Genomic DNA, 125,754 nt, shown 5'->3' on the forward strand with positions numbered 1-125,754 from the left:
AATGTCACTCCGCGACATCCTCCCCAACCTTCTCTATCTCCAATGGGATGACCAGCTGCACTTGCCGAGTAATGAGCGTGTTGTCAGGCTGCCGCAGAACGACCGTTCTTGTACGTCCGTCTCTTCCTGGGCGTATCTCTTCTATCCTCGCTTTCTTCCACATGTGTCGAGGTCTGACGTCTTCTTGGACGAGGACGATGTCTCCGATCTTGGGCATATGTGTATTGGTCTTCTGATTTTTGACCTCATGGTGACTTCTCAGTTGAAGCAGATACTCCTTTTTCCAGCGTCGTGAAAAGTCCCCCAAGACCTTTTGTTGCAATCTGTATTCCTTTAGGAGATTTTTCCTCGTGCTCGGTTCTGGCCCTTCCGGGATGGACGTTAGTTTTCTTTCAACTAAAAATGGGATGGTGTCAGGAGATCTCCTGTGTCTTTTGCCTGCGTGATTGGCCTGCTATTGAGGGTGGCTTCAACACTTGTACTGAGACTTTCTTCGTTCAGATGGGAACGGCCGAGTACCTTTCTTAGACATCTTTTTACAGATCCAGCCATTCTCTCCCAAAAGCCCCCCCCCCAACCAAGCCGTTCTCGGTGCGATAAACTTCCAAAAAATACCATTGTGAGTACAGTGGTGGTGCACCTTGGTGTCTGTCACAATCTTATTGAGATCTATAAGCTCGTTTTGAGTAGTGAGGAAGGTCTGAGCGTTGTCAGAATATATGGCGTGCGGCACTCCTCGTCTGCTGACAAATCTCTGCATGGCCATCAAAAATCTATCTGTAGACATATCTGCAGATAGCTCGAGATAGAAAGCACGGGTGGTGGCACAAGTGAAAAGAATGATGTACGATTTGTTAACATTGCTGCTACATCTAACGTACAAGGGTCCAGCGAAGTCGATCCCAATCATAGAGAAGGGTTGTGCCAACTGTATGCGATCTGCTGGTAATGGCGCCTCAATCACCACTGGTCTGCTGTTGAGCGCTAATTTGCACGGTGGACAAGAATGTAGAATCTTCTCGGTTATTTGTCGAGCTCGCAGAACCCGAAATTCTTCACGTAGTTCTGCCAGTACTATGCGTACTCCCCCAAGATAGTGACGTTTGATGTGGGTCTCTTGAATGATTAATTCGGTGAACCTATGACCGCCGTCCAGAATTGTTGGGTGTGTCTCAGTTTCAGACAAATTTGAGAATTGTAGTCTGCCACCAAGTCGAATGATACCTTCATGTAGAAATGGGTTAAATCTAGCAATTTTTGAAGTTTCTGGTAATCGTTCACCATTTCGTAATGCAGCTAGTTCAGCAGTGAACCGTTCCTATTGAACCCTTTTTGATCCAGTATGTGCGTGACGTACGTAGCTATTCAGTCGTTAGTGCATTGGGGTATTTTATTTTCTTACTCAACATATTGACGAAACGAAGTACCCAAGCTGTGACATGTAGCAATTTCCAGTACGAGCTATACCTCGAGATATCCAGGAGGGGTTCCGCTATAGTGATCGTGAGAACTTGTTGCGTCTTCCTTCCTTCTGGCAACTGCGTGCAGGTGGGCGTTGGATCACGTGGCCATGCGCCTCTGTGTTTGATGAGCCAGTGAGGACCATGCCACCATGTTTCTAAAGAGGCTAGCTGATCTGCGTATACTCCGCGAGTGAGGTGATCTGCAGGGTTATGATCTTCAGGATAGTGTTTCCATTGACTAGGGTTTACGTGATTATGTATTTCTGTCACACGGTTGCAGACAAAGGTCTTAGACTTTTTCGGAACATTGCGAATCCACCCAAGTGCGACAGTATAATAGCTCCACAGCTGAGACTTCTTGATCTCTTGACAGAAGTAGTGAAGAAGGCGTGTACCAGCAAGTGCGGCTAGCAGCTCTAGTCTTGGTAGAGTTAACGTCTTCACGGGCGTTAGTCTGTTTTTGCTGCAGGCGAATTTTGTGACAGGAGTGTCGTTAACCGTTGACCTCGTGTAGTGGACAGCTCCATATTCTCTCTCCGAAGCATTGCAGAAAACGCGCAGCTCTGGTTCATGTCCTGGATTTGTAATGACCACCCACCTGGGAACGGATATGGTTGATAGATGCTGAAGCGTGGGCGTCCACAAATACCAGTTAGTACAAGATCTGATGGAAGAACTTCCTCCCAAGATAGGCCTCGGAGCCATGTGTCTTGTAATATCAGTTTTGCTACGATCCCCGCAGGTGCGAAAAGTCCGAGAGGGTCATAGAATCTGGCAGTGGTGCGTTGAATGCTCCTCTTCGTCCGTGGTTTGTCCACCAGGTATCTTGCTATTTCTCCCTTGTCGGTCGGAATGATGTCTTCAGAGGTATCCCAATCGATACCCAGCACAATCGTTACGGATCTCATTTTCACCCCGTCGTTGCGCAAGGCTTCATTCAAGGTCAGTGAAATGGTAGCCCACTTACGGCGTGGGAGTTAGATCACCATCAAAACGTCGGTGAGTTCGTGTTATAACCTCATCATGAGGATGTCGTCTGCAACACTTGTTATAAAGTCATCCATAAATGATCACTTATCGAGAAGTCCCGACGCAAATGGATAATTATCTTGACGCAGTGTTGCCAGCTCTCTAAGACTAGCGGACAGAAGAAATGAGCTCGAAGTAAGTCCAAATGGCATACTTTTGAAACGGTAGGCTATGACCTCGTTAGTGAAATTGTTCGCACCATCTCTTGTATTCTCGGTGCAATACCACAAGAACCGCGTGAGGTCTCTGCCGTTTTCGTCTAACGCTAACTGCAAAAAGGCTTGGTGACCATCACACGCGATAGCCTTCGGGTGGCTCCTGAAACGTAGAAGGGTTCCCAATATTTCGGGGAGCAAGTTAGGACCTATTTCCAGTGCGTCGTTCAGTGAAGGCAAGTCTGATTCATGTGACGACGTGTCGAACAAAATTCTGTACTTTGTGATGTCTCCCCTTTGTTTCTTTACATTGTGGTGTGGCATAAAGTAAACATTATTAGGAGTGACGTCCTCGGGTGCAACTTCCGCGTGCTCTTGTCTTATGTAGTCCCACATGTGGTTGTAATAGATGTGTTTCAAGTACTTGTTCCTCTGCAGTTTAGCCTCTAACAGAGCGACTCATTTTTCAGCGGTGTTGTGAATGTCAGCTAAGGGAATGCTTTCCTTTCGAGGTAATGATACAACTCTCCGTCCATGTTCGATCCGGTAAGAATTTCGAAACTCTTGAAAAATGGAGTTTTCTTCAATGGATAATTTTCGGTCCTGGTTATGCACAATTCCAATAGTTTCCAGGTCCCATAACCGTCTCACGCTTTCATTATTTATCTGATCCGTTGTGAGTGTGACATGGTTGACCATTATTTGGTTGATCGTAGTGCCAGATCTACTTCCGCTGAATGTACCCGAAGATAGTAGGAAGAAGAACCAGTGATGTTGATACTCTGATAGGTTCTTTCATTGTTACTATCTTCCAGTAAGAATCCGCACCTATGAGTACCTCGATCGGAAGATCTTTGTCAAGGTCGTCACTCGGATCAGCCAACTTCATCTTCCTTAGTGATGCTAGCACGGTTATGCCTTGGGGTGCAGTTGGTTGCAAAGTGTAGGGGCTGTGATTTTCAAAGGCGGTAATCGATACTTGAGCTTTGGTTGAGTAGCCCATAATGTCGAAACAAACCTTCCGTCTAATATCATACATAGTGGAGGGTGATTCAAACGTGCTTATCTCAAGAGTCTTGCGATCAGTAACATTAAGCTGCAGCGAATCAATCAGAGAATTGTGGATGAAGCTCGATTGACTCCCTGCATCCAGGATACAACGAGTTAGATTCTATCGCCCTGTCGGTCCCTTGATCCATACACGGGCCGTTTGAAGGTGTGTGAAATCCGACGTGATTACCCCTATATTGCCCACGGAAGTGTGTTCACTGCTGCCCTCGGTACAAATGGATACATGGTGTGACCCTCGAGATTTGATGCAGGATGTCTTCCCCCTCTTAAAACACTGTCTCTTGTTGTGCCCACGGCGTAGGCAAAAAAGCACCGGTTTGTGGCTTTCAGTCTCTCGACTCTCACCTGGGGATCCTTCATCTGCTGACAATACTGACAACAGTGAACTCGGTTTTAGCAGTACACACAGAACGGGTATGGTCGCGGTGTCTGCTTCCCCTTTTGTTTGTTTGGTTTTGTGTTTACGTGAAGAGGTCGTTAATGGGGCGTCACCCCGTTTCCTTTACACTAACCCCCAAAGAGGTTACACCTCTCATAGATGGAGCCGGAGAAGGAACATATCGAGAAGGTGCAGCTAGTCATGAAACGTTACTCCTCTGAGGTTGAGTCCCCTCCAAGGTCGAGTGGGGAAAGGCAGCTAGCCTTAAAACTATAATCCTCCGAGGTTTGTCTCGTCTCTAAGGTGGTGAGGGGAAAGGGGATGTCTGGAAGGGCAGCTAGCTACGTTCACGAATTCAACGCCAATAAACAAGTGCACGTGCTGTCAAGATGACAGGTGTCATCTTAACAGGTGTTCAAATTCCGCGGCCCTACGTCGTTAAGATAGCAGCAGTGAGGTTAGGCGTTGTCAAGTTGGCAGCAGTGAGGTTAGCGACGTTTACTTGTTCAAAATCCGCGTCCTACCTCGTTAGGACCCGTCAAGATGGCAGCTGACATCTTGACAGCTGTGAAAAGTACGTACAATGTTAAATTCCGCTCCCTCTATGTAGTTAAGATGGAAGCAGTGATGTTATGCCCTGTCAAGGTGCTAGCAGTGAGTTTAGCGACGTTCACTTGTTCAAAATCCACCCCCACGTTGTTAGAACCCGTCAAGATGGCAGCTGTCATTTCGACAAGTGTCAAAAGCACGTAGATTTTAATTTCCGCTCCCCTACATCATTAAGATAGCAGCAGTGAGGTTAGGACCTGTAAAGATGGCAGCAGTAAGGTCTTGTCCAAGAAAGCGAGGATATGATCTGTCAATATGACAGCTATCGTCTTGACAGCTATCAAATGCACGTGGCTTTGTTTACAAACAAGACCAAATGCTCGTTACGTCACGGTCACGTAGTCATGACATCATAGGGTCAATGACCTAGGTCGGGGTCAATGGCCTCGGGTGCTGACTTGCAGAAAAAGTGCTGAAGGCAGTAATTTAGAACGCGTATACCTCATAATATTCTCGTGCTAATTCTTCCAAAGTTTGCTCACATCTTTCGCTCATTTAAGTACCTAATGGAAACTATATAGCGAGCTATTATATTCCTGATGAACAATTCTACTCCACCCCTTTTAGGAATACATGATTATCTCTTCCTCGTTCTCTCCTCTTATCCAAACATTATTAACTCCTAACAGATCCACATATATTCTCTTTTGCTGACTCAGTCAGTTCTACTTCCTTCCATACGCCACATTAATATTGACAGATCCTCATCGAATTCCGTTTGGTTCGTCAAGTCGTTTACTGTCAAATGGAAGTGGGACTATGATACTTCCATACGTCCGAGGCTTGGTTAAAATGTACTGAGATTTGTAATTTCTGTGAAACAGGATTCTACCTTACTTACACATAGTCCCAGTGATGATGTTATCTTTAACGGTTTAGGTACCCCGGCGGTTTATATAGTCCTGGAAACCTGAGCTCATAGAGGGCAATGACTCAGAATATGTCGGAGATTTCCTCTCCCACTCCATACCAACTGGTATCCCGACACTCAGGACACTTAATAGGCCACTCAGCCGTTGCCCATGGTTCACGAACCAGGACGCGGCGACTGTAACCCACACCATGAACCATCTGATGATCATGTATCCTATGATAGTTTAAAGAAAGGAAAGGACGTCGACAAATGTAGACATGTAGTGTACTCATTGCTACCATTTTATTTGCAGCTTCAATACTCCTATCAGATTACTTTATTTTCTCAGATTCCCGTATTCTCCTTTATCCAATGTCTGAAGTAAGCGACTCTGGTGGATACATTTGGGCGAGGCGACTTGGTACAATTCTTCGTAATCAGGGAGTTGACTCCAATTACTTCACCGTTACTGAAAACTGGACTACCAGAGTCTCCCTGAAAAGTGAATAACAGTAAATAAGGTTGATATTTCAGCTGTTCAAACTCTTTATATTTGAGTCATTCTAACACATGGATATACTAGCAGGTACAAGCGTCTTCGTCCACATTAATTTACTCAACCATTAGGTGATTTGAAATAATTTATTCACTAGCACAATTTAGAAAAACATAACATTTATTAGAACGTATCGTTTTCACATAAATAGCTGTTTTGTTTCAATAGTTACGGTACCGGGTGGTGGCTGGTACAAATAATATTAAAACATTACCAAGGACCATATTATGTTAAAAATCTAATTTTTCCTTATAGAGCTTCAGAATAGTGTCCTTCCATCTGGAGTTAATATGTGTAGAGTGCCTGTCTTTCTAATTCTTGAACAACCCACGTACAGCTGAGCATGGGAGAAGCACGGTTTCCGAAGATGGAGTCCTACAACTACAAGCGATTGTCCTCGTGCATTGTTGATGCTCACAGCGAAACCCAAACGATTGGGAATCTAAAGACGTCTAAATTGCAATGGTATATCCGAAGAGATGATCTGAACGCGAGGTGTAAAAACTACTTCGCTAGGCCATGTCCAGGCACGATGGTCGTTTCAATAACATTCAACATCCGTTTCCTAAGTAAGATTCGTTTTCCATTGCAGAGGAAAGGAGGATTCATATTGCTGAGTAGGATAACACAGCGTACAAAATAAATACTTTTTTTGTGCCTGGGACTTTGTAACTGATGTTGGGTATATTTGGGTCGCTGAATCTAAATATGAAATCAATCGGTTGTATTCTTTTCGATTAAATTTTTTCTCAGCTCTATTTTCTTAGACCTGTGTTGATTTTAAGTGCAGTTTTACACGAAATGTGCAGTTCTAACTCTATTTGTTCAAGTTTCAAACATAATTTAGAAGGATTGGGTTATGTTTAGATACTGGTCCTATTGGCAGTCTGACGAACAGTTAGTTCCAGGAAAATGCACCTGATTGTGTGAGTGTGTGAGTATTTAGTAACTGAATTGACATTAATATATTCTTGAGGGGCTACGTGAATGAACGTAGTTTCATATCAGCACGTAGAAAACCAGATATGTACAGTTAATTGCCGTATTTAACACTACTTGTGCTTTATCCGGTCGAAAGGAAAGAATGCTCTGGCGGGCGCCTTGTTAACGCTTCAATTAAGTTGATGTTAGTTTGCAAATTCAGAGTACATCACAGTAATTGGCTTCCGCTTATATTCATGTTTATGAATATCTTGTTATAAAGTTAGCCTAAAACGTACTGTGGTCCAGATTGTTGCATTTGTGCTGTTTTATAGAAATAAAATGAGTTCAAGTAGAAGAAGTAGTGCAAATCATCCTATGTGTTTTGCTACATATCCAGAACTATCTGAAGATTCTTTAGCAATGAATTACGGTTACTCGATTGCAAACGAGGAGCCTAACCTCACTATAATGTGTTTCGCCGACGATACGGTAGTATTTGGGAAAAACACTGAATCTGCTGCCGAACTAGCTAGGATCGCCATAGAAAGATTTAAGGAACTCGGCCTGGACATCAGCGCTTCAAAATCAGCTTGTCTTTCTATCAAAAAAGGTCATCTAACGGAGGAGAATATCATCATTAATGACGACTGTGAAATTAAATCACAGTGCAACGGAAGAGCCATTCGTTACTTAGGTGTGAATTTCATCAATGAACTTAAACTGGATCCAGAAGCCGTACTTGACAAGAGACGAAACAATATTGACACCCTTGTTAGCTCACCATTGCTGCAATCTGACCAGAAATTTTCAATTTTAAATAGTTCAGTATCACCTACTCTTTTTTACCCATTCCAAGTTACTCCCCTAAACAAGATACCTAAAACTTTTCTATGAGATGCGGATAAAACACTGAAGAGTGGAACTAAAGAATTATTACAACTACCAGCAGACGTTCCGGATTACATGATATGTACCGAAAGGAAGTATAAGGCCTCGGTTTATTTAGCGCCACTTGGGAAGGCAAACTACAGCATATTAACATCTGTAATAAATTATCGCTTGCAAATAACGGCTACATTAATGCAACTAGGAACCTGGAACAAGAACGTACAATTTGTTTGCAAGATCTAGGCATAGAAATGAATGATCGAGTTATATCCAAAAATAGCCATCTTCCCAATGTAAGGATACTACGAGACAGAGAATTGCAGTCATGGACGAAGTTGCCGCACAAAGGAAAGGGCGTTGGACTCTTCCAGGAATACACGCCAGGGAACAAATGGATAAGAGATCACCGAGGCTTATCCTGTGCGGAATGGAGAGAGGTCACCAAGATGACAGCGAATGTGTGCGCCGTTCGCTCCGTGCCGGGAAGGTCCCAGGACAACACCCTCTGTCGGCGTTGCCACAGAGAGCACGAAACTCTTGCCCATGTCCTGGGAGCCTGCCCTCACGGGGAGATATTGAGAAATTCCCGCCATCATACAATACGACACATGATTGCGACCTCGCTGAGGGATCATGGTTTCACGGTGCATGAAGAGGTCTCTGGCCTAGCTTCCGACGGGAGTAACAGGCGTATTGACATGATAGCTTTTCAACCTGCTAGCAAGCAAGGACAAATCTTACATCCCACAATACGCTTCGAGTCGCACGTTGGCCAGGCCGAAGAGGTGGACGCCGAAAAGAAGTCAGTTTACCAGCCAACTGTAAACTACCATAAAGATAAATATCACCTAGACAATATTTCCGTCCATGGACTCATGATCGGAGCTCGAGGCACAATCCCTAAATTTCTTGTACAGCTATGGGATTCTCTCGGTCTCAGCCGGACACGACTTCACGACATCGCTATCGCCGCAATACGAGGTTCAGTGACCATACTCCGCAATCATCTATATAGCATTTGAACAACAATATTGCAAATTTATTCCTGAGCCTTGTGATTTTTCTACCTGGCACAGTAGCAAAGTCAACAGTAACTTAGAAAACTAAATACCGTGCAGTTTACATACTTTATCCTTGTGGCAGCCTCCGCATGGGGGAAGTTTGTAATAAATAAATAAAAGAAAACAGTTAAGCCATTGGTGACTTTATAAAGAGAGCTCACCTTGGATACTCTGGTGTTCGGCTTGGTGATTCGAATAAAACATGACCACCGCATCAAGTCTGCAAAACTTGCATAGACCATTTACGAGGGTGAACTACCGGAAAGAGAAGTCTGAAATGCGGAGAACCGATGGTTCGATGAGAACCCAATAAGCACTTATATGACTTATTTTTGCCTATTAAATATTTATGAGACCAACTGAAAGAATCATAGCAAGTGGACTTTTCCTGATTTAAATTCTGCAGGACGCCCGATCCCTCACTCAGAGGAATTGCCGACCCCATCGTTTCACCAGCTACCAGAGCTCTGTGAGGAAACGCATTGTTCCTCTGACCTTTTCTGATACTAGCGAAGGTGGCAGTGATTATGAGGCGATGTCATCACTTCCTCAACGTTTCAACCAGGATGTGTTAAATGACCTCACCAGAGATCTCACCTTGTCAAAAGAAGCTATTCATCACAGCAACCCCGGAAAATATGGATTTGACACTATTTTCGATTACATTTATATCTCAGCCACCTCACCCCCTTGCCACTAAGGGTGCTTGGGGTGTCTTATACTCGCACGATTTGTCTCCTGAATCTAAGTCATAAGTGTACCAAATTTGGTTGAGATCGTTCCAGTAGTTTAGGATGAGATTTAATACATACAGTGACATTTATCATATATATACTACCAAATGTACCCGTGCTTCACTACGGTATTCTACGTTTTATATGGATATCGAAGAAAATTAGTTTTCACGCAGTGATTAAGATTTTTGTTTAAATAGCATGTCTCTTAGCTTTATCCGAACAGCATGGTGAGGTCCCCCATTACAATGGTCGGCGCTCCTTGCTATTGCCAGTTACACAGGAGTTGGAGAACTCATCCCTACTCTCAGTCGAAGTCGAAGTAGGGAGTATTCATTACAATAGCAGACGCCATCCTGCTGGCAGTCACTATCGATTTGTAAAGTATGAATTATAATGACAGACACATCCCTTCTAAATCGCTACAGATCGACTTCAATGAATAATATGTAGATCGACATACGGAAGTTTATGCATGTTTACATATTGCTGACTTTCATTTACAGATTGACCGCTGCTAAACGGTCAGTTATATGGACAAACGAATGGCACCATGAGACGCCACTTTTTAACGGCCTAATGGTTGATCCTATGACATATTCCCGTATCCCCTCTATTTATGGGTTAGACTTAGAAAGTGTGAATATGGAGTAATTTGGGTAAGTCTTTTTACACACTGCACTACGTTCCGGATACTTATGTGACAGCTAGAGAAGTAGAATTTGCCTCACATATGGCAACTGGGAGGGCGAATGTTCGTGCTGAATTGGATGATCCCGTCTTTCCTATAAGTGTGTCAAGCTAGGAACCAAACGTGTAAAATCTGCAAAATTTAAGTACAGTCGGGAAACAGCCAAATCTAACGCATAAGGGATGGAGATACGATAAAAGGTCATAGGTCCAAAAGTGTAGATCACTCCAAATTGTAATTGTGTCATCCGTTTTTTGATAAGACTTACCGTTCATCCACGGAATACACCGAAACGAACGTCTGCACCGCCATTAAAATTACCTCCATATTTCGATATTTTCCGGGGGTAAAAGGTGAAAACTTTAAACATCTTGGAATATATCCGACGGTTACAGGCTAAAACCTATAATTCTGCCAAATTTCAATTTTCTAGCTCCTCTGACAGGTTGTACCCCCGTCCTGAATTTGTGGGGAGGGGTAAGAATTAGGACATTCAGGTATCCAAAGCAAGAATGTATATAGATGGTCATTATTACACGTGAAATGGATATCTGTACGAAAATTTTGCCAAAATAGTCAATGTACAGACACACGGTCGTTACGATTTTATTTCGACCCCATTGCCAGTCCACTTTACACCCTCCACCCGTTAAATTTCTTCCGGAAACCAAACATACTGTTACTTTATCTTCAAAGGGGATTATTAATATCAGTTTTCACGCCTGTAACATGTTCATCATAATTAAAATACATCCACCACTACACCACTTCTTTTCAATCCCACTTAAGTGTTTTTTGATAACTAAAAAATACATGTTTCTTTATTTTTAATGAAGTCCTACTTCCAGTCAGATTCCAGTTGGAGAGTTTTCATCATAACGATAGGCCTCTACTCTACTATCATTAAAACTCGAATGTTCGTGGTTTCATTATAGGGGCAGGCTCCCTTGCCTAGTGCTATTCACAATCGTGTTAGGGAGTTTTGATTATAATGACAGGCCTATTTGCCTACTGCCAGTCATAATTTAGATGAGGAGTTTTGTTTATAATGACAGGCCTCCATGCCTACTGCCTGTTGCAATCGATATGGGGAGTATTGATGTTAATAGAGGCCTACTTGCCCACTGCCTGTCACAATCGACTTAGGGTGCTTTCATTATGATAGCAAGCCTCCTTGCGTACTGTCCGTCACAGTCAATTTGGAATGCTTTCATTCTCATCAGGCTTCCGTTTCTTCTAGTTTCTGTCGAGTTGGGAATTTTGCATTGTTATGGCAGGCTTCCTTTCCTACTGCCAGTCACGTTCGAGTTATAGAGACAGTGTTACAATGGCGGGCCCCTTTGTCTATTGCGAATCACTATCGAGTTGGGGAGTTTTGATTATAATGGCAGGTCCCATGCCTACCGCCAATTACAATCGAGTTTGGGAGTTTTGATAAATGGCAGATCCCCTTGCCTTTTGCGAATCACTATCGAGTTGGGGGAGTTTTCACTTTAATGGCAGGCCCTGTCTACTGCCAGTCACAGTTGAGTTGGGGAGCTTTTATTATAATGGCAGACTCCCTTGCCTACTGCCAGTCAAAATGGAGCTGTGTATTTGTTACTCTAATGGCAGGCCTCCTTGTCTATTGCCAGTCAAGGCCGAAATGGGGCGTTTCGATTAAAATGGCGGGCCTCCTTACCTACTGCGACACACACAATCTGGGGGTATTTACTGCAATGGTAGGCCCCTAATCCTATTTCCAGTCATTTTCAATTTGTGGAGTTTTCAGTAAAATGGCAGGCCCTTCCCTACTGCCAGTCAAAATCAAGAAGTGGTGCTTTCATTATAGAGGTCAGCTCCCTTTCCTAATTCTAGTCACAATCAAGATGGGAGTTTTGATTATAATGGCAGGCACTCTTGTGAATTAGCTGATGTTGGCTGACTAACTGTGGGTTGCCGCTCATTGTAGGAAAGCCCATTATTCTCCACATAGCTTCGTTGATTCTTACCTTCACATTTAATACGGATTAATTTAATTGCGTGCATTGCCTCCACTTTTGTCATCAAACACAGCCAGGTCAGATCACTTATTCCCACATTTGCAAACATACTTGATCGACTGAATTGCCTTATTCTACGATGATACGCGTGTTTAAAAAGTTTGGTAACAGAAGACAATATAGAGCAATTCACATATTGTCTTCAGAAATTTCCAACCCTTGGACATTGATGTTTGGGGTATATCCTCCGTTTCGTGGGCTTCTACCGCGATACATTTGATATCCGTCCTGCCCCGTCTGCGATTCCTTCAGAAAATATTGAGAGCCTATTCTATCGCTTCGTGCAGATTCCATCCTTCATGCATGAGAGGGAGGATTTTTGTATCCATAGGGACCGTGCACCATTTGCTTCGTTACCGCACAAAAAGTTTCTGGTCTTCTTCTAGATCAGGGATTTCCGTACTGATGAAGTGAACTCTGTGTACGTGTAACGTGGCTCTGAGCCAAACCAGAATGTGTTCATGAGGTAGTCCGCGATTTTTCCGCTCTATCGTATACATATGACAGAGAACTTCACCAAAACTTTCTCCATTTATGATGAAACCCATGAGTGCCTTGTGTTTCTGTTGTAAGTCACTTGCCGACAAATCATGACGATCCTGGTTTTTTGTCCGCCGAAAATTTCTAGCTGTATCTCTAATCATTTTGGATTACACGTAAATGTGATGTCTTCCGTAGTTTCGCACGTACGTTCGTGCATGTACCAAGGATGTCCGGTAAGGCTAAAAGGCAAAATGATCAACTGGCATATGCCGGCAACATTTTCATCTTTGAAGACGGCATCCCTCAAATGCGCATTCTGCTCCGCTCTTAATGTCTTTTGGGTATATCGAATGTACCTGGGCCTTTCAGATTCAGTCTTGGCATAAATATCTACGATAAACTGTCCAAACAGGCTTCTAATTCCCTATGAAATGTTGAAGCACATCACAATTTTTCTAAGCAGAGGACTTCATAGCTGATATATTCTTGGTTTTCAGCATTACAGCAGTTTGTTTCCTTTGTCGCAGTTGAAAATAATATATATCTTCCACCTGCCAGAAAATCAGAGGATACTTCAGCGCATCATACGATCGGTGGGGATCAGGGATTCTTTCTATCGTACCATTTCTTTGTTCTAAAACTACTGTATGTCACTTTCTTCATCTTGTTCTCCGCCATTATTAGAGCCACTTCCGTTGACGTCAGTACATTGAATCACTTTTCATGTTAGTTTTGTGGGTTTTTGCCTGCAAAGATAAGAAGATTGAATGCAGACTCATCATTTCCATACCTTATTTGAAGCTATGGACGTATGAGTTTTCACAGTTCATCACGATCTGCAACGGTAAGACTAGAGATAGGAAGTTCATATTCACAGTACATATTTATTAGTATGTTATGCAGAAGCGATTAGCATTTTAGTCGCCTAGGTTTAGCATCTGTCATGCTGCCTACTAAGAACTGGGTCCCCCATGGGCACTGAAACTTGTTTCATGCGTGATGGCATCGACGCGTATAAGGCGCGAATGGCGTCCTGTAGTATACCCAACCATGCTGCACTCACCTGGTTCCACAGTTCATCTTTGGTGGTTGGCGTTGGGTCACAGCGAAGCACCCGTAGTTTAACCGTATCCCAAACATTTTCAATTAACGACAATTCCGGTGATCGGGCGGGCGAGGGAAACAGTCCGACATCCTATGACAACAAGAAGGCACGTGTTCGTGCAGAAAAATGTGATCACACATTGTCCTGCTGAAATATGGCGTCTGGACTGTTGTGCAGGAAGTGTACGGCTACAGGTCGCAGGATGTCATTCACGTAGGTCAAATTAGTCACAGTGCCCTGGGAACGCACCAACTGTGATTTTGAGCTGTACCCAATAGCCCCCACACCACAAGGCCTCGAGTTGGCGCTGTATGTCTTGTGCGAATGCAGTTAATATGACGCCTCTAACTCTGTCTGCGGCGAACAAAAATGCGCCCGTCATTTTCAAACAACCAGAACGTGGATTCGTCTGAAAACACTCTCTGCTTTCATTCCTGTTCCCAGTGACGTCGTTCCTTACACCATTTCAGTCTAGCATGTTTATGCACATTAGTCAAAGGTAGGCGGAGAAGTGGACGACGCGCCGGTAACCCAGACCGTAATAAACGGCAACGGACTGTCACTTCTAATAGAGTACGATAAGTTACAATGTTCCACTGTTGCACCAGAGTCGAGGAGGACGCAGATCTCTCCTGCAATGCCATTCGGATGAGGTGTCGATCTTCTTGTGGAGTGGTCTGTGTGGTGCAACCAGACCTATCTCGTCGTGTTCCACGGTCTTCTGTGGATCATTCTGTTCACACCCGTCGCATTGCCGACACACTTCGTCTCACACGAGCAGCAATTTCCCGGCTGGATGCATCACGTTCTCTTACGCCAATAATCGCCCTCTTTCAAACTGACTAATTTGACGGTACGCCTCTCGCGTACGTCTGTTCTAGTCACACTGATCCATTTCCTTCGGTTTGAAGCGACAACGAGAGCCACAGGCAAATTTTACCAGTCGGTGGTGGAACGCGGAGATATTGATATGGACCTTGAACCTGACGGCTGACATGGTTCAAATGCTAATTATATCTTCAGAACATAATAATGCACATGTCTTGTGAATATGAACTTTCTATCTCTAGTCTTTCAAGGTGTTCTTGTTTTTGTGAACATGAACGTATATCCTGTCTAGTTTGTAGCACATTCCCGCAACGCTGCTCCGCTTGCAGTGTACTGTCCTCTACAAAAAATACTTGCAGGAATATAGGATCTCTATTCGGGAGGCTTCATATACTCCCGATACGGTGATATGCTTGGGCTTCAACCTTGAACGTTGGCATGTATATGGGCTCTCTAATTTCTTTGGTGCTGCCGAAAGAGACCACCTGGAAGCATGAATTGCCATGTCTGATATCTTGCAGGAAACGTTTAGCGTCCATGGAATCACCGATTAGGGAAGTACCCACCAGGGGCTCGGGATAATCCATTAACGTCATCAGTTAAACATTTCCTCCGCTGCAGCACGTACCTGGACTTTCATTTTTCCACTTATCTACTTCAGAGTGTTGGCCTGTTACAAACAGTAATCGTATGAGACACAAATGTTTCGAGGCATAATCTGCTGATGGGTGATAACCAGCAGCTACATTCTCTAAGATTCTCCAGAAGAGCATTGTTGCAACGCTTCTCTCCTTCTTTGCTGTCTTTTACTGTTCTGCTGTTGTCTTGATTCTCTTTGTGAGGTGGATCCGTGTCTCCTCTCCTTCCCTCTATTTCCTTGCTTTGCTGTTGTCTTGATTCCCTTTTTGGGATGGATCCCACTTCTCCTTTGCTCTCTTTCTCTGATCTGCTGCTGTATTGGTTCTCTTTCAGGTGTGGACTCCGGTTCCTTTTTCTTTTTCTGTGTTCTATTTGTCGATTTTGTACACATTTCCTACTCCGACATGGCTACAACATATTTTAATTGCAGTAAAAATCAAAATGTTATGTTCTATACTAAAATATAAAAATAATTGACCAAAATGAATATGGGATAAATATTGAGCATTAACCGCACACGCAATTCGAAGTGTTGATTTGCAACCTTTTTACAACTAAGAGATAAGCAGAAGTTAATGAAATGAATATCGAGTAGATATAAAATACATACCTATTTCAAGCGTTTAAAACTAATGTAAATTATTAATTTAAAAAAACACATCTTTAAGCGTATAGAAGTACGACGAAGAATTAATGCATATCAGTAACAGAAAAGAGCTTGCTTAGCGACAGTGAATCTATTCCTTAATCCCGGTCACGGCACGTTGGGTTGTGATGAGAACACAAAGACATTAAAGATAAAGACTGTTAACCGTACTCGTTACCTGGTTGCAGCTCAATGAAATAATTATGACAATGGGAAACCACGGAAAACCATCTTCTGGGCTGCTGACATTGGGATCCGAAACCACTATCTCCCGGATGCAAGCTCACAGCTGTGCAACCCTAACTCCACGGCCAACTCTCCCGATACAATTAAATAGAATAAGGCATACATATGCAACTGAAATTCATTTCGTATTTGAATACAATCTAAGAAACTAACATACACTAAAGAGACTGTCAAACAGAGGAACGCGCGCGGCAAGCGGGTGAATTATAACTCAGTGTCCACGACCTTGGCAAAAAAGATGTACCCCTACTACCCTTCCTCACAGCACTGCCGTAGCACTAATCAAAACGCTTAGCCGCGAGAACGATATTTTGTGCGTATTTCCGCCAATAACTATGTTAGTAATTAAAGAAAATACAGGAAAGTATTAGCAGATAAGGTAACAAGACTTATACAAATAGCCCTTTTTAAATAATTGCTAGTTCCAGCTCGCTACAGTGAAATAAAAATGTAACGTTTACGCCAAAAACTGGGGTGGGAACGACTGTCTCTCCTCACCCCACTTCCTAATTGCAGCTACTGTTTGTTAACACGCCAAAGATGCAGAAAAGAAAATCTAATAACTTATTAATTTATACACGTGTAGACATTACACACGACAAAAGAGTTGCTTGTAGGAAACAAAACTTATATTGTTCAGCGAAATACGTGTGTAGAAGGCATACGTCTGTTTGGAGCTTCGGCTGCATTCCGACCAGGTTGTCCAGTTTAAAATGATGTCTGTATATTCGTCGCTGCTGAACACACTAGCTTTTGCCGAATTGCAGACCGCAAATATAGTGCTTCTGTACAGTACACAAGCCTAGTATTATGCGGTGAAAAACGAGGTTTAGTAAAGCAAGGGGTGCATTAGACCGGTAGCGCTGAGTAACATGCTGCGAGCGATAGTCCGATTCTTATCTCTTCGTATTCTGACGTAACCTGCTCGCTGGCAGTAGTGCCCTGTAAAAATCAGTTTTTAGATATCCCATTCATCATTTGTGCATGCGGGACATTTATATGTAGCAAGTACGGCGTTAGGAAGCCACTTGGTATATTAAGCGGCAAAGGAATGTAATTGCCTTCCGTGTCATTAAGGAAATCGCTCGGATTTTGCAGTCTTATGAGCCCATAAATGGCAGGGTTATGAAGATCACCTTTGATCATTTTTGCATCCAAGCCAAAAACCTACATCCAATTCAAGTATGCATGCAAACAACGGAAGTATCCTGATGAAGAAGTGGAAGCAATGTATGGTGCTGCAGAAGAAATAATAAGATAAACTCTATCGAAGGAACTCGTTTTAGTTATTGGTGACTTACAGCCAAAGTGGGGAAAAGTGCTGAAGACCATCTGATAAGCAAAGTCGGAACGTTCAGATTAGAAGTGAGAAATGATAGTGTAGAAAGTCTCCTCCAGTTTGTAATTGAAAACAATCCTACCATAACGAATGACATGTTCCAGCACCATCCACGAAAGGCTGTCGACATGGATCATCTCCTGTAAGAAATATCGTAATCGACTGTATGCTAATCAGGAAGAGTTGGAGGACATTCATGAAGAATTATAAGGCTAAACCTGGTGTAGACGGTGTATATGACCATAAACTGATTTTTGGAACGTTCTCTCTAAAGCTACGGTTTTTGATGAGTAAAAAGCAGGAGATACATGAAGTCCAGAATAGAGAAGTTTTTCAGAAAAATGTCGAGAATAAGGCTAACTTCGGAAATAGTGATCGTGATGTCCAAGGACTGTGTTGGAGAAACGGTTAAGATGAGTGGAACAATTCAAGTTCATAAAATGAAACACTGGATGACAGATGCCATCCTACAAGTAATAGAACTGACTGATTTTAACTGTGAGGGTCGACTGAATAAGATAGCCAAAAGATCAAAAGAGCCTGCTATCAGGACAATAAATCATTCCTGAAAATATTACCTCCGATCATGAATGCCGTTCTATACGGAACGAAACTCATGACCTCTTGTGAATTGTCGATAATTTGACCAGGGAATTCAAACCCGAAACCCAAGTAATTGCGGACGAATGTGGCGTGTAGGTCACCAAACCAGAGAGAATCGCAGAGGTACAGCAATAGCACTGCACCAGTTTCTTAAAGGATAACCAAGACCAAGATTAACACCCGCTCCGGAATGGCTATTACGATCTGTAACGTGCTATCTTACAATAAGAGATTGAAAAGGCCCTCAGTCATCTGAGAACCAGGAAGTCACCGGGTTTGGAAATAAAGGCATAACTACCGAGTACTGAAAGCCATAGGTCAATTTGATTCAAACAAAATCCTAGAGCTTTGGAATACCATATGGAAGATTTAGAGATGGCCGGATGAATGGTGTCACTCAATATTCATTCCAATTTACAAGGGAGGTTCACCGACAGAATTTTCAAACTACAGAACAGTAGATCTCATCCCTCGTGAGAACAAGGTTGTTCTTCATGTCCTTCACAATATACCGAAAAACTTTCTACTTTCTGAAAATTGCAATGTAGCTACGTTAAAGGAAATAGCAAACGGGAGCAAATTCCGAATGTCTGGCAGATTGTGGAAAAGGCCAGACAGTTCAATTTTCCGACGTTACTGTGCTTCATTTATTACACCAAGACATTTGGTTAAGTGAAGTGGATACCTGTCACAGCGATTCTGCTAGACATGGGTGTTCCACAACATTTGGTCGTACTTGTACGGAACCCTTATCTGTGCAACATGGCTACTGTTCGGATCTATCAGACAATGCCTAGAATCTTCTAAGCAGAATGTGATACAAGACAGGGCTACATTATCTCGCCTATCATCTTCAATATCTACACGAATACATAACGAGAAAAAAGCCCGAGGACCGGTTAGGAGATTTTCCTATCGGGGGTACGAAGATTAGCATCCTTATTTACGCTAACGGCACGAAGATTCTGGCAGCTACTTCACTGGAACTACAAGTCTTCATGGAGAAGTTGATTTTGATTAGGAGGAAATAAGGCCAGGAACTCAATAGAAGAAACACAAAGGTGATGATTGTCGACAGACAGAAAGCCAACCAACCTATTTTTAAAGGGATAACTGGTTTCGAGGTCATCCATAAATTGGTCTACTTAGGCTCCATGATTTCTAATAGAGGAGGCTGTTCCGCTGTATTCAAGAGAAGAATGCCATGGTCAGGGCAGCCACCACAATGCATAGTAGGATAGTGAAAGACGTTACAGTTACAAAGAATACAAATCTGCAACTAGCGCACTCCCTTGTATTCCCCATTGCCACGTATGTAGCTGAGACCTGGACAATTAAACAAGCAAATAATAGGGAAATGGAGACCTTCGAGATATGTGTTTACCAAAGCATTCAACGAATTTCTTGGACTGGACACCGAAATAATACGTCCGCCGTGATGTAAGAACTAGGCATCCAAACTAGGATTCTCGAGCCAGGCGTACCTTCGGTATTTTGGCCACATTGCCAGACGAACAGGCACCCTGAAGAAGCTTGTGGTGGAGGAAAAGTTTAATGTTAGAGACCGCGAGGTGGTGGTGGTTGTGGTGTTGGTTTTTGATGGTGGTGGTAGTAGTTATTGTTTTAAGAGGAAGTAAACCGGGCAACTCTTCTCTATGTAACACTAATCAGGGATAAAAATGGAAGGGACCGACACCTCGAAAAAAAATGTATCGGCCGAAGAAAACCAAGGACCAACATGAACGTGAAAGTGAGTGACTCCATAGGCTTCTATGCTTAATACCGTGTTTGGAAAAGAATTGGCCAAGAGAGGTCTGATAGGATAGATAAAATTGAGGAGCCTAGCACAAGAAAGTGGAAGCAATGCCAGGACTCAGAGAAGGGCCCCGTAGTCGCCAACACACTCTCCCAAGTTGAGAGCCCCTAAGACCTCTTACGACAGGCAAGGATACCGTGGGTGTTATTCTACCGCCCCCACCCACAGGGAAGACATCCAATCAGATGGGTGGACCAGTTGCAGCCTCTGGTGGGGGAAGCTTCTTCGAGGCAACCCTTATAGAGACAAATCGCTATACTTGGAGAAGGAAAATCGTGACAGTAAAAACATGTACGCTGAAATACTCTGTCGAGAGTAGAGGATTGAGCATTGGGTCTCGAAAATTATTGGCTTCAAGGTGAAATACAGTTGGTAAATACTGAGGACCATATGATAGCTTAGCAGTGTGTTGACGGGGTACCTCTCATATTAACGTTATAAATGAGTGATATATAAACAGGAGAAAACCCACGTTCGCAATGCATGCATCTCCAGGAAAACGCTCCGTAACTTCACAAAGAGCAACTCTCTTCAAATACGTCGAACTGTAGAATAATTGACTCTCGTGATGTAGCAAGAATTGGACGCAATTCCACAAGAAGTGATCCAAGACCTGCAAGACCAGGAGAATTAAGTAATGTATTGCAGTTCGAGGTGAAGGCACGCGTACTGACTTCTATCCAATCGTGAGTGCAAAATAATTGGAAAGTGTTACCATCGCTACACTTCCCATCTCCCATTCTGCAGACACATTCCCCAAGATCTTTCATCGTTTTCAATGCTTCATTTGGATCAGCTTAGTCACAGCAATTTCTTGGGCAAAATTTATAGAGGTATTATGCACTGACATGCTGAAGGTCATTGGATTGGTGCCTAGTATCGTGTAGGCCCTCCTCTACCTCGGCCAAGTGTAACATCTCGTGGTGGCGTGGATTCCTCAAGTGGAAGAAACAGCTGTGGAAATACTCCGACCCATGCCATTTGATAGCTTCCCGTTATTTTTAGGTGCAATATTATGTGCAAATTGACTCATCACGACGCCCTATAAATGGTCGGCAGGGTTCATATCAGGCGAACTATTGCAGTCGTTGTAAATGTCCAGAATGTTTCTCTAGCCAATTCTGGGCAACTTGGGCTCAGTATTAAGGTTTATTTTGCCCCTGGAATTTCTCGTCGTTGTATGGGTATGTGAAGTCCATGAAGAGCTGCAAGTGTTCAGCAAGCAGTTCAAAGTAGCAGTCAATGGATAACGATATGTACAGGTGGATCAGCTGATCCACTCTATGCCATGCTACCTCTCACCATTATGCATCTGCCACCAGTCTGTATGGTATCTCGTTGACATCTGGGGCCATTGCTTCATAAGAACTGCGCCAATTTCAAACCCTGCCATCATCAAGAAATAATTGGAGCAGTTGCCAATCGGACCAAGCTACATGTCGCCAGTTCTCCAGTGTCTGATTAGCAACATCACGCGTTCAGGTGAGGCGCTGTGACTGATGTCTTGGTGATACCAAGGGCATTCCCATATCCCATTGACGTTAAAGAACCCACTATGCACTGACCTGCTGGATATGCGTCTGGTACCTCTTGCATTGAATGTGGATGTGGAATGAGCCAGTGTGGCATGTTTGTTACCACGGGAAATGTTCCAGCCAGACGGCGCTAATAGCGGTCATTAAGCATCCGTTGTCCGTCAATGCGTTGTTCACTGTGGATGGTAATATCTTCCATGACGTATTCCTGACACACACGTGGCGTCTTTTATCGAACTTCGACAACGGACTGATACGTCCATCTCACCCCTGCTGTCAAGTCCCGTTCCAAAGACGAAAATTCACGCCACCAGTGATGACAGATAGCACCTGATACAGGTCTGGGCACTTCCAAGACATCATGGTACGGTGGCGCCACCGACTATTACTTTCAAATTGTACCATTCCATGACTTTTGGTACGTCATTGTATTTTATTTTAATGTGGACTGGTTAACACTTCGTGTATTATATTATGGGATTTATAACACAACCTTAAGTGGCATATTCAGGTTGCTTGCTAAAATAGAAGATGAGGAAATGTGCCAGAAAGGAAAAAGCCAGCCCACTAACCTGCTCCCCCACACCCCTCCCCATCCACTCACCTACACTATAATTTATATCTTAATATGTGATACTCGCTTTATCATAATAAGTGATAGAAATAAAAGTACTTATGGTAGGGAGCCACATGTTGAGGAGACAAAGATATTGTGATAATAACCTAAAGGTACTTCATTCTTCTTTCATCGAAGTAACACCAAGAAAGTACACTCCTTTTACTCCATTACCGTAATATAAAAATGTACAAACAGACATTAAAATGTATTTCAACGATCATTCTTAATCGCTTACCGCGCAAGTTCTCTTTCCTCTTGAACCCCTGGCGCAAAAGTTTCTTCTGTCAATTGATATACTTCCCATCCTTCTTTTGCAGTTCTGTCTGCTGATAATTTCTAAGTTAGTCTTAAGTAGAAATTTGGTTTCCTTATTACCCTGTAAAAGAAAATTTTCATCAAGTTGGCAATAATCTTGTTACTCGATAATTATACATTACACTGCAGCAGCAACTATTTACACATAAAGCAGATCATGATAAAGATGCCACCAGTCTGTGTGGTATCTCGTTGACATCTGGGGCCATTGCTTCATAAGAACTGCGCCAATTTCAAACCCTGCCATCACGCGTCCTTATTTACACATAAAGCAGATCATGGTGATGATATAAACACGAACATAGGATTATTGTGTTTTAAAATGTCTTCTATGTCTCTACGGTAATTAGCTTTAAGAAATTAAATACTGAAGCATTGCAATTAAAACTTCTACAAAAGAGAATAAAGTTAGTGACCACCTTCTAAAGGCAGTTTTCCTTACATTCTGTCTATTGACATAAATTTACTTTAAAATTTAAAATTGTGTACGTTATTTACATTCATATCTGAATAATTAACTGGTACAACAGTGTATATTAAGGGGGGACCAACAGCTTTAACCAACCAAAAATGCGACTTTTCACTTTTTTAAATTTAAAATTGAACTTTTATCTTCACAGCAGTGCAAAATATTTGTTAATATCTCCAGTACTTTCGGAGTTACGACAAAAAACGTGATGTCCGGTCAGTTCGTTGCTCGTTTCACGTAATTTATGTTTTTCTGAACTGTTTTCCTGATAACTCTGAAAGCTTTTAAGTTATTAAGATGAAATTTGTTTGTATGTATATTTCATAGAGAAGAAAATATAGTTCTACTAGAATTGTAGAGATAGCTTCATTGGTTAAGATTTAAAAATATTTTGAAATGAAAATTGATGAAAAAGTTGACTACTTGAAGATAAATTCGTGAAGAAATATTTACAATTAATGGACTTCAATTATTGTAGTACATTTTGTATCTAACATTACTAATCATAATTAAAAACAATATTAGAAAAATATTCATATGTTTGGAAATTATCAGGGAAACGGCAAAATATTGGCCATGATACACCACCATTTTGAATAACTAAATATATATATAATGGCATAGGTTTATATGATTTCTAAATATGTAGGGATATTTTCAAGGAATAATGTGTTCTTCATACCAAGTTTCTTTGTAGTATCGATTTCCATTGCTATGGGAAAAATGTTTAAAACACCCCATTGTCCTATATTCAAAGGAGTAGATCTCCCTTAAATGCTAAACCTCACCTTAGTAAGGCCCCATCCAGCAGTAGTCACAATGGATCCTGGACGGATGTCTTCATCCTTAGACGCTAGCCTAGCAGCCTTGATAGTAAGGTTATCCAAATGAAAAGGTTCCTTTACCTGCGTATTTCAAAAGAAGGCAAATCGGTTAACAACACCAGATTGAGAAACATTAGATGTGAGGGAACATCATTAACAATAACATAAATCAGTACGATCAAAATAATTTCTGTGTTTATTATTTGTATACATGGTAAAAATATATCTATTTGTATATATTCGCAGTGTTCCTCGTGCAGTTTCATGTTGTTATGTTGGTACATAGCACCGGTAAAGCCCATGGGGATAAGAGGAATATCAGGTTTCAACACCTCAGGTACATAGCGGTGATTGGTAAACGTAACGGGCACGAGCAGGACTGAAATCAGATTATGTATCATCTATGTACCGGGTATATAAAATAAGAGTTTTTTCTGTACATTGCTCGGAATTTGAAAAAAATGGTATTTCTGTATCGCCCATGTCCACTGTAACGGGGATATGAATTTTTTACTTTTCCGCAATTTCTATCTCTCTGTCTGTCTGTAAGTATGTACACGCATCACAAGAAAACGGCTGAAGAGAATTTAATGAAAATCGGTATGTAAATTCGGTGTATGAGTCACTACAATCTTGGCTATATATCATTTCATTCACGCTGAGTGAAATGGTAGTTTAGGGCAAGGTCTAAAATTTAATTCTCAAATATTTATATTATCAGTGGTCCTGTCGATAAATACTACATAACTAAAGTAATATAGAATTAAATTTCCCATCATTTCTATATTATAAACTTTTACCATATTGACAATGATAACACAGATAATCATGAATTTGTATTTATGTTGCTCAGTCCATATCAACTCCGAGCCACGAGAAAATGGGTAAACAGAATTTAATGAAAATTGGAATAAGTCTATACGGTCGGGGAATAAGAAGCTACAGTCTACGCTATAAACTATTTTATTCAACCTGGGTAGAATGTAGTTTATGGGAAGGCGCCTAAAATGTAATTTTTAAATGCCGATGTTTCTGGCCCTGTCGAAATGTACGACATAACAAAAGTTATATAGAATACAATTTCCGACCAATTAGGCCTATGTGTTATTCAGTTTTACGATACCGACTATGATAATAGTGGTATTTCCGAGTCGGAAGATTGAAGGCCTACAGTTTCGAAAGCGCACAACATTGAGCAACAATAACATTATATTGGCTATTGTTTTTATTATGGTCTTTGTTTCTTGTGCTGCCACTCAGCGCCGATAGATGGGATTACTGCTGTTTACCAAATACAAGGTCTGGCTAGAGAGGTCAAGTCACGAATGCTGCTTATGGAGCCGCCATATTGGTTCTTTAAATGAACGTTACCAAAGGCAAGTGTCCTCGAATTTAGAGGATTTAGGCACCAAATATTGAACAAAAGACATACGAATAACTATTTCTCATGCAGAATTTAACTGGGCATCTATTGTTCATGTGTATATAATTGTACAACTGGTAAATGACATGAATGCATTAACAGCTATTTGAATAGGAAGGTAATTATTAATACAACCAATTTTTTTTTTTTTTTTTTTTTTTGAGAAACATGAATCAGAAGAAGTGCTCATGTATACCCTTTTACGTCTATATTATTTGATCTTACCGTGTTTCTAATCAATATCGTCTGTCAAAATATGTAATCTCATTGACAGGAACTTATAAATCTGTACAGTACCTCTATTATATCATGGATAGATGAAATATTGAACTTAAAAGTATTTAAAGACAGTTGTAAATTTCCTTTAGCATTTCCTCTATTAAGAAAGTAGTAACGTGCACTGCGTTCCTAAAAGGTTACTTCAGCATGTTGACAAAGACTGAATGCCTCTTGAGTTGACCGCATTAAATTATATTCGCTGTTATCTTTTCCTTAATTTTTTTTTTTTACTTTTTTTGCCAGTTACTTTACGTCGCACCGACACAGATGGGTCTTATGGCGTCGATGGGACAGGAAAGGACTAGGAGTTGGAAGGAAGTGGCCGTGGCCTTAATTAAGGTGCAGCCCCAGCATTTGCCTGGTGTGAAAATGGAAAACCAGGGAAAAACATTATCAGGGCTACCGACAGTGGGGTTCGAACAAACTGTCTCCCGAATACTGGATACTGCAGGCACGCTGTTGTTATCCATTGGTGTGGTAAACTCTTTGGGTTCTGAGGCAAAAATACTCTTCTCATATATAACAAGAGTGATGTTCTTAGCTACTCCAACTAGTTTATGGATAACCCATGCAGCTGAGTACAACAATGTGGTGTTGGTGGTGATTATTGTTTTAAGAGGAAGTGCTATTGGGCAACCATCCTCTTTTAACACTAATCAGAGGGGAAATTTTGAAACGATACGACACATCGAAAAATTGTTGTATTGGCCAAAGAAAGACAAAGGCCACGAAGTTCGGGAAAATTAAAGACTCCCAAAGCTTCGACTGCTCTAATACCGTCGGGGTCGGAAAAGAACAAGAGTTGACCAAGGAAGGTCGGATACGTTAGAAAAGTGAGGAGCCTGGCGCATGTAAGTGGAAATACCAAGACTCAGCTAAGGACCCCGTGATCGCCAACCCACGCTCTCAAGTTCAGAGTCTCTGGGGCCCCCTTTAGTCGCCTCTTACGACAGGAAGGGGATACCCTGGATGTATTCAATTGTCCCCACAAAATAGTTCACACCTGCTATCTGTATTATGCTTATGCCAAGATCATTTAAAAACCGGTGTTAATAATTTGTAGGGCTACAGCCTTCAGTTGGCTTTTGATAAAAACTTCAAGTTAATACTCGTCATCATCATCAGGAGAATAAGAAGAAGAAGAAGACCGAGCAAGTGGCTGTGCGGTTTCGGTCATGTCGCTATCGACTTGCATTTGAGAGATAGTGGGTTCGAACTCCAATGTTGGCAATCCTGAATATGATTTACCGTGGTTTCTCCTGTTCACAGCAGGCAAATGCTGTGTTCGTTCCTTAATTACGAGGCCACGATCGCTTCCTAGCCCTTTCCTGTCCCATCGTCACCGTAAGACCTATCTGTGTCGGTGCGACGTCAACCATATTGTGAAAAAACGAATAGGAAGAATACTTAGGCATTATGTGAATATTAGGCTACACTCATCATTCGAATCACATGTATCATTGTTGTAGGAGTGGTATAACAATTGCGCTAGATAACTGCGAACCTGTTTGTATAGGCTTTCATAATCTTTATCCCCCTGTGGGTGAGGGTGGTAGAATAACACCCACGCTATCCCCGTGCCTGTCGTAAGAGGTAACTAAAAGAGGCCACAGGGTCTCTTAATTTGGAAGCTCGGATTGGCGACTACGGAGTCCTTAATTGAGTCCTGGCTTTCTTCTGTCACTTAGCTTACTTGTGCCAGGCTCCGTACTTCATTTTTTCCTAAACGACCTCCCGTGTGTAGTTAACTCAAAAAAAGAAAACACGAATAATATTATTATACAGTTCCTATTACATTTGCTGCTTCTTAAAAAAAAAAAACATTTTTGTTTGGAAACTTTCCTATAACATTTTATAGACTTGGGCGGATAGAAACATTTTTAGGATCGAACTTCACTTGAGTGTTACCGTCCATCTATACTCTTCTGTTCAAATTGCGGTTCATCAAAACGATATCAGAAGAAAATACATACCGAGGTCGATAGCTGCAGTCGCTTAACTGCGGCCAGTATACAGTATTCGGGAGATAGTAGGTTCGAAACCTACCGTCGGCAGCCCTGAAAATGGTTTTCCGTGGTTTCCCATTTTAAATAATAATAATGTTATTTGCTTTACGTCCCACTAAGTACTCTTTAAGATCTTCGGAGACGCCGAGGTGCCGGAATTTAGTCCCGCAGGAGTTCTTTTACGTGCCAGTAAATCTACCGACACGAGGCTGTCGTATTTGAGCACCTTCAAATACCACCGGCCTGAGCCAGGATCGAACCTGCCAAGTTGGGGTTAGAAGGCCAGCGCCTTAACCGTCTGAGCCACTCAGCCCGGCATTTCCCATTTTCACACCAGGCAAATGCTGGGGCTGTACCTTAATTAAGGCCACGGCCGCTTCCTTCCCACTCCTAGCCCTTTCCTGTCCCATCGTCGCCGTAAGACCTATCTGTGTCGGTGCGACGTAAAACAACTAGTAAAAAAAAAAAAGAAAATACATACTGGAACCCACAAATACAAAATCTGGAATAATTCCATTGTAATAACCTACTAACCTCGAACAAAACGGAATTATAAGTGGGTTGCCATTTATCACGCCTGTATTTTTTTTACCGTATCCACTGAGCTCTCCACTGTTTATCATTCGAAAGCAAAGCACTATAATCCCGCCAGTTGACTTATTCTGAGAATTTAGTGTAGCGCAGTATTCCATTTCTCTTAAAAATGCAAATATATTTCATATTATCACATCGGGCCTGCCCACAATATAACGATGCTTAAGACCCAATATGGCCGTCACCGCGAAGGATTGTGGTAGCGTGACCAGACCTTCCTATACTGACCTTGACAAACAGCCTGAGTAAATACTAGAGAGATGAGGCTCGGGAGTTAGAAAACGTTCTTATTTAGTATGCCATTCCTCTGGTTCGTGCATTTTCTGATACTGCTGGTAAAAACATACCGGTTCATCATGGTATTCCAGCTATTCAGTCCCTAATCTGACGCGCTGCTTTGAATGAGCAGTGTGCCCATTTAAGGCAGAGGCTCACTTAGTAGTAAGTTAGTAGTAGTAATAGTATAAGTATAAGTATGACTTGGTGTAGAATTACAATTTTAGGTCTATTCCAAATCATAGCATCACAATTCACTAAATAACTTAAAATTCAACCTTGAAAAGAGACGTTTCTTAAGAAAAGCTTCTTCCTCTTCACTTTTAATAAATTCTACATTCATTTTATTCGAAATTAGCTGCGGAGAGGGGGTTTCTGCTCTGGCTTGGATGAAAAATTTGCCTCCAAGTCAGATAGATTTTTCCGCGTCGTTATAATGAACTGAGGTTTTCCGAATAATCGGGTACTCCCAGGAAACAGATTAGTAGATACATAGTTTTTGCCTTGGAACTCTCAACAAAGCGACTGCCCCCGCCGAAAAATGATGTAGTCTGTTCACGGATCACGGCTGTCTGCGGCTTGGTCTTTCCAGCTCTGGTACTTTGGACTTTTAGATCGACAGCATAGTACTGTTCGTTAAAAGTGAGAAAATGTTTGGTTTTTCATTTGATTGAATATTTCGTATGAAAGCATTGCTTTCAATCGCGTCATTCCTACTGACGTCTTTGTAATGACCTATGTTCATTTCAGTTGGGAAAACCACTTAGTCTTTCTGAGGATGTAAAAAGGCAGGTGGAGAGTGAGTGCCTGCTATTATAATGAAAACTCCGCAACCTAATTGTGACTGATGGTAAGAGAGCGGGCCTACCTTTACAATGAAAATGCCGTAGCCCAGTCTGCATATGAGAAAAGACGTTTGGTAACTTCCCGTCGCGTTTCTAGGGTAACGTTAAGTTATGCAATTTAATACAGTCTTGCTCACAACGTGTACACTACCTAACCTAGAATTCTGTATACAGTGTAGAGTGCCGTAGAGAAGCACGGGTACACTAGCTAGTACTTTATAAGAGAGCATTAAAACTGTGACGTTTAAGAAACACAATTCAATTGGTGGCCATGATTCTGGAAACGTTTTGCATTTTGTCTACTTTATCCCAACATATATATAGTTATTAGCAGATGAACAACATTTAGAAGCCTATTAGTATTAACTGACGAGCTAACTTTGAACTGTAGTAAAGATAATTTGTACATGGTATGTCTGTGGTAGGAAGAGAGAAATTTCGTTTTGATGGACTTTGATACTTACCGATACGGGTATCACTGCTGGCTATTTCATGTAGTGAACACTTATCCCGCAGCTAAGATAAATTTTGCTTGTCTTCGGGGGTATATTTGGTATTTTTGTACTTCTGGCTGCAATTTCAGTAGTATTGAGTATTTATTTTGTAATTCTGAGTTACGTGTCCATCTAGGTACTACTTCATCAGTTGATTTCAGTTTAAATAATAATATTAAAAAAGCAATTCCGCAGTCTTACTTGACTGTTGATATATTGATTTATAGCCACGGTACCACCAGTTTTGTGTGGAATCCGAACCACAAAGTAAGGACTTTTAATTTCCACAATCACTGATGACCTGTCTGGGATTTGAACTGAAGCCACCTCGGTGAAAATTCAGTGACCCAACAAAATAAATTAATTCGAAGAAGGGAATAGTCACCCTCAAAACAAAGCAGGGCAATAATCTTCGTGGAGAAGACTGCAAATACAAGGATATTTCTAGAAGTGTAGGTGGCGGTGGTAAAGTAGTATAGTAGTTAAACGAGTATGCCAGATATTCAATTTTGATAAATCCCACAAAACAACTCCAAGAACTGGCAGGCGTCTCAAGGGATGAGGGGCATATTTTCAGATTATTAAAAGGGGATCGCGGGAACTTCTCTAAAGAAATCTAGGAAGTTTGACAAGAGAGTGGAATCGATGTTTCTTCTAGAACTGTTGTAAGAAAATTATTCCAAAATGTCCTAAAAGCTAGAGTACCCAGGAAAAAAATCATTTCTCAACTAAAGACAACGTGAAAGCGCGCGAAATGGTCTAAAAATAAACTTAGACTTGTGATGATAAAAGTAATCTAGCAGGGATACGACATTATCTTACTACGAATTGAATGCGAAAATAACATCACATAAATATTATTACTGAGTATTACATGGATTTTCACAGTTATTACGTTGAAAAAGTTCTGTGTTAAAAATAATATGAATTTATTTCGGGGAAGAATGAATTATTATACACTGAGTGGCCAAAAGTCACGGGAAGGGGTGTCCCGTTAGAAAATGTGCCGTGTATGACCCCTGAGCGTTGCGGCTAGCTGCGGCGCAGCTCAGCAGTCTGTCACAGACACCGCAGTCGTGAAGATGGCAACATATCGCGAATTAAACGACTTTAAACGTGCGATGATCATCGGTGCACGGCGCATGGATCATAGGATTGCGGAAATTACACGCGAATTCGCGTTTCCAAGATCAACAATGTCGAGGGTGGACCTTCAGTATCGCAGAGGGAATGTTACCACCCGCGTAAACTGCCGCACGGGAAGACCAGAGGTGATTAGCGATCGGTCATCACGTCACATCCGCAGAACTATACTGGGCGCTTGACGGGCTACTGTGAGTCATTTCACAGCCCAGTTGAATGTCGGTATTCAGGAGCCAATTTCTACCAGGACTGTAAGAAGGATAGTGCGCCGCATAGGCTTCACCAGCCGACGACCAGTTCTTGTCCCTTTGCTGACATCTCGACACTCAGCTCAACGACGTGCATGAGACCGCGAACATCGGCAAAGGACCATGGAACTGTGGCGGTGTGTGGTATTGTCCAATGAAACTCGGTTGCAGTTGTACCGAGCTGATGGGCGCGTGAGAGTGTGGCGTATGCCGCATGAAACTCTGAATCCTGTGTGTCAACAAGGTTGTGTCCAGGCGGGAGGTGGCTCAGTTCTGATCTGGACGGCGTTCTCATGGTTGCAATTAGGCCCCATTGTCCGGCTGAGTGCTGACAGGTGCACGTTATGTCGACTTTCTTTCAGGCCCTCTGCACCCATTTATGCCCTATAGTACCCTGATGGAAATGCCATGTTTAAACATTATAATGCTCCATGTCACCGATCTGTGGTGGCACGCAGGTTTTTGGAGGTGCACTCCAGGGAAGTTACAACTATTGATTGGCCCTCCAGTTCCTCCGATCTTAATTCAGTAGAGCGTTTATGGGATGCTCTTAAGTGGTCTTACAGACCGGCGGAATGAGACTTGCTGGACATTGAGATAGGAAAATCGATAATGTCACATCCATGCATGATTTTACCCAAGATGGAATATAATCTAATTCTAGGCGCAGTTTTTTTCAGATAATTCAGAGAATATAATGCGATCGTTGACATGGGAACCAATATTTTGGACAAGCAATATTCGCGAAGAGATAAAATTAAACCAGCTGGAAAATGATACCAGAGAAGAAAGGATTTGAATTGTTAAAATAGAACATTGAGAAAAGGGGTAAATCGATTTACTTTCCGATTGGATCAAAAATTGTACTGAACTTCATCAAATCTTTTTTTGAGCCAATGATCGCAAATCTCGAAGAGGACAACGAGGAAAAGATATTTAGATATCTGTCACTGGAAAAGATAACTGAAGCCCAGATAAACGACAAAACCGTAACAAACTCACGAGCAGTTTAGAGAAGCATAAATCTGTTTTCAGTCTTGAATAAGCAAGCGGACAGAACGGATGTGCCGAGTGAGTGCTGCGGAATGGGGAACACCTTGCAACAATATAGAGCTGTGATAGGAAGTTGGCAGAGCAGATGGAAGAGCAATGAGATAAAGGATAAGAAGACGAAGGGTACGAAATGGGGGTTAATGGCAGCGCTGCTTGTAGCAGTGCTGGTGGCAGATCTGCTAATGATAGGGGGAGTGGAGACAAACCCTGGACCATGTCCGGGTAATGTGGGCGCTCTTGGATGGGAAGGAATTGAAGCAATAAAGGAGCTGGTGAAGGAAGCTTATCAGGCAGGCCAAGTACGGGATCTGATAACGAATCAGGCCGAGGATATTAAGCAATGCATCAAGGAGGAGATGAAAGAACTAGAGGGAAAGTTGGAAAACAACAGAGATGAGGTAGATATACTGCGGAAGAAGATCGAAAGCCTGGAACAGGAGTCGGTAAAGGTGAAGGGAGAAAGCATTAATGTTCAGGAAAGAAGAAGGAAAATCATATTTATATATGTAATTCAAGAAGGTGTCAGATATAATAAAGTGGACATAGTGTATAAGGTGGTGGATGTGGTGCAAAACAAAATGAAGATCAACTTTACCGTGGTTGACATTAATGATGTGTATAGAGTGGGGAGGAGGAAGGGCAATAGGCTCATTAAAGTGTCACTTATCCACCCTGATGGAGGATATTTTATTAAGGAACGCAGGAAATTTAAAAAGGGAGGAAGTGTGGTTGAAGTGATATTGGTAGTGAAGGGATTAAAGAGCTGAGAATTTTAAGGAAACATCTTTGGGTAGCGAAGTAAGCAAGGCTTGAGAGCACGTATTAGAGGTCGGCAGTTGGTAGTTGGAAACGGCCGTTGGTCACGTATGTGGGGAGTGAACAGTCTTCAAGGAATGGATGACAAACATCAGCAGGTTAGCGAACAATCGACGGGTTGAGGTGAAAGGAATATTGAAGCAAGTGCTGAGTGTGCTGACGTAGTAGTGAATAACTGTGACGAAGTGACCAAAGTCCAGTGTCCAGAGGAGGAAGCAGCAGCGGGAAGATCACCGAGGCAGGAGGGATTGGTGCTGACACAAACAAGTGGAGCAGTGGAAGGAGAAGAAAGAAGACGCCGAAAAGGTCTGGGTAGGGGAAGGTGTCTATGTTTAAAAGACGTGGGGTAAGAAAAACAAAGGACAGAACGACAAGGCTAGTAAGGAGAGTGCCAAAATGAATAAAAAGGAAGTAGTCGGAGCTGAGGGAGAAGGAGCGAGGGTAACAAGAAGTAGAATGATCAACACAACAGAAGGAAATAAATTTAAGAGAGGAAGGGTGGAGGATGGAAAGGGGAATAATTCCCTATATTGGAAAATAGGATTTGCAATTATTGAAGGGGTACTAAATTGGGTAACGGGGGTGATAAAAGTAGTGGAGATTTTTGACATTGCAGATGTTTTGGAGACATGTAAGGAGAAGAAATGAGTCTGACGTGGAAAGGGCTTGTGGTAAGGAACATAACGAAGAAAAAAGAGGGAGGAGGGGAAGAAACCCAAGCGGAATAGCATTGCTAATAAAGGAAGAAATATGCGATATGATTGAAGTTTTGGAAAATCAGATGGAAGTGGTGATTTGGATGAGGGTTAAGCTTGGAGGGGGCAAACGTAAAGGGGTATGCCTGGCCTTTTTATACAACCACCCTAGTGGCTCAGTATATGCAAATGATAGTTTCTTTGAGGAGCTGATAGTGGAAGTTATTGGGATCAAGGAGAAGCATGAAGAAGCGGGGATGGTATTGATGGGCGACTGGAATGCGAGAACAGCGAACTTAAGTCATAAAATACAATAAAGAGGCGAAAGAATTAAGAGGAGCGAAAGTAGGAGTAAAGGTAGTGGTATAAATGGGTATGGGCAGAAACTGCTTGAATTATGTTCGACAGGTAATTTATACATTCTGAATGGATGGTGGACTGGGGATGATGAGGGAGAGTTGATATATATTACAAAACAAGGAAGGAGTGTTATCGACTTGATAATCAGCTCGGAGGAGTTGGCGAGAATAAATAAATTGCAGGTTGTTAACTGGGCTGAATCTCATCACGTCCCGATATCTATAAATTTGAGGATATTGGAGCACGGGGATAGGTTAGGAAAAGGATGGAGTGATAGGAAAAAGGGTATGAGACTCATTAAATATAAATGGACAGAGGAGACTAAAGCAAGACTTGATGAGTATTTACAAAATTAATTCGAAATTATTAATATAGGGTACGAAGTAGCATTGAGATATAATAATGTGGATAGGACCTTAGAGCTAGTAGAATACCCCATAAGGAGGGTAGCAGATGTGATACGTCATAGGGGAAAATGGTGGAAGAGACAGAAGGGCGGTTGAATAGTGAGTGTAAGGGATTGAGGAGAGTAGTTTTAAGGGCGCTGATAGACTTTAGGAAGCACGGAGGGGGGAGAAGAGAGGGAAAGGTTTTGTGGACTGAGGAAGGAATACAAGGCTAAGATAATAGGAAGTAAAAAGGTATGGAAGAAGGAACAAGTGGAGGCGATTAATAGGGAGTGTAAAAGCAAGGAAGGTGAGAAGGTATGGGGGAAAATCAATAAAATTATTAGGGGAGAGAGGAGATATAGTAAACCAAGAAGTGAATATGATACATGGATGCAATATTTCCGTAAACTGTTAGGAGGGAAGGATAGGTGGAAGGGAGATAGAGAGGTGGAGATGGTTGAGTGGGTGTTGGCAGTAGGGAATTATTTGGATAAAGAAATATCTGGGGAAGAGGTATTGGAAGTGTTAGGCATAGCCAAATATAAGACAGCTGGGTGGGAACGGAGTAACAAATGTATTTTAGAAGAACCGATAAAGAATAGTAGGATGAGGGAGTTTATGGTGAAGTTATTTATTAAGGTGTTCGAAGGTGCCAATTTCCCGAAGGAGTGGCAAAAATGTATTATATGCACTATTTACAAAAATAAAGGAGTGAGGAGCAACCCTAGTAACTACAGGGGAATAATTCTTTTAGACGCATTGAATAAGGTGTACACGGGTGTATTAGCGAATAGGTTGAGAAAATGAACGGAGGAGTTTTCTATATTATCGATCTATCAGAGCGGGTTCTGGAAGGGACGTAGAACAATGGAAAATGTGATGATAGTGAAGACAATAATTGATAAGTATGTGAGGAAGAAAGGAAGCAAGGTGTATAGAGCAGCGGTCGATTTTGAAAAGGCCTTCGACACAGTGAGTAGGAAGGCGCTGCTTGAGAGATTCGGTAGGGTGGGAATTTGCAAAAATATGAGACGTGCTATTGAGACCGTATATGAGGAAGTGTACTGTAGTATAAGGTTAGAGGAAGGGGTTGTAAGTGGCCTCATCGAATCAAGTATACGTTTAAAACATGGTTGCAAATTATCTCCTATTAGTTTTTAGGTTTTTATCAATGACGTATTAGAAGGGCATGGGAAGGAGTGGGCGAGTCCTGTATTAGGTGACAAAGAAATATCTGGTCTGATATTTGCAGACGATGTATTATTGATGACGCGGACGGGTGGAGGGTTACAGAGAATTTTAAATGAGGTTTCGGAGTACGTTAGGAAGTGGTCGTTGAGAGTGAATAGTACTAAGACAAAGGTAGTGGTATGTAGGAAACGTAGGAAATGGAGGACAAAGAAGAACTGGGTGATAAATGGGGAGGTAATAGAGGAGACAGATAAGCTAGAGTATTTGGGGGTTTGTATATGTAGGAATGGTAAATGGTCTGATCAAATTAATCAAGCTAAGTGGAAGGGTATAGCAGCACTTTCAGTTATAACAATACTGGAGAATAAAATCCCAGGGGTCGATCACAAAATACAGAGAATGGTATTTAGAATAGTGGTTCTGAGTAGTGTGTTGTATGGAGCCGAATATGGGGGGTTGAAAAGGTTCGTATGATATTAAATCCGATTGTTAGTAGATTTGGCAAGATTTTAATGGACCTCCCAAATTGTACGGCTAATGCAGCGGTCAGAGTAATGTGTAATAAGTGTATAGAGATTGATATCATGAAGAGAGTGTTGGGGCAGTGGGGAAATTTGGTAACTTGTGGGGGCAGCGTGCTCCAACAAACGGTCTACCAGCAACAAGTGAAGAGTTCTTTTGGAGATTATTGGATTGACAAGGTGCAAAATATCATTGAGAGATAGTGTTTAGGAAATTATTGGGGAGGGATTGGGAAAGGAGGAATTGAGTTTTGTTGGAAAATACGTTAAGAAGGATTAAAGATATTCAATTACAGGAGCTGGAGGCTGAATGTGGGGAGAAGGACGTCCCTAAACATTTTTATTGGAATCAAACGAGTAGCAAGTATAAGAATAGATAATGTGAACAAATAAGAGAGAATAGCAATAATTTGGTGAAAGTTGGGTATTTATTGGAATAATAGCTGGACAAGAATTAACAACAACTCGATTTGTTTATTGTATGGGGAGACAAGGGAGGAGTTCCACTTGTTAATAGCATGTAAGGGAATTCGTGCGGAAAGAGAGAAATTCATGAGTGAGGGGCACTTGGAAGCTATGAAACTGTCGGGCAATGAACAGAAGATTGTTAACTGGATAGCGAGAGAGTGGAAAGAACCTGGGAAATTAAACAAGCTTTTAGAGATTGTCAGGAAACGCTGCATAAAGAGGTTAAAGGAAGCTGAAGTTAGAAGGTAGTAATGGGGCAGATGTTAACTAATTCGGTCAAGATGGGATATCCTTCCTTCGGTAGGAGGCTCATCATCCAGACGGATGCATCTTACATAGATATTGGTACGATTCTGTACCAAGAGAGGTCTGAATGTGAAAATAAGATCACTTATCTAGCTTTCATGAGCAAGACATTACGACCTCACGAGATGAAACACACAACAACGGATTTAGAGATGTTATATATATATATTGTTTCTCCTGTCGTTATTGTGTTGCTGCATATATAGGACATCATGGAGTGATGTAGATAAGCAACAGAGAATTAGGATCTCCTCACACTGCTGGATAGCAGAGTGGGGGAGTTTACGGGTGTGTACAATCGGTGACCTAAGTCAGGGCTCAGCTGCCTGACTGCTGAATGAGTCGGACAGCTGACAGTGTGTACAGCTCTGTCTTATTCCCAGTGTAAGTAGGCTATTATAGTTAGCCATTGTCTTGTTTGTTTTTGCTTAGTTTGCCGTTTTTGCCGAAAGATTTTATTCAATGGGGTTATATCTCATACTGCTTTTCTTTTCTCAGTTCAGTCTTGCGTTGACTGTTTTTGTTTTTGCATTGTATATGTTTTTGTTTGTAATCTATTTTATATTTTCTCCGTAAAGATTAATTAGGTTGATAAACTGTAAAATCTAGAGAAAATAAATCTAAAACCGAATATATCAAAAATCAGTTTTTGGATCAAAAACAGGCAAGGTCGTCAGCTATGAATGCAATATTATACTAAGCAGCTGGGAACCCTTTAAGCAAAAGCCTTATCCGATACCGGAAAAGTTATTCACGAAGGCAAAAAGATAATTGAGTAAATTGAGAAAATTATATTATCACCAATTCCACAACACACTTTCATAATCCGATATTAGCAGAGTCGAAACCAAATGGCTCTCTTCCAGTATGCTTGGATGCGTGGGAAATCAACATACGTTTGTTACCGGATATAATCAAGCAGGGCAATTAAGGACATATTTAAAAATTGGAGGAATTAAATTTTTCGGTAGGTTGAATTTAATCTCATCCATTCATCACAATGTTGTACACAGCGGATCAAGTATGCTAACCGGATTTATGTTCGACAATCAGACTTATATTTTCCAAAGTCTTCCTTTCGATCTTATGAACTAAAGCTTGGCACTTATTCGAGCCCTGGAAACAACCTCAGTCAAGAAGTAATGGTTTTCACCATACGCTACGTAGACGATATTTGAATTAGTTCAAGAACTTTAGAAGAGCACCTCAGAATGTTTGATCTATTATTGGCAGACCTAAACCAATGTAATTTTAAGGTGAATCTGAAAAAATCACATTTTTGTGAGAGGAGTACGTTATTTTTAGGTCACGTGATTGGTGGAAGTGCGATTAGGCCTAACCCAGTCAAAATTGCTGCTATCAAACATTTTACTACGCCTAGCAGTCAAGAACATCAGGCAATTTCTAGACATATGTCAATTTTTTGCCGATCACTGTCCTGCAAACACAGATACAGTGGCGCCTCTATAGGAACTGTTAAAGGCGAACAACAGGTGGCGTTGGACATCTAGCCACGTGGAAGCCCTTCATAAAGCATAACAGATTTTAACTAATTCAGTCAAGATGGGATATCCTTCCTTCGATAGGAGGCTCATCATCCAGACGGATGCATCTTACATAGATATTGGTACGATTCTGTACCAAGAGAGGTCTGAATGTGAAAACAAGATCACTTATCTAGCTTTCATGAGCAAGATATTACGACCTCACGAGATGGAACACACAACAACGGATTTAGAGATGTTGTCTCTTGTTGCGGCACTGAGTCAGTGGAAAAAGTATGTTTATGGTTTTCCAACCACCACAAAGACGGACCCTAAGGCATTGACATTCATACTCAACAATGTAGGAAGCGAACAAGTTTGCCGGTGAGCACTTTTCGTGTAGCAATTAGATTTGACCATGGAACATTGCCGAGGAAAACTGAACGTGGTAGATGATACTCTCAGTAGGAAACCTAATCCGGAGGAAGTAACTATTAACTTGGCCATGTTAGATGATGAAGATCAGAACATCATAGGGAAACAACAAGATGTCAGCCAAGAACAGGCTAACTATCCCCAACTCGTCTTAAGACTGAGTATTTTAAGGAGCTCGATCCCGATACTTCACGTTTCAATGAAGCTCAGAAGAAGGCAACATCTTTTCGTTTTTTCATTCTTTTAACAATCTCCTCCACAAGAAAGTAGACGACGAACACACTAGATTCCGGATTCCTCCCACCTGTCTTCCGAATTGATCTAATTTGACTAGGACAACACACGATTGGACATGCTGGTATTAATAGGGTGACAGCCGTACTACAGGAAACCTGTACATGGCCAATGGTAAGAAGACTGGTACAGCAAGTAAATCGCTACTACCCAGCAAGCAAAGAGAACTATTCACTATAGACTTCTATGGTGAATTACCTGCCGCCCATCGAGGTTTAAAATTTGTTCTGGTATGCATGAATGTATTTTCTAAATTTATAACATTGTGTCCAGTCCAGAATGCTAACACTAGTTCCGTCGTGAACCAGACAAAGAATAAATTTAATCCTAGGATGGGAAAGCCTGAAATTATATGGAGCATGGTTTACAATTCACACTTGCAATATTCAAGCGCGAGATTGAGAAGCTTGAAATTAAGCCTGCTTTGAGTAGTGTTCGCCACTCGGAATAGAAACCTAGTGAACGCATTAGGCGAAAGTTAGCGAAGTGTTGCCGCGTATTCATACCACGGGAACACTGGAAGTGTTTAGACGTCATTCCTATCATCACAGAATGCATCAATTCCACACGCCATGAATTGACAGGACAGATACCCTCGATGGAACACTGCAACGAGTATCCGAGGAGACCATTGCATGGAGAGATATCTTATCCAAGTGATCTCCGACCCTCCCCGATGAACGTATTCCCCACGTAACAAGCTGTCATGTACCAGGTTGTTTACATTCTGTTGTGCTAATTGCGTGGAAACATGATTCTACTTTAGGAGACCAGGGCAGTGTAGAGAGCGAAAATCTCCGGTGAGAGAGAACAGGCACCGGTATGTGGTCAACTGTGCTATACGGCTTACTGGTACGGCTTGGGAGTACTAAAATAATATGCAGGTAGCAACTGCCAGTGACCAAACCGTTCGCAACAGACAGACAGTGAGACAGTCTCAAGTTCACGAAGGCCTGGAAACCGTTTGAGATAAGCACCTCATCACAGGAGAGACCGACTGAGATTTGCGCATGCACGTGGAAACAGGCAGTTATGACACTGGCACAATGTGATATTCATTAATGAAACGCACTTCTACCTAACGCAGTGTGATGGACGTCTGCTGTATACAAGGTATGCAGAGGCAGCAGTCTAGGAAGTGGACGAGTTCGGTGCTGTTTGCGGTGGCATCACTCTCCTCGGCCGGACGGCCATGCGGTGATCAGACACAGACTTACGGCTTCCAGGTGCATAGATGCTATTGCGACCGATCATGATATACCCATTTCAGCGGTTATGGGTCCCCAGTTAGTGCTGCAACGAGACATTGCAAGGGCGCATATAGCAGACGCTACAATGGGTGCCCTTGAGGAACTTCAGATAGATTCTAGCCATGAGATAACCCGTTCTGAGTGCCGACTTCAGTCCCACCGAGCACTTATGGAACAAGCTAGATCAAGCCCGACAGCGTCCATGATTCCCTCAGATACTTCAAAAACTTACAGATGCTCTGGTCGAAGAATGGGAGAACATGCCTCAGGCGGAGGTATATCGACTGTTCGGAAATACGCCTCGTGGATGTGTGACAATCGTGCGGGCAAATAAGGGCCATAGAGGGTCTCTGTATTATTTTATGTGGCAGTACTAGATGGCGACTACACTTAGGTTTATGACCGTGTTCAATTTCTGATTGCCGCAACCTATTGTACAATACGATATAAACAAGCTGAGCATTCTACATTGTTTAACCATTTTAGTGACCTGTTAAGTGGTCTTACAGACTGGCAGTAGTAAAGTCCTTTAGAGTAATTCATGATAAAGCTACATCCTGTATACACGAATAGAAATACTACTGGGAGATTAAAACAAACAAAGGGTGTGCTGTCGTCTACACGGCCATGTGCGCTGGTGCGTGATAACGTCCATGGGCTACAAGAGAAGTGATGTGCTTGGCGACGTCGAATGAGATGTGTATAGACTACTGGACCCCAGTGACCTAATACTACTCAAAATGCTAAGGAATCACCCTAAATGGATCTGGTAGTCAAGATGATCCTACTTGAATATACATTATGTAGCAATGTGCTCAAAGGCCCGTAGTGGCTCGTAATAAATTGTAGATCGTTTGAAGTATGAATTCTAACGACTCGCTGGAATCATTGAACAAGAAGTTGAATTAATCTGGAATAAAGATATGTTTTGGTTAGAGGTAATTTTGTTCGAAATTGAAGATGAAGTGAGCCTTCCAAGACTTACATGGGAATTCAATTACTGCCCTTCACCTTTGCCTCTGGGGATGGAACTCCAATAATTAATATACATTTTCAACTTTGACATGAAAAGCTTGAGAATCCTCTTGGAAAGCCAATAATCGGTAAGTGTACCGTGTGAAATGTGTTATATGGAAATGGTGAATGCATTTCCCATAAGTATCAGTAACTGGTGTATAGCCGAAATAATATAACTCATTAAGGATATATTTTAGAAATTACCGCTGCATATTTAATCGGTGTATGTTTAAAGCATTAGAATGCATTCATTCAGAGCCTAATAATTATAGATACTGGAAAGTATGGTAATAAAAAACAGTTTGGAGAAGATAAGTATGGTCGCTGAGTACTATTGTACACACTACTTGATGCAATTTACCCAAAATCCTATTCTCACAGAGAAAAGTCACAACGAACAAAGTTTATTGTAATAGCTATCTTACACATTCTACTCTATCGCTTATACAGTAACTATGCCCTCCTAGCAATAATATAACACTGAACTGTAGAAATATTCAAGATACAAAATTACTAGGTTTTGATAAATTATTGTATTTACCTTCACTAACGCAATATCATTCTCGATATTGATTGAGATGTCACCTTCTTTCTCATGGATGAATTCTTCATGAATTATAATCCGTGATGCATGATGTATGGATTCTAAATCAAAATATTCACTGCCGACACTCAACATTACATTTGATGAAAGGGCTCTGAAAATACAAAGAATAAATATACGCACAAAGGTTCATTACATCAAGGTATAAATGTAAATATTCCGTAAACGTCAATATAAGAAAAGCAAAGCCATCTCTGTACAAAACATGAAGGCCTTTGGAGGAGTGGAAGGTAACCCGGGGACTAAGTGCGATACAGTGGTTCGATCTACATTCGGCCTCCTTTGCCTCCAGGAATAACTTCGTACTCACTGATGCTGCAGAGTGAGAAAATATCGGCACCATGTGCCAAATCCAAAAGTCTAAATCTCGTTTCTTTTCCTTCCTTACGGGGTACTGAACCCACGTCCATTTGAGTGAACCGACCACGGCTTTACAGCCTCAGAGGGGCAGCTCCTAAAACTGCAACATGTTATACGGTAAACCAGTGGAAATATCGAATGCCCGTGGAGGAGGAGGAAGAATGGCTTTACTCGCAGCACTCTTATAGGGGAAGAAAGGTTGAACGAATGGAAAGAAAGTGCTCTCATTCCTCTCTTTAACCTTTCGGTGCTCCCGCCCTCTTGAATCACACAAATACTCGCGCGTTGTACTTTTCACAACATACGTTTTTACCACGTTGTAACGTTTTAAACGTCTTAATATTTGTTTTATTCTTTCAAATGATGCCTTTTAATGACTTTACAAGAACCTTACATTATTTCCATTACAAAAAATATTTATTTGTTGTAACAAAAAAGAAATTATTAAATTTGTAAACATTTGCAATTTAACATCAAAAACTTTGTACAAATACAATGGAATGTTGCACTTTTCCTGCTCAGTTTCACTCCATCTTTGCGTACTGAGCTTCACTCCATCTCATTCACTCACTCTCTTCATCTCCGTTGTTTCCTTGTTTGCAGCGTAAGCAAAGAGCCTGTTTCTCTGTGTGTTGTTTGCACACAAAACGTGAACACGAACTGCACTTCATTGACGGTGACAAATTTTTCTTTCTTCCACATAACCAGCAGGTTCCTTTCTTCTTCTTTGCAGGCTGTTCAGCTACCTCTTCTTCTCCTAATGACCTTCTGCATCTTGCCAAGAAAGAGTAAAGCTCAAGAGGAAGTGATTTATTCCAGCTCTTGATTCCCAACGGCTTCTCATCAAACTCATGGTAAGGTTTTTATGGAAAACTTTTCTTCTTGGAGGCAGTTGGCCATTGATATTAAAATTCCAAATGACCCTGGGACTGATACCTGCTGTATTCATAAACACAAAAAAAGAGCCAGGGGCCAGCGTCTTGTGATTCTTGACACAAAGTAAGAAGCTCACGTTTTGTCAATGTGTCTACTCCTCTCTTAGTCTTGTTGTAATCGATAATCATTACTGGCTTACCAGTGTCAAGATCTGTACCTTCGGATTCATGCATTGTAGATGGAAGTACACCACCTTTGTTTCGCTTAGTCACGTAAGAAGCTAAAGTTTTGTCATACTGAAAGCCGTATATAGAAATTCCAACCTCCTTACTTTTGTTACGTAAAAACGAGGGAGCTATTGCTGCTTTGTTTTTTTGTTTGTTTGTTTGTTTGTTTGAGTTCCAAATAATTCCAGTCCTTCTTCAAGTAAATACTCAGCCGTAGGAATGCTGGTATACCAATTGTCTGTAGTGACGTTTTTGTTGGCATTTTTAGTGGGTTTTGTGAGCCTTTTAACAATGTCAAGACTGCTGTTTGAAGCTTGATATTGCCCCTGCGGTTGCTTGCCACAGTAAACCTCGAATTTATTGCAGTAAAATGTCCTAGCATCACGTAATGGAAAAATTTTGAGGCCATACTTAGCCGGCTTCTTTGGCATGTTCTGAACAAACGAGCACCTCTAAAACGATGTAACATCTCATCGATTGTAACAAGCTCCCCTGTATTGTAACAGTCAGTGCAGTTTTTGACAAATGAGTCTAAAATACTCCTAATGGGTACAAGCTTCTCAAATTCCTTGCGCTGATGTCGAGTGGCCTTACCATCGAAGCGAATGCACATCAGTAAGAACAGAAATCGATTATAGCTCACCGCTGCTCGAATTATTGGAATACCATTTCCATCCCTAGCCCAAAGTTCTCCTACATTAGCATGTGAATATTTTCTGGCCCCAATTAGATATAGCACTCCAAACTAATCAATTATTTGTGCCCTGTTGGTCGGTAAACAATCTCTTGTTCTTGCAAAATTATTTTCAACAGAATTTATATACATATTGGTACACATCACAATTGCGTCAATCATTTCAATCTATATCAGTTTCAAAACCGCATCTAGCTCATTACTTACATTTCTAGCAATCTGTTTCGGCCGAGGGAGTTTCTTCACAATGTTACGTATTTTGGTCTTATCAATGTCTGCTACCGCTGTAGTACACCAAATAGTCTCCCCATTCTTACCATGAACAAAATCCTGATCAACCAGCAGCTCTTCACGATCCTCTTCTTCACCTTCAATGTTACTGTCTTGAAAAGCACTGTTGTATTCAATAGCCTCATCACTACTAAAATCTGAATTTCTGCCTTCAAACACATCTATATCGTCTTCTTCATCCGAACTCTCTTGCAGTATACTTTCAACACTGATACGAAGATAGTCTGATATGTTCACTTCACTACCATCATCAATTAATGAAGTAAGCAGAAAAATATATATACCAAAACTCACTACGAGAATACTCGCGCGTTGTAAAATATACAACAGACGCGACGTGTCCAGTTTCAAATCTCGCCGGAAACTGGTTGACCTTGAGCAGGTCGGTAGCCAATGATGGTGGGGTAGGAGAGGCGGTGACATACGAATAACTCACTCGTGAAAGCCATCACCCGAAAGGATATACTTAGAAATAAAACAAAACGACGTCTGTTGTACTTTTTACAACGGCGCCAGTACCGAAAAGTTGAAAGAAAGGAAAATATTCGAGGTTGTGACAAGTATAGAGGAGTTAAACTGATGTAGGTACGGGAGCGAGTGGTTGAACAGAGATTTAGATAACGAATGGAACTTAGTGAAAAGAATTAGACAATTAACATTAAAATACATGGAGGATATTAGCGATTCGTTTACGATATTTGTTGACCGTGAGAAGGCGATACCCATAGGGATGTGTCCACGGTGCAGCGCCTGTGGCGAAGATGGTTGGCGCAGAGACATGTGGCACGTGCGAGGTGTCAAGGCGCAGCCCGAGTGACGTCAGCACGCGAGGATCGGCGCATCCGCCGCCAAGCGGTGGCAGCCCCGCACGCCACGTCAACCGCCAATCTTCAGCATGTGCAAGACACCCTGGCTGTTCCAATATCGACCAGAACAATTTCTCGTCGATTGGTTGAAGGAGGCCTGCACTCCCGGCGTCTGCTCAGAAGACTACCATTGACTCCACAGCATAGACGTGCACGCCTGGCATGGTGCCGGGCTAGAGCGACTTGGATGAGGGAATGGCCGAACGTCGTGTTCTCCGATGAGTCACGCTTCTGTTCTGTCAGTGATAGTCACCGCAGACGAGTGTGGCGTCGGCGTGGAGAAAGGTCAAATCCGGCAGTAACTGTGGAGCGCCCTACCGCTAGACAACGCGGCATCATGGTTTGGGGCGCTATTGCGTATGATTCCACGTCACCTCTAGTGCGTATTCAAGGCACGTTAAATGCCCACCGCTACGTGCAGCATGTGCTGCGGCCGGTGGCACTCCCGTACCTTCAGGGGCTGCCCAATGCTCTGTTTCAGCAGGATAATGCCCGCCCACACACTGCTCGCATCTCCCAACAGGCTCTACGAGGTGTACAGATGCTTCCGTGGCCAGCGTACTCTCCGGATCTCTCACCAATCGAACACGTGTGGGATCTCATTGGACGCCGTTTGTAAACTCTGCCCCAGCCTCGTACGGACGACCAACTATGGCAAATGGTTGACAGAGAATGGAGAACCATCCCTCAGGACACCATCCGCACTCTTATTGACTCTGTACCTCGACGTGTTTCTGCGTGCATCGCCGCTCGCGGTGGTCCTACATCCTACTGAGTCGATACCGTGCGCATTGTGTAACCTGCATATCGGTTTTAAATAAACATCAATTATTCGTCCGTGCCGTCTCTGTTTTTTCCCCAACTTTCATCCCTTTCGAACCACTCCTTCTTGGTGTTGCATTTGCTCTGTCAGTCAGTGTACCTGCACTGGCTCTTCTAGAATCGTCCGGATGCTGGATGGATCTAGGAACATCGCGAGATGGAACACTCCAGATTAATCGTGGAGTCATTTCCATACACCTCGGCGACGGGACCGCGAGCGGAAGCGAGTGGGGCTGGCCTAGGTGCTAGTGATTGGCGCAGCTGAAGCATAAGGGGTGGGTCTTTACGGTGCCGAGCTGGGCCCACTGCCAGTTGACATGGCGAACGCTATGACCATTACAATAATAATTGCCCCCCGGTTATCGTAAATTCCATAACTTCGTAACCAGATCAAGTGAAAATTTGAATATTTGCTAAATATACAAAATGTAATGCGTATAGATGGTTACAGAAAAATATGAGGATATGATAACACTAGAACAGCGGAAGGGGTCAAAATGACACTCGCCTTCAATTTTTTCCTTAATAATGTGCGTTTTCTTGCATCATTTCTCGTCAAATATCTTTACTTTTCATCGTTTTTCATCCCGTATACGGTGATGTATCGCACCCACCAAAATATTTACATTTTCATAGATTTTTGATATGACATGCCCTGGACAGCGGTAGGGGTCATGGGCCGATGACCTTCGATGTTAGGCCCCTTAAAACAACAAGCAAGGTAGGGGTCATTTTGACACCTGTACAATTCCTCATTACAACTCAGCAGTTTGCATTGTCAGACAACAGTATGTATCCAGCCTCGATTATTACTCGTAGTATTGTTGAACTCCTACTGTCAGAGAAGCGTTCCAGCTTGCGGGATTATTGTATTCATCTCATCATTTAGAAAGTCTTCTTCTTACGGATACGTCATGTCACGATTTTCTTTCTACTGACAAGGTGTCTCGTATGTTAGAAAATTCAGATGTTTAGTCTGAAAGTGAACTATCCGTTTCAAATGGTGATTTCTTGCTTGAGACAAGTGAATATCATAATGATAAAGAGGATGAATTTCCCGCTGGAGAAATAGAAAGTGCTAATCTGCCTACAAATTCACCTCAAATGTCCGTCTTGGTTAGGTGTTTCATCAGCAAAAATGGTCGCCCGAGACGGAACCTAGTGGGAGGTCTTGGATTTGAGCTCTTCATCTAGAAGGCAGGCTGCAGTGAACGTTCTGAAAGAGCGGGGAGATCCTACCACATATGCTTACCACAGAGTTAACGATTCTGTCATTAGTGCCGTTTGTCGCCTCTTTGATGTATCGATGCTTCATCCTATGAAACGATACACAGATCAAACGCTCAAAAAGAACTCAAGAACACAGGCTGGATCGAGGAGATGTGGTCGACCAAATTTTTCGTCACTATACCACCAAGGCTGCATGCAGGAGGTGGCCAATGCATGTCTTTTACAATATCCTAGACCTACCAGCTGTCAATGATTGGGTCATTTACAAGCAAGTAACGGGTAGGAAGATAAAACGGAAGTAGTTCATCCTCCAGTTGGCAAGTAAAATAATAGGGCGGGACGAGCAAGGGCAACAACAGCAACAACAACAACAACAAGAGGAGGCACTAGGACTGTGTCCATCTAAAAAGCGGAAGAAGTGTCGAGTTGGTCTGTGTAAAGGCAAAAAAATCTAGCGATGTTTGCAGCAAGTGTTTCCAAGCAGTGTGCGGAAAATGTGCGTGAAAAGCTGAAGTTGTGTAAGCAAAATGTGTTTAGGGTGTTTGTAATTTTCTTAAAGTAGTATTTCTGAAAATGGATAATTTTTGCAACGTGGACGACTGACTAATGAAAGGTGTTCAATTGATTAATTTTGTGAAAAATTCCTTAGAGAAACAGAAACGTGGTGCAGTTGTTGTGATTATTCATGCATCCATGAGTAATATAAAAGATCCATACACTAATGTCAGGTCTCTGTGTGTAAAATATATTTGTGGAAACACAGTAGGAGAAAATACATTTCTTATTGTGTTCTATTTTGAACATTTCCAAGCATTTCTTATGAAGTGTAAAAATGACCCCTTACTGCTGTTCTGGCATCATTGTAAGAAAGTGACGGTGTCCGCGCATTGGGGCGAACAGCCCATCACTTCTAGGGTATCTCTGACGCCTGTTGACAGGGAGTTGTCTGGAGACTGTTCCATAACGTTCCACTTCATCGTGGCCACGTCACCATCCAAAGTTCTTGCAATTTCCTCCTTAATGGCGGGCAGGTTTTTGAAGCCTAGCTGTCCGGTTGTGTTTACATTCCTTGCCTGCAGCGGATTATAATTTCCCCAACTAGAGACACAGCGATATCAACTCTCCAGAGAGCACTGCACATACCTCATTGTTATGGTCAGGTGAAGGTATTCTACTGACCCCATAGCCCTCCCAAGGTCTCCAAATCACTAATAATGGCACAGATCAACACAACTCACAATAAAATGAACTGAGGTAGGTAGCCACGCCAGCGAACAGTACGCAGCGTATGAATTTGACACATCTGTCAGTTTGTTCGTCTGACGTTAACCTACCAACACACACAAGTTGGGACCGCCAAACACAGCGTCTGTGTTGTATCATTCAGTGATCATGTCGACGTTTTTGCCTGAAAAAAGAACATCTGTGGTAGGCGTTGCTTTTCTTATTTAATCAAAAGAAAAATGCCGAGAAAAGTCATCGTTTCCTGGTAGAAACTTATGGTGAACACGCTCCATCGATTAGAACATGTGAGACATTGTTTCGAGAATTTAAATGTAGTGATTGCAATGTGAAAGACATTGCGCGCACCGGTAGACTACTAAAAGTGCGTAGACTCTTGAAACCTGGCGAAACCGTTAATGCACAACGCTATTGGCAACAAATGATTAATGTAGATCACGAATTGATCGAAAGGCGACTGAAGTGACCAGAAAACATGGCAAAGTGATTTTTTACACGACAGTATATCCATCTCAAACAGCAAAACCAGTGAAAGACACCCTGAAATCGCTTGCATGGGACATCCTTCCGCACCCGCCATACTGCCCCAACCTGACGCCATCTTACTATCACCTCTTCGCTTCAATGAGGCACGCGCTCGCAGAGCAGGACTTCAGCAATTTCGAGGAAGTTGGAAAATGGCTCGACGAATTGTTTGTCCCAAAACACAAGCAGTTTTTCCGGAAAAGTATTCATTAATCACCTGAAAGATGTGCGAAGTGTGTAGAAGCAGATGGTCAATATTTTGACTAAACAAAAAATGAATTTCCCTTCGGAATTAATGTTCCGCAAAACCCGGCAAAACTTGTACACACACCTGGTAACTCTCTAGCCACTCAGAACGAGCAGGGAGATTGGACAGAACTGTGAGCAGCTGTGCAACAATGGAGACCTGACAAGCGAGCCGGCGACAGGACCGGCACGCTTTCTAAGTACACCACGTGGACTGTCACTGACAAATCAAAAATGCTATTGGTCAATTAAAGGCGACTGTAGACAGTCATAAATCTGGTTACTGGCACTGCGTAACGTTTGAGTCGCCAGTCATAAACGAGAAAAATATACTGATAAGTAACAGTTTATTTTATAGCAATTTTCAGCTTAACATTGTATTTAGTAAATAATGTTGTTAAATGTAATTTGACGTACTTCATTGTTGTGGTGATAATAATGAACTAACTGACGATGTTGGTGATGGTTGTTTTGAAAGCTGGAAACTGTTATGCTTTATTGGTCCAGAAGCTAATGTAAAGACTACTGGTATCGAAATGCGGGGAAGTGCGGGAAGGTAGGGTCACTCGAAGAATGAAGAAAAATTAATCATAAAGGAGGGCGTTGTAATCCCAGCCCTGATGTCGCTGAGCGGGAAGGGAAGAGAACAACGCAGTATGTCCCTAAAACTACGTGGAACTAACAGTACACTGTCTCTTCGGTTGCCACCCACCACCGTTAGATGACATGACTGCTGCAATTGTACAAGTACTACCCCTCAATGACGGTACGTAAGCTAGTCATATATAACCCGGAGATTTTTTAGGTTCATGCACTAGTGAATAAATGGCGGCAGTGAAGAAGTGCATGTGAGAGAGCTCCGTAAAACACCTAGCAAATCAGCAAGTTTAACTGCAATTCGTGTGTACTAGATCAAGTTTCATAACTAAATAACACTCAGTGGCTACATACGTTCTTTCACAATGTCTCTAAAGTCATTGAACAAGCGGATTTCTTTATTCGAAGAAAAGCTAAACGACATCCATACTCGCTTCGAGAAAGGAACGCGCGCCGCCAACAGCAGTGCTACCAACCCCGGCGATGTTTCTCTAGACGCACTCGCCCTTGAGTTCCAGTCTTTCAGAGCTGCTGTCACCGAGGATCTCAAGGAGGTGAAGTCCGAACTTACCCAAATGCACAACCAGATCTCCAAACAGGACGACCTAATCGACGAAGCAGAGCAGTACAGCAGGAGAAACTGCTTATTACTCCACGGGGTGGCAGAAGCTCCGAACGAGGACGTCTATGACAAGGTGTTCGGTGTTGTGAAAACCCACCTAGTAATAGACTTGACATTGGACAATTTAGATCGCTGTCACAGGATTGGGAAACCAAGGAGAACAACAGCTGAGGTAGTGACGGGAGGGAAGAGGCCCGTCATAATTAAGTTCACGCGATATCACGAACGTGACCGTATCTGGCGTGCAAAGAAATCGCTGAAGAAATCGGGTATGCTGATAACAGAATCGCTAACAGCAACGAGAAAGGACATACTAAACGCCGCGCGTGACCACTTCGGTCAGAAATCTGTATGGACTAAGGATGGACGTATCATTATTCTAAGCTCTGATGGGAAGAAAATTCAAGTGACCACACGAGCTGACCTTAACAATGTTATTCAAGCAGCTAGGGGGTGAAACAGTGTGAAGTAACGACAATATGGATTAATTTTTGTATTATAGTGTTTTATTATTGAGTGTGAATGTAATTGAGTGCATGAAAAGCCGGCGCGATATCAGAGGAAATACGCAGGTAAGAAGCATGTATTCTTCTTGGTATTCTCCTTTGTGTGATGAGTACTGTTATAACCACTACCAGCTGTGGAACTGACTGTCGCGCTACCCCTAACCTCTCCTATCCGAGAACGGAGACACCCCGCTGCCAAGGCTCATTAGTGAAAGTATTTCAGGCCAACGCACGTTCATTGAACTGCATTCATTTAAATTCCCAATCCCTACCTGCTCACCATGAGGAGCTAACAGCTCTCCTTGAAAACAGTAATGTACACGTAGCTTGTATGAGTGAGAGCTGGTTACGCGCAACTATCCCTAGTAGTATGGTACACATAACGGGCTATAATATTTACAGGCATGACCGAATAGATAAAAGAGGTGGAGGAGTAGCCTTGTACTGTAGAGATGATATTAAATGTAAAATCGTATGCACATCTGACCACTGTGCTGACCCGAGACCTGAGTTAATTTTTGCCGAGATAACTGTGACAACAGTTAAAGCCCTAATAGGAGTTTTTTTATCGGCCACCACGGGTAGGTCACTCTCAGACATTGAAGACATCCTGCAGAGACTATCACCCGCTTATGAACATATTTTAATATTTGGAAACTTCAATACTAATTTACTGGAACAGGCTGGAGATACAAAGCAACTCTTAAGTATTTTCCAGACGTGTGACATGACAATACTTCCACTAAAATCGACAAATCATACCTCATCTTCACATACACTAATTGACTTAATGGTCACTAACAACCCACAGAAAATAGTATCACATGGACAAATTCCTACCCCTAGCATATCGTCACATATACTTATCTTACACGCTCAAAGTACCGAAGTATAAGTCCAGATACATCACATTCAGGGACATTAAACATATAAACTTAGATCATCTGAGAGTTGACGCCTTGAACAGTCCTTGGGATGACGTAAAAAGTATAAACGGTATCGATAAGAAAGTTGAAACTTTAAGTTCACTTATACTTGGTCTCCTTGATAAACATGCACCTAAGCGTACGGCCAAAGTCTCCCGACCTCCTTCTCCATGGCTGACCGATGACATTAAACAAATGATGTCTCACCGTGACGCGTTACACCTCCTCTACAGACGCATACACTCTTCCAGAGCGCTTGAACAGTATCGGACACTTCCGAATAGAATTAAAGTAATAATTCGAAATAAGAAATTTTCTTTTTACAATCACCTGGCTGGAAATTTAAATGTGTCAAACACTTGGTAACAACTTCGTTCCATTGGAATTGGGAAAGCTTTGCCCCAGCCATGTAATCCAGACATTTCTCTGGAGAGACTGAATGCTCATTTTTCTGAAGTAAAAATTAAACCGGAAATACACACAATATCATAGACTATAAAATCTCTTCTGAACCAGCCACCACCAAATAGGCCATTCTTTGAATTTCGCGAAGTCACAGAGATTGATGTGAAACGCGAGGTATTATCAATCACATCATCTGCTGTAGGACCTGATGAAATACCCATACTCATAATACAACACATCATTGACATTATTCTTCCTGCCATTACTCATATATACAACACGTGCCTCACAAGTGGCCTCTTTCCAAAAATGTGGAAAAATGCCATTATAAATCCTGCTCCCAAAACTTCCTCACCTGTACTTATAACAGATTATCGACCTGTTTGTATACTTTCATCTCTCACCAAGCCTCTTGAACGCATAGTACACGTGCAATTAACCAACTATTTAAATAAATACAAACTACTTGACCCTTTACAATCGGGTTTCAAAAAGGGACACAGTATGGCCACTGCCCTGCTGAAAGTTACAGACGACATGAGACGCGTTATGGACGAAAGGCAGGTGACGTTACTTATACTTCTTGATTTTAGCAGTGCTTTTGACACAGTAAATATTGACGTACTGGTTGCTAAATTGAAATCGCTTCACCTTGAACAGACAGCTCTAGAATTCTTTCTCTCATATCTTACGGAACGAAAACAACGCGTAATTACTCAGAATAGGTCATCCGAATGGGTAATGAAATTTTCTGGAGTACCACAAGGCTCTGTACTTGGACCACTTCTCTTTGTTATCTATATTAACGATATATCGACACGGCTAAGACACTGTAAATACCACTTGTATGCTGACGATCTACAGATCTATTATCATTCCAAAATTTCAGACATCAATTAAGCAATAGGTTATATGAACACTGACTTAAATAATATTTGTGCATACGCTCGTGAAAACTGTATTTTAATTAATCCTTCAAAATCTAAAGCTATTATTGTTGGGCAGACGAAACAAATCAGTGCGGCAAAAACAGAAACATTCCTCCACTAACTTTATCTGGTAAAATTATTCCGTACGAAAACTCGGTAAGAAATCTTGGTGTAATTATGCATGAGAATCTTAACTGGGGAGAGCACATTACAAATATCTGTAGAAAAGTGTACGCGTCCCTTCACCCACTAAAATATCATCAAAATATGCTGCCTCTAAACATGAGAATTAGGCTTATAAATACTCTTATCCTCCCTATATTTTCCTACTGTGACGTAGTACTAATTGATGCCACGAGAGAACAACTAAACCGATTACAACGTGCTATGAACTCGTGTATTAGATTTATCTTTTCCTTACGCTATGATGTTCATGTTACCCCTTATTATCGACAACTTTCCCTTCTAAAATTTGAACAATATAGAAACCTTCACGTGGCAGTATTAATCTTTCGAGTTTAAAAGAGAACATCCCATACTACTTATCTTCACAACTCAATTTCCTATCCTCTTTTCACCAGCATAACACACGCTCTGTCAGTACACTTGCTATCCCTCTCAGCAGGTCAGCAGGATTTAGCCGTTCCTTTGTTGCAAATGGAGCTAGAATATGGAATTCTCTCCCCCACAACATTAGAGCCATAAAATCCTTAAATTCCTTCAAGTTGTCTTGCCGTGAGCATCTCCTCGATGTGTGCCGCCAGGCTGAATGAATCTGGTAGAGTGAATGTGTGTATGAATGTACGTTTACTGTGCTTATGGTATTTAGTGTCAATCAACTTTTAATTTGTAACGATAGTTTTAAGACATGACTAAGAATATTTATAGAGTTTATGTTATTTTGTTTCATATTTTGTTTCTAGTTTGTAATGGTAGTTTTAAGATAAGATTATGAATATTGCTCTCAGATGTACAATGTTAATGAAGTGTGGTTAAGTGTAAGAGAGGACCATGAGTCCTAACTTCGCCACTACAAATAAAGCCAAATATAATAATAATATTATCAAAGTAACTTTAGATTATCCCTTGATATCTTAAGTTGAAATATGAAATAACTTACCTTTCTACGCAATGGCCAGCGGTGAGAACCCATCTGTCACTTATAATCGTAGCTCCACATCCACGACCTGACGGACGTAAACCACCAGTCTTTTCCACTTTGAACAGGTAAGCCTGAAAAAAAATCAACTTAGTCCTTTGTAAGACGATGATTGAGATAATAATTTACGATACCTTCATTCGTTGGACATATATATTTGTGTGTGGGGACGTTATCTACATTATCGGCCATTGTTGGAACTGTTGCCTAACTGTGGAAATTACCAGGCAAATTTATTCAAATAACTTTTTCCTATTGTTACGTATTTGGTGGATCAACTTGATTCGCGGGATTATCGTTTGAGTGGTGCGCGCATCACGCCGCGCACGCTTTGAATCATGGGAAATAGCTTCTTCCTGCTTGCTGAGTGTGATCTCGAACAGTCCGTTCGCCGCTACAGTCCAAGATGGCTGTGTTGTGTGAAGCTCCCAAGAGGACATCTTGGCGCATAGAAAGACAGTTACGGATGGAGCCTGACTCCGGAGGATAGGAGTGTGAATGTTGGGGCAATGCCCCTTACTATTTTAAAAGTTTCTTAGTGTGCTCCAACCTGTTTTTTCTTTTTTCTTTAGTGTGAAAGTAAGCTTGTGTCTTCTTACCGTTTCCGGTATGGAGTTTTAAAAGTGTTGTAAGTTGGATACCATAACTCCAAGTACGTACTGGAAATTATAATTTATTGAAGGGATTTCGTACGACCAGACATTAAAAATGAGTAATGTCATCGTGGATTTGACCAACATCATAAATGAACCCTTTCGGTATCGCGTAACTTTTGTAAACAAAATCTGGTATCATCTTTGGACTGAATCAGTTGGAAAAAACAAAACAAATGTAATGTAGGGAGTTTGGGATCGCTAATTATGCGTTTATGAGGTGGTATTCGGTCTAGGTCGTTTTATCTTATTGTTTTGTCGTTGTGCATTATTGCCTACTGCACTTCATGATGAGGATTATTATTATTATTATTATTATTATTATTATTATTATTATTATTATTATTATTATTATTATTATTACTACTTTGATACTTATGTTGAGGTGTGTTTTTCTCCCTTATTTTCCTTCGCTACTTGCATTTGGTGTCTGATTGTGTTCCTATTGCCTTCGTGGCTGATTATTTGTATGTGACCGTGATTTGCATTATTCGGGGCGTTAATTAATGACACCTCATGTACGCATTGTAGCGCAATCCAAGGCCCCCTTAGTTGTAAAGTATGTATATGTAAGCCGTAGGCAAACTGATTAGCTAAAGCTAATGTAAATTGGTACCTCTTGCATAAATTATTATTATAAATTTTAATTGCGTCTAATCTTAAAACTGAAATTTGCTGGTTGACATTTAACTTAAAATATGCCGATTTCTTAACGTTTTCCTGTCATCTTCTGTTTATTTTTTTGGGCTCCCTGCCTTTGTTTTGATTACGTAATGATCCCTTCTTATCTAATCTGATGGACACCACTAATTTTGGTGGCTTTGATGACTATTACTGGATTATGGCTTGGCGTCGGTACTGGTAGCTCCTTGGGTGTGCTTCCGTGTTCTATTATTTTTTGTGAGGAACTTCATTGTAATTTTCTTTGATATACTGTACTTCATTTAGTTGAGACTGCTGTCGACTTTAATTTCATTGTGTTTTCATCTTGTTCGGTTATTTTTTGTAATTTTTATTCGCGGTTGGAGCCACTATTTTTCTCTTTTCGTGTGTTCTTGTGTGTGACTTGTAATTAACTATTTTGTAGTGTAGCAAATTGCAATTTTAAGCTATATTTGTAATTGCGGGCCCGTATACTGATGATCATCACTCTAAAAATAACGATGAATTTCTATATACTCATTTCCTAGTGTTTATCTTTTAATTTATTTGAAAAGGTTGCAACCTATTTTAATATTTTCTTCTCATATTTTAAGTAAATCTTATTGAGAATTTTATTCAGTGATGTCTGTTTTGAGTAAGTCAGTATTTATTTGAGAAACCCTATCTTGCTAGCAGATTCATTTTACCTCAATATAAAATTCATTATAAAATGGTGTTTCACTTTTGAGTTTTAATTGCGTTATAATTTTTTGAAAAGAGAAGAATATATGTAAATTTAATTGTTTAAAACCTATTTTAAATTTTCATTTGTATTTATTTATTTATTAAAATTTCTTCATTTTCAATTTAATCTGGTCTCTCATTTGGTAGTTAGCAATATTGACCTGGCAACCTGTCAACCGTTAATGATAAGATCCAGCCCTTTCATTCATGCTACTGCCCTTACGGTAAGTATTGTGCTTGTTTTCTTCTTGTTGTTTGTGCTGTTTTCATTTTGATGTTTAGTGTTATTTTGGGTAAGGTTGCAATGATGAAGAATAAGAATAATAATACTAATAATAAGAAGAAGGTAATCGGGGCATTCCTTTAAGGGAAACATAGAGTTAACTTGCTATTTCAACATTTTATGCAGGCTGAACGGTAGTTACCTTATTGCAAGCCGACCTATGTTTATTTATTTTCTTTATTCATGAAATGTATCTCGGCTTAGAATTGGTATCGTTAACACGGACGATAAAGTGAGCGACACCCTTTTTCGATGAAATAGAAAAATGTTCTGGAAACTAACTCCAGAAGCCACCATGAGTAAGTTTCCGCCATCATGCAGATTCGGATCTGGTTTCATGAACAGTTCTTAAATATATTAAAATGGGAATGCCGTACCGAAATTCTCCGCCCAAGGTATTTCTGAGACAACGCAAGCTAACACCTGTCTAGGTGATTTGAAACTACCGCTGAATGTACAGGCAGCGGATATGACGGCGAGTCACGCGGCTGCTCGCTGCTCTGAGCTTGCCGAGGAACAATGACACCACAATAGAACCTTCTATAAGTTGTACGTCACTATCTCTTGAATGAAACATGATATCAAATTTCTGGCTACACCATCATGTAGCCCAATACCATACATGGTAATGTACCAAGCTTCAAGAAGATAGGCGGCAAGATAGCCGAGTAATTAGAAGTTAGAGTTGTATGAACTTTGAAGTCTGCGGTCTGAGCTTCACGTATAAAAGAGGCCAGGAGGTCGGTAGTAAATCAGTATCTTCGAGTCATCCCAGCCGTCTCGTGGGCGGACCAGCTGTGGGACTTCGATTCTCGTCACTCTGCCTGGCGAAACGCCGATGTTCTACGCATAAAGTTCTAATGCTCAGTAAATTTTCTAAATCCGAGGTGTGAATTTCGAATTCTAAATTTCAGAAACGAAAAGAGGTGTTTAAAATATTAAAAGTCATTTATAGTGATTGAATAACATTTAACTGTGACACGAGTGTGATAGGATTTATCTCGTAAAAATAACACTCATTCTACAAACAAATATTCGCGAACTGACTCGTGAAAACTTAATTCTTTTTCTGAAAGACTGTGCTTCGTAAGAAAACTTGGTTGTTCTCTTAAAGACCGTGCATTTAAATTATTTCGTTTGAATAACACTCCAAATGGGCATTTACAAATCTGTGCTTTATTTTCTGAAGAACTGTGCGTTATCATCATATACAGTGTGAAATGATTGTGCCTCAGTGTTGAAACTTCGCCTCTTGCGTTAGATTATGCCTTCACTTACCTTCATGACTGTGCTCAGTGAAAACATTCGTTTATTTCCGTAGGAACTGTGCTCTCTCAGACTGTGTTTCCGTACGGGAACTTAATTTTTACGTACCTCTAATGATTGTGCTAAATGAAAGAACTGCATTAATTTCGAATGATTATTCTCAATGAAAGAACTGTGCTAATTTCGAATGACTGTTCTCAATGATTGAACTGTGTTAATTTCGAATGACTGTTCTCAATGAATGAACTGCGTTAATTTTATGAGATTGTGCTTAGAAAGACTGTGTGCTTTAGGAAACTTCGAAAGACTTTAATTTCTTTCATTCGATCTTGTCTTAGCCATCGTTCTCATTTTACGAACAGTGGTCTAGTATGTTAATGGGACTGTACTTCATTACAACGCTTATCATACTTTCAAGTGTTCTATAAAACTATGTCTTAATGGCATTATTTGATTTTCATTAGAGTGTGCTTAGAAAAAAAACAGTGTTAAATTCACTGAATTAACCTTAGTGATGGAGAAGGTTACGAACAGTGTTTTTCACACTACTCCATTAATATCTGTTTTACCAACGAATGAATCAGACAGTTACTTTTTCACTTTTGAGGTTTGTTAATTTACATTTCGTCGTATATTGTAATACTGATTTAATCTCTTCGATAAAAGCATCACTTGAAACTTATTTATGTGTTTACGAACAGTGGAACTCGTAACTCGTATGAACAGTGTTACACAATTATCTCCAGTGCAGTGTTGTAAGGAAGTGTCGTTTAGATTTTATTGACACTCTGTTCGGTGTTACACGCTTCTTTACTCCCTCTTGGGACTTAAATGGAATTCAATGATTAGCTGCACTTCACCTGTAATCAGATTCCTTGGTTCGAGGCTCTCTACCAGAACTTCCAGAGCCGTCGACCACCGAGGCTTTACCCGGTTCCATGTTGCAGTGAAGTGTTTAATCGTGAGAGGAAGGAGCCTGTCACCACGAGACATCCTCGGCGCCAACGCTCTGGGGACGGCGTCCTCATTTTTGAATCTAGACTCTGTAAATTCTGTCCATCTATGACAAGGTGATATGATTTGCTCGTTTTTTTTTTTTCTGAGTAAGCAATAAGTTGAAAACTATAAAAACTTATTGTGCTACCCTCTCTCTGACTTCTCCTAAGGATGGACCGTACACGCCCTGGCGTCAAACCCATGCTATCCACTGAATTAAGTGCGAGCGTCGTCGATACGGTTACAATATACGCAAGTTATTAGCTAAAACCGTGTTGAGTTAATATGGGTCGCATTTTTCGTTCAAGTAATGCGTGTATGAATATTACTTCTCATATCGCAACAAAGGTAAGAAACAAGGTAGTAAATATGATAGTAGGCGAGATGAAAGTACCACAGTCAATCAGCTGTCATCACCGATATTGCTGTCCGACTCGTTGGCTGAACGGTCAGCGTACTGGCCTTCGGTTCAGAGGGTCCCGGGTTCGATTCCCGGCCGGGTCGGGGATTTTAACCTTAATTGGTTAATTTCTACGGCCCGGGGGCTGGGTGTATGTGTTGTCTTCATCATCATTTCATCCTCATCACGACGCGCAGGTCGCCTACGGGAGTCAAATAGAAAGATCTGCATCTGGCGAGCCAAACCCGTCCTGGGATATCCCGGCACTAGGAAAAAAAAAAGCCATACGACATTTCATTTACTGATATTGCACTCGTCTACAATACCAGGAAATAAGAATGGTGTAATTATCCCAAAGAGCAACTGTTTCTCATTGCTTTAATCTGACATTATGCCAATTACAGGCTAGAGCTTTCCATAGCTGATGCGAGTAAAGATTTCCCCTCACATGTAAACCACACCAAATTTTAATTTACAAGCTCTGTATAGTTTACCGCCAGTCACACAAAATTTCCAGGGAATTAAAAGATCATGAAAAAGAGCTTAAGAACATAGTCCTCATAATTGGAAGGATTTTATATATAAGATGGATTATAACGTCTTAGAATCGAATAAATGCGTCATATGAGAATGGTTCTGCAATCGCTGCCAAATTCTTAAGTCTGGTCGAAGATTTATACTGTAAGTAAAATTAGCTGTTCAGCGTCAGAGTTGTCTCAGTTGTGTGGGAAAATATTGAAGTTTTACAGATGCACTTCAAAGTTGAACCTAGAAGAGACAAAGCACTACAATGATATATGATGCTCTTCAGGAGTCAGCAGAACTTGATGTTGAGTTGCAAGCACTTGACATCACAAATTATTCTACCCTTAATAACATATTCAAGCAAATTAAGGTGTTCTCTCAAAGAAGGACAAAACATGGACCATACTACACTGAAGCCTTGGGTGCAGTAACACAGTTCATTTTTAAAAGTGTGACTCTCTGAAAAGGAATAAAGGAAAACTTACTATGCTGTGAATTTCTATGAGCGTGTGGAGAACTTCATTTTAACTGCAGAAGACAGTGAAATACTAGAATGGCCTAGCATTTTTGAAACTACAACTTAGATAATCCAGATCTAACTTACGGGAAACCGAAGTAAGAATCTTTATGAAAACTTTTTAAGCTCCTTGAGAGACAAGCCCTAAGAGATTTCAGAGAATATCTTATGGTGAAGATTTCCCGTTGTCTCTACTAGCCTTGCAACATCCCAGTTTCTAGTTTGAACGAGGATTCTCACAAATGTACTTAAACATGTCTTCAGCAAGAGCTCATTGCATCCGAGCATATTTCTAAATGTTCATTTCCATCAAGTTTGTTGGCCCGCTACTAAGAATGTTTACATGTATAAATTGTTAATTCTTGGTTCCTGCAAGGACGAAATCAGACGACAGACACCAAAAGCAAGGTGAGAAGGCATAAAGATGGTAGTGATCATTCTGTACAAGCGTGGAATTTATTGTAAGTAGGTCAGCAAAAACAGTTTCGCTCATACGTGTTTATATTCATCTGTTCTTTGAACTTCAGAATGTAATGTAAGGTCGTGATGTTTTCTCGAGTACAAACCGAGAGCACCCACTTTTTTAGAAAAAAAACAATAATAATGATAACGATGATAAGGACAATGACGATAATGACAATAATGATAATAATAAAAATAATATTATTAATAATCTGAGTGGCCGTGCGGTTAGGGGCGCGCATCTGTGAGCTTACATTCGGGGAATAGTAGGTTCAAACCGTACTGTCGGCAGCCCTGAAAAGGGTTTTCCGTGGTTTCTCATTTTCACACCAGGCAAATGTTTGGACTGAACCTTAATTAAAGTCACGACCGCTTCCTTCCAACTCTTAGCCGTTTCCGGTCCCATCGACGCCATAACACCTATCTGCATTGGTGCGACGTAATGCCAATTGAAAAAAAAATTTCTTCAACGTACTTATTGGTGTATGTTGTACATCTGAATTACAGCGCAGAGTGGAGCGCGGTAACGTAGCCAGGATCGACAGGATGCAGAAGGGGGTGGTGGTGGTGGTTATAGTTACAAAATGATGGTAGAGCATAATGAAGGTGTTTGTGTGTGATGCGTGCATGCATGAGTGTCATTATAAGAACACTGTGACACAAGTGAATATTATGTTGATATTGGGATTGCAGTATCGATACACTACAAAATCTTACATCAAAGTAGAGAATAAGAACAATATGATCAATATGCATAGTTTTGCAGCGAATGGCACGTTCAGATAACGTTATTTTATTTTTCCATAAAAATGGCTAAGGAGTGCAAGTGTAGGAGCTGTGGATGTGGCCAGGCTTTAAGGAGTATGAGGGAGGAGTTGGAGAGGTCGAAGGGGATAATTAGGATTCTCTCGGAAGACAGGAAGGAATGTAGAAATCATTTAAACCATGTCCAGGATACAGTAGATGCAAAGGAGGGATGGAAGGAAAAGGGGAAATTGCAGAATACAGGTGGTCTAATGTTCTAAGGGAAGTATATTCCAGGCTAAGAGCTCTGTTCAGGATCAGAATTCAGGACAGGTGTCTGCGAGAAATGGATACGAGTCACTCCAGGTAGAACAACAGAGGGGAAAATGAGGAACAGGGAACTGTTGTTGAGAAGCGTGGAAGGAGGAGAAAGGGAAATGTAGAGTGTAGGATAGGAAACGATAGGTGGAACAGGGTCGGGGGAGGGAGAAAATTAATGAGGAAGTAGAATCTGCAGCTATCAGGAAAGATAGGGCTGACCAGGAAGGGAGTTGTTCAAGTGAGGTGGGTAGGGTCGAGGCTCTTGTCATGGTAGATTCCATTGTTAGACATGTGGGAAATGTGTGTGGAAGAACGGGAACCGGGGTAGAGTATTATTCAGGAATTAGGTTGAGGCAGATTTTAAGGAAAGTAGAAGATGAGGAGGAGGGGAAGGAGAAAGTGGTAGTGTTTCACGTTGGTACCAACAACGTAAGACAAACAGGTATAAGTACCAACATAGTTGGGGATATGTGCGGTCTGATTAATGCAGCACGGGTGGAGTTTAAGGAAGCGGAGATAGTTATCAGTGGAATACTCTGTAGGAGGGATACTGACTGGAGGGTGATTGGGGATTTAAATGAGTCTATGGAGTGGAGATGTGGGAAATTGGGAGTGAGATTTCTAGGTCCTAATGGGTGCGTAGGAGATAGGCATCTCCGCTCAGATGGCTTTCACTTAAACCGCTGTGGTACGTATGAGTTGAAATTTGTTAGAAAGTGCTATAGGGAGGTACTTCAGTGAAACGGGCTAGTCTAGGGAGCGGTGATAAGGGTACAGGGATCTGGAAGTCAAGTAGGGATGACATGAAAATGTTAATGTTGAACTGTAGAAGTATTGTAAATAAAGGAGAAGAATTAAGTAATTTAACAGATATATACTTAACAGATATTGCAATAGGAGTTGAATCATGGCTGAGAAATGAGATCATGGATGCAGAAATTTTCTCACGGAACTGGAGTGTGTATCGTAGAGATAGGATGGGAATTGTGGGAAGCGGAGTATTCATTCTGGTGAAAGAAAAATTTGTAAGGTACGAAAACGTTACATATGACAAACACGAAATTCTAGGTGTAAGGCTCATTTCTAAACATAATAGGCAACTTGACGTCCTAGAAGTGTACAGATCGGGAAAGGGTGACGCTGATTCAGAATTAATTGATAAGATAATCAGCTATGTGGGAAACGACATGGAAACGAATGTGATTGTAGATCTAAATTTACCAAATGTCAATTGGGGAGGTAATGCGAACAACAGGAAGGGTGACCAACAGATGGCAATTAAGATAATATTGGAAGGACAGCTGATTCAGAAAGTGATGGAACTAACAAGAGGGAAGAATATCCTGGACGTGGTTCAGGTAAAACCAGACGAGCCCTGTAGAGAAACTGAAGTTGTAGATGGTATTATTGATCATGAATAATTTTTTGTCGTAGTTAAATATAATTGTGATAGAAAGGAAGGTCATAAGTGTAGGGCTATTGGGCAGTAGGCCTACCACATTGTTTATATAGTAGGCATGAGAGAGTTTTTAAAATGTAAATATAATCGGCATAAAACGGTAAATAGGAATGTAAGCAGATTCTGGGATGGTTTTAAAGCAATTGTTGAGGAACATGAGAACAGGTTTGTACCTTTAAAGGTTGTTAGGAGTGGTGAAGATCCACCTTATTATAATAGAGAAATAAAGAGACAACCAAGGAGGTGCAGATTAGAAAGAAATAGAGTTAGAAATGGCTGTGGAAGTAACGAGGAATTGAGGGAACTTAATAGGAAATTGAACCTAAAAAAAGAAGTCAGCTAAAGATAACATGATGGCAAGCATAACTGGCGGTCATACAAATTTTAGTGATAAATGCAAGGGTAATTATAGATACTTTAAGGCAGAAGCAGGTTTCAAGAAAAGCATTCCAGGAATGATTAATGAACAAGGGGAGTGAGTATATGAGGATCTTATTTATTTATTTATTTATTTATTTATTTATTTATTTATTTATTTATTTATTTATGACACATTTGTGGCGAACTTATGGCTCACGGCCCTCTCTTACAATTAACCACTATAAATAATAAAATTTTGAAATGTAAACATTAAAGTAAGACACAGAAATTCTAAAAAGAAATAATACTGCGGACAGATAAGTCAAAGACTAAGTTACGCCTTCATATCAGTACAGCAATTAATGTGGCAATAATAATAATAATAATAATAATAATAATAATAATAATAATAATAATAATAATAATAATAATAAATGTAGAAAACCCATTCACACAACATACACACAAGGACTCACACAACTCAGTTTTATGTTCACAGGAAAAACTTTCGGCAGGCAGATTTGAATTTATGAGGCGAAGTAAGGTGCCGAATGTCCACAGTCAGCAATGTAAAGATTGTTGGTTACAAGAATAGTTTCCGGATAAAGGAGGTAACTAATGCTTAAGAAGTATTGCAATCCAAATATGATAACAATGACATTTACAAGAAGATACAAGAGTTGAAAATTAGAAAAGCGGCTGGAATTGATAAAATTTCTGGGGATAAACTAAAGACAATGGGTTGGGATATAGTACCGTGTCTAAAGTAATGATTTAATTAATGTTTGCAGAAAGGAGCTATACCAAATGAATGGAGACTTGGTATAATAGCACCTGTGTATACAGGAAGGAGTGATAGACATAAAGCTGAAAATTACAGGCCAGTAAGTTTGACATGCGTTGCATGTAAGATTTGGGAAAGCATTCTCTCTTATTATTTTAGGCATGTTTGCGAAATTAATAACTGGTTCGATAGAAGGCAGTTCGGGTTTAGGAAATGTTATTCCACTGAAGCTTAGCTTGCAGGATTCCAATAAGAAATAGCAGATATCATGGATTCAGGAGGTCAAATGGACTATATCGCGATTGACCTGTCTAAAGCATTTGATAAGATGGATCATGAAAGACTATTGGAAAAAATGGGTTCAATTGGACTAGACAAAAGTGTGACTGAATGGGTTGGTATATTTCTAGAAAATAGATCTCAGATAATTAGAGTAGGCGAATCTTTATCTGACCCTGTAATAATTAAGCTGGGATTTCCTCAAGGCTGTATTTATGTACCTGTATATTTTATTTATATAAATGATGTGAGTAAAGGAGTGGAATCAGACATAAGGCCTTTTGCATATGATGCTATTCTGTATAGAGTAATAAATAAGTTACAGGATTGTGAGCAACTGCAAAATGACCTCGATAATGTTGTGATATGGATAGCAGGCAGTGGTATGTTGATAAATGTGGTTAAAAGTTAGGTTGTGCGTTTCACAAATAGGAAAAATGACCTCAGTTTTAATTACTGCGTTGATGGTGTGACCGTTCCTTTTCGGGATCATTGTAAGTACCCAGGTGTTAATATCAGGAAAGATCTTCATTGGGGTATTCACATAAATGGGATTGTAAATAAAGGATACAGATCTCTGCGCATGGTTATGAGGGTGTTTAGGGGTTGTAGTAAGGATGTAACGGAGAGGGCATACAAGTCTCTGGTAATACCCCAACTAGAGTATGGCTCCAGTGTATTGTACCCTCACCAGGATTACTTGATTCAAGAACTGGAAAAAACCAAAGAAAAACAGCTCAATTTGTTCTGTGCGATTTCCGACAAAAGAGTAGCGTTACAAAAATGTTGTCAAATTTGGGCTGGGAAGACTTGGGATAAAGGAAACGAGCTGCTCGGCTAAGTGTATGCTCTGAGCTGTCAGTGGAGAGATGGCGCAGAATTACATTAGTACACGAATAAGTTTGATTGTTTTTTAAGTAGAAAAGATCACAATATGAAGATAAAGTTGGAATTCAAGAGGACAAATTAGGGCGAAAATTCCGTTATAGGAAGGGGAGTTAGGGATTCTAATAACTTACCAAAGCACATGTTCAATAAATTTCCAATTTCTTTGAAATGATTTAAGGAAAGGCTATCAATAGAACTGATAGGGGATCTGCCACTTGGGCGACTGCCCTAAATGCAGATCAGTATTGATTGATTGATTGATTGATTGATTGATTGATTGATTGATTGATTGATTGATTGATTGATTGATTGATTGATTGATTGATTGATTGATTGATTGATTGATTGATTGATTGATTGATTGATTGATTGATTGATTTCTCAAATCCAACTTTCGTGGCTTCTTGTAAAATAGATTCAAGGGATCCGTTTGTTTTACAATGATGTCTCTGTGAATGTTCAAAAGAGCCAACTCACTTAGTCGACTTTCAGTCGTTTATTGTCAGTTTCTGTTTCTGTTTTGTAAAATTTCTATTCGGGGGGTGGTGGGAGGCGTGGATATAGCCCCCAGTAATTCTCCCACGCTACGCCCCTGGTTTAGCGATCTTTTTGTTAGGGTTAGTGCGTGTTGAATAGGGCATAATGTGTGAACAAACATTTTTATTATCATCCCGCGGTAACTAAGTCCAATCGATTACTATTATCGTAATAATTATTTCAATAATATTACAAAATTATCATAATTATCTCTATAAACAAAATAGTAAGGTCCTTCAGCCATTCGACTTTTATGATTACTTATTTTTCGCAAATCCCAGCCTACCTTCACTAAATATTAATTATCTGTCTAGAAACAGGCAGGTTGTTTGATTTGAACGAGATGGTGGTCGTAGTAATTATTGTTCTAAGAAGAAGTTAGTATAGCGACGGTTTCTTTAATCAAGTCCCAACTACCGTTATATTTAAAAGTAACGAATATCTTACTTTAGCACACAAGGATCTAAATAATGATTACGCTCTTTTAACAAATTCGTTTCGACCCTCAGGATCTCGAGTGATTTCATTCTTTCTATTCTCCCATTTCTCTCCGCTTCCTAATTTGGATCTTCATCTTAGTATCGGTCCATTTTGTGACTCTTAGCGAGCTTTTGTAAACTGATCTATGCTGCACAGTCGTTAGTAGATATTTACCTATCATGCCAATAGCCTTCAGTGTATTGGACCCTCACAGGATTACTTGATTGCATGTCGCATTCCATATCTTCTTTGTTAGGCTGTTACCATCCATCGTCATCTAATGTCCCATGAAACCCAACCTTTTCTTCCGTAATACAGTTGAAATTGGTTCTACTTTCTCAAATATCTCCTGCCGTAATATATGCGCCTATATTTCACTCTCCATTTTGGTATTCCATATATATCTCTCAGGATCTTTCTTCCCTCCTTTGCCAATCGAATACAAGCTCTTTTGCCCGATGTACAATGCAGTGTTCCGGATGGCCATCGTATAGTGTCGCAGTTTGGCGTTCCAAGGTAGGTTCTTCTTCCCGTAAGAATCGTAGTTTCTGTAGGAGTTGTGCTTTATCTCCCGCACTCCTATTATTCCGTAGTTTGTTTGTTATATTCTCACCTAGGTACCGAAAACTGTCGACTCTCTCTACTACTTGATATCCAACCTTCCAGTTGTCCTTTGCTTCTTGTACAGTATCGTTAGGCCAACCTTCCCGCAGTCTCGGCTAGGTTTGCTAGCGCCATCTACGCATCTTCCTTCTCGTATAGCAATGTCATAGCGAGTGGTAGGCAATGCCGTATTATCTGCGAAGGACAAGCAGTCCACTGTGGCGTTGTGTTCGATCTTGTATCCAATCTGTACGCCTTCGATACCCATTGTTTGGTTCAACTGTCTCCATTGTTTTACCACTTCATCCAGATCCAAGCTGAACAGTATTGGTGAAAGTCCATCACCTTGTCGGACTCCTGTTTTAATTTCTAAGCTGTCAAGCAGTGTATTCCGGAATCCAACTCAGGCAGTTGTGAATTCTAGAGTGTCCCTTGCACATATTGTTGTACCCAGTTCCCTGGCATACAGAATATCTAGCATTATATTAATGTATATGCTTTAAATAGTAAGTTAGCGCAAAACAATTGAACTTTCATAATTTCATTTCAATCTGCTAAAGCATTTTCATTCTTCCGATTCAGTAATAAAAGAGTTGGGAACAATTGTAGTGTTCGTGACTTTCTCTGCTATGACCAGTTTTTGTGATGTGTACTTAGCTCGAAATCAAGGTTCAACCTTCAATGACGTCTTGTTACCTTAGACAAAGAGTCATATCAAAGAATTACATGTGACATTCGTATTGGCAATCAACAAATTCTACTCTAATTATATAACACTACTCCAGTCTGTATCTCTTCTAACTTAATTTGTATTAATATCTAGCCTCCCTCAATAATATTGTTCTTACAGGGTATATTTCCCTCTTAGATACCCGCTATGGGTGGAGGTGATAGAATGCATTCGCGGTATTCACTGCAACTTAAAGGACTCGTAAACTGAGCCATTCGGCGGCCACGGATTCCCTAGTGGAGTCTGGCATTGCTTCCAATTACTTGGGCCAGTTTCCTCAATTTCATCTTTGCTACACGAACTTCTTGGTCAAATCTTGTTCTCTTACGAAATCTTACATATTCACGCCTTTTTTTTTTTTTTGACCGATGCGTCCATTCTTCGAAGTGTTGCATCTATTGCACTGTCCTTATTGTTGTAATATTAGGAGAGGATGGTGCAGTTTTGTACTTCCCCTTAAAACAATGACCACCACCTTCCTTATGAAGTATGTACGTGAAAGTGATCTTGGCATTGTTCTGTAAGAGGATAACTGTCACATTGTCTATCCGATTGTATACAGTCTATTTGATAATCAAAGCTTCAAGTATGAAACCATGTTTTAAACTACACATGCTTACTGACACCCTCTGCAACTATTATCCAATGGTATGATCTATCTTTACACTTAACTGTTATCCCCACCCAAGGCCTCGAAGTAAACAAAACTGAAATATGTTCTTCTTTTTCTGTTACTACAGAGCGGCTCACTATCTCATATTTCTACTCCTAATATTGATATTTATACATGTTCATGTACTACCCTATTAATTGTTACGAATTTGTCATGTGAAATAATAGAATTCAAGTCAGAATATCCACATGATGTAATGCTAATACACAAATAATCAATTTCCATCTGCACAAGAACGCGTTCATTATAGAAGCAAGAGTAGTTTTTTGTCATACCATGGATGGGAATTCGAAGATCGAAGCATCCTCTCCTCCCAAAATGCGATTATCCGTGTCATCAGTGGGTATAACTGTAAAATGATGTTAAAAGTATGTAGTTATTCATTTTAATATTCAAATATACAATTCTAAAGTAATAAAATTTTAAAAACAGAGTTTGATTTATACAGCAAATACTTAACTATAAAATATTGAAGTGACACTGGTGGTTACAAAAAAGAAAACACATAGCATAGGACGTTTTGTTTCTCCTGTGCTTTTAAGTTACTGAGTTGACTAATTTTCTACTGGCAAAGAGGATGGAAGAACACAATTTGTTTGATTTTAATTTGCCACAAGAACGACATGCAGCATGCGGGCGACGTAGTCGTGAGGGAGGAAATATCACACTATGAACCAATGCCTCCTGCCTATGCAACATACTACAAAGAGATTACATTAACTTAAACATTGATAAGCGGAATTCGAGTTCCACACGAAGCTATGGACAAAACCTGATACACTGTCTCGTTGTTAGACCCGTCTATCGACTGTCGTGAGTGTGTGTCAATTGTACGGATGAAGACACGCACTAATAATAATTGCGGCGCAAAATGACGACAATTGCACTATCAAACAGTGGAGTGTCAAATTGAGGCATATTTGACAAACAGGCAGAACGTTTAACATGCTCTGGTGTAGTTTAACTCCATCCTCTACGAGGGTTTTTTGAAGCCTCAAGCAATGATGCAGATTACTAATGACAGGTAGCATTTCTTTTGCTAGTTGCTTTACGTCGCACCGACACAGATAGGCCTTATAGCGACGATGGGACAGGGAAGGGCTAGGAGTGGGAAGAATACGGCCGTGTCCTTAATTAAGGTACAGCCCCAGCATTTGCCTGGTGTGAAAATGGGAAACCACGGAAAATCATTTTCAGGGCTGCCGACAGTGGGGGTCGAACCCACTATCTCCCGAATACTGGATACTGGCCGCACTGCAGCTATCGAACTCGGTACAGGTAGCATTAGGAACAGGTTTCTTGTTTCGGCGTGTGAAATGTAAAATATGTTCACAACGAACAATAACGGTGGCTGTGTGTATGGAGGTGTGTATATTTCTGTAGGTAACTATACTGAACACTGCATATACTGGAGTTTATTTATATGTTTAGTTGTATATTGTACAAAGTCGTTGAGAAAATGACGTATTAATTAAGAATAGGAATGCAGAACTAAAGGGTGCTTTTATAAATTGTAATTTTACACTCTGCAACTAGCAGGATGTTTTGTTTCTCCTGTTCCTTTTTAGTTCCGGTACTGGCTTGTCTAATTCCCCACTGGCAAAGAGGATGGAAGAACACAATTTGATTGATTTTAATCTCCCGGAGAAAAGTTTCCACTTGGATATTCCATTTCGAAATATGCCATACCTCATTCACAACGTGTTGATAAGTGTAGTGTTATTCCATTTTGTTGTGAAAACAGTTGCCTCAAACAAAATTCACTAAATTAAATATGTGAATGTCGCAATAGTATTTCATATAAATACTAAACGAGTGCACATAGCATGTATTAGAAAAACGAGTGTGTATTGAAGTGTGCTTCGGAGTGAGTAAGTAAGCTGCTCAGAATTAAAGGGTGCTTTACTGCTACTTACAGAGATAAAATTCCGTTTTTACACAACAAATGAATGAGTATTTGCACCACAGAGAGTATGTAAATTGGTGTAAAATATGCTGTGGAAATATTCCTATTTACCAAATATTTTAGAAATCATTTCAACATGGCCTGAATATGCTTAATATGTGAGTCATCAAGACGGTTATCTTTGTATTCTCCCTGTGGGTGGGAACGGTAAATAACATCCATGGTATACAGTCTGTAACAAAAGGCGAATAAAAGGAGCATAAGGCACTCTTAACTTGGGAGCGTGGTTTGGCGACCACGGGGCCTTTAACTGAGTCCTGGCATTGTATCTACTTTCTTGTGCCAGGCTTCGCATTTCTAGCCATCGTATCAGACTTTCTTTGCTCAACTCGTGTTCCTTTCCAACCGCAAGAGTATTAGGTTTCGAGGTGTAGGGTGTATTCTATTTTCATGCCTTTTCGTTCCCAATGTCCTTCTTTTGTCCACATCACCATTTTTGAAGGATTGGACATCTTCCTTTTTCTTCTATGATTAATTTTAATAGGGGACGATTACTCTTAGAACAATCATTAATACCATCACTTTTTGCATTGTCCGTTGATGAGGAATTAAATCACATTACTTTGATGTTGTAGGACCCTTCTCCTGAGAGCACGCCATGAGATTTGTTTACCTCTGTTTAACTGTATTTTGTTCTCTAGATGTTTACGTGTAGTTCGCAGGTAACAAAGATGTACTTAGAGAGTGAAATTGTATATATCCACATAATTTATGGTCTCTGGCATCAATAGCATGTAATGTTAACTGTGAAAAGTTGCCTAACAGGCAGTTATCTTGTCGAAGAATATTCTTAGGAATATACCAATGTTACGATGAGAAGTGAACATATCAGAGTAAAATTTTAGTTGCCGGAAGAAGACAAGAGAGGTATGAAATTGTGAGCTTGAGAAAGTAATTCTTCGTTATGAATGGGAAAGAACGTCACATAATATAAGAATTGCATTAAGGGAAGTAGCACTTCCCATATCCAATTGACATTCTGAAAAACGCATCCTAAATGGATTTGAGCAAATACGTAACACCATAGCAGGGTACACCAAGCATGGAACTTAGGCTCGGGAGATGAATCGACCCTGAGGAAGGCCACTTTGAGCAATCTTTCATTAAATACTGAACCCATGACCTTTGTGCCCTAAGAATATTGTGTATTAAATTGTCAATTGGATAAGAAGTTCGGTTCTTGATATCATGGAATTGACACGTGGCGAGGGGGTGATTACCTTCGGTCCCACGCTCTGGGATACGTGACGTCAGTCGCACGTGTCAACGGCGGAAGAATATTAAGTCATTTTTGTGAACTATTTCAGAAGAGCACGTGTATATGGCGTGCCAAAGCCAAGTCAAAAATATAGTGCCTATCAAATGAGGTCATTTATCCCACAAATCGAACATGAATAAATTTTAAATGTCCATGAACACTACCGCTGGAAATGTAGCGAGTATGTAGTCGCCTTCATAACTCTTGTAATTACAGTATAGTTAAGTCAGAAAGGTTATAGAAATTTTCTTGGCGGCAAGGGGAGATGTCCGGAGAGAGGGGGTAGCTGGTATAAATAAGAATTGACGCCATGACGAAGCCCCTGCATTTTGTATTACGAGGCTGACGACAGACTGTTGAGCTGCCCTGTGAAATCGAACGACAAAAGTAGACTAAGTCCAACCCACAGATTTTAGCCATTGTGGCTGGGGTCTTGACTCCATGTGGAGATAGTTTCTTGAGTGGAAATAATTGTACCAAATAGGTCGGTCAAGGGACCGAATAAAATTTAGAGTGGATGAAGAAAGTAATTCGTGTGCGGAAATAATTAGTCTACCGTGTGCGCTCAACAAAAACAAGTGAAGGGTATTTTCCTTTTTTTAATGCTTTATTTCCAGGAAACCGGAAGAATTAAAAATGATCTGTACAGCCAAAAATGTAAAGATGGCTAAATAAAAATGCCAGGGTCGCTGGTGAGCCCAATGATAACCTATGGCGTAACGTAAGGTATGTGACTTACCATCTTACCACCTATTATATCTTGTTTCATGATGTCTAAAATACATATAATTGAAAGGGGTATATACGACGCAATTGGTCACCCCTATGTGGTTTGTGTAAATGTTAGAATACGACGAAAAGAGGGTCATTTGTTTTATTTTCCACTTGGATAAAATTTTGAAGTCTTGCGAGTGCCGTATGATGTTGTAAAGAGTTGTTAAATAGAGTTTCGAAGTGATATCACGTCCAATGTAGATCGTCATTTCCGTGTGTTTAGTGCCTATATTTGGTGATGTCAAATTAAGATGTTCATCCGACGTAAAATTTTTCTGTCTGAAATTTTGATTAAATAATATAAGATATCCATAGTTACCCATTTTCAATCGAGTAGAAGCGCGTTGTCGGGTGAGAGTATATAGTGATGAATTTGGTCACGGAGTGAAACGTTTTTCTATGCCCGTTTAAACTGTGTCTGACTGACAATAAAAAGGATTTGGTAGAATTTTCAGTCATTTCGTGAAAATCCAGTAATTAAAATAAGATATCATTTTATGCGAAGTTATTCATTATTAAAGCATTATGCGTTATTAGACGTCGTGGATTCTAGTAAGGATTTTATTCCAGTTCTTTTGTCGGTGATAGTCGTGAGTTGGGAAACAGAGGTTAGTTTTGCCGTGTGAGTCGAGATGAGATTTGTGAATGAGGTTGGAGACCTGTCAATGAAGCCGGGACTTGTGGAAGCCCGAGGAAGATTTTTAATGTTGGGAATGGAAAGCAGTATACAAAGATCCGGGCTGGTATTAATTTGCGACGTGTATAATTATGGTGGGCATTTTGGAAGTCTAATCTATGTGCATTTTGTTGGTCAGAAATATCGTATTTGTTTAATTATGTCGGCGGAGTTTAAAGGGAGCATTCTGAGGAGCCAGTCAGGTAGAACGGACCAGATGTCTCACATCAATGCCAAGCGGACTTGGGGGCGAAATGCCGTCAGCTGATAGAGGTTCACCGCTGGGATAACGGAACATGCGAAGTGTGTTACGCGTGGAATTGAGATTGCATTTCTTGGCAGGGGATAACGTTAAATGTTGGATTTAGTTAAAATTTTCATTCGGTAATAACGTGTATGTTATTAGACACTGTAATTTTGTTTAATGGGGAACGTAATGTGCATTTGATGCCATGGACTTAGAGTATAATGAACAAGATTAGCCAAATTCAGGGTTGTCCAAAATATAGAGCGATGGTAGTGATGATTGTTTGTCTGTGAGGGGTGCGCAAACTTTATAAAATGTTATGACGGGACATGATATCGTAATTATATGGCGAGTCGCTTTTGGTTTGTACATAAATTATTAGGGTTATCCAAGTGTTAATAATGGCTAGGATTAGATTAGATTTAAAGTGTGAGGTCATGAAACAAGATATAAACTGGACATGAATAATGCAATAGTTCTTTTCCAACTATCGGAATCATCAGATAAACAACACAGGATTAAAATTTCTACATCACAACTGCGTAGGAATTTGTAAAGAAACCATTATTCCGCGGAGATAGAATTTGTTGTTCTTTAAGATTTCATTAAATCATTTAAAGTTATTTAATTATTAAATTCAGTGAAACCGCATTTTGAAATAACTTTAAACCAAGCGAATAACTTGAAGATGCATTCTGGAAATCTTAGTTTGTTTTCTGGGGAATGTGTAAATGTTAACGTAACGGTTAAGGGGACATATCCGAAGGTAATGAACTTTACTGCCACAAAGTATTGTGAGCATTGCTATTGTTGTATTATTTAACTTTGATTGATTGAGCAGTGAATGTGCTGGGGATAGTAAAGTGGAAACTTTGGTCATCAACCGATGTAACTTAATTGTGTTTAGCCTTCAGCTTAGAAACTTGGATGGTCAGGGGGTCATCAACCTCAGTGACTTAGATTAGGGCCATATGCCACTGTAGCATCATTTTCTTTGCGGTCATCATCCACAATGACTTTAAAGTAATTTAGAAGTTTAGATGTCGGTCCATGACATAGTCGCAGGTCACATCGATTCAATTAAGGGTCGATGCCGTATAACCAACGTGTGGCACACACCGATTGGACTGCCTTAATTATACCCAGAGTCCAGAGTTCGTGTTACGAGGACTGGGCCATAAAGAATCACTATGATGGTACATGTAGTCTCACATGGAAGCCGAATTTAAGGATTTCCAGACTTTCTTTCTTTAATTAATAATGGAGACAATGGTTTCTAGTAAGAATGCCCATCAGGCAGTTACGTCAAAGACTCACACCAGTGTTCTGACCCTCTATATAATTGTGGTGTTCAGTGGACCCAATTGAGTTAAATGATACCGTGGATATAGCAGAAATGCTACCTGATATTAATGAATAAATAGGAATTTTTTTTAAAAAAAAACTTTCATTTGAGTAGATAGATTAGAATTACTGAACCCTACCTTTAACTCAGCAAGGGACGAAGAACCCGATACGACCCAAGAGACAGATCTCATGAACTTTGCTGATAGGTAAGAAAGGTAGGTATCCTTCGATATGGAGCTAAAGGGTTCAATACATACATACATTATCATTATAGACTGTTATGCCTTTCAGCGTTCACTCTGCAAGCCTCTGTGAATTTACTAAACGTCGCCACAATCCTCGATTTGCAACTAGTGTTGTGGCCTCACTTAGTTCTATACCTCTTATCTTTAAATCGTTAGAAACTGAGTCTAACCATCGTCGTCTTGGTCTATCTCTACTTCTTTTACCCACCATAACAGAGCTCATTATTCTCCTAGGTAACCTATCCTCCTCCATTCGCCTCACATGACCCCACCACCGAAGCCGGCTTATACGTACAGCTTTATCCATCGAGTTCACTCCTAAATTAGCCTTTATCTCCTCATTCCGAGTACCCTCCTGTTATTGTTCCCACCTGTTTTTACCAGCATTCATTCTTGCTAATTTCATGTCTGTTATTTCTAACTTACAAATAAGATAACCTGAGTCCACTCAGCTTTCGCTCCCGTAAAGCAAAGTTGGTCTTAAGAAACAGACCAATGTAAAGATAGTTTCGTCCGGGAGGACTTCCTTCTTACAGAATACTGCTGATCGCAACTGCGAGCACACTGCATTAGCTTTACGTCACCTTGATTCAATCTCACTTACTATATTACCATCCTGGGAGAACACACAGCCTAAATACTTGAAATTATCGACCTGTTCTAGCTTTGTATCACCAATCTGACATTCAATTCTCTTGAAGTTCTTACCTACTGACATCAATTTAGTCTTCGAGAGGCTAATTTTCATACCATACTCATTGCACCTATTTTCAAGTTCCAAGATATTACACTGCAGTTTTTCGGCACAATCTGCCATTAAGACCAAGTCGTCAGCATAGGCCAGACTGCTTATCACATTTCCACGTAACTGAATCCCTCCCTGCCATTTTATACCTTTCAGCAGATGATCCATGTGAATTACGAACAGCAAAGGTGAAAGATTACAGCCTTGTCTAACCCCTGTAAGTACCTGAACCAAGAACTCATTCCACCGCCAATTCTCACTGAAGCCTAATTTTTAACATAAATACCTTTGATTCATTTTAATAATCTACCTTTAATTCAATAGTCTACCAGTATGGCGAACAGCATTTCCCTCGGTACACTGTCATATGCTTTATCTAGATATACGAAACATAAACACAACTGCCTATTCCTCTCGTAGCATTTTTCAGTTATCTGGCGCGTACTGAAAATCTGATCCTGACAGCCTCTCTGCGGTCTGAAACCACACTGGTTTTCATCCAACTTTCTCTCAACGACCTGTCTCACCCTCCCTTCCAAGATGCCATTGAATACTTTGCCTGGTATACTAATCAATGAGATACCTCGATAGTTGTTGCAATCCTTCTTATTCCCTTGCTTATAGATAGCTGCAATTACTGCTTTTGTTCAATCTGAAGGTACCTTATCAACACTCCATGCTAATCTTACTACTCTATGAAGCCTTTTCATCCCTGCCTTCCCACTATACTTCACCATTTCGGATCTAATTTCATCTATTCCTGCTGCTTTAGACAATGGAGTTTATTTACCATCCATGCCACTTCCTCAAGCGTAATTTCACCAACATCATTTTCCTCCTCCCCATGAGCTTGGCTGTTCGCAACACCACCGGGATGATTTCCTTTTACATTGAGAAGATGTTCAAAATATTCCCTCCACCTCCCCAGTGATTCCCTGGGATCTATTGTGAGTTCACCTGAATTACTCAAAACACTGTTCATTTCCTTTTTCCCTCCCTTCCTAAGATTCTTTATTACTGTCCATAAAAGTTTCCCTGCTACTTGACCTAGCCTTTCCAGGTTATTACCAAAATCTTCCCACGACTTCTTTTTGAATTCAACAACTATTTGTTTCGCTCTGTTTCTTTCATCTACATACAAATTCTTGTCTACCTAGGCCCTTGTTTGGAGCCATTTCTGATAAGCCTTCCTTTTACGTTTACAAGCTGCTCTCACTTCATCATTCCACCAACAATGTTCTCCTCTTCCCATCTTTACTCACAGTCGTTCCTAGGCATTCCCTTGCTGTTTCTACTACAGCATCCCTGTATGCCACCCATTCTCTTTCTATATCCTGAGCCTGCTTACTATCCACTGTTCGAAACTTCTCACTAATCATATCCATGTACTTCTGTCCAATTTCCTCGTTCTGGAGATTTTCTACCCTTATTCGTTTGCAGACAGATTTCACTTTCTCTACCCTAGGTCTAGAGATACGTAGTTCACTACAGATCAGATAGTGGTCTGTATCATCGAAAAATCCGCGAAAAACTCGTACATTGCTAACATATTTCCTGAATTCGAAGTCTATTAGGGATCTGGTACCCCTAGCCTCCCGTGTGTAGCGGTATGCTTGAAGAATGCATTCCTAACTGCTAAACCCATACTAGCACAGAAGTCCAGCAAACGCTTCCCATTCCCATTAGCTTCCATATCTTCCCCACATTTACCAATCATCCTTTCGTATCCTTCAGTTCTATTCCCAACTCTCGCATTGAAATCGCCCATTAGCACTATTCTACCCTTGCTCTTGACCCTGAACACGATGTCACTCAATGCTTCATAAAACTTGTCAAATTCATCCTCATCTGCACCCTCACATGGTGAATACACAGAGAAAATTCTCGTCCTAATTCCTCCAACTGACAAATCTACCCACATCATTCGCTCATTTACGTGTCTAACAGAAACTGTGTTGCGTGCAATGGTATTCCTGATAAAGAGCCCTACCCCAGACTCTGCCCTTCCCTTTCTAACTCCCGTCAAGTACACTTTATAATCTCCCATCTCTTCCTCGTTATGTCCCCTTACCCGAATATCACTTACTCCTAGCACATCCAGATGCATCCTCTTTGCTGACTCAGCCATTTCTACTTTCTTTCTTCCATAAGCCCCATTAATATTGATAGCTCCCCATCGAATTCCATTTCGTTCGCCAAGTTGTTTCCAAGGAGTCCCTTGCTTGTCGAATGGGAGAGGGACTCCGTTACTCCCATACGTCCGAGGCTTGCTTGAACTGTTCTGAGCTCAGTAAATTCATGAAGCAGGATGCTGCCCTACTTGCATATAGTCCAAGTGAGGATCTCTCATCTAACGGGTTATGGACCGCCGGTGAATTGTATAGTCCTAGCCGCCTAAGCACAAGGAGGGCCATGACTCAGAATATGTCCAAGATGCCCACTCCCAATCCATAGCAACTGGTATCCCGACTCTCAGGACCACTTACTAGGTCACTCAGTCGTTGCCCATGGTTCACGAACTAGGACGTGACTACAGTAACCCACAGCATGAAACATGCAATCTTTCATAATAAGGTTTTAAATAAATTTGACTATTACCTTATTTGTTAGCAAGCAAATAAGGAAGGAATTACTAAATTACAGAAAGCATATCGAATCACACATATAACAAAAAAACATTATCTCGGAAAACAAAACTAAGACATCATAATACAGCAATAAAACCTGAAGCATTACACACATCGGAAACCTTAATCAATAAAATTTAAAAATATATAGAAAAGCAAGAAATAATAAATTTACGGAAAATGTTTGGCCCTCTCTCATGAAATGTATTGCCATACTGAAAAAATCTCAGATACTATCACTAAAAGGAGGTTGAAATTTAATGGTCACATTGTCAGAATGAACAATGATAGACTGACCAAAAGAATTCTAAATCTGGTCTTTACACTGTAGCTGTGTTTTTCTTCAGCTCGAATGCTGGCTGGATCTTCAAATAGCTCCATCAAAATTTTCTGTGCTTCCAGGAAGAACAAGTGACAGCACCATAATGAGAGGCTTTGCTCTGGGCTGTGCCGAGAGACAGATGTAAAATTATTACGTCCATCAACACACAGCAACGGTTGGTATAGAACTACCTTGTCGTGATACTGAGTACATTCAGGTCTAGGTTAATATGATTATTAAAATGATTTGTTGTTAGAAATTATATCCTCAAAATACTTCACGCCAGTTTCCAACCACTCTGTATAGAAAATAAACATGAAACGAGGTCAAAATGATTCCAACCTCCCGAGACCTATTCTAAATTACTGGACAGTTTTTTCTTGTTCCAAGTTTTCTTCGGAAGAATTTGTGACTACGACGCGAATTGAAACTGATTCATTTTACCCGTCATTATTCATCGCGTCTACTTTCCTCGGAGGTGCGTTGAGAATTTAATAACTACGGGGGCAACTTGGACTCAGTTTACTTCGTGGGATGAATTTTTGTAAACTTAAGGGAATAGCTACTTAGACTCATCTGAGTTCCGTGATATAAGATAACGGATTATTTTGTAGATATTCACTTATCATCTCCTAGTGAAGATATATTATTCTTCGAGGTCTTGAGTGAAATCATTTTGTGATATTACAATGTGGAGTTAATTTAAAACTTATGTGCATTAATTATACAATCAAATCACAATACAAATCAAATTCCGACACAAACAGTAATTTTCATGTCTCTCCAAGAACTAAGAATATCAATTGGGCAACATCAAGTAACATATTCATTGTAAAACATATTTATTTTTTATTGTGAATTTAAAAGTTGAACAGTTTTAATACAGGATTTCACCATCACAAATAGAATACATAGTTTTTTTGAAAAGGCATTAATGGTGTGAACATTTTTATAAGTAGGTAACCAGCGGAACAAGCAGCGGAAATAAATGCTTTGAGCGAGTGAGCTGTATGTGTACGTGGTTCCAGTCGTGGATCTGCATACTTGTACTCGGGGTATAAAGGTTCAGAGTATTACTTTCGGCTCCACTGAAGATGATTTTCTGCATTATTGTGTTCATATTTACACGAGAAAAATGTCGGGACTGTAAGTTATGTTACTCATGGCCACGGTGTGATATTCTTAGTCCTAGTTCTTTGCCATGTCGTCGAACACTCTATGTGTTTATGGAGAAGTTAAATATGTAAAACGTCACGTATAATTAGTCTTAAAAATGAAAAAACGAAATAAATCCTGTGACCAAGCGAGCGATGTGCGTACACGTTACTGGTCGTCTAGCTGTATGCTTGAGGAGGAAGCGTCTTCTAATAAAGCATAACATTCCAACATGAGAGGTATCGAATCAGAAATTTTTGGGATAATATAAAGGGAAATTCTAATTTAAAATTCTTATCTAGTGGACGGACTGCGACAAGAAGCAACTTCAGGTGGCAAAAATAAATATATTCAGATCACTTTCTGGGTACCAATTGAAAGGATTGAAAATACGTACAGTAGATTATGTCACATCACCATGGAAACTTGTAGCAACACACAAACAGTAAGCTCGTGAGGACGAAATATCATTGTCCACTACCAAAAGCGAAGAAACATATTTGTGGTTCAGCTGACCATTCTTACCGTAAACTACTCTGAAGTAACATAGGTGAAAGAAATTCTAAAATTCGTTCCGAATGATAGTAATTTTTGTTAGCGGTGTACAAACGTTACGCGTTTAATAGACAAGTCAACTTACCTGCGTTTTCCACCACCGCCAGTAGGACCACGAACAAGAATGGAGTCATGGGGATCATCCTGTTGACAGTTCTGATCTTATGATGCACAGTACAGATTTTCTTATCCTTTATAAAGCATACATTCTGTGTTATTGCTCCAATTCGTGGGTCACGACTTGTTCATTCTATGTTTTGTAGTGGAGTTAATAATTACTCTCCAATCGTTATCACACATTTTATTGCACATTAAAGAAAATTTAGTTATAACAGAAGTAACTTGCAAATGTTTATGACAACTTCCTGCACGCTTCTTTTTATGAATTTGTGAATTGTTATCTATCCAGTGGCCTTGCTTCACATGTTGCAATCATGACTTTCCAGGTTTTGGCTTCTGTACACTAAGTTAAACAATATTACTCATAAAATTATGTACTTCTTCACTTATTAAAATGGTACAGGAAAGAAGTTAAGAGATCGCTGAATGTGGATTTTGAAACCAATTCCTCCAACAGTTTTAGGACGTGTTCGTCATAACATAGATCTTTTTTTTTTTTTGCTTTACGTCGCACCGACACAAATAGGTCTTATGGCGACGATGGGAGAGGAAAGGTCTAGGAATGGGAAGGAAGCAGCCGTGTACTCAATTAAGGTACAGCCCCAGCATTTGCCTGGTGTGGAAATGGGAAACCACGGAAAACCATCTTCAGGGCTGGCGAGAGTGGAGTTCGAACCCACCATCTCCCGGATGCGATCTCACAGCTGCGCGCTCCCATCATGACATAGAGAGCTTATTTTGCATTTGTCAAATATTTCTCATTTATTTTCTTCTGTCGATGTCATTAACTGCGAGTGCAGATAACCGCAGACTATGGAGCAACTAGAGGATGGCCTGCTGTGCCCTGTATCTTGTAAAGTAGAAGATCTTCCCCCTGTGACATCAAACGGTATTGAGGTGGCACATCATTGGTCTACCGTGGTGTGACTTACTTTAAGATTCTCATATTATTATTATTATTATTATTATTATTATTATTATTATTATGATACATACATACATACATTATCATTATAGACTGTTATGCCTTTCAGCGTTCAGTCTGCAAGCCTCTGAGAATTTACTAAACGTCGCCACAATCCTCGATTTGCAACTAGTGTTGTGGCCTCATTTAGTTCTATTATTATTATTATTATTATTATTATTATTATTATTATTATTATTATTATTATTATTATTATTATTATTATTTTCACATCGTTATGTCCAACTGAGAAGCACGCTTGAACTTATGTAGCTGATGACTTTGCTTTCTTCTCTTCCCACAATCTCTTCATCCTCTCACTGAAATTCTTCTTACGTTCTTCTGTCCAGGTTTAATTAGTTCTAGCTTTTGGCTCCGCGAAACAATGATTATTAATCAGTGTTCTGAAAGCAGATCAAATCTTCACAGTTTCCTGGTTGATGTTGATTTTCCGAAGATCTGATTCTACTTCATTTATCCAGTTGTTCTTGACTTTAAGTGTGAGGGCAAATTCACAATAATAAATGAATGTTTTATAATGAATATGTTCCATGATGTTGCCCAATTTAAGTTCTTAGTTCTTGGAGATACATGAAAATTACTGTTTTTCTATATCTTTTATGAGTGATCTACCGCCAATGATTAAGGTTTCCGATGCGGTATTATTATGTCCTAGTTTTGTTTTCCGGGATAATGATTGTTGTTATATGTGTTACAGGCGATTCTATATGTTTTCTGTAATTTAGTAATTCTCTCCACATTTGCTTCTCGATTTAATTCAGAAAGTTGAATTATTTCTCCAAGGTATTTGCATTTATTTACTTGGAAAATTTGTCCAAATTTAGTCACCATAGCTTGTCCATCTAAAACCCGAGAGACTCCTTCCATGTACTGGTTTTGTCATATGATAACTGAAGTCCTGTTTTGGCTGCAATTTCATGTTGGTTTGGAAGGGAGTGTATTCCTTCTTGCCTATTATTGGAAAAAAATTGCCAAATCATCTGCAAACGCTAGACACAGCACGTGAATTGTTACTCAGTTGTCTACCAAGAGTTATTCCTTTAACTTCTTTTTTCCAGGGTATGATTAATTTTTCTAGAACATTATTGAACAAGACAGGTGACAGTCCACCTCCCTGCCAAATCTCTGTGTTGACATCAAAAGGCTCAGATATTTCTCCTAAGAATTTAACTTTGGAAGTAGTGTCAGTTAATGTTTGTTCGATCACTTCTCTTGTTCTTCTGTCTACTTCATATTCTTCGAGTACTTTGAAAAGTGTCTGTCGGTCTATGGAGTCATATACTTTTCTAAAGTCTACCAAGGTGATCACTGTTTGTCTAGTTTTGTCCATATGTAATATAGTTTTGAGACTGAGTATTTGTTCTCTGCATGATCTGCCTTTTCTGAAACCTGACTGGTATTTTCCAATGAGGTGATCTGTTTGTCTTTCAAGTCTTCTCAGTAGAACTTTGGAGAACATTTTGTAGGTAACTGATACCAAGGAAATACCTCTATAGTTGTTGATGTCGATTTATCGCCCTTTTTGTGCAGTGGGTGATTTAGTACACATTTCCAGTCCTCAGCGACCTTTCCTATGATCCACGTTTCGAGGCAAGGCTTTCACCACCAATTTTCCACATTTCGGCATTATATTTTCCTAAGCTGGAGCCTTCTTTTTCAGTTCACTGATAATTTGTTTGATTTCTTCTAATGTACGTGGTTCTGAATCTAGATTTGGTGTGGGTTTTTCAAAAGTTTAATTCGTTCTTAATTAGAAAGTTATTCGCAGTTACCTCAGCTTCTTTTTAATATATTAATTCTAAGAACATTAGTATTAGATTACTTCGAGGGATTCTTTCTTCGTGTAGTCCAACTTCATAAAAACATCAACAAAAATCCATAAACTTTGCGCTTTACAGGAGTGTACCTCCGGTACTCAAACACACGTGAATATAATGAGGAAATAACCCTTGTGAGATGGATAGATCAAGACAGAATTTACGGAAGAGATTGGAGGTAAAGGCTTTAGCATTATCCGAAACTATATATTGACACGGACCAAAAGAAGCAAAGATGATCGACTGAGCGGTAGCCAGCTTAGTCGGAAATAACCTGGAGAATCTTGTGAAACCATCTACACACACAAGGATGAATATGTTGGCATTCCCCTTCGATTGGGGGAAGGGTCCTACGCAGTCGATATAGAAGCGTTCCATGGGGCGCGAAGCTTGATGAGAAGACAATAGCCCTTGCTTAGGGGACATGGTGGGTTTACTAAGCCAACAAGATTTACAGGCTTTTACCATTTGCAACGTGCTACTGCCATAACCTCTCCATCGACGTTCTACGAGTTTCTGCAAACTTCGTCGCATGTACATCTCCACATACTCTACAATTTTATGTTTCTACAGGACTATATGCTATTATTATTATCTGCTCTGATTATCAGTACTTCTTCCTATCATCGGAATTACCTTACTTTTTGCTCACCTGTCATTACCCTCCGACATTTTCTTGACACACTGACTGCTGTCTTTCTGTCTGCCTCGCACCTACCATGTCATCTGCCACGTCACATGATCTTTCTCGATGAACTGGTCTTCGCCTCCGGGCGTGTATATATTGGACTGCTTGGCCCATCTTGGGCAGACTGGCATCATCTTCTGTAAATAGTGTGTGTGTGTGTGTGTGTGTGTGTGTCTGTGTGTGTGGAGGGGCTACGGACCTCGCACGGCTTGCCGTGTGCTGCTCCATTTTCTTCCCTACCAGCCGATGGAGTTATTCTGAAAGGACTTAGGTGAGCTAAACATATCATTTACTAAACTTGTTTTGGAAACTTTAAACTCGGCTATTTTGCCTTTGTAATCAATGTCTGGGATTTTTGCTTGGACTATATCTTCTTCGTTAACAAGGTGTATATTGTGATAATTTTTTTTCACCAATTTTATTGACAAGAAAAAGAGTTGTTCTTTCAAAGGTTAGAAACTCTACTTAAGAAATATATCATCTGAGATGATTATCTGTATAACTCTGAAAAAACTGTTAAAGCACGGACCTTGCATGGCAGTTCCTTTTTAATCTCTTATATATATATATATATATATTGGTCAATTTAATTTTGTAGGGTTTAGTCTAATTATCCCTTTGCCACTATTCCTAAAATGTCCATGGTGTATTTGAGGTACTATTTTCTCCAAAAATGTTAGTGTGTACTGTATTCTCGTTAAAGCTGGTGTTTCAAATACATTTGGTCATCTAAAACTTTTTTGAAAGGTGGTGTTCTTTTTTGATGTTTGGTACCTACCACAGTAAACCTCTCCTACTATCCCCCCCCCCCAGTACTGCTTCCGCTCACTCGGCTCTTTTCTTGTTAGATGTGATCGAATCCTCGGTGCAGTGTTGCCTATGCACAGACATCTTTTGGTAGTTGTTCTTACAACCGGGATGGAAAGATTAGTTTTGGAGAAAGCTCTCAAGATATCTTATATTGCACAATACGTCACACATTTCACGAATTTCGCCGTCCATTCCTTTACAAATGAACATCTCTCGGATCATTTCCCGGGTTTTGAAGATGCCTAAATGTCCCCCTAAAGGCGTCTCATGGTAGTACTTGAAGATCATGGGTACGAGAACAGCTGGAACCACAATTTTCATTTTTATCATGCCTCGACAGGCAGCATAAAACCCCATTCATCAATACATAAGGGACGATGTGTTCCCCAAAAGAAAGGGTTTCCATAATAGGAGCCAGCACAGGATCTTCACGTTGATATTTTTCAATGTCCCTAAACAACACGGGGGCAACACTTAGGATGGCATTTACACCAAGAGGTGTGGACTCGGGAAGAGAAGAACTGTCTTCCTGTTCAGAGGTCTCCACATCATTAAAAAACATACGGATTAGTCCGTCCGCCACAACATTTTCAAATCCTCTTATATGCCTAACATCAAACTGGAAGGCAGAAATCCTGATGGCTCATCGGGCTATGCGACCAACGACGCGGCCTAGCTAAGACAAAGCTTAAGGCTTGGTTATCCGTTTCCAAGTCGAACTTGACATGTTTCAGATAGAGGCGGAACTTCTCTAGTGCGAATAAAACTGCCAAACCCTCAAGTTCATAGATGAATACTTGGCTTCTTGAGCCTAGAGTGTCCTAGATGCATAGGCGATGGGTCGCCTTCCAAGTTCAGTGTCTTGAAGAAGCACTGCAGCCACCACCGACGACGACGCGTCGGTTTGGACGATGAATTTCTACGAGAAATCAGGCATAGCGAGGACAGGTGCATTACAAAGAGCTAGTTTCAGGTCTTCGAAAGCGGCTTGTTGAGAAGGCCCCCACTCGAACTTGACGCCTTTCCTACGAAGTAAGTTTAAGTGCGCCGCTCTGCTAGCAAAGTTAGGCATTAATTTCCTGAAGAAATTCACCATGCCTATGAATCTGGCAATACCTTTCATGTCCTTAGGGGTTTTTAAATCACGGATGGCCTGTGTTCTAGAATGGTCAATAGCAACACCATCGGGCAACACAATATGCCCTAGGAATGACATGGAGGTGTTAGCAGAAGCACCTTAGACAACTTCACAGTTAACCCTGCCTTACGAAGGCGATTAAGGACCTCTTTCACATGATCTAGATGTTCTTCAAAGGGCTTAGAAAATACGACGACATCATCAAGATAATTGTATAAGTATTCAAACTTGATGTCAGAGAAGATCCTGTCTAGAAGTCTGGTAAGCACAGGTGCTCCCGTGGGGAGCACAAAAGGCACGCGGTAGTACTCATACAAGTTACAATCCGTGGAAAAAGCAGTCAGATGTTTGGATTCTTCAGCTAGAGGGATCTGGTTATACGCCTGATTAAGGTCTAAGATGGTAAAGAACTTAGCTTTTTGAAACCATGAAAAACAAGAGTGAAGGTCGGGAAGGGGCACAGATTGTAACACCACCTTCCGATTTAAAGCCCTAAAATCAATCACAGGCCTGAAGCCACCTTGAGGTTTCGGAACTAGGAAAATAGGCGATGAATACGCCGACTTAGAGGGACGAATTATAATATCTTTCAGCATCTGATCTATGATCACCTTGAGAGCCTTCATTTTAGGTGGAGATAACCTATAGGGTGGAAACCTAACGGGGATCGAATCCGTAACCTCAATCTTGTATTCGATAAGGTCAGTAACACCAAGAGTTTCGGAGAAAACATCTGGAAACGACTGACACAACTTACCAATACTCTCAGCCTGCTCCTCAGATAGATGTCTAAGGTCTAACAACATCCTCATCCTGGGTAGGTGAAACAGATGAACATTACACAGAACTACATTTAGGCAAAGGTATTTTACTATTACAAGCAAATCTGAAAGTGCACGACTTGCTCTGAATGTCGAGCACTAGACCGGTGTGAGACATGAAATCCACTCCTAATATAATGGGGCAAGACAAGTGCTTAGCCACAAACAGTTTTACTTTCCAAGTGAATTTCGAAATGCGAATTTTGGCACAGAGGAAACCTAAAATTTCTAATGGAGAAAGGTTGGCCGAAATGCATTGAACCGAAGACGAACAATAGTCAGAATATTTACAGACAGACTTTAATTTGGAATACCATTCAGCCGAAATAATGGAACACACACTCCCAGAATCTAATAGAGCCGTAGCCGGTTCATTATTCACCTCAATTTTCAGGAAAGGTACCGGTGCGGGGGCCGGCGCCGCAATCTTAACACACATTCTTAGGGCATTCGAATGTGGTGTTGGAAGAATTTCTACCGTGTTCCGAGCCTGAGATTACTGGTGGTTTAATTGGGGCTGAGCCTTGAAAAGATGAATTTGCCGACTCAGCCGAAGCCACTAGTCACTTTTGGTTATTTACGTTGGTGGCCGTTGCACCAGGGCAATTCTTGGCAACGTGATTAAATGAGCCACACTTGAAACAACCTTGGGATCACCCTGCTCCGTTCTTTGTCCCACTGGATTTAATCAAAGGACATTTGTTCCGGAGATGATTTGCCGTCCCACAAGCATAGCATTTGCGGATTGTGAACGTTCGGCGAGGTGGAGGCCGAAAATTACCCGAGGACAGAGGGGGCTCCTTAGCGACACGTAATTTGTCGGCATACCTAACTCCTTCGGCTGAGACCGCCATAGCTTCTAACTCTGCAAAGGCTTGCGGACGCGACGCAAAACACAAGTATGACCTGTAGGGTGGTAAAATCTCTTCCACAATCGCCTGCACAATTTGATCTTCTGGGAAATGAAGAGCAAACACCCTAGTGTAGAACTTAATGTCTTGGATGAAATCGGCGAGATTTTCATCCAGACGCTGTACTCGCTAATAGTACTTTTGTATTAGAGAAGACCTTGCCCTAGCCGGATGAAATTTGCTAGCAAATGGGCGTGGAAATCTTCTATACATGACTGTTCAGCAATTGCACTTACTATTTTGTCTGAGAGGACACCAATGAAATAAGGGTAAATAATCTGAAGAATTTGACACGGGGAAAGCGAAAACACAAGAGCGTGATCGTGAAACACAAATAAAAATCGTAAAAATGAAATGACATCTCTAGTAGAATTGACCGAAAATTTAGAAATTCCCCTAAGCAACTTAGCCAAAGGAGGAGACAAACTACTAAAGCCAGGTGACATAACAGGTAACGGCCTAGGGGGTGAAGAGGCTTCAGAGACAGCGTTATTTAAAAAGAAAGATGGAATGGAGGTACGACAATCAGACTCATTCCCAGACGGGGCAGATGTTTGTTGGGTAGCTACCGATATTCTATCTTCCACACCCTTGGAAGAATCCTCCTCATTAGCTATGTTTACCACAGTGGGCTGGTCGGTTTTTGGAGTCGCTTGCCCAGTTAGCAATTGACTAACATTACTGGACATTTTAGAAAGGTGTTCAACAAGAGCACTTGCCTCCTTCCCCTGAACGACATTTAATTCAAGGGACAATAGATCACTCACCCTAATATAAAAATGGTACAATCTAGCCTGTACTCTTTTAAGTTGATTTGGAGAAGGATCACTTACTTCAAAGAAACAGGGGCTAATCCCGACCTATGGAGGTGACTTGTAGGAAGAGAATAAAATCAGTTACCAAAACGTAGTCACCTCAAACCCAAATGAACTGGAGCTCTAGAGGGTAAAGCACTCACTATCCCCGATTTACAATTAAAGATATTTACTTAAGCCGGCAGAAATTTACATTACAGAAAGGTAGGTTACATATAAAAGTTTCGGACCTTCCCCGCAGTTTAAACTGCTGAGCTAGCGAGAAATAAGGTGTTACATGGCCATTACCTTACCGAAGAACTGTTGCCTGAAGAAAGAAGCACGCCCCCTCCTCCTGCTACACGTCCATACACTAGGTTAGATATTAATCAAGTGGCCACGAGACGTGAAAATCAGCACTTTATAAACCCTCGGGGATTGTTCGAGACCTTTCATGAATAATCAAGCCACACCCTCTTACTTTATTGGTCAATCTTGAAGGTACACTCAAAGTCGAAGAAGAAATACATGATTGGTGGGAAATGAATTACAGAAATTCGGGATTGGCTAAATTCAAAACTGGCGGAAAGAAATATAAATATTGCCAACCCACAAACGAATGAACGAAATTTAGTAAAAAAAACTTATGAGTACAACATTTCTTCCTTCACTTCGCACCTGGGTGCATGATCATGGTTTTTTAGCCGAGACATCTATGAGAGAATGTTCACACTTCTTGCTAAACGGGAAACAAAACAAGTAGAAATGTACACAGTTCAGAAAACTTCACCAGAACAAAACTTTTTAGTGGCGCCATCTTCAGAGAAAAGTTATAAGTTAGTCCAGTTTTAAGTTCAGAGTTTCTCCTGTAGACGAGGTTTTATTGGCGCAAGATTTAAACGTGCGGCGTAGAGATGTACCTCCTTGTACAGTCATGATTTCGACCCCTTCTAAATTTATCCTCCCTGATCTTGTGATGAATGGATGCATTCTGAGCTGGAAAATTATCAAAATACGAAGAGGAAACTTCTTGATCTTGATCACTATTTCTTGTCAGGCGCAACAATAACTTATTACAAATTTTGACATATTGTCTTATGAACAGAATCATTTTTATGTATTCCAGCATCAACATGTAGTTCAGAATATCGATCACATTGGTCATAATGTCTCGATTTTCTTCATTATTACTGAACTGTCTATAGGCTATGTCATACAGATGAAACAGCAAGGCGAAAGACAGCAGGATGCCAAGTATCACGAATATTTTCCTCTTGCCTCCTCTCAGGAAATATCCCTTATCTAATTCTGCAAGACTGGATAATAATCTTAACCACTTATTCTGTACGTGTGAGATTGTGAGCAGTACTAGTGATAACGAACAAGGAATAATAGAAGAAGTCATGTTCAAGAAGTATGTTATTGTTTGACTGGAGGAACAGAACGGATACATGTATTGTATGTACCAAGACACGGAGTGCATGAATCCCACTCCCAAGGAGAACAGCTCAACTACTGTCATTATTTTCCCCATCTTCGAATGTCTCCAAATTATTTCTCCATCCTGCACCATGCGTTCGAACTGGAACAGTCCAAGCATTCTGTACGAAACGTAGACTGGCTTCAAGACCCTGAATTCATCCATTCTTTTCTGCTGACTAAATTCTCCCAGCTGTAAACTCACAGTGAAATTATATTTACAGGCTGGGGACGTTTAAAAGTTTATCGACTTACGTTAATGGAAGAGCAAATAGCAAAATCGGAGCATTAAATAAGCATTTTATTCATTAATTACAGATGTTCGACGTTGAATTCGTGTACATAATGGGACTTATTAAACATCCAACATGTCTATAGGACTCACTTTATTATTTGATGGCACAATAATTTCGCTGTGTTATGCGGAGTGGTATTATAAGTAGTACTTTGGATAAAACTACGCAAATTTTCGAGGAGAAAAATAGTTTACCTAGTGGGGAATAGAAGGAGGACTATTGCTATTAGTATTGAAATGCAGGAGCCCATGAATAATAAATCACTAAAACTAGATTAATCAAAGGAATGTTTAGATATGAAAATACCAAGTTCCGTATAGAACGCTGAAAACATCATATGGAAATTAAAATTATAAATGAAATACCATGTAAGCTGGGTAGAACATCATCTTTATTTACCACTGCTTTTTGTATTCTTGGTTTAAAAGGATTCGAATAGAAGTCTTAATCAGCCGTTGGTGAGTGATTTTAACCAGTTTAATTCGTTCTTAATCAGAAAGTTATTCGCAGTTACCTCAGCTTCTTTTTAATATATTAATTCTAAGAACATTAGTAATAGATTACTTCGAGGGATTCTTTCTTCCTGTAGTCCAACTTCATAAAAACATCAACAAAAATCCATAAACTTTGCGCTTTACAGGAGTGTACCTCCGGTACTCAAACACACGTGAATATAATGAGGAAATAACCCTTAATCTTTATTATATTAAGTACGTAGGGGAATAGAGGACAATTGATTATATGAATACCTGGGATGTTCATAGATAGTAGCATGAACTAATATCCTGAGAACTATAACATTTTAGGTATATATTTACCGTAGCTCCTCAATAATTTTCGGATAAGTGAACAGCTTATACAAATCTTCTATGTGCCTTTGACATTATTATTATTATTATTATTATTATTATTATTATTATTATTATTATTATTAAGATGTTTACGACCACAATAAGCAACTGTTACACGTTTTAGAAGCGTTCTTTGCAGCCCAGTGTCGTTGCATTCTCTCTCTGGTAGCTTGTCTCCTTTCTGCTGTCACGCCAGTGTTCTGCTGTGCTTCACGAAAACCCTTGGAGTTTTGATCTGCTGTCGGTACTTGGATCCGTAGGGGATAGAGAATCAAATTTTTGTTCAAATTGTCAAAGAATGTATTAACAATATTATTATTCCCTGAAGACTCCCCTTTAAAGACGATATATTGAACATTGCTCTATCACATTTCTAACTATGTTAAATTTGTATATTTATCAGAAGTGGCGTGGCATTATTTTGTTCGCCATCTCTCATGGATGGCTATCTTTCAAAAATTTCGCTTTCCAATGTGACATGTATGCAGTGTGAGATACAGGTAGCAGTGGCAGAGATTTTGTAAGTTTCCCTGTTGGCCAGCATGCATTCGGTGTTCGCTTGTCTCCACTTATTATTCTTTGAACTTACTGTTTGTGTACATGCATCACATGTAAGTTGTGTTTTGAGAAGTATCACTCTTCAGTTTTTAGTTAAAATGCCAAGGGCTAATGGAAGATTATTAAGAAAGCGCGTGAATTGGTAAAACAGCTGAAACAAAGTGTATCAGTAATTAGTGAGGTTGTGTCTACACCTTCTACTTCAGTAGTTGCGAGAAGAAAATTTCCTAAATTCAATGACAGACTTACTTCCAGTGAGAATTTCGCTCTTTCTACAGCCGGCAGTGGTTCTCGTAGAAATTTGAATGGTATTGAACAGAAGTATAATTGATTGGATAAAAGGAAGCATTTGAAATTGTTGATATTGGTACTTCATAACAATATCTGCTGTAAAGAATGCTCTGGTTTCCACCAGGTTGGCTGCTCAGTTTAATATAATCTGTAGTGACTGTGGATACAGTAAGAGTTTTTAACTTCTATTTCAATGAATGTAAATGATTTTGATCTTTATAGTGTAAATATTAGACTTGTGTATGGGTTACGAGCGATCGGTAAATCAGCAGCTGACATGTTATGTTGTGTGTTAAACCTTCCCGGACATCCATCCAAGTTTGAAGCATATAATTATGCTTTAGGGTCCGCAGCTGAAGTTATAGTTCAGAAAAACTATGCAGGAAGCCGTACAAGAAGCAGTCCAGGAAAATAACGGTAACCGTGACCTCACAGTAGCTCTTGATGGAACCTGGAGAATAGAGGTCACACCTCTAAGAATGGTGTTGTCACAGCTACCAGTGTAGATACAAGGAAGGTAGATGACGTTGTTGTGATGTCCAAATATTAGTCGATGTGTTGTTAGGCTGAAACACCAACATGATGATAAGTGTATCGCCAATTATCAGGGTAATTCTGGAGGCATGGAAGTTGCTGGAGTCAAGAAAATATTCCATCGTTCTGCGCAATGGTACAATGTCCGTTACATGCAATATCTAGGCGACGGTGATTTCAAGGCTTTCAAAGAACTCTCAGAAAGCCAACCTTATGCAAACGTAGGCATATCCAAACTTGAGTGTAGTTTTTTGCTAGTTGCTTTACGTTGCACCGGCACAGATAGATCTTATGGCGACGATGGGATAGGAAATGCCTACGAGTTAGTTGGAATGAAGCGGCCGTGGCCTTAATTAAGGTACAGCCCCAGCATTTGCCTGGTGTGAAAATGGGAAACCACGGTAAACCATCTTCAGGGCTGGGATTCGAACCCACTATCTCCCAGGTGCAAGCTCACAGCCGCGTGCCCTTTGACCTCACGACCAACTCGCCCGGTACTTGAGTGTGTGGGAGATGTTCAAAACAGAATGGGGACTAGACTTAGACGAATGAAGGCAGTTTATGAGGGAGAGAAACTAGGCGATGGAAGGACATTAGATGGAAAAGGTAGGCTAACTGATGCAGTAATCGACCACATTCAGAATTGTTATGGTTTGCCATCAGACAAAATGCAGGCAAATTGGAAGCTGTGTACAATGCTGTATGGGCACTGTATTATCACGCTGCCTCCACAAATGATGTTCCTCAACATGGATTATGTCCTGAAGGTGAAAACAGCTGGTATAAATATAATAATGAAAAAATAACTGGGAAGACCTACAATCATTATCATAGTCTACCAGCAGCAATAATGAATAAAATCAAACCTATCTTCACTGACTTGTCTGAGAAGACTCTCTTGAAAAAAATGCCTTCACGGAAGAAATCAGAACCCCAACGAGTGTATCAATAGCTTAATACGGAACCGTCTACCCAAAACAGTCTTTGTGTGTATTAACACCCTTCATTGTGGTGTCTATGGTGCGGTGGCTTCTTTTAACCGAGGGAATATAACCAAATGCCAAGTTCTAGAGATGTTGGGACTGTGTTCTGCTAACCGGACAGTGCAAGTCATGTTGTGTATAGATCATGTTAGGCTAAAAAGTGCAGATAATGTTGACAACTACGTAGCTAAAAACGCAAGGCAGACCATTAGGAGTGCCAAAAGAAGACAGCTGGATGCCTTCAGATGTGGTGAAGATGCTGCAAACTATGGAGCAGGAATGTTTTAACTTAAAATTCAATATCCGGAAAATTTACATTTCTTGAATTCAGGGAACATTTTCTCATCTTCTGATGAACTTAAATCCAAGAAACTTTCAGGATATGTTTACTCAAATGTTTTACGTACATGGAAACATTTTATGTAGATCTGTAGATTTTCAAAAATTTATTGGTCATAATATATTGAAAAATGTTGATAAAAATTCGTAGATAAAAATATATTTTCCCAATATTCCTGTTTGAAGCATATTATCGTTTCAGTATACATAGAATAGCTGTTCCCATACAGAGTAAAAATTTGGGTTATATCTCTAAATTGGTTCCCTAGAAAATGTTTGTATAAATTAACATTGTGAAAATGGGCGATTCCAGATACCCTTAATAATGTCTTCACGATTTAGCCCATTTTCTTCAGATCGTTTATGGTCTCCCTGAACCGGTTATCATGTGTGTTAGGTTTACTATTGAGTATGATAAAAAATTATTAGTCAACAGCTTTGCGCTTTATAACAGTGTATCTCCAGTACTCAATTGTCATCCATTACATAAGTAAATAGTCGACCATAGAACTTGAGTCGTCGCTTCATTCTTTCCTTTGCTAGTGGCTTTACGTCGCACTAACACGGACAGGTCTATGACGACGGTGGGATAGGAAAGGGCTAGGAGCTGGAATGAAGTGGCCGTGGCCTTAATTACGGTACAGCAAGCATTTGCCTCGTGTGAGAATGGGAGACCACGGAAAACCTTCTTCAGGGCTACCGACAGTAGTATTTGAACCCACTATCTCCTGGATGCAAGCTCACAGCTGCACGCCCCTAACCGCACGGCGAACTCGTCCGGTAGTCGCTTCTTTTGCACTGAAGAAAATGGAAATTACAACACCCAGAAGGAGTGGTGCTACATTGCTGCAAATGAACATGAAGGAGGAGTGTTCGGTTGTGATTCGATGATTACACTTTCAGGTCCCTCTGACCGCAAGTTCGGACAACAATCAGTACAGGATGTGTCCCCCACGAGCTGCAATACACTGATGAATTCGTCGAGGCATGGAGTCAATAAGGCCCTGGAGCACTTCCTTAGTAATTGTGGCCCATGCTCTCGGTACTTCACAGGTCAGTTGTTCCAGAGTTGTGGGCGGTTGAGGACGGTTGGCCAGTTGTCGACCAATCATATCCCACACATGCTCAATAGGACTGAGGTCCGTGGACCTGGCGGGCCATTCTAAGGTTGTGATGTCGTGGAGAGCTTCTCTGGTGATGCGTGCAATGTGAACCCGGGAGTTGTCCTTCTGAAACAGCCCATTAGCAATGTTCGCCATCACAGGGACAACCACAGGATTGAGTACCCTATCAACGTACTGTCGAGCAGTCGTGCCTCAACAAGCACTAATTGTGATTTTACATTAAAGCCAATAGCTCCCCAGACCATAATGCTTGGTGCTGGCCCTGTGTGCCTCTCAACAATAAGATCTGGGCGGCCCCTCTCCCCGGTACGTCGGCGCACACGATTCCGGTGACCACTGCGGGCAAGACAGAAGCGCGATTCATCACTAGAGACGACCCTATGCCATTCGCCGACCCACATAGATCTTTCTCGACACCAGGCCAGCCTTACACGTCGCTGTTGTGGGGTCAATGGAACACCTTCTGCAGGAACACGGGCACGTAAGCCAGCTGCACGCTGGCGATTACCAACTATTTGTTGTGTAACGTGGGGTGCCCCAGCTGCTCGAATTTGCGCTGCTGTTGCATGGGGTTCCGTCCGGGCCATCCGAATGATGCGGCGATCCTCTCTCACAGTTGTCTGTCGCGCTTGGCCTGTGCCAGGTCTACGAGTGTGGGTACCGTCATTTGACCACTGCTGCCATACACGTTGTATTGTAGATGCCTGTCGGCCAACACGTGCAGCGACAGTCCTTAGCGATAATCCAGCCTCACACAGCCCAATTATCCGAGCCCTCTCAAACGGCGACAGTTGTTGATAGCGTGCTCTTCTCTGTCGTCGAGGCATGTCTAACGGGGAACACTTCACTGCACAGACTGCAAGTCAACTACGCTGCACCAGAGTCCGTATACTGTAGTTGATTCCTCCGCGACCAATCACGTGGTGAGACCTGTAGCCACAATCCAATGGGTCTGGAACTTTGATCATTTACATACCTACATGGCATCGTTCCGTATCTTGAAAATCAACATAAACAACCAATGCCTTCATGGTGTTGGAATTTCCATTTTCTGAAGTGTATGTATGTGAAGTAACAGTATGTATGTTTTTAGACTTTTAATTAAGGCCATTAGAGACCACTGTAAGCAACTGTCAGAAGTTTTCGGTAGCCTTCTTTGCAGCCCAGTATCGTTGCATTATCTCTCTGGCAGCCTGTCTCCCTTCTACTGTTCACTCTCTGTTCAGCTGTTCTCTGTCTTCTTCACGAAAGTCCTTGACGTTATTGATCTGCTGTCGATTCTTCGTTCTGTGAGCAATGTATTCACGATTTGGTCCAGTTTCCTTTTGGGTGCATCCTGACGTCCCTAAACAACTCATCGCATGTGTTAGCTCTACTCTCGAGTAAAGTAAAATTTTTCTTAGTCAACAAGTTACCATCCATTCTAAATAAGTGTCCATAGAACTTGAGTCGTCACTACTTGGTGTATTCCATCAGTCGATCAGTTTTATGATATACAACCTAGGTGTTATGATATACAACCTACTGTGTGTCAGAAAAATTCGAGGGCTGAGGTCGTAAAAAATAGAAAAGATGCACTTACGAGGTAATGATCTTAGCTCCTGTCGAAGTAGTCTCCTTGGCTATCTACACACAATTGCCTGCGTTTCTGGAGGTCTTGGAAGCAATCAGGGAGGTTTTCAACTGCGATGCTGGTATGCTCTTGTGTCACAACTCATTGGATGTCTGTGATATCTTGATGAAGCTTTCCTTTCAGTCGCAATTTCACTCGCGGAAACAAGAAAAACTTACAAGCCAAGAGATCGGACGAATATAGTGAATGTGGGATGACAGTGACGGAATGTCTGACCAGATACTCGGTAACAGATAAAGCAGTGTGATGTCCTGCATTTTCGTGCAGAAAGGACCAGTAGTGTGATTGCCATAAATTAGGGCGGCGACGTCCAATTGCTTTTCGTAAACGTTTCAAGACTTAGATATAAAGAGTTTGGTTCACTTTTTCTCCTGTTCGAACGTATTCGTGGTGAACTAGCCCTTTACTGTTGAAGAATGCGATCAACATTGTATTTGTTCTCGAAGGTTGACCTTTGGCTCTTTTCGAGACTGGTGATCCAGGACTCCTCCATTCTGCACTTTGACACTTCGTATGATAGGTCAGACTGGTAACACCAACTTTCATGCTCAGCAATAATCTTTGTTGGAAATCGGGATCACGTCTGGCCCTATCCAGCAGATCAGCAGAAATTCTTCGCCTTTCCTCTTTCTGGTCGTTTGTTACGGAGTGCGGGACGAGTTTTACATTCAGTTTCCGTTTCCCTAAATCGTCGCGTAAAATCTTATGAAACACATCACGTTTCAAATTAAGCTCTTCTGATATTGCACGCACAGTTACACGACACATTTGCATCGGATGTGCTGTAGACGGGCGGCCTCTTCTGGGATCACCTTGCACTGAATCTCTGCCTTCCCGAAACCTATTATGACACTCGAACACACGACTATATGACAGGGCATCGCCTCCATATTCTTCTATAATCATTGTCCCGATTTTAACGGTATACTTAATGTTTGCGATTTGCTCACAATTAGTGTCCATTGTGTCACTGTCACTAAACCAAACAGTGTGTTGCTAAGCACAGCCCTTCCACCTAGTGCGTGTGCGTGGAAACGTTAGCAAGGCCATCTCAGAACGTACATATACCGGTACCACGTAACATAAAACCAATATTTTTGTTCCTTTGTCGCAATCCACCCTCAGAAATACAACAGACAAAGCAATTTTTTTGAAAAAAAAAAGGTCCTCTCGCCTTGGCAAGGTTTATTCTCCAGCCACGATCTTTGGGCCCACTATCTTCCGAAGGATCTTCCTCTCAGACTTCTCTGCTTCTCTCAGGCCGGCCTTTCCAGTAACTCGGAGGCATTCTCTTCCAGAAGGAAATTCGGCTTTAATCACCATGTTGTAAAGAGTTTATCTTGCACTGAAATTACCTTTTTTCCTTGTAGAGGTCGTGTGTTCTGCGAAACGCTGCGGCCATTCCATCTCGCCTGTTGTTGTTAGCTTCTTTTTTATCAGATCCCATCTACACATCGGAATATCTCGGTCAAAACCGAGATATTCCGCATTTAAGCTGTTAAGTCTTTCAACCTTACCATACCTAGTCTTTAGTTGTTGGGGAGCTGTGGGGATGTTAATGAAGTACTTTGTTTTTCAAAGGAGATTCTATGTCCAGCTTTTCTGCGTGTTGTTTCAAAAGAACTGAACTGTAAGGACTGGACGTTACACTTCGTAAGACAGTAGGGTGGGGAACCTCAACCCGGACACGGCGCGTCTCAATGGCTGATATGGGAAGTTCCTATAGATATTGTACCAGGAAAAGATGATTATCTTGGAGGCGCTTGACACTAAATTGATTAGCATGGACTATATCTTAGGGTGTGGCTTAAAACATTGGAGTTGGTACAGAGAGGGTTATAGTTCATCGAACTTAGAGATTTTTTTTGATAATCTGAGTTTATTGATCATTGAAAACAAGTTAATATCACATTCATACAGTAGAATTGAAGCGTCGTGGCTGGTTGGTAACTCCGGGTCCTGGGATGGTGCTGGATACGGCTTGGGCAGGAACCACGCCCGCCTGGATGTGAAGTTCTGGAATTTCTTGAAGTTCTAGAATTTCTCGAAGTTCTGGACGCACACGTTCCGGGGTTCGATTTTAAGAAGTGATTCACGTGCAAGTCCTTGTACGGCACTCCATTTATTTGTGGCACTGTTAAATAGATATGACCTTTTAATGATTGCATCTACTCGTACAATGAAATGTGACAAGTGTTACTAAATCCTTGATTCAGATACTTCATTGAATCGAAAATATCCCTAAACAGTCACTTGAAAAACAGGATGATTGCATTAAATATTTGACCTTGTACTAGTGGAATTAATGTGTAAAATGTTAAGTTCGTGACGTGAGCTTACTAACACAGGAATGGTAAACTAGAATTTTCTATAGAATTGCCGTTTATAGTAACCACAGTTCTTAATGCACAGTTTATGAAGGTTCGGAACACATTGGCACATTTGCAATAAGCTTAATAAATGAAATAGCACTCGGAAAATGCCTTATTCCGTCGATAAGCAAAGTAAATAATCATTTAAAAATGGTACTTGGAAAAAGTCTAATTCCATAAATTGTGGGTTCACTTATAACGCTGGAAAGTTCTATGTTCCCTCGGAACATGGCATGTGTATTCTAAGTTGTCACATTCTATTATGTTGACACGAGCCTGAGCACAAGTTCTGATGCAGTACTCGGAAAGTATTTCATATTTTCACAATCGAACGCAATGTTAAATATACCTTAAGTTCCACAGTTTGTCATAATACATAAGTTCAATGTGGTACTTGGAAGAAAAATCATATCATTCACACGAAAATTTACGTTGACACAGCTTGTCATAGAACACAAGTCCAACTTACACACTCGGAGAATTTATATGTTCCTGAAATTGATTCACGAAAGCACAAGTTCGAAATATAAGTTCAAACGAGGTACTTGCAGAAGTCACGACACTCGCGAGAATTCTAAGTTCTTCAGTAGTCACCGGATAACAAAGTCCCAACGCGACACTTGAAGAAAATAACAAAGTCCTAACGCGACACTCGAAGAAAATGACATTGTTCCAATGTGGCACTTGAAGAAAATAACGAAGTTCCAACACGATACTTTAAGAAAATAACAAAGTCCCAACGCGGCACTTTAAGAAATTAACAAAGTTCCAACACTCGCATTTCAAAGATTTTTCCAACTATAGGTTCGATCTGCACTCACAGCGCTCCTCCCGTCACCCGTGCTGCAGAGACGGTGGAGTGACAGATACTGAATTTGTAGTCCGGGTCGTTCTCCTTTTATACCCGATTGTGTGGAAGTATCTAGAACATGGATATTATCTACCCTTATAACTCTTAAAGTATACGGTGGATTTCCCTGAAATAATGACAGGTTGCGTCCATTATAATGGTCTTTACGATGACAATGTCAAAATAGCAATATTTTAAAGCAAACTAGACTTTTGCAGGTAGGCTGGAACACCTGAGGACACCTGAGGCGGCTACGTCACTCGCTGCGTACGTCATTGAGTTCGGCGGGCTGCATATCTTCCGCCTCGCACGAAGTTCAATAAACATACTTCGAACTTTGCTTCCGTAGCAGCGTTCCCGGTACAATATATATTGCCTAGCCAAATAAGCAGCCGCGGATCAACTGAGGTCACGAGAAAAGTGGCCAACGACCTCGGTGGCGGAAGAGGAAGAACTCCCAACGGCAGAAGAATATCTTTGAGAATCGACTCTCCCTCGTTGTTTCGTGATCTGACATGAAATTTTATGGAACGATGAAATTTACTGCGTATATAGCTGATATTTATTTGCAACATGGTGTTGAATTCTTGTCTAAGTATAATATTTCTGAAGGATTATTTACAGATGCAACAGGGCATCAAATATCCATATCTGGATTTGTGAAAAACTCTTTTGTATGCAACCTTTCCACGCATTCCAATTCAGTACACCTCATTTCACTGAGCTTTTTAATTAGGATTTCTTCATCACTGTTACAATTGAAAAGTGCTCAACGGCAATTTTAAACGCATGAGCTCAATTGTTTGCATTCAGCCCTGCTGTCCATCTGCATCTTGAAGCCAGATTTTCGAAATACAGATTCGTTTTGAATAAGCTTATGATTTATACAAATATACGTCCACTCGACTTCAACTTGATCTGTATGTTGCCCAAAGTTTGTCGCAACTTTACCTCTATCGGAGGCTTAAGAGGCAACAAAATTCTTAATGTTAGCTGACACCATCGTGCAGTAGCAAATGATCATTTCTACCGTCTCACTGTAGTCAAATGCTTAGTTCCAACATATACTATTACCAACTTCTTTGCCTTGTATCCCAATGAATTTTATGGTAACTCGACGTGGTTAAGGAAATTACTCTCAGTGGAAGTCAAAATCAAGAATGAAATTAAAGCATTTGATGGATAAAATTATTATAAAAATTAATGTCCAGCAAAGAAGAGTTTTTATCCTGTTCTTAACCTTACTGAACCTTCTTACATCAAGATTAACCATTCATGTACACGACTATGCCTATAGCTAGCCGACAACATCTTTGTAAAATTCGATGACTTGTTCTTCAGAATTGATTTCTGCACGTAGGCCATTATGACACTGTTGTAAATTAATACATAAATGTATATACTTACCTGAGTTAATGTCTTACTCACCGTAATCGTAGCATGGCATTTCAACGATAATATTCTAAGTATATCCAAGACAATGTATAATTGCTAAGAGTATAATTTCTATAGAGATACAATAGGCAAAGAGGTTAGATATTTATACAGCAACTTAGCATAAATGACATCATTCTTTCCTCCTTACGGTTAAGATAATTTAGAATCAGTTGTAGTTATATAGTCCTCAAGGTAAGCAGGTCTACGGCGAGACCATTCACCAGGGCAATAGGCAGATAGTGTAGAGGATGGGGACTTTTGATGAGTTGTGGCAAGGCAGGAGTTTCATCAGAACTAGGTGATGAATTCCCATCTCTGTATCGACCGGGTCTTCAAGCAGCTGATCGGTTGGAGAAAGGGGTCTAGTGGAAACGGTCGTTTTTCTTCCATCCAGCGATTTGACGTGAGCATACTCAGAATTTCCCACCAGTACTGTTACTTCATCTACGAGAGGTCCATATTTAGATTGGTGGGTGTTTCTCCTTAATAGAACTGGTCCGGGTTTCTTCAGCCAAGCTGCTGTAGAAGAACCATTACTTGATCTTCGCACATGCTTGAAAATTCGTGCATGCGGGCTGCTTTTGTTGAAGTACATAAAAGGATCGTATTGCATTGGGAGCATCAGGTAACACCATTTGCCATTAATTAGGATTAATCTCGTGACATTCCATTGCTAACTGAACTGTCTTCCATACGGTACCAACATACCTTTCTGCTTGGCCGTTCTCTTGGGGGTTATGTGGAGTTGTTCGACTTCAAGCAATACAAGACTACTTCAAAAATTATTTTAATTCTTCGGCCATGCAGGATTTTCCACGGTCTCAGTCAATATATACCGGGGAGTCAAACATGACGCGAATGACGCGAAGTTCTCTTGGTTTTGATGTGACCGTAGGTGAAGACAGACCAAAGCAAGGGAAGGCAAATGGAAAACCGGAAAATTCATCAATAATAAAAAGAAGATATTTGTTTGTAGAACTTGAAGACAGAGGTCTTTTGAAGTCTACATTGAGACGCTCAAATGATTAATTCGCCGTTATAAGCTGCCCTTGGTGTTTAGAAAGCGTGCTTTGACTTCATTGCAAACATGGCATGATGAAATAACTCTTCTGAATTCCGCCAGAGAGTACAGTAGATTTTTCTTTTCAGACATTGGTAAAATTGAGCTTCTCTAAGATGACATGAGGGTTGATAGAGATATCATTCATGGGAGAACATCGGCGAGGAAAAGTATCCGCCGCATTATTTTTCATACCAGATCTATAGGCGATTTTGTAGTTGTAGCATGATAATTCCAACCGCCATTTTAAATGCTCACATTCTTCACCTTGCCAGAAATTCAGGTGTCAAACATGACGGAAACGGATATCTACTCAGTAACTGTACTGAAAATGACGGCCCATTAAATAGTGCCTCCATTTGTGAAGGCTTTTGACGATAGCGTAAGCTTCCTTCCCTACAATAAGGATTTGGTAGTATTCACTGGGGAGATCGATAGTACTAAATACAACGTAATTAGCAATTTTGTTGATTATATTAGCTGTTCTTGGTAACGGATAAGCATCAAGATGAGTGTAACGATTTATGGTTTATGAGTAATCCACGGCCGACCGTTCTTTTAAATGATTTTCGTTAGACACGGCCAGGACTTTGTCTCGCCAGGGTGAACATTTCACTTCAATGACACCGTATCTTAATCCGCGAGCGGTCGCTAGCCGAATTGTAACACGAGTGGTCGCACGTGGGACTTTCTCTCACATGAAACTTCATTTAAAATAAATATATCATCTATAATTTTGCGGGGCGTAAAAGTGAACCGAATTACGGAAATGAGACGTAAAGACTGCGTTATACAGTTTAGATAAAAAAATATATTACAGAAGCAAATTACTCTTTAATAGAAATTAGTAATTAGTTCAGTCTAATGTAAGCACGTAATATTCTCAACAGTGTCGGGCTGAATGGCTCAGACAGTTAAGGCGCTGGCTCTCTGGGCCCTAGTTGCAGGTTCGATCCTGGCTCAGTCCGGTGGTATTCGAAGGTGCTCAGATACGTCAGCCATAGCTTCACTGGCATATAAAAGAACTCTTGTGGGACAAAATTTCAGCATTCGGCATCTGCGAAAACCATAAAAAGTAGTTATTTGAGTGTAAAACCAATAACATGGTTGTTCATATAGAACTTTCTGACAGTCGCAATACGAAAGAAAAAAAAAGAAAAAAAGTACAATGTGTCTTCTCTCTAACATTTGAGTTAGCTGGAGTTTGTAACAGCGTTTATTTCCCAGCATTCTTCCTCGACTCAGTTTTTGAAGACTCGTTTATCAGTAATTGCAAATGGAGAACGTTACGCGCATGACTTAAGTCAAATACTAACGCCTACAACAGGAGAAAGGTACCCTCTCGACTCCAACGCCACTGGTCGCGCGATGAGGGAACCTCTCATTAAGGGCGCACCAACTCGTACGAATCTTTGTTCCGAATTGAGGAGGGAATGCTTACCCTTCAAATGTGAATCACCTTACTAACGACAGTTATAATCTCGGGCAGAAGAGTGAACAGTCACCTCCCTTGCATCGCTGAGAAGTAAACTCACAATAAAAAATAATGTGAGAGGAAATCTCATATAGCGACTACTCGCGGGTTAACAATAATTTATCTTTCTCGATTTTAATGAACTTGGCATATGGTTTCAAGTTTGGAGTTATATTCTGAAATAGAGAAACGGACTCCGTAAGCGCTCGAGTTAAAATGAAAATAACAAGTGCGTTATGGTTACCTCCAAATTGAATGCCAAACCTGAAATGTTGTTTTAGGAATTCATGATCGGTAATATCATCTGAACAGAGGTGAGGGAGGATATTTAGAATGGCATTTTCATATGTGTGTTCTTGTAGTGTAAGATTTACACGGCATATTCCACTGCAGAAAATTAGGCTGCAAGATGCCATAAAAACTCACATAGCCTACTTGTGCTCCATTTAGCATGGAGTTCTTTTACGTACAAGATTTTCACAGATAAAACTTGATGTGTTCCATTTTTTAATTAATTCCGAAATAATCTTTCCATTCATAGAAACAGATACAATTGTTTTAGGCAAGCCAGTGGATACGATTGCTATATATGCGAGAACAGGTCTAATAGATGGAGTAATTCCTGTTCATTTCTTTGCATAACGCTGCCGGCATACATTCAGGTAGTGACCTTTTCCGCCGCATACTCTGCATACGACCCCGAGCAGGACGGACACTTCTAGGGTATTTTTCAAGACCACAACGTTAGCAACGTACTGTAATAGCAGCCGCTACGTCCTCAGATTCCTCATCTGCTGCTATTGTACGGGTCTGGTAAAAAGACGATTGTCGCCGAGCTAGTTCTATAGCCCGTGCTCGACCGAAAGTATCATTTAGCGAGAGGTTTAGACGTTCGAGGAGTCTTTAGCGTATAAAGGACTCGTTGAAACCACAGATAAAAGCGTCTGGGATGGATTCGTTTCTGCTTTCCTCAGCAGTTGTTGCTTTAAAGTTACATTCTTTGCTTAGTTGCTTAAGTACTTCGGTATATATTTCTTAATTGACTCATCCAGTCGCTTTTCGCATGTTGCAAGTTGAAGGCGAGCAAACACTTCATTCCTCGGCCTCACAAAGAAGTCCTTTATAATGGTAATGACATCATTGATTGCTCCACATTCGTTGATACGGTGGTCATAAATTGGTGCAGAAACATGGTGAATTACGAGTCTAAATTTGTCTTGATCGTTAGCTATGACATTTTGGAAATATCGATACCAGTGATTCATTCCTGCGATGCAGTGGGCGACTTCGGCCAATATTTAATTTGTCTGAGCATAGCAGAAGATCCGTGCTGTATCTAGTTTTTTATCGCAAGATTATGTTTAATAAAGTGTTCTAAATTAATAGAGAAATGTATATATTTTCCGAAATTAACGTATTCTATGTAATCAAATCATGCCATTTCAACAATATTATTCTAATCTGTCAGATGATACCTGAATTTAACATAGGTGGTACTCCCACATGGTGCGTCCCAGGTGGCGGATAGGTGGTTACTAACCTCGATGTGCTGATAGAGGCACAAGAAATGGAGTGAGAATTATTGGCATAAATATGTCCTATGGCTAGGGGCATCTGAAAATTTGCGTTACGGAAGTTAGTGTGACGGGATGGGTGTCCGACAATGTTAGCTAGCAAACATGCAGGTTGTGTCTCATGGCTGATGGTCATTTAAAATTAGCAGCCGCTGATGGATGGCCATTGCCGAGACACAAATTTATGGTCATTTGATTTTCGTAACTGTAAAATTGGTTTCTATTTCTTTTTTAGAAAAATCTGTCAGATCATACCTGAATTTAACAGACTTAATGACTGAATTATGTGCATCAGAGTGAATATTTGTGAGCATGAGACTACAATGAATTGTCCCTCCCTATTCAAGAAGTCTTCAATATTTTCTTTTGATAGTATAAAACAAACTCGATAGCTCTACAACCCTGATGGTCCTTGGCCTACCTTGCACCCGCTGCTCAGCCCGAAGGCCTGCAACTTACGAGGTAACACATGGTCTGTACGACGAATTCTGTCGATCATTACTCTTTGTTTTCTAGACTGACGTCGCATCTGACAGTCATATAGCTGCTCATTGTAATCACGTAGGCTAAGTGGGGCCCGAACGAACTTCAGGTGCAGCTAAAAATCCTTGACCTAGCAGAGAATCGAACCCGAGTCCTCCGAGTGAGAGGTAGACACTATACACCTTGACCCCATGTAGCCGGATTTAAAAATTATGGTATAATAATAATAATAATAATAATAATAATAATAATAATAATAATAATAATAATAATAAGGCTAAGGCCTTTTGAAATGTTGTAAAAGTTTTACTCAAATCGTTGGACAGCTCTAACGTATATTTTGGAATAAACTCTGGAGGGCAAAACCCAAAACTAATTTGTGTGAATGTTTGAATGTTGAAGATGGTAAACCTATCGTAATGATTATATTATGTGTTTCCTAAGTTGTCAATATATCTCCGACGCCTCCTCTAATTCTAGCAGCCTATTACAAGCTATAAAGTTAAATTATTCACCTACCATGGACCTGTTTTGTAACTTGTGGCCACCCAAACTATCCTAGAATTGTACAGGTCTGTAGATGTTTCTCCCGTTCTCCCTTTATAAGAGGAGCGATTCTTGGGCGCCGAGTCTATCTTTCTCGTGCGGTAGTGTGTACATCGTGAAGGAGACTTGAGGAAGGCTCCCTCGAGAGCTAAGGAGGTGGCAGGTTACGGCGTGAAAGAGGTTCAGATTAATAAGGAAGAATAAATTTAAATAAGTTACTGTTCCGGCGCGTGAAGTGCGGGAAGTCTTAAGCGGGTTTGTTTCATTCAGCATGTAATAGTTAGGCCTTTCTTTTTCTAGTAATGTAGTACTGTCTACACATCCTTCGGACTTAAATTGTATTCCCTACTGGGAAGTTAATCAAATGTACCGGTGCACGAGTTGTTACACTCGGAATCCTCCCCCTTCTATTCGAATTGGGCGACTAAAATGTCTTACCTTCTACATTTAAATTCGTTCTCGGCCTTAAATATTTTTCTTTCTAGCAACCGGTAGCGTTAGATTAGCCCATATTTATTTGTGCCTTACGCCCGCTTAGGTTTTTCCTTGAATTTATCGGAGTGCTTGTTTTCCGCCTCCATTCAACTTTTGGATTCCGGCCTTTAGTACACGTTTCCTCTCTTTTCATTTTTCGTGCCTCTGCACACACTTGTCTGTTGCAGGTAACCTTGACATTAAATAAGCTGTGTCACTATGACATTTTCCCAGGTAAACTCATATTGCTCAACGTGGGCACAATTGGTGGTATGTGTAACCGGGAGGTGGCATTTCAATTAAAAGTGTACCATTGCCTTTGAATTGTGTTTAACTTAATTGCAATACGAATTTGTACTCCATTTGTTGTACCGGTGAAGAGCTAATATGCTCACCTAGTATGTTCGAGAAAAATGAGAGTACCTTCCCTGATTACTGTACGTGCTTCCTTGTCATTCATTAAGGGCTGACGAGCTCCGGTTGTATTAATGCTATCATTTTGTTGACCACCTATGTTCTTTATTCTTTCTTATCATTCGTTTTAAATAATAAAATTCAATCAGAAAGGAAAGAAGTAAACCATTTGTCTAATTTTAATAGGGTTACTTGTGCTCCAATTTGCGCACTGTCCAGCCATTCACCTCACACGGTTGCTTACCTCTGCTGACCACGCATTTCTTCGGAATAATAATAATAATAATAATAATAATAATAATAATAATAATAATAATAATAATAATAATAATAAAAATAATAATAATAATAATAATAATAATAATAATAATAATAATAATAATTCCTTCAGCTTCATCCGCAGTTTTTCCATATGCTGGTGAAGTCGTGAGCACCATTGCGTCACACATTTGAACTTGGCCCAGTTATACAGGCAGATGCCCTTCATAACACCATCAGATGTAATCTATATATATAAAATAAGAGTTTTTTCTGTACTTTGCTCAAAATTTAAAAAGGATGGTATTTCTGTATCGGCTGTATCTATAGTAACAAGGAAACGCACTTTTTAATTTTCCGTAATTTCTGTCTGTCTGTCTGTCTGTCTGTCTGTCTGTCTGTCTGTCTGTCTGTCTGTCTGTCTGTCTGTCTGTCTGTCTGTCTGTCTGTCTGTCTGTCTGTCTGTCTGTACACGCATCACGAGAAAACGGATGAAGAGAATTTAATGAAAATTCGTATGTAAAGTCCAGGAATAAGTCAATACAATCTAGGCCATAAATAATATTTTTCACGCTGAAAGGAATGTTAGTTTAGGGGAAGGCCCAAAACTTAATTCACTAATATTTATGTTATTAGTGGTCCTATATTAATGAAAATCGGTATGCAAAGTCGCTACAATCTGGGCCATAAATAATTTTATTCACGCTGAGTGAAATGGCAGTTTAGGGAAAGGCCTAAAATTGAATATTCAAATATTTGTGTTATTAGTGGTCCTATTGGCAAATAGTATACAACTAAATTATATATTATTAAATTTCTGATTATTTAAGTCTTATAAGTTTTTACTGAGATATTCATGAATATGGATTTGTGTTGCGAAGTCCATTTCAGTGCCGCCAGGAGAAAATGGGTAAACAGAATTTAATGACAATCGGTATGTAAAGTCGGGGAATAAAGAACTAATGCTATAATTAATTTTATAAGACGCCCTAATATCACAAAGTCGAAAGAAAACTTTTTTTTTGCTAGTTGCTTTACGTCGCATCGACACAGATAGGTCTTATGGCGACGATGGGACAGGGAAGGGCTAGGAGTGGGAAGGAAGCGTCCGTGGCCTTAATTAAGGTACAGCCCCAGCATTGCCTGGTGTGAAAATGGGAAACCACGTAAAACCATTTTCAGGGCTGCCGACAGTGGGATTCGAACCTACTATCTCCCGAATACTGGATACTGGCCGCACTTAAGCGACTGCAGCTATCGAGCTCGGTCGAAAGAAAACTGAATGTGAATTCCTACAATACAGAAAGCTCATAACATTGATCAACTATAAAATTACATTGACCATTGATTTTTTGTGATGTGCTTTGTGTCTCTGTTGCCGCTCATCTCCGATAGTTGGGATTACTGCTGTATACCGAGGTTGTCTCTTTTTTTTTTTAATTTACTTTCCGTCGCACCCACACAGATAGGACTAATGACGACGATGGGATAGGAAAGGGCTAGGAGTGGGAAAGAAGCAGCCCTGGCCATAATTACGTTACAGCCCCAGCCTACGCCTTGTGTGAAATTGGGAGACCACGGAATACCATCTCCAGGGCCGTCAACAGTGCAGTTCGAACCCACTACCTCCCGGATGCAAGCTCACAGCTGCGCGCCCCTAACCGGACGGCCAACTCGCCCGGTCGTACTGAAAATAACAGCCTGCCTGAATATTGGCGAGAAGTAGCTGAGGAGTTAGATAACTTTCTTCTTTAGCATGCCGTTCCTCTGGTTCATCATAGCATTCGAGCTATTCAGTCCCTACTCTGAGGCATTGATTGGAATGAGTAGTGTGCATATTCAACGGAATAATGGCAGAGGAGTGTTCACGGCTGTCTCCGGTCTGCTAATTCCAGCCCTGGAACTTTGGACTGTTAGATCGATATCGTAGTACTGTTGGTTAAAAGTGAGAAAATGTGCGGTTTTTCATTTGATCGAGTGTTTTATATGATAACATAGCCTTTAATCGCTACATTTTACTGGCGACTTCAAGTAGGAAAACCAAAAAAGACAGTCTTTCTGAGAATCCCGTAGCGAAGCACTTGTACATCAGCTAGTCTCCTATTGAATATTTCCATCCTAATTCATAACATCATGTGTTGCTGGTGAATAAAGAGTGGATGAAAACAGACAACCAGGCACCATGAGGACATGCTGACTTTTCACAATCCTCCTACAACTATCCCGCTCATTGATTTTATCCTCATCAGTTTCTATCTCTGGCAGATCTTTCTCAAACCATCTTAAATTGGATGCCTTCCAATTCAGAAAATTCCAGATTTTCTTCGCGAGGCTCTCGTTATTCATACGGAAGGTATGTCCGTTGAACTAGCAGTATTATTAAATAATAATAATAACAATAATAATAATAATAATAATAAAATAATGATTGTTGATGTACTGTTATTATGATAAAGGTTGAGAAAAGAGTACAAGAACAGTCCGATGCTGTAAGTGAGAAGACTGAAAGATGACGAATGAAAACCACGAAGAAAATGATCAAGACATAAGTGATCAAAAGCAGAGAATGAGAAAGGCCAATAAATTCGCCGATGTCTGAATAAGAATAATTGACGATGGTGATGATGGTGGTGGTGGTGGTGGTGGTGGTGGTGATTGCGGCGTTGGTGATACGTTATTCCTTTTCCACTAGATTAGTTACGTGTATGTTTCGGTACTTGCATTTGTCAAGTGGTCGTCGCTGGCTACCAATAATACGAACGACTGAGAGGCAAGCCAAGGAACATAAAACTCACACACGTTTCTAGCTGATACATTTTGTAAGCGGAAGTAATAAATTTCAGATCATGAATATCCCCATCCACGTGTACAATGAGGTAATAATTTACTTATGCGACCCACGAAATTGAGATTTTTATGTGTTTATTTTATACCATTCGTGAGACATGACTGTAACTTTTATTGCTACTTTGTAGAGCTTCAGAGGTAGATACACTTGGAGATAGCGCATAAATCTTGTATGAGAAATGCCTTTCCTTCAGTAAATCTTATTTTATCTTCACTTCATTCCAATCTGACGGATTACCATTATACTTATTACGTCAGATATTGGGCCTTACGAGATACTACAGACGAGCCAGTTCCACCTCTATTACTCAAACTTTACCCTGACTTGTGGTAGAAAGCCGGGCTGAGTGGTTCAGACGGTTGAGGCGCTGGCCTTCTGACTCCAACTTGGCAAGTTTGATCCTGGCTCTGTCCGGTGGTATTTGAAGGTGCTCAAATACGCCAACCTTGTGTCGGTAGATTTACTGGCACGTAAAGGAACTCCTGTGGGACAAAATTCCGGCACCTCGGCGTCTCCGAAAACCGTAAAAGAGTAGTTAGTGGGACGTAAAGCAACTAACATTATTATTATTATTATTATTATTATTATTATTATTATTATTATTATTATTATTATTAATTGTGGTAGAAAAACAGGCCTCATCTGCGTTTTATTAAAAGCTTATAATGACGATAATCATAATAATAATAATAATAATAATAATAATAATAATAATAATAATAATAATAATAATAATAATAATAATAATAATAATAATAATAATAATAATAATAATAATAATCACCATCATCGTGACATTTCAAAGTTGCCTCATAGTTACAAGGTACTCTCCAAAGCATTGCAGGCTAGTTCAGAGCAAGTAATCATCAGCTTGGCGAATATTAAGATGCGTTCAAGAAAGGTAGGTCTTGGTGCTTGAGAAGGGTATTGGATAATTACGTCCCTGAGGACCTAGTGGTGGTCTTCGTTGACTTTAAGCAAGTTTATGACTCGGTTGACCGGGAAGTACTGGTTGACGCCTTGATAGAATTTGGAGTGGATGGTAAAACGATGTATATTATCAAGCAAACTCTCGCAGACACATTACAAAGTGAAATTCATGGGAGAACTGTCCAAAGAGTGTTAATTTAAAACCGGCGTCAGACAAGGTTATGGACTGTCCCCGGTTTTCGTGGACTCATTGTTAGAAAAGGTCATCAGAGAACGGGAAAAGGAATTAGCCGGGAAAGGATTACATTGGAGGGCCAAAAACTGGCGCGAGTCAACAGTCTTACCTTCGCCGATGACCTGGCAATTCTGTCAACCCTGAAATGGCAACGCGGGTTGCTGCTAGACCCCCACGGTCTTGAACTACTGCGTTTATGTTTAGTTGGCTGAACTGCTAATGCTTTGTCTACCTTCATTCACATGTTCGCTTTACACGTTACTGCATGTGTCTCGAGTGTTCTCCGTCTTGGAAGAAGTAAACAGCTAGTTAAAGTGACTGGGGTGCTCGTGGACCCCCACGTTACCGTTTGTGGAACATTTTTGTGTACATAATTTTGCATTGCTGTGCGTTGTTGTGCATTTGTTTGTGAGTAAGTAATACTCCCACTACTAAATAATGAGGTTGTATGCGCATTGTTATGTGTCACTGTTGATATTATACCTATTGTATTCTTACTATGTGTAGCTATGTCATTCCTTAGAAGAGAAGTGCGGAAGGAATTTGTTGCGCAGAAAAGAACACCTAATTCCTCACTATTTGGGTTGCGGCAAAATAGGGCACTTGTGTCTTATGCCCCCCAAAAAATAAGGTTGTGCTAATTTTGTCAACCATGCACTTGGAAGATGATAGCATAGATTTGTCTACAGGTGGCCACAACAAATCGAATATAACTACCTGTTTGCAACCTCACCAAGAGTAGTGAGGATGTCGTTGATGAGTTAAACACCTCCTACACCACGTCTAGAAAATGTACACGCTGGCCATTGGTGATCTTCTTCAGAGTTCTGGATACTGCGGGAATAAATAGCAATGTACTGTAATTTACAACTGTAACATGCCAGATAAGAAGATGAAGCGCAGTAAATTTCTGGTAGAAATTGGTATCAAAATTGTTGAAGATCAACTCAGAAAAAGGGCACTGAAACCTGAAATACCTACGCATATCCACCAGAAAGTAGCCAAGCGAGTGAAGACTGAACTAAATGATGGTTCATAAGCAGAGCCAGGTCCCAGTGGCAAGTCAGGATGCACTATTTGTCCCGGGAGTAAGGACATAAAGACTAGGTCATTCTGCAGTACGTGTTTACGATATGAAAAATGTTTGTGAAACTTGCATTGATGTTGGTGAACACAGAACTTTTAAATCTGAATGAGACTTAAATGAAAGGAATTCCAAAAGAAATTAATACGATTGCAAACTGAATTAACGTTGCATCAGAGATTTGTATCTGTTTGTTGATTTGCCAATAACATACCTTACACTATAGTGTAGTCTTATTCTCTGTTAAAGCCTATCTTACTGTTTATTTATGAAAATATAAATTTGCGGTATTTCCAGTAACACAGACGACTGGAAACTGCTGGGGGTCCGAGGACACCCCACGTTACCATTAACGTTACAAAAATCCACGTTTCCACTCACGGGTCAAGAAACATAGAGACAGCTACTGGAGCATAATAAATATGCTGAAAGAACAGGCAGAGAAAGCTGGCCTCCAAATTCCTTTCGAGAAATCAAAGTAAACCTATATAACCAATATCCGAATAGCATCTCAACACCTAACAACATAATAGTGAAATGGAAGAAGTGGGCAATTTCAGATATCTTGTTGAAATATGGCATATGAAAACTAGTGAGAAAGAATCTAACAATAGCAGGCGAGAGAATATGGACGCAGCTTTTCGTAGGACGCATGTCCTATACAAAAAAACGCAATCTCAAGAAAAGCTGAAGAGCAATTCCATACGTAACTGACTGACATTTACGATGCTTTTCAGCAATAAATAGTCTAGTGGGTGTAAATTGAAAATTCTAATAACACGGTAGTATAAAGGAACACTGGGCAATTACAATGATATATAAAACATTGCAAGAGACTATTCTTAATTCAGATCCCGTATTGATAATCAATTGAAAGGAGAATAATAAAACATTTATTTTCGCCTATTCATTACTTAACTAGCATACAAAATTAGGATTTCATCCTTATTTTATTCACAAATTATTAAAAACGTGGTGCATATTTCGCTCATTTTCTGAGCATCTCCAGCCATATTAACATCACAAGATTAATTAGGAATATTGACCTTGAATTTGTATACATGATTTGTCATTAGCATAATATAATTTTATGAAACCTGATTAAATATAATTACCTTATATATTACGTGTAGCACGTTTTTAATAATTTGGCAATAAAATAAGGATGAAATACTAATTTTGTGTGCTGGTTAAGTACTGAATAGGTGAAAAACAAAGTTTTATTATTCTACTTTGAATATAAAACATTGCTTAAAAATAAAACTCATACTTACTACTTGGTTCCAAATTTCCGTGACTGACTGACATAAATGTCAACTCTCTATTTGCGTCAGCATGTTTATTTGCATATTTCTCTGAGAATTTATTCGAATACTGTTTTCCAAAGCAATGTTTGGAGAGGAAAGTTTAAAGTGCTTTTTCATAAAAAGAACATATCTGAGACTCAATTTATACTTTTGTCTTTTTTGCAAGCTACCGCCATCAAAACACAGTCAATAATATAAGTGCAGTTTTCTCACTTTAAGTAAAAAAAACGAAAATATCGTGAATGAATAACATAAAATATATTTTTAATATTAACAAATGATACATCTGACTGGTGGTAAGCTGGCATTGACCGTCAGACGAGCGTAATGCTGTGCTTTATTTGTAGTGTGTAATTTACGCCATAACCTTCTTCACTGTCTGTGCATGTTGATGGAACATGTATCGCAACATCTGGGCACATATCACTCACACTGGTGCGAGGAATGCTGCCTGCTGCAAACTTGCAACGTACTACTTTACTGTCCAACAGTTTTTGTTTTAACTGCGATAATTGTGAATCCTTCCCACTGATGCTTCATACGAAAGAAGTGCATATCCTGTAACACATTCGCCCAATATTCCTACATAATGAACTATCTGTGTGGCCGGAATAGCTGAAATATGATGGAATCGTTTTTCGAGATATCTCTTTACCTCCTCTATTTCAAAACCCGACTCGTTGGCTGAACGGTCAGCGTACTGGCCTTCGGTTCAGAGGGTCCCGGGTTCGATTCCTGGCCGGGTCGGGGATTTTAACCTTAATTGGTTAATTCCAACGGCGCGGGGGATGGGTGTATGTGTTGTCTTCATCATCATTTCATCCTCATCACGACGCGCAGGTCGCCTATGGGAGTCAAATATAAAGACCTGCACCTGGCGAGCCGAACCCGTCCTGGGATATCCCGGACTAAAAGCCATAGGACATTTCATTTTTAATTTAAAACTGTGGTATGTCCTGAACAGTAATTTGCTTGGTCTTATTGTTCAAAACGTTAACAAAATTTTCAGCACTCCATACGTTTTGAGATTTCACAGCCACCCACGCCATTCGTTTTCCTTGGCCTCCAATTGCATCTTAAGCCCCTTTCCGTGGTATGATACGAAAAATTTATATTGAATTTTGCATCCAAATATGGCTGAAAGTAATGTCAGATTGCTCAGGGTATATTTTACTTAAAATGGCTCGGTGCTCCGTCAGAAAACAATTTTAGAATTCCAAGGCTAGGGACAATCTCCAACACTTACGAAAAGAATGTTCTTAAGAAAACATCGACTGCATATTTGTCATGTGCCGTAAGATCTGACACGAGAGCAAATGACTTATTCTGAACTTCGTTGTTACCCTCTCTTCTAAGCAAATACTGGCTCGAACGCCTGCAGTTTTCGAGGTAACACATGGTCAGTACGGCGAATTCTCTCGAACATTACTCTTTGTTTTCTAGACCGGCGTCGCATCTGACAGTCATATAGCTGCTCATTGTAATCACGTAGGCTGAGTGGGCCGCGAACGAACTTTAGGTGTAGCTAAAAATCCTTGACCTAGCAGGGAATCGAACCCGAGTCTTCCGAATGAGAGGTAGACACTCTGCACATTTTTTATTTTATTTTTGGCTAGTTGCTTTACGTCGCACCGACACAGATAGGTCTTATGGTGAGGATGGGACAAGGAAGGGCTAGGAGTTGGAAGGAAGCGGCCGTGGCCTTAATTAAAGTACAGCCCCAGCATTTTCCTGCTGTGACAATGGGAAAACACGGAAAAACATTTTCAGGGCTGCCGACAGTGGGGTTCGAACCTACTATCTCCCGAATATTGGATACTGGCCGCACTTAATCCACTGCAGCTATCGAGCTCGGTACCTAAACAAATAAAGTGCTCTTTCAATCTATTAAGGGAATTAGGAAAATTGTACTTTATGACAATGCATATACAGGAAAGATCAAACTTTGATATATAAAATGGTCAGCTTGAAAAGATACTTGTAAATATCAAGCTATGGGCAATGCATGTTTTTTGGTGTATTGCGCAGTGTGCTCCATGTCACAAGAGTTGAAGTAAGATATGATCTAATGCAGCATGTTTATCCGATGTTTTCATCTGCAATACGAGATTTTAAACCATATATAATGATAATTCTTTAACAGAAAGAGTTTTATCAATTTGGCATTTTAGGCCTCGGTATGACACTTCATGAAAGCATTCTAAACTCAGGCACCATAACACAGTGTCTGTATGCAAGCGAATATCTCAGAGTAACAGGAAAGGCTGGAATGAGAGAAGCAGAGAAGTATGAGTTCAATCCTCCGCAAATAATAGGAGGAGCTATACAGGAATAATGAACGGATGATGGAGTCAATAAGGAAACGGCGATTGAACTTCTACGGACATCTGTTCACGTTGGATGCAAACCGAATGACGAAGCTATTTTTTATGTATTGGACAATAGACCTAACGTCTCGGATAAATGGTACAAGTAAGTAAAGAAGGGCCTCAAGATCATTGGACTGATATCTCTAACTGATCAAATTACAGGTCAGTAATCGATAAATTTAACCTTACAGCAGACACGTGCATTTTGAGAACACGAATGGTCGCGTGGGGAACAGGTGTCACCCAAAATGTTGATGGTATTTCGTAGCGAAATAGTTGAATGAGTACATTCCTTCTTGAATAACCTGATTGAGTAGATATTAATGTCAACCTTAAGACAAAGATATACTTACAGCGTCATATATGTCAGTGGCTTGGTTCTAAAAGGGCCAATGTCAAAAAAACATGTTTTTGAGCTATGAGCATTTGAAGTTTTTCTTATAGTTATCCAACTATTCTTTTCAATAACTAACCTTAAATAACTTTATACTTTCTTTGTGGAAGTTACCTGATTAAACAATAATTTTTTCTATCGTATTCTTTAATAATTGCCAGGTCTATAATCTTTATTGGTAATCTAAAATTATTGGCAAGGGCTTATTTAATTAAACGTTAACTGTTCGTTTAGTACTTATCAGATACATTGGCCATTCTAACATATTGCAAGGCAGGATAACACTTGTTTGTATAAGTTAATATGTCAGTTTCGATAAAAAATGATTACGGCCCTTTTAAAATCAAGCCCTAACATTCTTAACGAACATCCCATAACCTTAACTTAGCGCCCTCACGGCCTGGTAAATGTTGTACTGTATCTACCAATTCTAATGATGAGGTTAGGCGATTCCCTTCTCTGCTACTCACCATTCTTCCCAATATACAATTTCGGCAATTCGCCCTACCCCCTTTTCATCAGGTGCGTCTTCTTCATTCCCCTCCTCCTCTTCCTGCTTACGTTCCGTTTCATGGTCACGAACAATAACTGTATACACCTCTCCACTTCTGCTTTCTGCATCGTCGAAAGGAATTTCCTCCTCACCACTAAATGAATCATCTAACCATAGTCATAAGGTCGAGGAATTCACACTACTCAGAGTTCTTGTTTTCATTTGTGTTGACATGATAGGGTGAAATATATTGCTGATATTGATTATGCCGTCTCAACAACATGTGAGCTTTTGGTTACAAAGAACACCCAGAGTATTTATATTGCTGAAATTCCAGTGGATAATTATGTATAGACATCCAGTGAAATAAGAATAAAACTTGCTGTAATTAAAAGAATAATTTGCAACACAAATAGGCGCGTGGGGGACAGCCGTCACCCAACAAGGTCAACGTCTTCTGGTCCTGGTATGAATGCAACAATGAACACTACAGTATAATAATCAGGTAGTATTGCCAAGCACGTCCTAAAAAGTTTTGAAAATCACACTATTCTCGAGTGAGTGAACTAGCAACAAAATAAAGAAAAATCAAATGGGTGACACGTGTCCGTCACGCGCCTGCTCCAGGCTCCACGATGAGCGAAAGCAGAACAGCAGCTGGACAGTAGAGAGAAGACAAGCGGCCAGAGATAGAATACAACGCTGTTGGGCTGCAAGAAATGCTTCCAGAAGTGCCTTACAATTACTTGACGTGGTCTCTAATGGCCCTAAAAGAATAAGACAAACTCGTGTTGTAAAAGCCAAGGGACATAGACTCCCAAGGTGACTACTGCGCAGCTAAATGGTCTACATATATTGGAGTACACGTGGACAGCGCAACGACATTGCTTTGAATTTCTGACGGGTCATCAGCCTCGCTTATCAGAAATGTGTTCACGTCGACAAGAATGCTGAGGGAACATCGTCCCAGCCCTCTATCCAGAATTAAAATCCTTTGACCGGCTGGGAATCAAACCTCGCACTCTAACCCTCCATCACATGACTGGCATTATGTACAGTAATAATATCATTTATCATTGGTCTGTATTAGGGCTCTCACCCAGGTGGCATATTCCCTTATTCACTGTGTACTTAGTCGTTTGTTAAGTGATTACAGCGTGCTGGCTTTTGGCCCAGGGAGTCCCGGGTTCGATTTTCGGTTGGCTCGGAGATTTTAACCTTCATTGGTTAATTCCAATGGCTCGGGGGCTGGATGAGTATCTGTCGTCTTCCGCATTGTAATTCATCCTAGGTAGGGCCCCATCTTCGTAGACGCGCAGGTCGCCTGAACGGTGAAAAATCGAAAGACCTGCACCAGGCCTCTTCGGGGGCCACACGCCATTATTATTATTATTATTATTATTATTATTATTATTATTATTATTATTATTATTATTATTATTATTATTATCATTATATTATTATTATCATTATTATTATTATTATTATTATTATTATTATTATTATTATTATTATTATTATTATTATTATTATTATTATTATTATTATTATTATTGTTATGTCTATTGATAAATTATTTCTATACCTATTTCGTCTTGCTACGAAAGAAAGTTTCCCCTAATTTTTTTCCCTGAATTTCAGTTTTATCTTCATATTGTGATCTTTCCTATTTTGGAAAACTCCACTGACGTGTATTCCTTCACTAACGTCATTCCACGCCAGCTCTCCACTAACAGCTCGAAATATACCGCTTAGTCTAGTATCTTGTCTCCTTACTCCCTAATCTTTGCAGCGCAAACATTTTCGTAACACTACTCGTCTGTCGGAAATCACGCATAACAAATCGTGCTACATTCCTTTGGATCTTCACGAGTTCTCGTATCAAATATTCGTGGTGATAGTCCCATACACTGGAATCATAGTCTATTTGTGCTCTTATCAGTAACTTTTACGCCCTCTCCTTTACATCTTTACAACAGTATTCAGTCTTCAGGCTGGTTCACTGCTGTGATAAGTCTTTTCCAACCGAATGAGTTAATTAAGGCCTCAGCTGTGTTCTACCGTGTCCTAACCATGCCATATCCCATCGTCGCCAAAAGCTTGTCTGTGTCAGTGCGACGTAAAACCCACAGCAAGAAAAATATCTTACCATTTGACCCGGTTTTCAACAGCGCGTTTCACGTCGCAACTCGAAATTATCAAGGAATGCCTTCACGCATAATATAGAAAGTGTTCTTCCCTTAGGCAGGTCTTCGATCATAATCTCTCCATGCATTCCTGTCTCCTGCTGACCCCTTAGTGCGTCGGTAGCTTCTTGCTCTCCTGACACAGTCCACCTGTCTACACAGTCCTCTTCCACTCCCTCCGTTATTAATCCTTCTAAAGCGTCCATCAGCAAACTTTCTCTTCGCGGCCAGCGCCCAATGCATCTCCTTTCCCTTGCATGTAGGTTATTTAATGCTATAATTTTATCTCCAGTTCTTTTCAATACCTGATCATGTTTATAGCTCATTCACGCAAACACGAATCAAATATTTGAGTTACGGAATTATATCCTGATCCATTCCCTTTAGTATATTAGTATATTTTCAGCCTTTCATATTTTGTATCATCTTGCAAATATCTTTATTAGCATAGGTAAATATCAACATTTCCCCACAGTGTACAAGGGAAGTAATGATAAACATCGAAATTAGCAATAAGTCAGCTAATAATAACATGCGGATAAGCATAATTGTCAGTCATATGAATTTCATTGCGAAATGGAAGGGTATTTACAGGTACGTCAATGCACAAAGAGGTTCCTGGCAAGATATTCCAGAGATCATTAATGAACACGGAGAGTGTATAAATGATGACTTACAGAAGGCATGCATTCTGCTAGCAGTATATAAAGAGAGTTGGATATAAGAAAAATATCCAGCTGGAGGAGGCGATCCATTTGACCCCATGAACCTAAAATATTGCTAGAATCCTACAAGTTGAGCCTTACTCAGAAACCCAAACTGCCTTCTGTCAAACAAGTTAGAAATTTCGCAAACGCGTCTAATATAATCAGAAAGAATGCTTTGTCAGAGCTTAGAAGCAAACATGTCAAGTTGACTGACCTGTAATTATTCGCTTTATGTTACATGATATGTAGTTGTTCTAGGCTGCTTTCCTTAACACGTAAAATAATTCTCTTAATAAAATTTAATTCAGAAGAGGTATTTCGGCCTTGCTGTTCCTTGTGATGCAGATCAAACATAACTTTTTCATAGAATTCAATTTTCCTACCTGAATCCTGGTTGTGCTCATACGCTACTGTTCGTCCGAGAGATCTAATGGCAGGTTTAAGTTTATATGCCCACCAGTCCATCATGCTACTGTAGCGATTTTGTGCTAATTTGCATTGGTAATAACACTCCTGAAACGTTGGAAATCCTCAGTATTATTGAAAACAGATCGATTCATCTTCTATATTCCTTTCTTCATGAGGCATCTGTCACTCCTTGTGGTCTTCATCGTTACTAGAACGCTATGGTGTTCGCTAAGGGCGACCGGAATCACCTTACAGCTATCGAGGTGCTGTACTTGTGCCGTGGATACGTACATCCTCTCTATCCTGGATTTTGACTCCCCACGGCAATATGTAAATTCTACATGTGAGCCGTGTAGCTGCTGCCACACATCCTTGAGCTGCATAGACTGTATGAGAGTCTGAAGGCCTGGAAAAAAGTTGAAAGTACCTGTTTGGTTTCGTGGGTGAAGAGTGCATTTGAAATCACCTACTAGAATTATTATACCATGTGTTACTAAATGGGGCACTATTTCATTTGTAAATAATAGGTTTCGTTCCTGTTTGTACTGTGACCCGGATGGGATATATACGTTTATCAACCTCGTGTTATTATAGGTGGCAGACAGAAACCTTCCCGTAGTGTCCATGATGACATCAGTGTGCTGAATTCCTTTCCTGTATACTATTGCAGTTCCACGGAATTTATCACCTACGTTTGTTATATACTCATTATATACGAAGTGGACGTTTGTCTCATTAACTCCCTGGAGGAAAAAGACATCAATATCATATTTCTTCACGAACCGACTAAGCAGCGCTTGAGTGGTAACACTTCTTGCTCCATTAATACTAAGGGTGGCGTAAGTTGTAAGAAGACTCACCATAAAAAGACAGAGAGGGAAAGCAAAATGCCAAGAAACTATATTCATGTTTGCATAGGCGGTTATTTATAGCTACGACAGGTAGTGGTTTGTGCAGAGTCAGTTAGGTACTCGTACAGACGATTTAGAATTAGACTCCTTCCGCCCGGTACTCTTGTTTCTTGTATGTATAAGGGTCCCTATGGCTTAAGGAAGTGTGTGATGGTTGACTGTCCTTCAAGCGTTGGCCGCCGTGGATGATGTACTGTGTGTTTTATTTATGTTTCGCATTCTAGGTGAAGACGTATTACTCTGTTCCTCGATTCCAATACACTCTTCGGTTTCCACACCTTCCTCTGCCATTTCGGTGTCTAATAAGTTCCTATGGGGCGTATCTGCACTTCCCATAAATTTGTTTTCCGTCCTAGAGGGGAGGGATGCGCTTTTCGGGGTCTGGCTAAGATCCAGGATTAAGGGGGTCCTTGGAGTATCTATCAGGTAATTCAAAGACTCCTGGGCAGGCGTGGAGCTTATTGTGTCTAAGGATATGGAAGGCACGTCTTTAGTTTCATTAATTTGTTCAGTTACAGATTACGTCCGGAACTTAATAGAAGTCGTCTTGCAAGCTGCAGTACACCAACATGGATAATTCTACAATTATCTGCAACTCAACTTCATCGAGGGATACCGACGACCAAGTCTCCATGGATCTCTAAAATGTGAGGCGTCTCTGGTCATGGGAAGGAAACTGACCGGGGAAATGCTGGAATGATTGACTGCTGCCTGGGATCGAACCTCGTCTAAACTTGAGTACCACTTAATTTAATTGCTGTCTCATCTTTTGTAAAACTAGAGGTCTTTCTTTTCTAAATCGTAGAGCTATTAGTTTTGTTGTAGTTAGAAGCATTTCATTTTTCCAATTCTTAAGGTGTCGTGGTAGACGAGTCACATGTGTGAATGAAATTTTGAACCTGTTAGAATAGATATGTAGTTTGTCTTTGGATGATTTCCCGTGCTTATGAGCTAAATATTTAAAAATCATTGACCACGCGATAAATCTACTTTTGTGTAATGTTGAAGTTTATCGGACTTGAATTTACGTGTACATTTTGTGAGATAGGGTCGAACCTAGAGTCTTTTCAAGATCACTTGCATTCCTTAGGATCGAGTCATCTGATTTTGTGATATTTCACGAGGATCAGTAGATGTAATAATCACTTGACTAATAATAAAAATGACTAAAGATCGGGTAAAAGAGAATTAAACGCTCGTGAGCCATAACTTTACAGTAGATTCCTTATATGTGAGATTGAATGTGCTCTGTTTATGAAGTGTCTGGAATATGACCAACCTGCGGGATATTAGTTATGTAATTGAGTTATTGGATGAGTTATTTATGATGATTGACTTATTCTTGTGTTATTATAATTATTGGAGCACGTGTTGCCTGTGTATTTCACGGACAGGGAATAATAATAATGCGATTGAGGCTCACGGATGCGATAGTTTCAACTTATCACCCATTCGCTGGTAGTGATTACGGATTTTATTGAAATCTTCGATTATAATTTCAAAGTTAGATTATTTCCATCTGTATGAGAAGCATATTCTTACCCAAGGGATATCCCTAACTTCGATCACTAGTCAATATTAATGATAACAATAATTTCTGTACACAAATTATCTCCTACTGGATATGACGTGACCCGACCATTCTTAAAAATCAAAAGTAAACTTGCAGGAACAGGATTCGATGTAAATATTGTATATAAAAATCGTGTTTCCCAGTATGAATGAGTGTGTGTGTGTGTGTGTGTGTAAATATGTGTATTTTTCTTGTTTCATGTTTATTCTATTGAACTTGATCTGCTCGTGCGCTTGTGAAGGCACAGATTACATTCATCGTTGTGTGTTACCTTAAGAAGTAATTTTCGTGCCCTTAAGGGAAAATTTGATAAGTTTAAGTCGAGGACTAGGAAAGGATTTAGTTTTGTTGATGAACGAGATTTAAAAGGAAAGATCATCTCGTTATTTTCACGAAGGTAATCGATTTGTAAAATAAACTATTAATTAACTAGCCCACACGTGGACAACAAAGTTTTCTAAAACATTTATATTTGAATTTTGAAATATTTTAAAATTAATTTGAAACATAAATGCCATGCAAAGATCAGAAGTAGACGTTCATTAGCTGCATAATTACTTTGAATTTTGGTGATAATTATTCACAATAATTAATTGAAAAATAATTATTTGGAGTGTTAATGACAATTGCTAAGTGAATGATGCAGTAAGAATTAATTAGAAACACGATCGTGTGATGGTGAAGGACGTGTTAATTAAATAATTAGAGAGATTGATAATTTTAATAAGAATAATAATTAAAGGATAAAACTTAGTAGAATTCAACTTAAACCACATGTTGAGGCTACTTTAAAGTCATGAAGCCTTTAACTGCTTTATTATAAAATATCAGCAAGACAGTTATCGAGTTATTTTGTGAACCTCGTTAAGTTTTTTTAATTCGTTTCAGCCGAATATTTTGATTTTAAAAGGCGGTAGGCCTAATTTTTCTTTGATTTTCGTTACAGACCAGTAAGGTTGTCCATTAAGAAATACGTGCTTCTCAAAGACTGAGGAAGAAATGGATGTTATGAAAGATCAATGTAAAAGAAAGTAATATCAGCAAGAATATTTTTATTTGTGATCTGCTTGTGTTAATAAATGTCAGAGTGATGTTTTTAAAATTTATTTTTCTGGCTTGGTCAGAAACCCTTCTTTCCCTTAAATGCCTCTAGAAAACAATAGCCAATGAACGAACGGTCCCCCCTGGGATCTCTCGCTCACTGGCTGGGCTTAGCTAGGCAGTAATGGGGGCAATACGACCATCCTGTGAACAGACTTTGGTAGTGCCAATAGCGTTCCTAGCTACGTTTAGTTACTTCCTTACGTTTTTCTGTGAGTGATTCTCTTATCAACAGTTTGGTACCGTTAAGAAATCTCTTCGCTCGCCCCGCACGCTCACGTTCAACTTAGCGAGTAAACTTCACAGTTATTGGTAGTTTTCGACTTGCAACCACATCAGCCGCTGACCGATGAGGTCTTCCAATTATGTAGCAGCGATCGATATTGTCCAATTTAACATCAATATTTAAGTTAGGTTTCAATATGTCAGTCACTTCGGAGTACACATCTTCTTTGTGATCCTCACTCACCCCGTGAATATGAAGACAGTTTCTCCGGCTGTATTGCTTGGCTACATCCAGCAGATCATACTGCCGTTCGATTCAGTTCTTCCAGTTCATATGTGATTGCACTCTTTAATTCCATGAAGTCATAGGTGAACGAGACAACGAACTCCGGTGGTAGGTTGGCTGCACTGGTTACCCTGGTAGGGGTAGCCTGCTGTAGCCGCACTTCGAAATCTTTGAAAGTAAATTTGAAAGCAGCCATTCGGTGTGCAATAGAGTTCTTTTTTTTTTTTTTTTTTTTTTTTGGGCGGCGTTTTGCAGATATGAATTACGACACTATTATAAGTTACTTAGACAATGTCCTGGTCGCACTCGCGGGCTAAGTATGGAATGAACTCTGGGATTTCTGCAGGACAAACCGAGAGCACTCACTACGCACTGCTGGTTCTAGGCGCCATGTTGTGGTAGAGGTGGAGGTGTTATGTAGCTCCTAGCCGTAATTATCCTATAATTTTACAAGCATTCAACCATTGTTTCTTCTAGCTTTTTATACTTGCAGTTGGCTTTTAGGTGACTCGGTTGGCAGAGTTGGAGACTAATCTGTGAATCCCGCTCGTGGTTCTCTCCTTCGTTGATCTGCTTTTCTCCGTTGTCGGTGGTATAGGTCTGGCGCGCTTTCATTTGTTCGCATACTCGCCCTTGTTTTAATACGTGCATGAGATATTCAATAAATTACGCTGACGATACCAC

General features: G+C 40.4%; 1 protein-coding gene across 1 annotated transcript; it reads right to left on the reverse strand.

The window, feature by feature from the left end:
* Positions 1-5,845: 5,845 nt before the first annotated feature.
* LOC136866198 (mite allergen Der p 3) lies at positions 5,846-81,125 on the reverse strand. The gene is made up of 7 exons (XM_067142944.2): positions 80,985-81,125; positions 69,258-69,331; positions 54,598-54,710; positions 42,051-42,207; positions 23,887-24,003; positions 22,550-22,690; positions 5,846-6,054 (listed from the first exon to the last, which is right to left on the reverse strand). The coding sequence occupies exons 1-7, from the start codon at positions 81,040-81,042 to the stop codon at positions 5,905-5,907; spliced, it is 810 nt and encodes a 269-aa protein (XP_066999045.2). The 5' UTR covers positions 81,043-81,125; the 3' UTR covers positions 5,846-5,904.
* Between the last annotated feature and the right edge of the window lie 44,629 nt (positions 81,126-125,754).

The sequence above is a fragment of the Anabrus simplex genome, chromosome 3, assembly GCF_040414725.1.
Source record: "Anabrus simplex isolate iqAnaSimp1 chromosome 3, ASM4041472v1, whole genome shotgun sequence".
In the NCBI taxonomy this organism is placed as follows: Eukaryota; Metazoa; Arthropoda; class Insecta; order Orthoptera; family Tettigoniidae; genus Anabrus; species Anabrus simplex.

What these genes read in the sequence shown, in the direction of transcription:
- LOC136866198 (XM_067142944.2), bottom strand. Translation starts at nt 81,042, where the DNA reads ATGATCCCCATGACTCCATTCTTGTTCGTGGTCCTACTGGCGGTGGTG. An exon ending in GCTGGCCATTGCGTAGAAAG is followed by an intron (nt 42,208 to 54,597) that starts GTAAGTTATTTC and finishes TTGTATTTTCAG; the next exon opens with AGCCCTTTCATCAAATGTAA. An exon ending in GAGGAAAGAGAACTTGCGCG is followed by an intron (nt 6,055 to 22,549) that starts GTAAGCGATTAA and finishes TTCACTTTTCAG; the next exon opens with GGAGACTCTGGTAGTCCAGT.